Source organism: Mus caroli, unplaced genomic scaffold, assembly GCF_978045245.1.
Source record: "Mus caroli unplaced genomic scaffold, Mus_caroli_1 scaffold_11, whole genome shotgun sequence".
In the NCBI taxonomy this organism is placed as follows: domain Eukaryota; kingdom Metazoa; phylum Chordata; class Mammalia; order Rodentia; family Muridae; genus Mus; species Mus caroli.
This window is the reverse complement of record NW_028227266.1, coordinates 104,840,395-104,984,573: the sequence shown is the minus strand read 5'-3', so window position 1 is coordinate 104,984,573 and position 144,179 is coordinate 104,840,395. Positions and strand designations below refer to the sequence as shown.

The following is a 144,179-nucleotide window of genomic DNA, read 5'->3' as shown; positions in this document are numbered from 1 at the left end:
CTTCCTGTGCCCTGTAAATTTTGTTTACTTCCTGAGCCTTGTGAACTTGGCTCTTCTCTCCAGGAGGCAGTGTTCAGTGTGTTGGAAATAGGAACATGAAATAAGCATCCCAAGAGTGATGTAGGCAGTGGCTGTGATGGTATCGAGGCTGGTAGGAGTGCTGAAGGTAAGGACCAAGGTGGAAGCATTAGTGGTGAATATGGGAGTGGAGGGTGTGGAGGTGATACTGGTAGTGGTGGTGCTTGTGATGATGGTATTAGTTATGGTGTTCTGGTGGTTGGTAGTGATGGAGTTGGTTATGGTGAAGATGGTGAAGATTTCAATGATGGTCTTGGTGCTAGTGGTGATGGTAACAATGGCATGAAGTATGGATGGTGGTGATGATGTTAAATATGAAGCTGGTGATGATGGCCCAGTTTTAAAAAGAAAATTAAAAAAATGGGGCATGGTCACTATTTTAGTCAGGATTCTGTAGAGAAACAGAATTGATAAAATGAATCTATCATCTATATCTGTCTGTCTGTCTGTCTATCCACTGAAAGGGGATTTACTAGAATGGCTTACAGGTTGTGGTTCAGCTAGTCAAACAATGGTTGTTTAACAATGGAAGATCCAAGAATCCAGTAGTTGTTCAGTCCCTGAGGCTGGTTGTTCAGTTGGTCTTCAGTATACGCTAGAATCTTGAAGAAGTAGGCTCTAATGCTAGTGAAGGAATGGACTTGTGAGAGAGGGTGAGAGTAAGCAGGCAAAGAGAGCAAGCATCCTTTCCCCATACCCTTTAAATAGTCTGCCAGCAAAAGATGTGGCCCAGATTAAAGGCGGCTCTTCCCACCTCAAAAGATCCTGCTTCAAAGTAGGTCTTTCTACTTCAAACAATTTTATTAAGAAAAAAATCCCTCACAGGGATACCCAGCCACTTGGATTTTAGTTAATCCCAGAACTAGTCAAGTTGACAATTTACCACACTCCCAAAATTTCAAGGACTGGAGAGGTAGGTTTGTAGTTTAGCTGGTAGAATGTTTGCCTAGCATGTGTGAAATCCTGGGTTCTATCTCCAGCACTGAACAAACTGGGCATGATGGGACACTGCTGCAATCTCAGCCCTAGAGGAATGGGGACAGGAGGATTAGGAGTTCAAAGCCATTCTTGACTACATAGACAGACAATTGAAGGCCAGTCTGAGCTACCTGAGACCTGTCAGAACAGGACAGGACAGGACAGGACAGGACAGGACAGGACAGGACAGGACAGGACAAAAAGCAAACTACTGGTTAAATCCTTAGTTGCAGCTGTCACTGCCCTTGTTACAATCTGCTGCCCCAAGAACTGTCCTCTAACTTTGCTTTGCACTCAGTGTAGGCTTGTGGTGGCCTCTAGGTGGCACTAGTGGACTTTCCACTGCTTTGAGACTACCCACCTGTGAAGCTGATTTGGCCACTGTCACATTCTTTATGAAAAGCGTGAGCAGCTCCCAACCCCTTAGTAAAGAGAACTCTAAAACAGCATTTGGAAGACTGCCGAAATAAATGGCATCTTTTAATTTCCAATTTCCTCTTTCTGTAAATTGCTCTCCGATGAATTCTCTATAAAAACATCCTATAGTTGCTAGCCTCTGCAGACAGGGTAGGCTTGGGACATTGTCTGCAATGCAAGCAGGTAGAGAAGGCTTCTTGTTTGTTTGTTTGTTTGTTTGTTTGTTTGTTGGACATAGTGTCTTGGTATAGAATTCAGGCTGGTCTCGAACTTCTTAACTACAGACTACCAAGTTTTGGGATCACAGGTAAGGGCCAGATCCCCAGATGTGAAGGCTTTCATGAAACATATACCAAGGCCTACCTTCATGAGAAGCTTTTTATACAGTGGGATTGACGATTCCTGAGTTCTTCCCAGACCCACAGTATCAGATTCACTCCAGAAGCTATATTTTGCACACAGACCAGGGGATTAAAATATATATTTGTTTTTTTATTAATGTGTATATGTTTGTGTTTAATGTATATCACATGCATGCATGTGCTCGAGGAAGTCAGAAGAGGGTGTTGGATCTAGGTGAAGTCACTCTAAAAGGCTAACACATCCACACTTTGCCCTTCCCTGTCTCCCTTATCTTAACTGCTACCAGAATCCTCTGAATAGAGATGTATGCATCACCACTGACAAGGTTAGCATTTGGGAATCGAACCTAGGTCCTCTGGAAGAGCAGCAGTTCTCTTAACCACTGAGCCACCTCTCCAGCCCCAAGGCTGCCAAGCAAATAACTCCTCTTCTCTCTCAACATCTGTTTTAAAAATCAACAACTAGTCAGAGTTGATTGCCTGTCCGTCTGATTCTCTCTTTCCCTCATCCTCATCTATAGCTGGCTCCACTTTGGAACCTTCCAGATCTAGGGACTAGAAAGATGGTTCAGCAAGTAAACTCTCAATGTATAAAAGCATGGGGGTGTGTTGGATTCCCAGAACACATGTAAAAAGCCAGGGATGGCCACGTGTGCCTGTCACTTCAGTTCTATGGGAAGGTAGCCACAGATGGTTGCTGAGGTTTGATGATAATCCCAGCTCCAGGGTCAGGGAGAGACCCTGTATCAAAGGACTATAGATAGGACTGGATAGTGGGCATCGTCCTCTAGCCTCTGCCTGCACAAGGACACACATGGACAAAGGCTAGCCACACATACAATGGTTGGATTAGTCTAGGAAGAAGGGTTATCCTCTCAGGGATAATCCTGCTTAGCTCAGGATTTCACCAACTCTGGCATTCTTTTACATACTCTTGTAAAAAAAAAATTATTAAACTGGTTTTGCAATTACTTGTGGTGGCTTGCATGAGATGCCCCCCAACCCCCATAGTTCAGGCACTTGAATACTTGGTCTGTGGTTGGTGCTGCTTTGGGAGGCTTGGGAGGTGTGGCCTTGCTGGAGGAAGTAAGTCACTGGGGTGGGGGTGGGGGTGGGGGTGGGGGTGGGGGTGGGGGTGGGGGTGGGGGTGGGGGTGGGGGTGGGGGTGGGGGCTTTGAGAGCTTAAAGACTTGCAGCATTTGGAGTTTGATCCTTCTGTTTCCTGCTTGCAGTTCCGAGATGTGAGCTCTCAGCTATTCCTGCCATCATGCCTGCTGTGTGCTGCTGTGATTCCCAACTGTAATGGGGATGGAGTCCTATCCCCCTAGAACCATAAGTCCAACATAAATCCTTCTGCACGTTTTCTTGGTCATGGCATTTTATCACAATAAAAAAATAATTAGTGCACTTACTATCTTAGACTTCCATAAGATTCCTGCCTGCCCTCCTTCCTATGAAGAGGTTAGGAAAACTGAAGCCTTTCTTTTCCATCTTGCAAGATGGCGACTGAAAAAGCCAAGGAGCCTGACACAAGGGAGAAAAATCCTACAGTACTCACCATCTACTCTATATCCCAGAAATGCCTGTACAAAAAAGGAGATACTCAGTGCAAAATCCAAGGTAGGTCCTGTCTACTGTCACAAGCCAGTCGGTGGTAACAAGAATGGCAGTACCTGGGTGGTTCAGCTTTACAAAATGCCTAGGTGTTATCCTAGTGAAGACGTGCCTAAGGAGCTGCTGAGCCGGGGCAGAAAGGTCTCCAGTCAGCGCTGGAGTGAGAAGGCTGCCTGTGAGCATCACTCCCGGGACTGTCCTCCTGATCATCCTCACCAGGCACCACAGGGGCAAGAGAGTGGTTTTCCTGAAGCAGCTGGACAGCTGGCTTGCTACTTGTGACTGACCTCTTGCCCTCAACCGAGCTCATCTGCGCAGAACACACCACAAGTTTGTCATCACCACCTCTACAAAAGTTGGTATCAGCAAGGTTAAAATCCCCAAACACCTAACAGATGCATCCGACAAGAAGTAGCAGCTGCACAGACCCAGGTGCCAGGCGGGCGAGGTCATCTTCCTGGAGAAGGCGGAATACAGAGATTACAGAGCCCCCCAAGGCTGGTCAGAAAACTGTGGACTTGCGGATTTTGCTAGAGATGAAAACGGTTGCTCAGCTCCAGGGTTACCTGCGATCTCGGTTCTCTCCGACAAATGGGATGTACCCTCACAAACTGATGTTCTAAATCGCTGACAACCTAATCAAACTGCTTCATATGTTAAAAAAGCAAAGCAAAGCAAAGCAAAGCAAAGCAAAGCAAAGCAAAGCAAAGCAAAGCAAAGCAAAGCAAAAACCTAGGAGGATATTTTGACTTTTGTCATAGTTACTAGAATTTACATTAAAGTAACATTTCATATATTCGTCATCCTAGCCTTTAATGGCTGAGCCATCTCTCCAGCCCTAATGTAACATTTCTATAGAGTAACCAGTTAGAAAGCAGTTAGTATCCTGTCTTGGAACTTGAATCCTCATAGCTGTTAAAAAATCAACATAGGGGCTGGAGAGATGGCTCAGCAGTTAACACCACTGGCTATTTTCCTAGTGACCATGGTTTGATTCACGGCATCCACATGGAGGCTCACAACCATCTGGAACTCCAGTCCCAGGGGATCTGGCATCATCTTCTGATCTCATCTCTGCAGGTTCTAGGCATGGTAATGGTGTGCAGATGTACACACAGACAAAACACACATATATAGAAGGCACGGCTTAGAGAAAGAAAGCACTGGAGAAACTAGAATTGTTAAACATGCAGACCTATTTTCTGCAAGGGAAGGAAATAAGACCCTTTCTCCCGGAAGACTGGAGTGGATGCTGTCTAACGATCTGGTGATCTCTTGGTGTTCTGTGGAGCCAGCTGTTTTCTTTAATCCCCACCCCTGGGCTCCCTCTCCCCCCAAATCCTGAGCACCGTTAAGGCTCTAATCTTAAGCTTTGTCTTTCAGTGAAAAGAACTCTTCCTTATGAAGGAGGTCCCATGTACTCTTCGTCCTCCGTCAACAGGATCTATCCTTTGTTATAAGTCCCTCTCCCTGGGTCTTTACCCTGAGCACTGTGTATCAGTCAGTAGAATTCATTATTATTGTGAAGATCGCAGGTGCTTTGCTATAGAGATTTACTTCGAGTGGGAGTCTCAGTGTAGCCATCCCTGAAGCTTTTTGTGATAATTGTCACTCGGAGACTTTTCCCCCAGAATTTTACCGAACTTAACTGTGCAAAGAAAATAAGCCATGATGTCAGACTCTGCTGAGGTGACGCTGATTCATAGTATATCCTTCACCTCTCCAGGATTGTTTCCTTGTGAGCCAAGACCCTTGCAGGAACCTTAAATCCATACACAGAAAGTAAGTAGAATCTAAAAACAAACAACATCAACGTAGAAAAATCAACAGCTTTGCTGGGCTTAGTGGCACACACTTTTAATCTCAACAAGCAAAGGCAGTTGGATCTCTGAGTTTGAGGCCAGCCTGGTCTACATATTTCTCGGCCAGTTGGGGCTACATAGTGAGACTTTGTCTCTAAATCAAACAAAGAAATAAACTCACAGAACAGTAGCTTTTCCATACACCAATAATGTGGAGAAAAAGACGGGGGGGGGGCATCTCATTTGTAGTGGCTTCAAATGCAATTAAAATAGGTAGAGTAAACCTAACCAAGAAAAATCTGCAAGGAAAATCTTAAAATGCTTAAGGAAGGGGCTGGAGAGATGGCTCAGCAGTTAAGAGCACTGACTGCTCTTCCAGAGGTTCTGAGTTCAATTTTCAGCAACCACATGGTGGCTCACAACCATCTGTAATGGGATCTGATGCCCTCTTCTGGTATGTCTGAAGACAGCTACAGTGTACTCACACACCTAAAATAAATCATTCTTTAAAAAAAAAAAAAAAAAAAAAAAAAAGCCTAAGGAAGAAACTGAAGACACTGGAAGATTGGGAGACTTCCTGTGCTCATGGATTGGTAGGTTTAATGTTGTGAAAATAGGTCTAAGACCTAAAGTGAGTTATAGATTCATTGCAATCCCCAACAAAATTACAATGACTTTTTATATGGAGGCTCAAAAGACCCTAACAACCAAGGCATCCTAAAGAACAACGCTGGAGTTGCTATAGTAACCGATCTCACACACCGCTACAGAGCCAGAGTGAGGCAAGAAGCATGGTGGGGGCATATGGCGTGCTGGATAATGGTTTGCCAACGCCACACACACTAGAGTCATTTGAAAAGTCATTTAAACCTTAACTGAGAAAAAGCTGCTACTAACCGTGTTGATGAGAGATCACAGGTGTAGCTTCTCTGACATTTCTAAGCAAACTTCCAGCACCCTGGCTCTTACAAGCTTCCCCCGACCTCCTCTTTCTAGGACCCTGTGGATTGATTTCCATAGTAGCTGTTCCAATTCACACCCCTACCAGCAGCATAAGGGGTCCACTTTTCTTTTTTTTTTTTTTTTTTTGGTTTTTATCGAGACAGGGTTTCTCTGTGTAGCCCTGGCTGTCCTGGCACTCACTTTGTAGACCAGGCTGGCCTCGAACTCAGAAATCCGCCTGCCTCTGCCTCCCGAGTGCTGGGACTAAAGGCGTGCGCCACCACGCCCGGCGGGGTCCACTTTTCTTACATCCTCACCAGGACTTGTTGTTTACGGTGCTGATGGTTTCCTGTGGGAGGAAGAAGCTTTTTAATATCCTGCCATCCTATTCTTCAGTCCCTGAAATTATTTCCTGGAGGCAGAGGCCATGGAGGAGCGCTGCTTGCTGTCTTGCCCCTCATGGCTTACTCAGTCTGCTTTCTTATACTGTTCAGGGAGCTTCTGCCTGGGATTGCAGACACTTGTCATCATCACAGCTGGCAGTGAATCTTTGAAGTGACTTTCTAGCACATAAACCGAGGCCAGGAGACGTTGAGCGACTTGTCCCCTTCCCCTGCTTCGGTCCTTCCCACATCACGGAACCCAGGCCAGCAGCCTCAGAGTCATCCACAGCGTGCCAGATGTACTGAATCAGGCACTGAACTGGACACCAGCTACGTAGCTAAAGCTCTACAGCTAGGTTGGATGGCGGATACCTGTAGCTCCGGCACTCACAGAGCAGAGGCAATGGGATTAGGAGGGTCGCTGTGGTGTGGCAGAGGCTATGCTTGCGTTAGTGGTTGGAGATGGTGGAACCCTTAAAAGAAACAACCTAGTGAAAGGAAGCTAAGACCCCGGGGTACGTCTTTGAGTGCAGCAAGATGGAATCCTCTGCTTCTCCTCTTCCTGCTCTTTGGCTTCCTGGTCACCTTAAAGTGAGCATCATTGCATCACGGCACACGCCCCGCCCACCCGCCACGGGTTGCCACAGGTCAGAGCTCGCACGAGCCAACTCCACATCGATGGAAACATCTGAAATGGTGAGGCAATACAACCTTTCCTTCTAAGAAGCTGCTCGTCTCAGGCATTTTGTTACAGTAATGAAAAGTCGCCTGACGCAGGGATATCAAATGATCTTTGCTTAGATCTAGGCTCAGAAGGAGAGGGAGAATTCAGAACGGCAGAAGGAAGCTGAGACAATATAGTTTGGAAGACAAAGCACGCAATAACACATGATAGGAGGGAGTACATTTGTTTTAAGTGAAGCAGAGAAGAAAAAAATGAATGGGGAGCTAAAGGTGCTTTAAAGTTGTTAGTCAGGGCTGCGCTGTTTAGTAAAGCTCCTTTGTTTTGGTTAAATGGTTCTAATTCTCAAAACTATAATAATTTGTATTAAGTAAAGAAACTTGTATTTCTAGATTCTGTCTGTTCTCACGATTTCACCCCTAGTAATGGCCACAGTAGATTGGTCCTTATCCCCATAGTCTCTCACTCACCGTTCCTGGTCCCCGCCCCCCACCCCGCCATGTCAACTTTTCTACCCACTCTGCTCCCTCTGCCTTTTTGTTCCTATAGCTATGCCTAGTTTGTAAGTGGACAGTGACTCTCTCCCTTGCGCATGCCTCCCTCCCGACATTACACCTGTCTTGTCGTGGGGTTGTTTGATTCCTTGCCTGGCTTTCCCCTTCAGCCTTTCAATAATGACTTTTTTGGTAAGTGCTTGTTCATTTATTCACGGAAGAAGTCTGAATTCATTTCACTGAGCTGTCTGGGGAGCACTTGTGAATGTCTGAGCAGGTGAGTGATGCATGCAGGGGAGGGAATAAGAAAAGACTTAGCTGAGAGGGAGTGTGTGTGTGTATGTGTGTGTTTTTAATATTTTAGTTTAAAAAGCAGGGGTGAATTTCAGTTGCAAAGTGTGTGGATGTGTGTCCATCGCTGCTTCAGCCCAAAGTCTCTCCAGCAAGGTCATCTGATGAGTTGTAAATCTTTCTCCTGGAGACAAGTTCCTCTGCTGGGAACCCCAGATATTGTTCTTCCCAGCCAGAGATCCCTGGGGAAATGACTTTCTTGGGATCCGTTCTTTCAGTGGTGTGATAACCAAAGAGCAGAGCACAAGAGGTTAAGACAAAAATGTTTCTGCACATCATTTCTGTGGGTCCAGCTTAGCCCCTGTGTGTTGCCCTCTTCTGGATGTCACCGAACATCTTTTGTGACTGTTAGGTAGAATGTATGAACAGACCATAGTTTCACCAACCGAAGGGCTAAGATTGCTGCCAGACACAGTGGTCAGCAGCAGAGTGTCTCCCATGTTGTAACCGCCGGCCTGAGCACTCGAACAGTGTATTGTTATCTTACCATCTTCTTCATCTCATTACTATAAACATTTCACGAAATTGCTACCTCCTTGGAACATGGTATCTGGGGAAACCTAAACCTGCTCTGGGCTGTCGTCTCAAGTCTGGCTCTAGAAGACATTGCTGTTTTCCTTTGAGGTGAGAGCTGTTTTTCTCACCAACACCTTGAGCTTGTGACCATCCTTTAGTCTCTCAAAGACTGGCTTTGCTGGCTTTCCATTGCTATTTATGTCTACCGGCCCTGAATTTCTGGACTAGTAATAGTGTTTGTTCTGAGGTCTTTCAACTTTCTAACAACTTTGCCAAGAGCAGAGATGAGGACAAACTGAGGTGAGATTCAATTCTTCCCTCCCTCCCTCCCTCCCTCCCTCCCTCCCTCCCTCCCTCCCTCCCTCCCTCCCTCCTTCCCTCCTTCCTTTCCTCCCTTGTTCTCTCTCATCCTCTTTTTCTTCCTCTCCCTCTCTGCCCTCCTTTTCTTTAGAAACATAAGAGACACAAGCACGCAGTGTCTACTTCCTCTGTGGAAGCTTTGTCCACAGTTTCTCCGACACACATCCCAGTGAGAGGCAGGGTCTGTGCCCCTTCCTTGAGGATCTCAGGATGTTGTCTCCGTGGCTTCTATGGACAGTCGTGGGCAGGTGTGACGCTGCCACGTGACTTCTGAAGGTTCATCTGTTTCTTTTCAGAATGTCACGATGAAAGAAGTTTCCAGCCAGGCTAAGACCGTCCCCTCCCCCTCCCAACTTTGATTTGCTCGTTAATGCCATGCTCCTCCTCCAATTCTACCTTGTCAATCAGAGGCCTCCCTTCTGAGCCCGGTCCCCTCACCCTCTGCCGCTTTTCCTGTCAGTAATTACTGCCTGACAGGGCTGAGTTTGCCTTTGCTCCTCCTGCTCTGGAATGGAAGTGTAGCTAATGATTCTTTTGAAATTGTAAATTGGCAATTTACAGTTGTATAAATTGTTGGGGCTCCAAGCGAGGGGAGGATGTATAGATAAAGTGAGCAATAATTAAGCTGGTTACATTGGACACCGCAGAAATTCTTTGTTCTGAGAACATTTGGGTCATTCCACAGTTTTGAAATGTATCTCTCTCTCCTCTCAACTGTTATTCAGTATGAGGCCTGGAAGAACTAAAAAACAATAGTACCCTGGCCTGAGATCTGTGCCTTTTGACATCACCTCCAGGTTCCCTTCATTCTCCAGCCTCGGTAACCACCTCGCTACTCTCTGCTTCTTTGAGTTTGAATGCTTCAGACTCCTTGTCTAAGTGTCATTGTCTGGTTTATTTCAGTTAGCAAAGTGTCTCCAGTCCCATACAAGTCATTTCAAATGCCAGAGCTATTTACTCTTCCTGCCTCTTCCTGCTCCCTCTGCCCCCTCCTCCTGCCCCACTCTTCTTGCCCCTTCCTGCCCTCTCCTCCTGTCCCCTTCTGCTCTTTCTTCCTGCCCCCTTCTGCTCACTCTCCTTCCTTCTTTTTTTTCCCTCTTCTCCTGCTCCATGACTCTCCCTCCTCCTACTCCCTCCTCCTCCCCTCTCTTCTCACTTCACTCTCACTTCCTCCTGTAAAAATCTTAACATCTACTTATGCGCGCGCACATGTGTGCGTGTCTGTGTGTGTGTATGGCGAGGGGCTCAGGGCACAGATTAAAAAAAAAGATTTATTTATTTATTATATGTAAGTACACTGTAGCTGTCTTCAGACACTCCAGAAAAGGGCATCAGATCTTGTTACAGGTGGTTGTGAGCCACCATGTGGTTGCTGGGATTTGAACTCAGGACCTTCGGAAGAGCAGTCGGTGCTCTTACCTGCTGCAGCCCAGGGCACAGATTTTAAGAGTTCTACTTTTACAACTTGAGTCCTACGGATTGAACTCATCATGGCTTGGTGGCAATCACCTTTGCCAACCAAGTCAGCTTACCAGCCTGTTTTCTTCTTAAAAACAACTTGTAAAATGTACTCATTTATTTAATACACACAAGTGTGTGTGACTGAGTGTGTATATGTGTACCACATGTGTGGAAGCTGCAGAGATAAGGAGTCAAGACTCCTGGAACTGGAGTTACCCAGGGTTGTGAGGCTTCAGTAGGTGCTGGGAGTTGAACCCGGGGCCTTTGCAAAAACAGCAATCACTCTGGTTGGGCAGGACTATCCTTTGATCTGAACTGTCATCATTTTCAGGAATTGTGCTGGGCCTGTTGCGATTGTCACAGCCGAACCTGTTGATTATTTACCGTCCCGCTTAGAAGGGGGTTGTGGGGAGAGTCAAGGGATCCTCAGCTGAGAATCCTACGCAGGTGTATGCAATTTCCCCTTAATTGCATGTGGTCTTGGGGGAAGGGCTAGAGTGGAGAACAGTGAGGGGACACCGGCATCCCTGCTGGATGCAGACCTTCTGGTGCGCCGTTTTAAGGTTATCCACATGCACGGCCATTATCCCACACCTTCCGCTATGTAAGTATGATTGATAAAGTCATTGGTACTTCTGGGTGAGCTTTGGTGGGATTTGGCATTAGGAGGAGGGGTAGACATTTGTCTCTCTCAGGGAATGAATTTTAGCAACAGCTCCTAACTGCTGAGCCACCTCTCAGGCCTCAATGTCTTCCCTTTTAAGGCTGGAAGATATTCCATTGTGCATACATATAGTTTTGTTGTTGGTTTTGGACACAGGTCCGCACTATGCAACCTTTGCTGTCCTGTAACTTGCTAGTTTATGGGCAAAGCTAGCCCTGACCTTAGGTAATTTTGTCTCTGCCTCTGGAGTATGAGACTACAGGCTTGTGCTGTCACGTGCCGTTTGGCTAATGATTCCTAAAATGTGACCTCCTGGGCCAGCAGCCTCAGTGGCGCCTGGAGCCGGGATGGCAGTGCAGACTCCAAGGTCTCAGAGACCCTGGAAGTGGGGCCCTCTCATCTGTGCTCTAAGAAGGTCACGGGTCTGGGGTTGGTAGCTCAGTGATAGAACACCTGCCTAGCACGTGTGAGGCTCTGGATTAAAACCACGAAACAAAGATGAAACAAACACCCCTGACAGTTCTCCAGGTGACTCTGAGCCACGTAGGCTAGTGAGACTCTGGCCAAGAGCATGGGGGGGGGGCGCACATTTCATTGTTGTTGCATCCTTGGGACGTAGATGCTCAGGGAATATTTGTTGAATGAATGCTGACGTTTATGCAGTGCTTTTCAAGCTAGGATGAACGTTTAAACACTTTAAAAAGTATATTCTTGGTTAACCTTGTGCACTGTGCTGAGTTAGGTCCCTAGGGCTATTTCATTTAAAAATTGGGGAACCACAGAGAGACTGGGTGAGTAGCTGAAAGTCAAAGCTTAGTCCCCTTTCTGCCTGGTGGTGCATGATTGGTAGATAACACACTCACATATCCCAAACTTCGGTAAAATGGGAAAAATTGGCACCAGACAGGGCTGTAGGCAGCTCATAGAGAAGAATAGAAGCAGAGATAACTGGTGCACAACACCACTTCCCCTGGGCTTTCAGAGAGAGCAAGATGTACAGATGCATGTCTCAGCCTCTCCTTGCTGTTCGTTCTCTGAGGCATCCTGTCTGCTGCTCTGGGCTGTGGGGTGGAACGCATGGCAGCTGAAACCCATCTTGTCTTCCTCATAGTCCCAGAATCATCTCCCAGATAAAACACCCATCCCCAGCTTCTTGCATCTAAGGCTCTACTCTAAGTGAGACACCCGTATTCTTCCAAATTGAAAAAGGAGGAAAAGGGATGTTGGGGGAGACATAGCTATTGCGGGAGGACACGTCCTCTGCTATGCACAATGTGGCCAGTAGATGGCAGTGTGTCCACGTCCTTGCAACTGCGTCCAGCTGTCTGAATTCTGGTCCAAGCTCAAATCAGATAAAGAGAGCTTTCCTCTTGCTCCTGGGGTGGCTAGCTCTTCCATTCCAGCTTTTGAATGAGCTTTACCGAGAGGCAGATATCTTTTGTGCTCAGAAGCCCTGGCGAGAAGCTGGAATTTGCTCGAAATTTAGCCTTTATCTTTTGGACTCTGAAAAGGCCTGCTTAGAAAACTCTGCCAGTGGCCTGTGCTGGTTAGATCATAGAGATATTGCAGCTGCTGAGTCCAGTGGCCAGCTGACCTGTTCATCTGGTGAGTGCCACCTCATCTACCAGTAAAAGGAAGAAGCAAACAGCTTTCAAAGCGCAAGGAAGACTTCCTTTTGAAAGGATCTTAAGATTAGTTTTGGCTGGCAGGGTTACCTGAATTTTAACGTTTTATTAATATCCTGGAATGTAAGGTTTTGTTTTCTGTTTTTTGTTTTTGGAGACAGGCTTCACATAGTACAGGCTGTCCTGAAACTTGCCATGTATCCCCATGTGGCTTTGAACTCTTGATCATCTCCTTCTTCTTCTTCTTCTTCTTCTTTTTTTTTTTTTTTTTTTTTTGAGACAGGGTTTCTCTATAGAGCCTTGGTTGTCCTGGAACTCACTTTGTAGACCAGGCTGGCCTTGAACTCAGAAATCCGCCTGCCTCTGCCTCCTGAGTGCTGGGATTAAAGGCGTGCGCCACCACACCCAGATTGAACTCCTGATCTTCTTGCTTCTGACTCTTGAGTGCTGGGATTATAGACATTCACAACCCTATTTGTCTATGGAATAGTGTTATGTGCAATGTAGGAGGTTAAGAGAGGGTCAACTGCACAGAACATTTGTTAAGTAAGCTGGTCATTAAGATGGCTAAATGTAGACAGGGAGATGTTAGGGACTCAACTTCTTGTTAAAGAACAAAATTAAAAAATAGTTCAGGGGCTGGCCAAAGATGGAGTTTCTGTGGCCAGCACTCACCTTGGACAGCTCATAATCACGTGTACTCTGGCTCCAGGGGATCCCATGCCCTGGCCTTCAAGGGATTTGCGCTCATATGCACACACTCTGACAGATAATTGAAAAAATAATGAAAGTAAATTTCAATTTGGCTTTTAAAAACAGATTTATTTATTTAAAACCTACGTGTGTAAGTGCTTGCCTGCATGTATGTGTGTACATGTATGTGTGTGCATGTATGTGTGTATGGCTCGTGCTTGCAAAGACCAGAAGAGGGCATCAGATACCCTGGGACTGAAGTTATAGGTGGTTGTGAGCTACCTTGTGGGTGCTGGGAACTGAGCCCAGGTCCTCTTGGAGAGCAGTTAGTGCTCTCTTAGCTCCATAAAAACAAATCTTAAAAAGCAAGCACGCAAACAAAAGCACAGAAGACAAAACAGAAGTGAAATCTGTACCTCCTGTAGTCCCCCAGAACCAATGGGGAAGCATGGATACCAGTTTACGTATGATGCTAAGAAGTTTTATCTTTTGTAAACCAAAGGACGTTAAGTTGTACGCTGAGTGTTTTTAGGTCTGAGACAATGAATGAATGGTAAGCCAGTCAAGATAATGGAGTTAAATGGTTCTATTCCCAAGCCTTATCTGTGTTAACCCACTCCAAGGTCATGGTGAATTTATGCTATTGATTAGAACTATTGAGCTGGAGAGATGGCTCAGTGGGTAAGAGCACCCAACTGCTCTTCTGAAGGTCCTGAGTTCAAATCCCAGCAACCACATGGTGGCTCACAACCATCCTTAATGAGATCTGACTCCCTTTTCTGGAGTGTCTGAAGACAGCTACAGTGTCTTACATATAATCAAAATATAATACATTTAAAAGAACTATTACTTTCACTGAAGAGATTGGGAAAAAAAAAAAAAAAAGGAACAGGTAGACCAGTTGGCCCAGGATCACTGAGCCTAAAGCAGGAAGAGTTCCTGTTCTTAATAACCTTTCTGTATTTTCTCTCTCTCAGTGTTATGGTTTCTTCTAAGATTCCCTCTATTTGGCTTGTAGGGAATTTAACTGTAGGTAATGACTGGAACTTTCTTCTCATCTCCACTGGCTAAATTGGAGGAAGGAATGAGTCCTGGGCTCAGGTTGTTCCCACGTGGGCTGTCGCTGCCTGGTTCCAGAATAGGGGCCATACCCAGAGTTGCATTTCTCCCCATATCCTTGCAAACTGGAAAAGTGCTTCTCAGGCTGCACTGTGCTGCAAAGACCTGACCTCCAGATCCCCCATCCCTGGGCACGTAGCACATGGCCTGTGACTGTGTCTACTTTGCTCAGGATACTTCTGTCTCCCTTTTCAACCCCAAGTCGTGGCCTCTGCTACTTATGAAAGCCTCACTGAATCTTCTTCAATTGCATAGGTGCAGGATTTAAAAGTAATTCCTAGGAAGAAGAAGGAGTGTCTTAGTTCTGGTCATTCCTGTTAGGGAAGGAGTTTTGAGGAAGGACAGTGTGTTTGTAAATCCTTTACCCAATTGTAAATCTTCACAAATCAACCTAGGAAGGAAATGAAACCAGAACCAGAAATGGGATAACTTTGGTCTAGACCTAGACCCACTGGGAGATAATTGTTATGGAAACAGTGGACTATGTTTTAAGGCTTGGAATCAAAATACCCCAGAGGATTTGATGAACACTCAAAAATGTGAGATCCTTGGATCTGTAGAGTCTAAAACTGTGTGCTTCATGTATGAAATGGCATCTGACTATTGAACAGGTGATATAGGAAGTCCATCAGGGGACCCCAGGCAAGCCTGATGGATATGCCCAGTGGTAATGAAGTGTTTGTATGTGGGGTCTGTCTGTTCATCCATCCATCATCCATCTTTGTATGTGTATAGTTTTTGTGTGTGTGTGTACATGGTTGTTTTGCCTTGATGTATGGCTGTGTGTTACACGTATGGCTGGTGCATGTGGAAGCTAGAAGAAGGAGTCTTTTAGAAAGAGCAGCCACCTCCAGACTGTATTAGAGGGCTCTTTTTTTGTTTTGCTTTTTAAATTTTTTTTGAGAATGTAGTCTAGGCTGACCTTAAACTCTGCTTCCACCTCCAAAGTGTTCAAGGTACAGGCATGTGCCACCATGCCCAGTTTACAGGGTGCTGAGGATCATACCCATAGCTTGGTACATGCTGGGCAAGTGCTTGCTTCTGTATTAGTACTTTTCATTGCTGTGATGACACACCATGACCAAGGCAATTTATAGAAGAAAGTGTTTAATTGGGTACCTGGTTCCAGAGGGTTAGAGGGAATTCGTGTGTGGTTTTTGAGACCTCAAAGCCCATTCCCAGTGACTCACCTCCTCCAACAAGGCCACACCTCGTAATCCTTCCCAAACAGTTCCTCCAACAGGAGACTAAGTATTCAGACACATGAACTTCCAGAAGCCATTCTTAGTTAAACCACAACTAGTAACTGAACTGTATCCTCAGATCCTGTAAATAGAATATTCTTATAATAGCGTTTTAGGAGAGTAGATTTGGGGGAAAAAAAAAGAAAGAGAAAGGAACTGCTAAGTAAAATTATGTAAAATGTGGGGCTGAAGTATTAGGGTAAGTGCCTGGCATTTTAATGCCACGCTAGAGTGCTTTCCAACAAGACTGCTTTAGGGCACTCTCACTCTCGGGAGTGCCATTTTCTTTGAATTCCCATCCACAGTTGATTAGATCTCACATGTTTTACAGCTCTGAAGACTTAGAGATTAAATTGAACCGAAAAGGAACCTTTTTCTTTTTGATCCAGTAGAGGGACTAACCCCACAGATTAGTTCTTTGTTGTCTTGTAGGAAATTAATCAATACTCTATCTGATTTACTGTTAGTTCATTATTCTTTTGGCCACTGGTTATACACAAGTTAGGTTTCTCAGATCCACATGGAATTGCTCATGGATGAACTAATAATTTGGATAAAACTCTGATGCAGGCAAGTCTGTAACATACATTCTTAACCAGTGATTGATGGGGGAGGGCCATCCCCAGCCCATTGTGGGTAGTGCTATCGCTGGGCTGGTGGTCCTGGGTTCTATAAGAAAGCAGGCTGAGCAAGCCACTGGAAGCAAGTCAGTAAGCAGTGCCCCTTTATGGCCTCTGCATCAGCTCCTGCCTCCAGGTATTATCCCTGAGTTCCTGTCGTGAATTCCTTTGATGATGATCTGTGATGTAGACATATAAGCTGAATAAACCCTGTTCGCCCCAACTTGCTTTTGGTCATGGTGTTTAATCATAGGAATAGAAGCCCTAACTAAGATGGCTGCCTCCCCAGAAAGAACTTGCAGGGAGGGTAAATATAATGGGAAAATGACATGACGATAATACTTCCATGTTGGCCTCGGAGTTGGCAGAAAGAGGAAACTGAGGCAGAATTGATAGAAGGAAGCCCTCTTTGACCTTTAATACAGAGGAAGGGAAAGCAATCATCATCATCATCATCATCATCATCAACAACAACAACAACACCATCATCACCATCATCATCATTGTCTACCATTCAATATGCAGACAGGGGCCTTAATGGCCTAGTTCTGAAATTCCCTACCCACCTCAAGATTCAGGTTTATCAAGGGCGTGAAGGGTGCTCTTGAGAGCCTGCGGTGTCTCAGGGTGGTATGCGCCTGGGCAGGTAGGGAGGGTTTTCCTAACCTAGGGTGATTTGAAAGTATAGCTTTCAGCTCTACCTCACCCAACTCTTTGGGCGCGACCATGGCTGAGTAGCAGGGATGCTTGTAGGACAGTTTGCCTTTCCGGCCCCCAGAGGTCAGTGTCTTCCCACAGTTCTCACACATCAGGGAGGGCAGAAGCCGGTCCTTGTCTACTGAGATGACTCCATCAGTAAGCTACACTTCTGTCACATTTGACATCAAGTGCTATGGTGGAGCCTAGTCCTGGATGAATGGCTGCAGCTCAGAGGAAGTGGGTTGTGGGCTCTGTACTCCAGAAGAGAAATAGCTAGCAGTCACAGAATGTTCTGCCTCTGAACTGCTTAGGTTAGAAAAGATTTTGTTTTTGAAATAAAAAAATTAAATTGCATGTATATATGTATGTATGTATGTATGTGGATACAAACCTGTATGTGGATGCCCATGGGTAATCTGCTGGGATTGATTCTCTTCCCCTATCACACCGGTCCCAGGGATTGAATTTGGGTCAGTAGGCTCAGTGGCAGGTGCCATCTTGCTGGGCCAAGACTTAAAAGATTTTATTTTTGCTGTATGTGTGCACGTGTGTGTGTGTGCGTGTGTGGGTGTGTTATGTGTGTGTGTGTGTGTGTGACTGTGCATGTGCACACTCAAGTGCACGTGTCAGTTGGGGGATATGTGCACAGGAATGCAGACTGTGCTCATAGGGACCAGAAGAGGGCATCAGACTCCCTGGAGCTACAACTGTAGGCAGTTTTGAGATGTCCTGTGTGGGTGCTGGGAACTGAACTCAGGTCCTCTGGAAGAGCAGCAGGCACTCTTAACCCCCGAGCTGTGTCTCTAGTTTCCCGGCCCCCCTCCACCCAAACAAGACTTACAAAAGCTAGGAAAGAGCCTCTCAAAGCTTGGCCTGGGAGCCTGTGTGATCCTTGGGATGGGTGGAATCAGTCGGATGGCTTGGGAAGGGAAGGATCTGAGGGTTAGGATTACTTGAAGCCCAGGCTGAATAACTGGAAGCAGTTTGAGGCCCTAGTGTGGGAGCTGCTGGTATCCTTGTGATCAATGGACATAGTGTGCCTGTCCAATTGTCTCCTAAGCATTGATACTTATGCCTCTAGATGATTGCTGCTGTCAGACATGGTCGGAGACACCTTTTGAAGTGGATGGTGACCACTGTAGAGATGCATAACTGGAGCCAAGCTGCCGGACATAAGTGATCATTACTGTGCCAAAGCAGCCCAATGCTCACACGGAAATGGCAGGAAATAACTATCCATCTTTTCACCCTCCCAGAGGCTCAGGGGACCTTGACGAACAGAGGGACAGAAAACAATGTCCAAGTGGGAGGAATGGATTTAGTTGGATGGCTGTTTCCCCCAGGCTGGATGTGATCCCTGCCGTCATAAATCAGAGCAGCTGTGACCACTCAGCTGAAACTCCTCCACAGGACCAGGTCTACTGACATTGTCACAGAAGCAGGAAGGCTCAGCATGCCCCTCCCGCCCCCTCTCCTTTCTCCCTGGGGATGTATAAGCAGTTAACATCTGCTGGGAAGGCAAGGGCTCTTTGGCGGTAAGGCTGCTGCTGCCCATGCCCCGGCAAGCAACTCCAATTGGTTCTCCGTGCTATAGACGTGAAGGAACCCGTTCTTTGATCTTTCACGAACAGAGGGTGACATGACAATATTGTAGCTCTGATCACTTTGTAGAGTCAGGAGGCCATGCAAATGAGAAGCTATCAGAGAGTTGGACAATGAAATCTCAGGCATACCCAAGGAACCCTGAGCGAGCTTCAGGTGGTTATCTTGAAGCACAATGACTATTAATAGCCTGTGTGTACCCTGGGCAACTTCTTACATTCTGTTGATATAAAGATGGGGGGGGGCATCTCTAGTGGCATCAAATCTACAGATCCACAACCTCGCTGATTTTATGAAAGAAAATTCGTTTCCAGTGGCCACCAAGTTAATTTCGAAATTCCTGCTATTAGCGGGAGATAGAGGGAGCTGAAATACCACTTGCGGCCATATTTGCCATGTGGACTTGTGATGAGACGCTTCCTGACCCCTCAGATTAGAGCAATTTGCTTCTCCTAGAGCAATGGTTCTTTAACTTCCTAGTGCTGTGACCTTTAATACAGTTCCTTATGTCAGGGTGAGCCCCAACCATACAATTATTTTGTTGCTACTTTATAACTGTAATTTTGCTACTGTTATGAATTGCAATGCAAATATCTGTGTTTTCTGATGGTCTTAGATGACCCCTGGGAAAGGGCCATTTGACTCCCCAAAGGGGTCTCCACCCACAGGTTGAGAAGCGCTGTCCTATGGCATAGATGAGAACTAAGATCCACGTGTATTATCTTTGGGTATGCGTGTTAAAAGACTTTTAAAGACCATATACACACGGCATGGAGAAAAACTACAGGATCATGGGTTGTGTTTTACAAATGATTTATCTCTTCTCATTTTATTTGCGTTGGTGTTTTGCCTGCATGTATGTCAGCGCGAGGGTGTCAGGTCCTCTGGAACCGGAGTTATGGATGTTTGTGAGCTACCATGTGGGTGCTGGGAATCAAACCCTGGAGTTCTGGGGAAGCAGCCAGTGTTCTTAACCACTGAGCCACCTCTCCAGCCCCATGGATAGTTTTTTTTTCAATAGTAAAATTGTACTTAATGTTAACTTCAGAGAGGCCATTGACTGATGTTCTTGAGTCTCTTTATTACAGGTGACTATGATTGTTAAGCTACCTTCACACTTGCTGTGTATCTAGGGACGGCCTTGCACTTCTGATCTTCTTGTTACCATAGCCTCCCAGAAGCTGGGTTTGCAGGCTGTACGATCATGCTCAGTGGTGCTGGGGACTGAAGCCAGAGCTTTGTGTATGCCCAGCAAATACTTTACCAACGGAAGCACATCACCAGCCCTGAAGAGTAATCTTTTCACCTTTTCTTCTTTGCTGGTGGGGTCTTCCCACACGATACACAAATAGTCTGTCACTGAGTTATAGACTAGCCTTTAAAAAAGTTTTATTTTGAGGTGAGGTCTTGTTCTTATTTGTTCTTTGAGATAATGTCTCACTATGTACAACAAGCTGACCTTGAACTCATAGAGCCTCCCCTCCCTGCCTCTGCCTCCGCCCCTGCCCCCGCCTCCGCCTCCGCTCCCGCCCCCGTCCCCCCCCGCCCCCTCCCCCCCCCCCCCCCCCGCCCCTGCCCCTGCCTCTGCAGTGCTGCGTTTAAGGTGTGTACCACCACAGTTCTGACTGAACCTATACATTTGTGACCAGCATTGCCTAATTCATTTAAAACATAGATCTTTATATTTCAGAGCACGGGTTTTATAACTAAACCTTTGTAGCCGTAATGAATACTCTACTTTTTCTGAATCGGGTGGCCCTTGCTGGGGTGATGCCCAGGCTCTGAAATGATTTTAGTAGCATCACTGCCTTGGTAATGCTCCATTATCTCTTACCACTTTCCTCCCTCCCTTCTGGAGGTCATCCTCCCCTTCTGCACAGTCCTCACTCCCCCATCAGTGAAGGACAATGGAGGCGTCCTCACCAAAGATAGTTTCCAGATTAAAGGACAGACTGAATGGGAAGGGATCAAAGCAAGAGGACCTCAGTTACTCAAGAACTCCTCTGTGAAGGACTCACATTATGAGACTCAGGCAAATAAAACCACTATTTTTTTTCCTATTTCATGTAAAAGGTTTTGACTATATATAATCTATACATCAGTTCCAGGGCTAAATTCTGTGGCTGTCAATGTATTTGCCCCCGTAGGTGCTGTGTCTGACTTTAGGATTCCTGGTAGTAAAGGATGCGATGAAGCCATGTTGTTTTATGAGGTCTGTGGTTTAACAAGAAACAGCGTAACTGTGCATTTCCAGGGATGGCCTGGGTGGCAAGCAGGGACTCGTGATCTGAAGCCCTGCAGAAAAAGTCTCATTGCACCTATGCAGAAACCAGATGGTGATTGTTGACTGTGAGTGACTGAAATTCACATTGAGCCAAAGGTCACATGCTCACTCTCATAAACAATACCACTCCCTACCAAAGACCAAACAAAACGACATGAAATGAAATGGAATCAAGAACACACAAAGGGCGGAATCCAGGATTTCAGCTCCTCTGTTTTTTTTTTCTCCTCTGTACTTTGGAGTCAGACCAAACCGAAACCATGGTAACAGGAAATATCAGTATGTATCTCTAAAACTTCATAACGAAAGGTGTGTGTATGTGAGTGTAAGAGTACCTGTGTGTGTGTGTGTGTGTGTGTGTGCGCGCGCATGAATGGACCTGTGTGTGTGTGTGTGTGTGTGCGTGTGTGCATGAGTGGACCTGTGTGTGTATGTGAGTGTGAGGGTACCTGTGTGTGTGTGTGTGCATGAGTGGACCTGTGTGTGTATGTGAGTGTGAGGGTACCTGTGTGTGTGTGCATGTGTGAATGAGTGGACCTGTGTGTGTGTGTGTGGTAGTGGTGGTGGTAATGGTAGTGGTGGTAACTGAGGCAGGATTGTTACTGACCAGCCATGGTAACATGCTGACTCTTGGGTCAGGGGCAGTATGGACTTTTTCTGTGATTGGTAGTTCCCATGAAGCTGAGGGTGGAGCTTCCCGTTGGTAGAGTGGTTACCACTGTGTAGCGCTGGCTGGCCTGAAGCTTGTCATGTAGATCATGCTAGTCTCGAACTCAGAGATCTGCCTGCCTTTGTCTTGTGAGCACCTCTTTCACGAGCTCATTGGCTGTGCATAGGGACTCAGGTTTGTAAGCCCATCACGTGGGAGGCTGAAGCAGGGGGACTGCTGCAAGTTCCAGGCAAGCCTGCACTTGAGAGTGAGACTTTGTCTCAAACAAAATAAAGCGTGGGCTGGAGAGGTGACAGCTGTGCAGTTAACAATGGCTACTGTTTTGCAGAGGGACCTGCGTAGGACTTCCAGCACCTGTGCTGGGCAGTTCACAGCTACGGTAACTCCACCTCCATAGGGATCTGATGCCTCTGACCTTGTGCCTCCTCCTCCTCCTCCTCCTCCTCCTCCTTCCTCCTCTTGAAAGCTCCATGAAAATAAAGTCAAAGCCAATTGTACCTTAAAAGTTTATGTCTTTAAAAAAATCCTGACTTGGCTTCTGATTGACATTTACCTGCCCATTGTATGTCTCTCTCTCTCTCTCTCTCTCTCTCTCTCTCTCTCTCTCTCTCTGTGTCTGCCTCTCTCTCTCTGTGTCTGCCTCTCTCTCCCTCTCTCTTTCTCTCTCTCTCTCTCTCTCTCTCTGTGTCTGTCTGCCTGCCTGTCTGTCTGTGTCTATGTGATTTTCATGGCAACGACTAGCAGACTAGGTCCAGTAAATAGGCTAGAGGCGAGGCAGTCAGGCAGACCATGGCAGTGCATACCACTTAAGCCTATCTCAAAACCGAAGAACAAAATAAAATCGCAGTAAAACAAGAAAAAGTTCACCAGGTAAAGACTGCACTGATGTCCAACAGAATTAGATTAACTGAGGAGCCAGAGGGATCCCCGACCAGAGAGCAGAGAGGCCCTGGGGCCCCTCACCAGTTAGAGGGAGGCATAGCACTGGGGAGGTTTGGATGAAATTGCAGCGAAGCAGTCTGCTCTAGCTCCAGGCAAGCTGGGATGTGTATACAGAGATTGACACCAGGCTTAGGCTGAGATGAAAGCTTCGGATCTTTGTTTCCTTGGAAACTACAAGGTGAAGACGTATGTAGGAAGCTGGGTACCAATCCTTATCTGGTGCTGTGCACCTGGGGTGGAAATCCAGGCGGTGTTAAAGTGACTTCGATGCTCTGGGCAGGAAGGAGGTGTTTCATTCTCACTGGGATTTTTAACGGTTGACTTTCTGACACCATCCTTTTTTGAAAACAAGTTTTTTCATGTCCTTTTGTTAATTAAAAAAAAAAAAAGAGCGTTTAAAAAAAATGCTTCATAGAGGACAGCCTCCTCGGTAGAAATCAGATATGTGGGGCACCAGGGGCTCCTGGGAACAGCAGTCTGGCTTCCATAGCATGACACCAGGAAGTGTCATGACCAGGAAGGTGGCAATGTCCTAACAAGTACAAGAATATCGAGAAGGGCTTTTGGAATTTAAGTATGTTTCTGAGGTGAATATCTGTTCACCTCTTTATTCTGGGAATATTTATTGAGAGAATACTGTGAGCCAGCTGTTGTAAATGAGATAGTTTTTCTCCTTGTACAGCTTACAATCTGTTTCTGAGGGAAACCTGAAGCAGGGAACAAGCACATTACGCCCCCAAGAGGCCAATGACAGGTACTGGTATACATTTGCTTTTCAGCAGTAAAATTTGGGAATTTGGTCTCAGACCTGGTGAGACTAGACCGTGCCTTCTGAGTGGAAGGGGAGGCTCTAAGATAACATTCGTTTTGAAAACAGCAAGTGTGCCATGATCCAGAGCCTGATCTCAGAGCATCCCTGAACTCACTGGCCTCCAGAACTGGCAGCCAGAACAAGTCACAAGGATGTAGGCGTGCACGCATGCGCGCAGCCCTTGCCTTGCGCTTCCACACCGCAGTGCCAGGACTTTCTCCAATGTGCAAGGAGTTTACTAAGCCTACTCACAGGGTAGCTTGGAAACGCCAGCTTTACCCTTGTGGAAGCAACCAATGAGCGGTAGCAATTGCTCCTCAATGCGTGGCCTCCGAGGGTCATTCTGTATAATTTCTCAGAGGGTTCCCAGAAGGACTGAGCTTGACAGCTCCAGGGGCGAGGAGGGCCGGGCACCATGCCCATCCCCAGATCCAAGCTTGAGGGTTGACAGGCCAAGTCTTGAATGCAATGGCCGCATCATGCTCATAAGAGAACCTTCCTGGCTCTCCTCCACATCACCCGGTTCTTACGTCATTTCCACCTTCCAGGATGCTCCCTGAGTCTTGGACAGGTAATACAGATGGATGCTCAGTCACTCTCAGCACCTTGACCAGCCGCGAGTCTCCGGATTTATCACATTTGCTGAGAAGCAGCTTCGTGGACCAAGGCTGAGGGCCGCACTAGTCTGCAGGTAGCACAAACATTAGGTATTTGAGCTTAACTGTACTGGGGGGATTTTAAGCACTATAACTTATTTCTCTCAGGAATTCGGAACACTTAACGAGCAACAGCTGCTTCTCACCTACATACTAAGTAATTCTATTCCCAATCAGAATAGCATTCTGCTGCTCTTATCCCCACTGTCACAGGTGATTAAGGAATAGCTGATGAAGGATGAACGGCTCCATCATTTTGGGGCTAATTCTCTGTGTAGGAGGCTCTTTAGGTTTTCTGTCAAATTTATTAAGTCTGGAAAAAAACATCAAGAAATGAGAATTTGACTCTCTTAATGACAGGCTGTCTTTCTAGTGACAGTTTATTTCAGGAAACGTCATTTGACCCCATTTTCTCAAATAGTTATGCCAGAAACGAAATAGTACTTCATGCTAAGCATGTGCCCTGAGGTCCTAAGATAATGATAATAATGACATGTCCAAACAGTAATGGTGCTGACATCCAATTCCCTTGCCCCTTGTCTAACCTTCTTGCTGCTTTTACATGATAATAGAACTGAGCTGAGAACATGGCTGTCTATCTGGAGAACAAATCTCACATCTTTCTTTGTAGCTGGATATGGTAAGTGTCCATTCTTTGACTAACAGAACATGAGTGGAAACCATGGGACTTCTGCTTTTCTTGTCTAGGGAAGTCTCTGGGCTGAGCCCTTTCATCCTTCTCATTGGCTATCTGGGTGATGCCCGTAAGAGTCTCAGGTACCAGCTGTTGAGCACAGCAGTCTGCATTACTTAGCCTCAGTTCCTGAATGACTGACTGGACTATGCTAGCCACATGCTGACTGTAATACTTACCTGTGGTGGTTCGAATATGTTTGACCCATGGGAAATGGCGCTGTTAGGAAGTGTAACCTTATTAGAGGAGGTGTAGCCTTATTAGAGGAAGTGTGCCACTGTTGGGGTGGGTTTTGAGGTCTCCTCCTATGCTCAGGCTCTGCCAGTGTGGAATGGTAGCCTCCTCCTGGCTGCCTGCAGAAGTGAGTTTCTTCCTAACTGCCTTCAGATCAAGATGGAGAACTCTCAGCTCCCCTCCAGTACCATGTCAGCCTGGATGCTTCCTGCCATGATGATAATGGACTGAACTTCTGAACCTATAAGCCAGCCCCAAGGAAATATTGTCCTTTATAAAAGTTACCTTGGTCATGGTGTCTCTTCATAGCAATAAAACCCAAACCAAGACACTACCTATGTGAGAAAGAAACAAGTCTTTCTCCTTTAAGCCAATTGTTAGGTCTCTATTCAAGCAGTTTAAACCTGTACCGGTTATCTTTTGGTCCACTCACCATCATCTGAGAAGAGGGAACCTCATCTGAGAAAATGCCTTTATCATATTGGCCTGTAGGCAAGTCTGTCAGGCATTTTCTTGATTGCAGATTGCTATGGGAGGGCCTGGCCCATTGTGGGAGGAGGCATCCCTTAGGCAGGTGGTTCTGGGTTGTATAAGACAGCAAACTGAGCAGGCGTGTAGGTAGTATTCCTCATGGACTCTGGTTCAGTTCTTGCTTCCAGATTCCTCAGTTCCTGCCCTGACTTCCCTTCATGGCGGAGCATAAACTCTAGGATGAAATTAACCCTTTCCTCCCCAAGTAGCTTTTGGTCATAGTGTTTCTCACAGCAGCAGAAATCGAACTAGAACAATCTAGTCCAACTCGTGCACACATACATGTGCACAGCAATCTATTTCTTTTGACTCTGTATGCCCCTTAATCTGATCGCCATGTGTTTTCTTTTGAGAGCGTTCAAGATGAATGCAGACGTTCCCTAGGCCAGTGTTAGAAATGCAGGCACTGCTTGTCCTTGTCCAAATTATTATTCTTTTTCTTTATCCATCCATTATATCATCGTGTAGAGATCAAGTATGCATAGGATTCTTTGCTAGAGGGTATGTGGGTAATGGATGACTCAAAATGAATGCTTTCAAGAAACTTAAAAAGTTTAGAGACTTCCTGGAAAGTAAAAAACTTTAAATTAGGAGTACTTGTGATGAATTTTTTTTCCCCTTCAGAGTTTAATTAGAATAGAAAAAAAGTTGGTTTCATTTGTGTTTTTCCCCCCATGATTATTTTTCGGAGACCGTTTTCCCTAGTATTTTGTGTATTCAGTTTCAAGGCCGGTGTTTCCAGAGCCAATGACCATTTTTGGTGAATGGCAATAAAGCATGCACGAGTGTCAGCCCGCATCACAGCATAAACAGCCCCTTTCCGCCCCTCTCTGGGGAACATTAAATGCTGGGAAAGCTGGTGTGTCACTGCTCCTCCTGGCTTCCTGTGTGCTAGGGGATTCCCAGGCTCACACGGACTCTGAGGGATGAGGACAAGGAGAGCTTGAAGAAGCCAGCCTCCCCAGTGTGCCAGCTAAGAACCAGCTCTTCCTAGGGGTAGGTTTATTGATGTACACTTTGTTTTGTTTTATTTCCCCCTCCCCAGATACCTTTTATTCTGAATTACACAAAACAAAACTCTAAGTCAGTCGTTGGTGAGGATCTACAGATATCCTCATTCAAATAGGACTGCAACGCAGCTTTATCTTCAAATTTTGTCACAATATCATGTTTTACCTGACACGCTGAATGTAACGGCCCCGTTGTAATATTAAACAGTTATTGAAAGCAGCTGCACTGAAGTTTTACCTGGATGCTGTTCCCAATCTAGGTTTCACCAGACAGCACAATATGGTCAAGTATTGGTGTGGTCATGATTGTTTTCATTTGTTTTTACACATGTTCTCTCCTCCTCCTCTCCTCTTTTCAGCTTTCTTTGTATTGTTTGTTTATTTTGATTTTTTTTTTTAATTCCTTTTGAGATAGAGTCTCACTGTAGCCCAGGATGGCCTCAAACTTGCTAAGTAAGAGAGGCTAGCCTTGAACGGCTGCTGGTCCTCTGCTTTAACCTCCAAAGTCCTGGGCTGACAGGCCAGGTACCACGCCACCTATGCTTGGCTATAGAAGTATTGCTTTTATTCGTAGGCAAAGAGAAAGAGGCATGTAGGGACAGACATGAGTAACCTCAGATAGCAAAGAGACAGAGAGTGGTAGAGGCTGGGATAAGGACACAGAAGAAGAATCTGAAGTAATACTTCTTGGAGAAAGAAAGTAACTCAGTTGCAAAATTGTGGTAAGAAGGAACCTGCAAGTCTTTGAACTTTTATCGAGCAAGAAGATATGAAGTAGTATGGGGCTTACCTCCTGTGTGGAAAGGGGTCTGACGTGCGCTTTGTGGATTAGTCAAGCTTTTGGAGGTTTCAAAATTGCAGATTGGTGTTAGATGATAAAACCCAGGGGACAAGAAAGCACTGACAACTTAACTGGGGCAGGTAAGATATGGAACTCAGGTAAAAGACCACTGTCCTTTGCAGAGCATGCTGGGGGAACTGGTGGCAGCCCCGAGTAAGATACTGGAGTGATTTTCTTATGCTTAGCTTATCAGGATTCGTGTGTGTGTGTGTGTGTGTGTGTGTGTGTGTGTGTGTGTAAGCGTTTGTATGTGTGTCTAAGTTTTGTTATAAGACAGTTTCCTTTTTTTTAATTTATTTTTATTTTATGAGTATAAGGGTTTTGCCTGCACTTCTATCTGTGTGTCACTGTTGTGCCTGGTGGTTGCTGAGGACAGAAGAGGCCATCAGATCTGCTGGAACTGAAGTTTTAGACAGTGTGCACTGCCTTGTGGGTGCTGGGTACTGAACCTAGGTTCTCTGGGAACTTAGGTTCTCTTCTTAACTGCAGAGCCATAGCTCCAGCCATCCTCTTAAAATCTACATCTTAAAAAAGGTTGATTTTTATTTTATGTGGATGAGTGCTTGCCTGCATGTATGTCTGTGCACCACATTGCCTGCATGTATGTCTGTGCACCACATTGCCTGCATGTATGTCTGTGCACCACATTGCCTGCGTGTATGTCTGTCTGTGCACCACATTGCCTGCATGTATGTCTGTGCACCACATTGCCTGCATGTCTGTCGTCTGTGCACCACACTGATGTGCCTGGTGCCCACGGAGGTCATCAGATGATACTTGGGAGTCACCATGCAGGTCCGGGACACTGAACACAGGTCCTCGGGAAGAGCAGCCAATGCTTTTAACCACTGAGACCTCTCCAGCTCCATGTGACAGTTTCTTACATATATATAATAGGCTTTGATTGCTCTCTCCCCTGCCCTCTCTTAAGGAGTTATATATTCTGACTACTATTGAACTTTCTGTTTAGCGACCATGAATAATTTGAACAAGTTAAACAATTTTAATTTTTTATAAAAATTTCAAGGTACAGTAAAATTTGACTTAAAGAGACTATTCATAATTTAGATTCTGTAGTTCATTATTATTTTAATTTTCTTGTTCTGCTGGAGACAGAATTGTACCAAGTGAGCTACATTCATACTGACCCCTTTAAAGCTTTTATTGTGAGGCAGAATCTCAATAAGTTGCTCAGGTTGGCCTTGAACTTGCAATCCTTCTGCTTCAGCAATCCTAAATAGCGAGGCTACAGACCTGTGCTACAAAGTCTGGCTCCTGTTATTATTATTATTTTAACAAATTTAAAATGAAATGGTAGAGGTCTTCATTCTAATCACTTAGTTCTAAGCATTTGCTAGAGTTGAAGAAAACGATTTTTTTTTTTAAATCAAGTACTCTAAGGAAATTTAAAGTAGGTAAGAATTTGATTTTATGTATAGTTTTTTGGATGATTTTGGGAAATCCCTTTACGTATTTCTTAACGTTTATTCTTGTATCATTTGTGTCATGTGCGTGTGTGGAGGTCAGAGGACAACTTAGAGGAGTTGAGTGGAACCTTTCCTTCGACCCTGTGGGTTCTGAGGATTGGCCTTGGGCTACCAGGGTTGGTGATCAGTGCTACCATGCTGGGTCATTTAGTTTACATTCACTGAATAAACACAGAGATGGTGGAGACTGTTAGGATTAACTCAGTGGGATGAAAGCAGCAAACCCTGGCAGAGAGTTGTTCTACTGTATTCACGGGAGAGCAAGGTATTGTTTTTTCTCTCTCTCTCCTTCCCTCCCTCCATCATTCCTTCCTTTCTTTTTGCATTTAATTTCAGATGCTAAGAAACCAAGGGGCTACAAAATGCAGAGTGGCCATTTTGTTTGTTTGTTTGTTTTGGCCTCTGACCCCTGAAGCCCAGTGGCCTTTGCAAAGTCTGCTCACACGGAGTACTGTCAGGTAGCTTCCAATCTCAGAAATGGGTTCCCTGGAAAGAACATTTGAGATGTTTATTTTGCCATTGGCCAAGAGGAGTGGAGTCCTGTGTATATTCTGCAGTGGCAGCGAATGCAGCGTGTTGTTGCTAGGAGGACATGAAGGATGACTGCTGTCTGTGGTTGCTTCGGCCTCGACTGTTCTGTCTTCCCTAACATCCGTAGTTCATCTTGTGCCTTCTGTGTGAGGAACAGCTCATTACCTTACTGAGTCTGGTGGCTCCTCTTCCTGACCATATCCCTGGTCCTCCTTGGTCATGGGTTGCAATGGTAGACCAACTCCTCTTCAGTGTTTGCTGGGCTCTTAAACTAAGCACCCTTAAAAGAGTTTCTCTATATGTCCTGAAACTTGATCTGTAGACCAGGCTGGCCTTGAACTCATATAGGTCCAACTGCCTCTGTCCCCATGAATGCTGTGATTATAGTCCTGGCTATCCTGGAATTCACTCTGTAGACCAGGCTGGCCTCAAAAATCTCAGAGATCCACCTGCTTTTGCCTCCTAAGTGCTAGAATTAAAGGCATGCACCATCACCAATGGTGTGATTATATTATTATTACTTTTTTTCGAGACAGAAACCTCTGTATAGCCCTGAATGTCCTGGAACTCACTCTGTAGACCAGACTGGCCTCAAACTCAGAAATCCACCTGTCTCTGCCGCCCAAGTGCTAGGATTAAAGGCGTGTGCCACCACTGCCTGGCTAATATATTCTTAATACAAATGACTTTAAAATTTAAAATTGTAGCTAAAGTATTAAAGAGGATGCAATAGGCTTCATATTTTCTGTTTACCAAAATGATGGGCAGGGCACACCAAACTTCTCCAAAATACTTTTAAATTGTTGTTGAAGAATATTCTATTTTAACAAAAGGGAGCCTCTCCCAGTAAGCCACATTTGGAAATCCAGCATAGGAAGGAAAGGGTTCCTCTGTGCTCTGGAGGGAGATGGGAGTGTGAAAACAGTTCAGGACGACAGTGAGCATCATAGAGTACATTAGATGGTGACGGGGGCCGTGACAAAGGGAAAGTATGGCAGGGAAGGAGGACGGGATAGCAATTATACGCAGAGTGGTTTGAAAGTGACGTTTGAACATAGACACATTTGAGCAGGAGGTGAGGGGCTTGTCCATGGAGCTATGTTGAAAACATTTCAGGCAGAGGGATCAGGAAGGGCAGAGGCTGTAACCCCCTCAGGGAGTGTCGGACTGATTTGAAGAACAGCAGATAAAGGAATGAGTATAAACCCTGAAGATGAGGGACGGGATGAAGGCTTAGTAGGTGGAGACTGGCTGGGCAAGCTTGAGGACCTGAGTTCAGTCCTCAGAACCCGATTAATATTGGGCACAGTAGTGTATGCTTATAGTCCCAGGGCTGGGGAGGCAGAGTCAGGTGGATCCCAGGGGCTTACTAGCACAGTTTAGCTTAATTGGCAAGCTCTGGGCTCTAGTGAGAGCCCTGGGTTCTAGTGAGAAGCACTGGCTTTTGATCTCTGGCCCCCATGTGCACACACATGCACATACATGCACACACATGCACACACATGTACTTGCCCACACTGTGGAGCCCCCTCCCCCACCACGTTATTAATAACAATAGTGAGAGACAAATGAGAAAAGCCAGGGTCAGATCACGGATCCATCTTTTCCTCAGAAGACCAGGGAGCCTTGGGGAGGTATTGAGTAGAAGTGGCTTGCATTTCACAGTACTCCCTCGAAAGTGTTGAGAATAGATTTCAGGGGAAAGGGCAGAATAGGGACCCATGAAAGATGTTGTAGTCATCAGGCATGAGAGATGAGGGTGCCTTATGCCAGGATGTTTGCAGTAGAAACAGTGATAGCTTGGCCATTTCTAGATAGCTCTCTACAAAGGCAGAGCCGACAAACAGCATTTCCTGTGTATGGAGGAGTAGTGTGTGGGAAAGGCCAGGGCTTTGGGTCTGCACAAGGAGGCTTTGGTTGTCATGAAGTTAATTAAGGGGAAAAGAGGGACTAGATTCAAGAGCAAACCATTGTGGATATTGAGTATTATAAACAATGAAGAAAACCTGACAAATGTCAGTTATTCATTGAAATAAGTGTACAAGGTTCAGAGTCAAAGTACAAGAAGGAGCAAGTGGCCCTCTAGGCTTGGGTGAGGAGGTGGCCTGGGAGCTGGGTTCTGGAACATGCTGAGGAAGGAGCCTGGGGGTGCATGCACATTCACGAGTGTGTGTTCAGGAGTCCTGAAGGTTCTAAGGCAAGGGAAGGGAATACACAGTGCTTTTGAACCCAAACTTGGCAAATGTGTTATCTTGTAATTACCACCTCCGTGGGGTTGATATCCCCCCCCCCCAGTGAATCTTGTGATAGAAAGTGAAATATCTTATTCTCTTCAGCAGCAGGTAAACTTGTGCTAGTGCATGTTTTTCCAATTCCATTTTTAGAAAGTTATTTAAGATATCAAAAATGATATAAAAAGTAGTTCAATGTCACTGAGTTCCTTTAAGCTGAGACTCTAGAGATAAAAATGAAAGTCATTGCAAAAAACACAGACAGCAAGAGCTAAGGGGCTTATTTCCCTCGGGTGACCATGGTTCCTTCTGCATGGTGTCAGACGAGACACCTGGATCATTTTGATGTAGGGAGGCTCTCTCCCTACATCTACTGCCATAGAAAGTCTGTTAGAATCTGAAATCTCAAGTTCATCAAAACACCGCTATTTCCTGGATTTACCAAGTGGAAGATGTGGTCAGTTCTTTGTTATAAAGAAAGGATTTTATTTTGTAGATTGTCACAGCTTTTTACAAATCTGTCCCTTTCCAAGGTTCCAGTGTCCTTACCCTAGCCCTGCCACCTGGTGCTGGCAAAGGCACACACTCCAGTTTGATGGCTGACAAACCCGAGGTGTAGAACATTCTAGAGACATGCAGGGATCTGTGAAGCAGGAACGCAGGAAGACTGACGTGAATGGAAAACTCTAGCTAGCTTTGTGTGGCTCTTAATGTTCTTGTCTTTCCTTCATTTCTAGAGGAAACTTGGGTCCTAGGGTTTTAGCTGCTCCTCTGCCTGTATGGATCATCATCATCACCATCACCATCATCATCATCATCACCATCATCAGGACACTGTGGTGGTCTGGCACTGGGAAGACATTATTGTTCTTTTACACCTAGGTTCTTTCCCCTTCCCCCTTTTTCTTCCCCACCCCTTTCTGGCCTCAGGTAGTCCAGGCTAGCTTCAAATTTGTTATGTAGCCCAGGCTGGCCTTGAATTCCTTGCCTTTTATCTTCAAGTGCTGGGGTAACAGGTATGTACTGTCATGTCCATCTTACAGGCCTAGGTTCTGAGTAGTGGAGAGCAGGGGCCAATACCAAGTGGCTGGGAAGGAGGCAATAACTTGTTGTCCCCAGGGAATATGGGCTCATAATAGGTAGGTTGGCATGGGGATGATGCACGACCACGTGTGTGAGCATGGCACAATGATGACAGAGGCTCGGTGACAGAGGTGTAGTTAACTAATGTTCCCTGAGCCAGGACACATTCTAGCAGTAGCTTCAACTTCAAGGCGACACAGACAATAGCAGCTTGGGTCCCAGATGGATGGCAGAATACAATGTAGGCTCCTTCCCTGGAGTAGTGGTAGCTATGAGACCCTTAGGCTACCTCCCAAGCTGCTGAAGGCCTATGTGGACTGCAGTGTTCTCCAGCGACAAAGGCCACAGATGCCTGGGCACTGCTTAGGGCCACTGTGGGCTTCCGTAGTTTTTCCCATACGGAGAGGTGTGTCCTCATTTAAGTTCATTTTGACTAGGAAAACAGGGTGTAGAATGGAGGTGCTCACTCCTGTCTCTACGTGACCGTCTTGAACCTCTGGGTTCTGGAACTTCTGCCATTCCCCTGGCTGTACCCCCAGCATGACACCTTAGTCACTCAGATCAAAATGGAAGTGCTAATTTATCATTCTGGTCATTTTTATGTGTGGAGGTGAGCTGGGGACACCTCTACTTGGCCATGATGCCGATGTCACTTTCAGCAAATGGCCCAACTGATGTCTGAATCACAGGGACTTAGATAAGTCAGCATGTGGAGAAAACCTTGGCCAGTTACAAGTGGTCCATTCCATTCCAAAAGTTTAAACTCAGGCTGGAGAGATGGCTCAGTGGTTAAGAGCACTGAATGCTCTTCCAGAGATCCTGAGTTCAATTCCCAGCAACCACATGGTGGCTCACAACCATCTGTAATGAGATCTGATGCCCTCTTCTGGTGTGTCTAAAGAGTGACAGTGTACTCACATACATTAAATAAGTCTCTAAAAAAAAAAAAAAAAACCCAAAAAACTGGGTGGTTGGCACACGGTGAGAATCAGGGTGTACTTATTGCTCCAGAGAGAGCTGTGCTGGCCTCTCCTCCCCACTTGCTGGTGGAATGCTCTACATCTTGTTGACTTTTGGAGTCTAAAGAGCCATTAATTGTCATTGAAATGTTTGACACAGCTTCCCTCAAATGTTTTACAACAAAGTTGTATTTATGTCTAAGCCAAGCTTTGAGAATGGGCACAGGAAGTGAATGTTAGTGTTCGTGCGATCGTTGTAGGCTGAACTTTAGGTTCATTCTTACTGCCAGACAGACCAGTTGGGTTCTAGTGTGATGTGTGCACACGAACCTCCTCACAGCTCCAATCATTCGCTTTCCAGAGCTCACAATCCAGAGGTATAACACTGCAAAGTCCACATGGTAAGAAAGCTCCAGATCCAGTGCTTATGAATGTGAGGAGAGAGGGAGAGTACGCCATTATCCAAGGATAAAAACCAGTAGAAAGAAAATGGGAGAAGATACTAAACTAATTGTGTCCATTTGCACTGTACAGTTTGTCCAAGTATTTTGAAGCTGAATTTTGGCTGCTATAGTCCCCCCTCTCTCTCACACATGTGCACACACTGCACCCACACACCCACACATGCTCACACACATGCACACATACTCAACACTGTGACTGTTTATTTAACATTTTCAGTCTTTCAGCATATGAATATCTTTGAGGAACACAGGCCATTAGTTTTCAGGCTGCCCTTAAATTGTGGTTTATGCAATTATCTCCCCACAATGAGATTCTTGGGAGGAATGAAATATAAGGAGTGGTGAGGCTTCTCACTCACAGTTCCAGGAGGAACATAATGTTGCTGCATCCTTCTTCATTGAAGTTACCATTTGATTGTCTGCCTGTAATGGTTTCTCCATTACAAAGGTGATTTGTTTTGTCCTCTGTAACTGTTTAAAAGGAGATACTTTGAGGATTGTATTATTGTCTTGGTTAATTTTCTGTTGCAGTGACAAAACACCATGATCAAGGCAGCTTATAAAAGAAAGGGTTTAATTTGGCTTATGGTTTTAGAGGGTCAGAGTCCACAATAGTGGAGCAAAGGCATTGGAGGAGGGGCGGGGTGGTAGTGGAGGGGGGCGGGGCAGGAACAGGTGAGAGCTAAGTGTGCACATCTACAAACAGGCAGAGAGCGCATGCTGGGAATGGCGGATGTCCCTTGAAACCTCAAAGCCTGCACCCAGTGACACTCTACCTCTACCAATCTTCCCTATACAGCCACCAACTCCAACTGGGACCAACTATTGAAATGCCCAGGATTTGTGGGAACATCTCTTTCAAACCACCACAAGTTATCATCTTGTGTTTCAACAAAACTTTATCCGATGGTGTTAGCATCCTTTGATGTGTCCAGTGGAATCATTTGTTCTAGTGGTGGTTGCAAAATAATTTAAAAGCTACTTTAATTCTCTCCCCCTCAACCATGTGTGTGTGTGTGTGTGTGTGTGTACATGTGAGTTCTGGTACTTGTGGAGGCTAAAGACATAGGATCCCCTAGAGCTGGAGTCACAGATGGTCAGAAGCCACCCAGTGTGGGTACTGGGAACTGAATTCAAGTCCTCTGCAAGAGCAGCAAGTGCTCTTATAACCAGTGAGGCCAACAAAGTAAGTTTTTGATTGACTGATTCTTAGAAGTAGATTGCAGCGTTGAGGATGAAGCTCAGTGGATGGGGAATTGGTTACTTGCTTATCCGTCAATAAAGAAGTCTCTCATTTTGTGTAACTTAATTTATTTTGTTTGGTTTAATTTATTCAGCTGGTTTAATATCCACTCTCTCAAGATTGGTTGCTGTCAGCAGGGCATGGCGGTACATACATTTAACCCCAGCACTTGGGAGGCAGAGGCAGGCAGATCTCTGAGTTGGAGGCCAAACTGAGACCCTGGCTCAAAACAAAACAAAACAAAACAAAACAAAACAAAACAAAACAAAACAAAACAAAACAAAAGATTGGTTGCTGCCAGGTTTGCCAGGTAGGGGTATAGCTCAAGACTCTGGGTTCAGTCCTCTGCACTGTAAACAACAACAATAATAAAAAAGTAGATTGTTTTCAAAGTTTTATTAATTTGTTGACAGTTTCATACATGTATATATGAACGCCAGTTATTTTTACCCACCTCCTCATACCCCCACCCCTTCCACTGTACTCCCAGGTCCCTGCCTACGTTCACGTCTGTGTGTGACCCACTGAGTTGATTAAGGCTGCTTGCGTGAGCACAAGCCGGAGCTTCTTTACTCGCTGCTTTTCAGTGGCTACACCACCGAAGAAAATGACACCCCCACCCTCAGCAACTGATAACTGTCACTAGTCCTTCAGCGAGGGGTGGGGCCTTGTAAGCCCCTCCCCACCCTTGGTGAAATATTAAGGGACTTCTGTTAACATTTTAATTATAATATAACATAACATCCCTTCTTCTCTTTCCTCCGTCTAACCCCTTGCAAGTTCACCCTTACTCCCTTTCAAATTAATGGTCCCTTTTCTTTATTACTGTTACACACATTACACAAGTTACACGTTACACACACACACACACACACACACACACACACACACACACACACACATGCACGCATAAATATATAAATACAACCTACTAAGTATGCTTAGTGTTACTTGTATATATGATTTCAGGGCTGATCACTTTGTACTGGATAGCCAATCAGGGAGATCACTTTGTATTGGATAGCCAATCAGGGGCTCACTTTGTATTCGGTACCCAATCAGGGGCTCGTCTCTGGTAGGAACTAATTCAGCAGTAAGGAGTTCCCTGTAGTCTTTGCTCAGGTCTTGTTTAGGCAGCCATATTGGTGAGGGATCATGGGTGCTTCCGTGTTATTTCTAGGAGACAGTGTCTCTCAGCAGACTTCTTGTTTCGCTGGATCTTATAATCTCTCTGTTTTCTCTTCCGTGATGCTGCCTGAGCCTTAGGAGCAGGAGTTGTAGTGTAGATGTGTAGCTGACATCCCGCGATCAGCTGGCCTTTATTTTATGTGGTTTTCTGCAATGATTTGTGTAATGGTTGACATATGCTGTAAAGAGAAGCTTCTCTGATGTGGGGTGAAAGCTATGGCTATCTGCGGCTATAAGAATAGGTTTCAGACCGGGCAGTGGTGGTGCACGCCTTTAATCCCTGCACTTGGGTGGCAGAGGCAGGCAGATTTCTGAGTTTGAGGCCAGCCTGGTCTACAGAGTGAGTTCCAGGACAGGCAGGGCTACACAGAGAAACCCTGTCTCGAAAAACAAACAAATAAACAAACAAAAAACCCCAACCAACCAAAAAAAAAGGATAGGTTCCAGAGTGTAGTTAAGAATTATGTTGGTCTAGAAACGTGGCATCTAAGTCTAAGACTCATGGCTAGGTTGAGTAGGTTTCTACTTTCAGGCATGGTTTCCTTTCTGTTAAGTGGATCTTAAGTCCAATTAGATGGTTGTTGGTTACTGCCAATATATGAGTGCCACTCTTGTATCTTGTCCAGCCATGTCACTGTCGTGGTTCGTAGACATCATGATTGTGCAGGACTATTATTGTTTGTTTATCTCCCTTGGCAGCTTGCACAGAACCTTCTGGTATTCTGGAAGCGGGACAGCAGGCTTTCAGATCAGATTCAGCTAGAATCTCCTGAGTCCTGTGTTCAGACCTGTGTGGTGTCTTTAGTAATCAGACCTACCTTTAACCTTGGGGGAGCACCTGCAGGCAACAGCAATAGACAATATTGATAGCTTTAGGAACCACTTGGATAGCCCGACCAACAACTTAAAGAGGTTCTCATGCATGATATTGGGGTTTTGTCAATCTGTGGCATTTGTGGGGCACATTATCAGCCCATGTGGCACACTCAGACTCTTTATTTTTCTGTGCCATGGGCACTTTGTCTGCATGCATGTCGGTGCACTATGTATGTGTGGTACCATGGGAGCCAGAAGAGACTGTCAGATCCCCGGGGACTGGAGTTACACATGGCTTCTCTCTGATGCTAAGCCAGCTCTCCAGCTCCTGAGGGACTCAGTCTTGGCCAGGTCACCTGAGGTGCAGTGGGCTCATGTGAGTCCACTGTTTAACTTTGAGAGAAGTCTTTCTCCTCTGCAATGCCTTAGTTGTTATTGGACTCAATAGCCTTTGCTTTCCCACACCAATCACACTTCTTTTACTGGTTTTATATCCTGCTTCCATGGTGGATGCTGCCTGTTTACATGCAAACTGTCAGACTTAAACAGCTTCCTGAAATAGTACATATAATGTAAATAAAGCCATTAATGTATAGATGAGACTTTCAACACACATATGCACAGCTGTTGAATGTTTATAAATGTTGACTTACTAATTAAACTTTATTTACAATTATCCAAAAATGTTTCTATTGGTATTAAGGGGGACATAATGGGATATGAAGATGCGGATGCCTTCTTGGAAGGTTTTATTTTACATATAAATTTATTAGCTCCAGAATTGAAAATATTGAAGTATAGCTTTTTATTTTCTTTCCTTCCTTCTTCCCTCTCTCCCTCTGTCCCTCCCTCCCTCCCTCCTTCTGTCCTCCCTCCCTTTCTCCCTTCCACAAGAAGGTCTCCTGACCACTTTTCTGTCTTAACAACTTGTGGATGGCTAATTATTTCCTTATTTTGAGCGAGGGTTTGCTGTTAGCCCAGGCTGGCTGAGATCTCTGCTCCTTTCCCCTGGCTTCCTGGGTGTTAGGAAGGAAATGTCACAGATGTTATTACACATGTGAGGGTGTGTTATGAACTTATTCCGGCTTAACTTTCTTTGCCATTTTCATGGATTAAATGTTTTTTTATAAGGATGGACTCACTCAATCTTGATTACAACACTATGAGTAGGTGCTATTGGGGAAACTAAGGCACAGAGAAGAAATACAATTTGCCCAAGATGCACTATTTAGTGGATTTGTGATTGAAACTCTGGAAGCAGAGTTCTATGGTTGTGAGCTTGATGGGCTAAGAGCAGAAAGGTGAGATGTCACCTTCTCTGCTTGGAGACTCACATCTCACGTGGTCACTGCACTCTTCTTACAGTCAAAGAAGAATCGACTCCAGACTCGATAACTTTTATGGATGCCATTGGACATAGGTCCAAGCTCAGGGGAAGAGGTGATTTTGTGTTCCTTCCAGGGGATATAAAATATGTTCTGGCTAAGCTGTTTTTTACCAGGCAGATGTCCTCTAAGATATTAGACAAATTCTGGATGCTGCAAATGTTTATCGGGTCATCTAACTCTTGTATAAAAATACAAGTAAAATCACCAAGAAATGTTTATGTTCCACCAAATGAATTCAGTGTGCGAAGTGGGAGTTCTGCTCCCCCTCATAGGCCTCCCCCATTCACAAACCACATCTGCACAGCTATCAACAGCAAGTCTGAGGTGTGTACACTCCAGTGTTTACAGAATTCTTCCTGATCAGACTAATGGGGGCATTTTTCTTACACAATTGAAGCAATGTGTCAAGGTTTATCATCATCATCACCATCACCACCGTCACCACCACCATTACCACCATCATTATAATTTTACATATATGTGTGAGTTGTGTTGGGTGTACATGCTTACATAGACATGTATAGAGGACAGAGGCTGATGTGAGCGTGTCTTCTTCAGTCATATTTCCACATTACTTATTTAGTGTGTATGTGTTTGTCGTATGCACTTGTGCTACAGTGTGGCAGTCAGAGGACAACTTGCAAGTGTTGGTTTTCTTTTTCTGTAATGTGGGTTTCAAGGATTGAACTCAGGTTGTTGGGCTTGTGTGATGGTTTGTATATTCTTGGACCAGGGAGTGGTACCATCTGGATGTGTGGCCTGGTTGGAATAGGTGTGACCTGGTTGGAATAGGTGTGTCACTGTGGGTGTGGGCTTAAGACTCTCACCCCAGTTGCCTGGAAGTCAGTCTTCCACTAGCAGCCTTTGGATGAAGACGTAGAACTCTCAGCTCTGCCTGTGCCATGCCTGCCTGGTTACTGCCATGCTCCCACCTTGATGATAATGGACTGAACCTCTGAACCTGTAAACCAGCCCCAATTAAATGTTGTTTTTATAAGACTTGCCTTGGTCATGGTGTCTGTTCACAGCAGTAAAACCCTAACTAAGACAGCTTGGGAACAAGTAGCTTTGCCCACCGAACTCTCTTGCTTGCCTTTCAACATTTTTTTTTTTTTTTGAGACAAGGTCTCTCAATGACCCAACACTTGCCATTTTAGCTAGACTGGCTGGGCCACGAGCCTCCAGCGTCGCTCTCTCTTCCTCCCCTCCTCTGTGGTGACGTTGGGGTTACAGGTTACATGCTCATACCCATCTACAGGAGATCCTGTCTTCTAAACATTTCTCTCAGTAGTACTGAGGTCTAACGTGCATACAACCTGATACACTCATTTTAAATGAAGACATACTTTTAAATGACAAGGTCTCTTTCTTTTCTTTTCTCTCTAGGATCACATCTATCATGGGATCTTGGAAGACATTTTGGTTGATCATCTCCCTTGCAGCTGGTTTGGGCTTCGTCAAGTCACAGAGGATTGGTAATACATGAAAGCCTTAAGTACAAATGCTTGCTTGCTAGAGAGTTGGTAGGAGTGACAGCCTTAAGAGGAAACCCAATGAGAGCACCGTCATCATCATCATCATCATCATCATCATCATCAAAAGGAATCTACTCCTCGAAGGAGAATTTCCTTGGAGCCTGGAAGCACTAAGTGGGGGAGGGTACTCGATTTTATAAAAAAAAAACTTAACCCCAAGTGGTAAGACAAATAGATGTATTGAAAGCCTCATGTGTCATAATGTATTGCCAAGCTTTAAGAAGCTGGTGTTCTGGGGCTTTGGAAGAGTTGCATGCCCTGCTTTGTCTCCACGACAGAGCTGCTCTGAGGTGTTTGTCATCATGAGGTGGGTACTTTTGCCCAACGCTAGTGGCGCTTCTGTAATTTTTTGGTAGTCTTTATGTGCATAGGGGTATGTTCCCACGGTGTACATCGAGGCGTGTTCATGTGTGCTTTGGGGTGCTTGTGCACACGTATGTGCGTGCAGACGTTAGAGGTGTGTCTTCTTCAGTCAATGTCTACCTTACTTTTTGAGTCAGGGTCTCTCACTGAAGCCAGAGCTTGCTTTGGGTAGGCCGGTCGGCCAGCGTACTCCAGGGACCCATCGGTCTCTGCCTCCTCGCTCGGGCTGGGTTTACAGGTGTGCACTGCTGCACCCCAAATCTACCCCATGTGAACTCAGGACCTTATGGTTGCAAACACTTTACTGACTTGAGTCGTGCCCCCAGCCTGTTTGGCAGCGGCCTGAAGCTTCCTTCTTCCACATCCTTCTAGATGGGCTGCCGCCAGAAGGTTTGGCCCAGATTTAGGGTGAGTCTCCTTACCTCAAATTATCTAATCAAGAAAATCCCCTAGGGCATGCCCAGGTTCTTGGTTTTAGCTGATTTTAGGTGTCTTCAGGTTGACAACCAGGATTAGCTATCACAGGGGCAGAAACCGATTAGACACTTCTGCACTTGTGGCTGGATCCTCTTTTCCTGGTGGAAGAGCCCAAGAGCAACAGTGCTGAAAGCCTAAGGTGTCTTACCTGCCTGCCCTTTCTACAGTCAGACTCCACTTGGCTTTATGGCCAAAGTCAAGGCAAACTTCTACAAGATATATCCCAGGACTCCAGAGAGATGCAGGGATTTGACGTCCTTGGATTTTTACCAAGTTCCCCACAGCCGTTCTCTGTTTCTGCTTGTCTCGGTCTTTGCTTTCTGCGGTATGGGCTTATAGTAGAAGTTTTATGGGTTGGATTTTGGAAGAGCTGGGCTCTGTGTAGCTCTTTGAAGGAATGCCAGTGAGATGCTGTGCTGGTCAGTTTTATGTCAACTTGACACAGGTTACAGTCATTTTGGGAGAGGGAATCTCAGTTGAGAAATGTCGCTACCAGATCAGCCTACAGGCAAGCTCCTGATATATTTTCTTGATTGATGGCTGATGTGGGTGGTGACTCCCCTGGGTGAATGAGATGTCTTATTTTAGACATAGTGGCTACTAACTGCCTGTGACTATTTGAGATGTCTATTCATAGTCTAGTGTGACTATTTGATCACTTGAGTATAAAAAGCCAGTAAAAGGCAGAGAATCCCATTTCTCCTTCACACTAGCTATGTTCCCAGAGCTCAGTGACCATATGTGGCTAGTGGCTACACTTGTGTATTGGTTACAATAGTTTCTAGTTCCAAAGTTTTAATTTCTTCATTTGTTTTCATGATTGTTCAAGAGTTCCATCCTTGGGGCTAACAAGATGGCTTGGTGGTTAAAGGGATTTGCCATCCAATGGTGTGAGTCTGGTGAACACACATGAAGGCGGAAGAGGAGAAGTGACTATGGAGCTGTCCTCTGACCTCCACGCGTCTGCTGTGGCACACGCATACACAGTGTGCTGCTGCTGCTGCTGCTAACAGTAGCAGCGCTCCTTCCTTGTAAATGTTATCTTCTCTCTCCCTCTTCCTTTCTTCTAATCACAGACATTGATGTGAGCAGTTAACTGCAGCCATTGTGGCAGCTAGAGGGATATGTGGGCCAAGCCCTCTCAGTGGGTCAGATCTCCACATAAAGGGGGCTGTGTGGTTTCTAACAGCACCCTCTATTGGCAGAAAGCTGAGTTTTCTTTTTTTTTAATTTTTAATATTTTTTATTACTTATTTTCCTCAATTACATTTCCAATGCTATCCCAAAAGTCCCCCATACCCCCCCCCCACTTCCCTACCCACCCATTCCCGTTCTTTTGGCCCTGGCATTCCCCTGTATTGGGGCATATAAAGTTTGCAAGTCCAATGGGCCTCTCTTACCAGTGATGCTGGAGGGATGGAGAACCTGGTGTGGGACCCAATTAGAAGGTCACATGTCTGAGGAGGGGAGGGGAAGGTGGCAGGTGAGCAAGGATAGACTGTAAGCATGGGATGGGAGTAGGGGTAGGGGAAGGGAAGAGCAGTGTGTCTGGGCTGCCTGCCTTTAGACAGCTGCGCCAGCACACCCGTGGGGAGGGAAGAGGGCACTGCACTGGATGAAACTGGTTCTCAGCTGGTAGTTGTCAATGTGTACTTTTTAACTCAAGGTACCTCTCTTTTGAAGTCTGCAGGGAGGCGTCTGTGGGAGACATTGTGTTTCTGGTCCACAACAGCATCAACCCCCAGCATGCCCACAGTGTGCGGAACTTCTTGTCCATATTGGCAAACAGTTTGCTAGTTGGCAGAGACAACATCCGTGTGGGTCTGGCCCAGTATGGCGATACACCCACTTCCGAGTTCCTGCTTTCGACTTATCACCGCAAAGGCGATGTGTTGAAACATATCCGTGGACTTCAGTTTAAGCCTGGAGGCAACAGGATGGGCCAGGCCCTGCAGTTCATCTTAGAGCATCACTTCTGGGAAGGAGCCGGGAGCCGGGCAAGCCAAGGGGTGCCTCAGGTGGCCATGGTGGTGAGCAGCGGTCTAGCAGAGGACCACATTCGCGAACCTGCTGAAGCTCTCAGGAGAGCGGGAATCTTGGTATACGCTATCGGGGTCAAAGACGCATCTCAGGCTGAACTCCGGGAGACTGCGAGTAGTCCCAAGGATAACTTCACCTTTTTTGTTCCCAACTTCCCTGGCTTGCCTGGCCTCGCCCAGAAGCTGCGGCCAGAGCTCTGCAGTACTCTAGCGAAGGCAGCTCAATATACTGAGCAGGAGTCTCCAGGTAACCTCTCCTTCTTTACATCTGGACATCAAAGAACTCCAAAGTTTCTTTCTCACACCCCTTTACTTATTTGTGTGTGTGTGTGTGTGTGTGTATTTAACTCAGAGATTACAAATTCACACAACAAGATGTATCTGTTTCATTTCCCAGCACTGACCACACCTCTTGCATCCCGAGGGCCTGTGGCAGTGCCGTAACTGGAAGGAGTGCAAGCCCATTTTTGAAGGAAGGATTATTTGTCCCAAGAATGGTGTTCTCATTCACGGGTTTCCCTGCCCATCTTGCCTGGCCAAGGGGCAGGGGGTGAGTAGACCAGGAGGTCCCCAGGGCCTTTGCTTGCTTCATTGTCAGCATTCTGGGTCAAGAGGACACAGTTTAGAGAGAAGAAAGGCCCCAGCTTAGATCCTGTCTTTCACTTCTGGTGTCATCTTGGACCATCCATTTAACCTCTCTGAATCTGAGATTCCTTCCTAGGATGACAGCACCTGTACCAGAGAGTCGGAAGCATTAAACACAGTTGTATAGTTACAAAGTTGGGCACACGGGCTACGTAACCCAGGGTTACCCGTGTGCGCTTCCTACTGGTTTGCCCATTGGCACCTGTGAGAGGACATACCTGTCTCTGACTTCCTTCTGCCCTTGATAGGACCCAAACTGAAGAAAATCCGTCATAAGTTGGCTACTCAGCCTTCCTGGAAAATACACAGCTTTGTTTTTCAAATTTTTCTTAATGCATCCATTGTAGACTTGTGGACACCTGCACATGTTTTCCTAAGGCATAAAACTTCAAGCAGAGAAAGAGATGACTGTACATGGTCCCATTAAACTCCACAAGAGGACAGGCCTCCATTATCTCTTTATTTGGATATTTCCCTTTAGGAGCATATAACCTGGAAGATGTGCTAAAACCCTACAGTGTGTGAGAGATCGGATACTTTAAAAATAGCACTTCAAAGTTTACAAAGATGTCTTATGTATGCAGTCATAACTACCACCAGCTTGCTGCTCTACAGCAGGGGTTCTCAGCCTTCCTAATGCTCCAACCCTTTAATACACTGCCTCATGTTGTGCTGACCCCCCCTCGCCCCCAACCATAAACTTTTCATTGCTACACCATAACTGTAATTTGCTACTGTTATAAATCATAGTATTAACACCTGTGTTTCCTGGTGGTCTTAATAGACCCCTGTGAAAGGGTCATTTGACCCCCCCCAGAGGGGTTTTGAACCCCCAGGTTGAGAACCATGGCTCTACTTCCAGCCTTGTTTACATTTCTCATTAGGCTGGTCTATGGCCTCCAATTTGTAAATAGGCAGGATGGTTAGCATCGCTACTTTTGCGTTTCTCAGATAAGTAACCTGAGGTTAATGGCACCACGAGGGTGTGGTAGAGCTAGAGAGTTGTTTCCCAGGACAGTTAGACCCATTGTCTAGAGCAGGTCTGTTAGACCCACCGTCTAGAGCAGGTCTGTTAGACCCACCGTCTAGAGCAGGTCTGTTGGACCCACTGTCTAGAGCAGGTCTGTTAGACCCACTGTCTAGAGCAGGTCTGTTAGACCCACTGTCTAGAGCAGGTCTGTTAGACCCACTGTCTAGAGCAGGTCTGTTAGACCGAGTGCTTGCAGAAGCAGAGCCCATGACAAGAACTGGAATGACATACTTTAATTAGGTTCCCCCCTAAGGGGACAGTCAATAAGGCTATGCCGGACAGAGATGCAGAGGAAAGGAAGGAAGGGCCTGTGTGAACTCTGCCAAAAGTTCCACAAAGCCAGTGTTGTCCTGACCCTTTGTGGGAACCTAACAGCACATGTTCTGTGGGAACTTAAGAGCAGATGTTACGTCTCAAGGTTGTCCTGACCCAACAAGAATCTGGCTTTTGTAAAATTGAGAAAAAGACAGTGGCTGGAGGGAAGTCCTCCAAAGAGCAATGCTCAGAAATGGTCAAAAGGAATCAGCAGGACCTGAGCAGAGTCGCGATGTCTGATATAGTAGATGATCATTAAAATGCCCCTGAGCAGGTAGGGACTGTGTACAGATTTCAGCGACAGGAGAAGAAAAGTCTCAAAGAGTGACGGACCACAGGGCTGCTAAGTGCTAGACGGGCAGTGATACCTACTAAAGAGAATGGGACATGTTCTAGCCAGCAAGTGCCTTGAGAGGAGATTTTCATCACAAGATGGGGAGACAGATGGCTTATCTCGACTGGGGATAAGACCATCCCTCTTTCAGTATGCTGTTAAAATTGCAAAAGGTTTACCTTCTTGCCACAAGTCTGGGGATTGTCCAGTGGGTTTTAAGGCAGGAGCAGCAGCAGTCGGGCAGGCTTGAAGCCTTGGAAGATGAGTGGGGGACACCACCAGCACACCTCCGCTCTCCCTTCTTTTTGTTCAGCACCATGCTTTACCGATTCTAGGCATTGTCAGCAAACCCTCTGAGACTCGCTCTGTTTACCTCCTTCTTTACAGCATGCACAGAAGCATCCCCAGCTGACATTGTGTTTTTGGTGGACAGTTCAACTAGCATCGGACTCCAGAACTTCCAGAAAGTGAAGCATTTCCTTCACTCTGTTGTCTCGGGGCTCGACGTCAAAAGTGATCAGGTGCAAGTGGGGCTGGTCCAGTACAGTGACAACATCTACCCAGCCTTTCCGCTGAAGCAATCCTCTCTGAAGAGCGCTGTCCTGGAACGGATCCGGAATTTGCCCTACAGCATGGGGGGCACAAGTACCGGAAGCGCCCTGGAGTTCATCAGGGCCAACTCCTTGACTGAGATGAGTGGCAGCCGTGCCAAGGATGGGGTTCCTCAGATAGTTGTCCTGGTGACAGATGGGGAGTCCAGTGATGAGGTCCAGGATGTGGCTGACCAGCTGAAAAGAGACGGGGTCTTTGTGTTTGTGGTAGGGATCAATATTCAAGATGTCCGAGAGTTGCAGAAAATAGCCAGCGAGCCGTTTGAGGAGTTTCTCTTCACCACAGAAAACTTCAGCATCTTGCAGGCGCTCTCAGGAACCCTCCTTCAGGCCCTGTGTTCCACAGCAGAGAGGCAGATGAAAAGTAAGCCCTGTTCATTAAGTCAACCACTGAACTGCAATGTAGAAGTGTGCTTCCGAAGGGGAAGGGTGGCCTATAATCACGGGAGCATCTGGGGATGTCTCCTAGAGGAGAGGAAGTCCGAGCTGGCCTTGAAGGATGAGTAGAGAGCTCATAGGTAGAAAAGAAGGGAGAAGACACACTTTTGTGTTGTTTAGGAGAAACAGCATGGGCTCTGGGGTACAGAAGTCATACTTTTAAAATCTTACATCTGCCACTTATCACTTACTGTCAGATCCAAAGGAAACTAATCCCCTGAACTCCAAAAGGTGGTCCACATATCCAGAATGAGCTCAACCTGGACTATAGACAGATTATTGGCAGTTAGATAAAAGCCAGCATTCTCCAGGAATTGGTTCCCATCTGCCAAAATGAGTCATCTCCCTTACCTCTGGCAGAAGGGACAGATGGCTGGCTACTTGTGGCACCTATTCGTGTATCAAAGCTTATGCTGTCCTCCAGACTCCCTCTGTATCACAAGCACCTGTTAAACATTTCAAAGTCCATGCATCCTAGCCCTTGCCACCCCTCCCATCCCCTACACTCTCTCTGGCTCATGGGCTTCCATTCCCCAGCTACTCTTCCTTCATCCTTCTTATAATCAGCTGTTCTTACTTCTCTGTGCTCTGGCTAGTCTATTCGCTATCTCTCTCCTAGCTCCATGGTCTCACTATCTCCACTATTCTCTCCTACTCTCTGCTTCCATAGCCCCGGGCATGTCAGGTCTGCTGGACACGTCCGGTCTACTACTTTCTCCCTCTGCTCTGGATTCTTCCAGATGTCTCTAGCTATTTCCTCTCTCTTATATCCAGTAGAATCCTTCCCCTTAGCCACACCAACAAAGCAGATCATTTTGGTAGTTATATGAGCATTGGAATGGCTTCACTTCTCTTCAGTGTCTTCACCTGCATGAGGGAGACAATGCGCTTGTAGACGAATGATGTATATGGATCAGATGAGACAAAGTGTTTAAAGAGCTGTGGCTCACAGTAGCCACGCAGTAGGGGTTTGTTTCTTGCCTTCTCCATTGGAGGAAGATTAAAAAAAAGAGAAAGAGAAGAGAGAGGTAGAGAAGAAAGGAAGAAAGGAAGAAGTGGTAGAGGAAGGGAGGGAGGGAGGGAGAAAGAGAGAGAGAGAGAGAGAGAGAGAGAGAGAGAGAGAGAGATTGATTATGCCTGTGACAGAGTCTTATGCAGAGAAAGGGCAAGTCCTGGGTGTACACTATTGTGTAAATACACTGGCCATCTCGCTCATCACCCACACCAAACCATGCTTGCACTCTGTTTCTTCACAAGAGCTTAATTTGATTCATCTTTTCCTGTCTTCTCCTCCCATCTCCTTTCTTTACTTTTAGAGTCTACCAAGACCTACGCGGACGTGGTCTTTCTTATTGACACCTCCCAGGGGACATCACAGGCTAGTTTCCAGTGGATGCAGAATTTCATCTCTAGAATTATTGGCATCCTGGAGGTCGGCCAGGACAAATACCGGATTGGGCTGGCTCAGTATAGCGATCAAGGTCACACTGAGTTTTTGTTCAATACCCACAAGACCGGGAATGAGATGGTCGCACACATCCATGAACTCTTGGTGTTCCAAGGTGGCTCCAGGAAGACCGGCCAAGGCCTTCGGTTTCTTCATCGGACTTTCTTCCAGGAGGCAGCAGGAAGCCGGCTCTTACAGGGTGTCCCTCAGTATGCGGTAGTCATTACTTCAGGGAAATCTGAGGACGAGGTCAGAGAGGTCGCACAGATCCTGAGGAAGAGAGGCGTGAACATCGTGTCTGTGGGCTTGCAGGACTTTGACAGGGCAGAACTGGAGGGGATAGGGCCTGTAGTGCTTGTGTCTGACCTGCAGGGAGAAGATGGAATCAGACAGCTAATGCTGGATGTGAATATGTTCATCCAGGGGAGTCCGAAGCCTCCACGGGTCATGACTGATGTTGCAAAGGATGCTGTAGAAGGTAAGTAAACCTTGACTTTTGGCTATGTGTGTTACCAGGAAGTCAGTGCATGAAGAAAACCTTGGGGCCTGGGGGTGTAGTTCAGTTGATAGGATAATTGCCTATCATGCATGAAGGCTTGGATTTGGTGCCCAGCACCACACATAAGCTGGTGCAACCATGCATGCTTGTAGCCTTAGCACTCTGGGTGCAGAGAGGCAGGAGGAGCTGAAGTTCATAAGCCAGCTTCATTAGTTACATACTGTGTTTGATGCCAGCGTCAGTCCTTGAGGCCATGTTATTTTATTTTCTAAAGGTAGAGGAGGAGGAAGGTGAGGAGGAGGGAGGAGGAGAAAGAGGAGGAGGAGGAGGAAGAGGAAGAAATAGTTGGGAAAGAGCAGATGGGATAGAGGAAGCATTCTGCATCCCTCAGTAGGAAAGACTTTGCCCTGTAGATAGGGAAGAGAAAGCAGACATGGGAATGCCTCAGTCAGACATCTTGAGGTACCCATGGCTACCACTAATATGCTGCTCAAGCCGTCTGTGTCAGTGGTTGGAAATGATGACTTATCCTCACAGGTCTGGGTTAGCTGTGAAGTCCAGTGGTGCCATCTGCTGAACTTAGCTGGGCTTATTAGCAGGTCTGAGGTTTAGCTGGCATTGGCTCTGCTTCTGATGTTATTCAGCCTCTCTAAGCCAATTCTCCCTGTGGCAGTTGTGGAGACATAGAGAAATATCCAACTGTATAAGCTCTTTCCATATCTCTCCAGCACCTACTGCATACTATTAGTGAGGGTAAGTCATGAGACTGTCAGCATCAGTGGAGGAAGAAAGTATATTGTTTCCACGGACATGAGGAGCAGGGAGTGACTAGTTTTGAATAATAGCCCAAGCTAACACATACCTTTTCTACACGGACCATCAAGCTTTCATTCTAGTTTATGTGCATGGGTGTTTTGCCACATATGTGTCTGTGTATCACGTGTGTGCCTGGAGCCTGTGGAGGCCACAAGAGGAAGTTGGACTGTGGTTATAGATGGCTGAGGGCCACCCGTGGGTACTGGAAATCAAACGTAGATCCTTTGGAAGAGTAGCAAGTTCTTTCAACTAATGTGCCATCCCTCCAACCCCCTTGTTTATTTATTTTTATTTATATGTGTATGTACCTGTGTGAGTTTGTGTATATCACATACATGAAGGAGTCCCCAGAGGCCAGAAGAGAGCATCAGGTGATCCCTGGGTCTGGAATTACAGGTGACTGTGAGCTGTCATGTGAGTGTCTGGAACTGAGCCTAGGTCCTCTGTAAGAGCAGGAAGTGCTCTTAAGCACTGAGCCATGTCTCCAGCCCTTCTCTTCTCTTCTCTTCTCTTCTCTTCTCTTCTCTTCTCTTCTCTTCTCTTCTCTTCTCTTCTCTTCTCTTCTCTTCTCTTCTCTTCTCTTCTCTTCTCTTCTCTTCTCCTCTCCTCTCCTCTCCTCTCCTCTCCTCTCCTCTCCTCTCCTCTCCTCTCCTCTCCTCTCCTCTCCTCTCCTCTCCTCTCCTCTCCTCTCCTCTCCTCTCCTCTCCTCTCCTCTCCTCTCCTCTCCTCTCCTCTCCTCTCCTCTCCTCTCCTCTCCTCTCCTCGTCTCTCCCCTCCTCTCCTCGTCTCTCCCCTCCTCTCCTCTCCCCTCCCCTCCCCTCCCCTCCCCTCCCCTCCCCTCCCCTCCCCTCCCCTCCTCTTCTTCTTCCTCTCCTCCTCCTCCTCTTCTTCTTCTTTTTCCTCTCTCTCTCTCTCTCTCTCTCTCTCTCTCTCTCTCTCTCTCTCTCTCTCTCTCTCTCTCTCTCTCTCTCTCTCTCTCTCCCAAGATGGCCTTGAACTTGTTACTCTCTGCCTCAGCCCCAGCCTTCCAAGGACTGGGATCACAGGCATGCCTCACCATGTCTAGTTAGCCTCATATTTGGGGAAAGATTTTCTTACAAAACTTGCAGAGTTTCATTTTGTCTCTGTTGAAATTACATGAAGGGGGAAAGTGATGAAGTAAAGGATGTTTCTGACCTGTAGAGAGGCTTCTGACTCAGAGTCTTCTTGAAGGTAGAAAAATGAAGGGAAAAGCCAGCCAATACCCCGAGCTTCTAAGATTGTTAGACAAACTGGAAGGTGATCTTGGGTGGTTTTATGGTGGGTGTCCATAACTTTTTTTTTTGGTGAGACTTTTGGGATAGGCATGAATCTCTTGATGTATTTTGATTTTGGTGTCCAAAAGAAAGAAGAAAAAAAGACTTTCTCTAAATTCTAAAGCACCCAAGTAGAAGTTAGCATAATGTAACGTAAAGCCTTAGACACATTACTGTGGCAGATAGACCACGCCCCGGCAGTACCTTTATATTTGAATATTTTCTTTATTCCTCCATCCTCAGGCTGGAACTCTCTGTGTCTTTTGGTTTTCAGAATGTCTAGCTCCCGTTCCAGCCGACCTGGTGTTCCTTGTTGAGGACTTTAGCAGTGCCGGGCAACCCAATTTCCATCGAGTTGTCCATTTCTTGACGACCACTGTCCACTCTCTCAACATCCACCCTGATACCACAAGAGTCAGCTTGGTCTTTTACAATGAGAAACCACGGCTGGAGTTTTCCCTGGATACGTATCAAACTGCTGCCCAAGTCTTACACCATCTGGACAGGTTAACTTTCCGAGCAAGAAGAGGAAGGACGAAGGCAGGTGCTGCTTTAGACTTCCTGAGGAGAGAAGTTTTCCTTCCAGAGAAGGGCAGCCGGCCCCATCGGGGCGTACAGCAGATAGCTGTGGTCATCATGGAAAGTCCTTCTCTAGACAATGTGTCTACACATGCTTCCTACCTTCGCAGGGCGGGCGTCACCATCTATGCAGCGGGCACCCAGCCTGCCTCTGAGAGTAAGGACCTGGAGAAGATTGTCACATACCCTTCCTGGAAGCATGCCATCCGCCTAGAGTCCTTTCTGCAACTCAGTGTTGTAGGAAACAAACTTAAAAAGAAGCTCTGCCCTGAGATGTTGAGCGGAATGCCTCCTCTGATGAGCTTTATTCCAGAAAGCACACGACAAAGCACACAGGAAGGTAGGAGGGTGTGTCTGCATTTGGGGAGCATACAGGAAGGTAGGAGGGCGTGTCTGCATCTGGGGGCTGTGTGCCACTCCTTCCTTTCTCTTTCCCACTATGAACAAAAATTGGGGTCAACTCATTAAAAAACACCCAGAAACCTCAACTTTGAAAATCTTAGTTTTGTCCTGATTCTAAACACAAGAGAGAAAGTTATATTCCTAGTAAATAGGTTACTTTTTGAGAAAGGGTCTCTCGTAAAACAGGCTGGCCTCAAATTTACTACGACCTGATAAAATCACTGTCCTCCTGCCTCTACCTCTCAAGTTCTGGGACTACAGTCCTGCATTACCACACCTGGCTTAAGTGTGGAAAATTGAGATACCTTTGACTGTTATGAAGGCCTTTGTGTCTGCTTCTCTATTTTTTTTTTTCTCTACCATACTGGTATTTCTCAGACTCAGAAGAATAGATTTAAATTCAAATCACTGAAATGCAGATAATTGACTTAAAATTCAAGCCTGTGATTATATCTTCAGGGGGAAAAAAACCACCGAAGTTCTATTTTTAAAAATTACTAAATGATTTTTTATATTTTCTTGATTTCTTGTCCCTAGGTTTAGAAATCTGAATTATACAAACTCGTCTCCATCTTTCCTACACTGACCTGTGTTTTCAGTCCCTCTCCCTGTTCTAGTAATGAGAAATTGGTTAAAGGAGGCTTTCATTTCCTGGTTCATTCCCGCTTATCTCTTATCGGGCAGAAGAGGAGAAAAAGAGCTAATTCACAAAGGGACTGAAGAGTGTGAGAGCTGACTTCCGTCCCAGGCTGCGCAGCAGCTGAGAAGGTGCCCAGAATCAGGAAAATCACCCTGAGTTTGGAGGAAGCTTAGATATTAATAGAAACTTCAAAGATTTTTACCAGAATTCTTCCTGGATAATCATAATGATCAGAAGATCTACCAGTTATGGATCAATGTGTATATATCACACACACACAGAGGCACACATACATGCACACACATGCATGCACATGTGTGTGAGCCTTTTAAACACTTGGCGTGTGTAATACATGCAGGTGCCCAGGAGAAGCCTGACTCTAAGGAACGTCCTACCCCACCCTTTTCCTGTGAGCTATCTCAATTTGACAAGATGGGTAAGAATGTATGATTCTAGGCGGTGTTCAGCGCCCTGGGCTCCTCAGAATCTCAGGAAGAACCTGGTGTATCATGTTGGTCTGCTGCTGTGTGAGCTGCATTCTAGACATTCCTTCCTGCACAGTGGTCCTTCTCTCCATCTCTAGATAGCCATTTGCCTATCACCTCCCATAGGGGTAGACATCTTCCTGTAAACCACATGCCAACCCAAAACCACAACTCTCACTTTAATGGTGAGGTATTCTTTTCCGGAGCCACATATGAGTAAGAAAAACAGACACAGTGTCATAGTTATTGTTGTATTGCTGTGAAGAGATACCATGACTAAGGCAACTCTTACAAAGAAAAGCATTTGGTTAGGGCCTGGCTTACAGTTTCAAAGGCTTAGCCCATGGTCATCATGGAGAGGAACACGGTAGCACACAGGTATGTATGGTGCTGGAGCAATAGCTGGGAGCTTTTCCATCCCAATCAACAGGCAACTGGCAGAGAGAGACAGAGAGAGAGAGAGACAGAGAGACAGAGAGACAGAGAGACAGACAGAGAGACAGAGAGACAGACAGAGATAGAGGCAGAGAGAGATAGAGACAGAGAAGCAGAGAGAGACACACACAGAGACACAGAGATAAGACAGAGACAGACAGGGGGCTGGTGAGATGGCTCAGTGGGTAAGAGCACCCGACTGCTCTTCCAAAGGTCCAGAGTTCAAATCCCAGCAACCACATGGTGGCTCACAACCATCCGTAACGAGATCTGGCGCCCTCTTCTGGAGTGTCTGAAGACAGCTACAGTGTACTTACATATAATAAATAAATAAATCTTTAAAAAAAAAAGAATTAAAAAAAAAAGACAGAGACAGACAGACAGAGACACAGAGAAAGACACTGACACAGAGACACAGAGGGACACAGACAATTAGACAGTCAGACACATTGGGCCTGGTGTGTGCTTTTTGGAACCTTAACGCTCACCCCAGTGATATGCCTACTCCAATAAGACCATGCCTTCTAATCCTTTCCAACAGTTCACCAACCAAGCATTCAAACATATGAGCCCATGGGGGCCAGTCTTACTCTAACCTCCACATACAGGAGCACGGATTTAAGTTATCCCAAATTCCATGTTCCTGCATGGTAATATCTGATGAATAAAGGAAGCCATATGTCGCAGTACTTTTCAGATACAATGGTGCAAACCTTAGGCAGGTGGGATAAAACAGTGGGGAAATCTCTGCCATGGGTCGCAGATGCTATCTGATGACATTCTTAGGCTTTTGGTTACTGGAGCCTAGGGATCCATCAAGTTAATACATTCAAAGGTTTTAACCCGAGGTCTGGAGAGATGGCTTAGAGGTAAGGAGCATTAGGACACCACGGCTTGTCTGCATGGCTGTGGGTGACCTCAGCGGGTGCTGCGAGGGTGTGGGTGCTATGGTCCTTGGGTGGGGCCAGAAGGATGGTACAGAAAACTTCCACACAGCCCTAATCGTAGGAATGCCCATGTCTGCTGCATACCTCGGGACACAAAATAGAGGCTCCTAGCAAACTATTGGAACCTCAGAATGGACCCTGAACAGGGAGGTGGCTGCTTCACCCTTCTTTACAGAAGTCCCCTCGGGTGCTGGCAGCCTGGCACCTCCCCACAGTGACAGTGGGACAGTTGGCTACTCTGGAGCTAGTATTGATTCTCCATTGTTACAGAGGCTGTGTAGAAAAATTCTTGCTGCTGTCCAATACAGTAGATCTGTACCCTGACGCTAGTCTTCAGAATGTTTCCTGGATTGATGACTCTGCCTCCCTCACCCCTTCCTGGATCCTGGTTCCCACATCAGAGGGGATTAGAGATTTGGGAGAATAAGAGAATAGTGTGAGTGGGGGATGGGAGGTAACCTAAGGTTTGGCTGCAGGAAAATTCAGACCCAGTTCTGCTGGAGCCTCAGGGAAGCTATGGGGAACTCACTTAAGAGTTTTCCTACCCAAGAGTGAGGGAACTGGGGTATGTATCTATGTATCTATCTATCTATGTATATATTTGTATATGTATGTATGTTTGTTTTTTTGAGACAGGGTCTCATATGTAGTTCTGGCTGGTCTTGAACTTACTATATTTATCAGGCTGGCCTTGAACTCACATACCTCTGCCTCCTGAGTGCTGGGATTAAAGGGACACACCACCAAACCATGCTCAAAAGCTGGGGCATTTAACCAACCCTGCCAACTGTTGGCGAGTGGCTGCGACTAGTCTCCCTCTGGCATTGTGTTCTGCCCAGGAAGAGGCTTACAGTGCTCCATGCTCAGGGGAATATGGGTGCTGAGGGTATACGGTGGTGGTCAGGATCAGGGGCTTTGGTTCCTCCTGACATTCTGTTCTAATGGGTTGTGGCCTCTTCTCATTGGCCAGGCTGCGAGAGTGTGGAGAAGGCAGACATTTACTTCCTTATTGATGGATCTGGCAGCATCAAACCCAACGACTTCATTGAAATGAAGGACTTCATGAAGGAGGTGATAAAGATGTTCCACATTGGGCCCGACCGAGTACGATTTGGAGTCGTTCAGTACTCGGACAAAATTATAAGCCAGTTTTTCCTCACCCAGTATGCCAGCATGGCAGGACTGAATGCAGCCATTGATAACATCCAACAGGAGGGAGGTGGTACCACCACTGGCAAGGCCTTAAGCAAAATGGTATCGGTCTTCCAAAACACTGCCAGAATTGACGTTGCCCGATACCTCATTGTCATCACTGACGGTCAGTCTACTGACCCGGTGGCCGAGGCCGCACAGGGATTGAGAGACATCGGAGTCAATATTTATGCCATTGGAGTAAGGGATGCTAATACGACTGAGCTTGAGGAAATAGCGAGCAAAAAGATGTTTTTCATATATGAGTTTGACTCCTTGAAGTCCATCCACCAGGAAGTCATTCAGGACATCTGCTCCTCAGAGAGTAAGAACTAACAAGTGATCATATATTAATTATGCATGCTAATCGGCTTTCATTATATTCTATGTATGTATATATTTTGATCATCTTCATCCCTTTAGTCTCTCTTGCTCCCTCTTCTTTCTGCTGATCCCCATTTTCCTTTCTAACTGCCCCCTTCTATTTTTTTTGTAGTTTTTTTTCTTTCTATTTCTTTTTGTTTCCTTTTCCTCTGTTTGCAGCCCAGTGAATTCTGGTTACTTACAGGAGCACAAGCACCTCGCCATCATGGCCTTTACTGCTGATAGAGTAAGATTTTTTAAAAAAAATCTATTTAGTGGATCTTTAATTACATGAATGGTCTTTATTCTCTTACGTAATCCACTGGCTGGTGAGTGACTTTTGAGCACAGAGTGACAGTGACCTGGCCTAAACCAAGCTGGTCAAATTTTATGTCTCTCTCCCACGGCTGTGTCTTATTTTGAGACTCCTTTGTGCTGAGTTGCAGAAAATTTATTGACTACTCCTCATTCCCTTTGAAAATATTTCTGCGCTGTGTATCTGCTCCCTTGGTTGTCCGTGGGGACTTGTAACCCACTGGTTCCAGGTTCTGACCAAATGTCCTCTCGTGTTGCCCCTACCCCCCACCCCCAGACTGTAAGAACCAGAAAGCTGACATCATCTTCTTGATTGATGGCTCAGAATCCATCACTCCTAAAGACTTTGAAAAGATGAAGGACTTCATGGAGAGGATGGTGAACCTGTCTAACATCGGTGCTGATGAAACTCAGATTGGCCTTCTCCAGTTCAGCTCCACTCCCCGGGAAGAATTCAGGCTAAACCGGTACTCCTCAAAGGCGGACATGTGCAGAGCCATCTTGAGTGTCCAACAGATGAGCGATGGTACCCATACTGGGAAAGCCTTGAATTTCACTCTGCCCTTTTTTGACAGTTCAAGAGGAGGGAGACCCAGAGTTCATCAGTATTTGATTGTGATCACCGACGGGGTCTCCCAGGATAATGTAGCTCCCCCAGCCAAAGCCCTCAGGGACAGAAACATAATTATTTTTGCTATCGGGGTGGGAAATGTTCAAAGAGCCCAGCTTTTGGAGATCACCAATGACCAGGACAAAGTATACCAGGAGGAAAATTTTGAGTCCCTGCAGAGCCTGGAAAAGGAAATTCTTTCTGAGGTCTGTAGTTCCCAAGGTGAGTGACAGAAACATTATTTGGTCTGCAATCTATCAGAGATGTCGGGGACCCCGTTTGCTCTCTTAATAATGTAGAACTCTGATCCTTCTAGCTAGGCAGGAGTTGGATGGGAAGATATCTGTTGGCTCTGAGCTCTTGACACAACAGTGTCACACACAGAAACTTACATAAATACACGAAGGCACACATAGACACACATACACAAATACACACACAGAGAGACACATAGATACATGCACAAACAGACACATGCACAGACACAGACGCATACACACACACATAGACACAGATAAACATACAGATACACACAGACACACACACACAAATAGATACAGATAGACACACAGATACACATATAGACACACATACATATACAGAAACACATATACGCAAAGGCACTCATAGACAAACACACACACACAGATACAGGCACCCACAAACACATGAACACACACAGATACAGACACACATGCACACAGAGACACACAGACACACATACATACATACACACAGACACACGTGCACACACATTCACACACTCATATCCCCTACACTGCAGTTTTGAGAACTTAACCCAGGGCCTTGAGCTTTCCAGGCAAACCATTCTGCCATTAGATTCCATCTCAAACCCTTAGAATAGCTAACTTTTCATTTTTCCAAATGTTTATTTTTATTTTATTAGTATATTTTGCTTCCATGTATGTCTGTGGACCACAAATGTGCAGTGTCCATGGCGGCCAGAAGAGGGCATTGGATTCCCTCTAGGACTGGAGTTACAGATTCGTGTGAGAGGTGGGAACTGACCCCAGATCCGCAGATGCCCCCCCCCCCCCCCCCCGGAATACAAGGCTTTGGCAATGCTAAGCAAATGCTCTACCACTGAACTACATCCTCAAGGCAGATGGCTCTACAGTCTGAGTGCCTTTTATTTTATTATTTTTTTGAGACAGTTTTTTTTTTTTTTTTTTTTTTTTTTTTTAATGCATCCCTGGCTGGCCCTGAATTTGCTATGTAGACTAGGGTAGCCTTGGTCTCCAGAGATCCACCTGCCTCTGCCTCTTGAGTGCTGGGATTGAAGGTGTGTGTACCACCTTGCTGGACCACTAGTGCATCTTTTGATGCAGTATAATATAGCACAGCCAGGTCTTAGAAACATAAACATGTTGGAATCATCTGGAACAGTGTTAAAATGAAGACTGGGAAGTAAGGAGTCTTCATTTTAAACATTAACTGACTAATTACTCTTTGAAAATTTTATCCATGTTTCTAGTGCAAATCAGTCATTTTTATGCCATCACCCCTTTCCTTCCCCTCCACTCCTGAGGCACCCACTCTTCTACCCAGTGATTATCACTGTATGCACATGTGCGTGTATGTGTGCACATGCATGTGCATTGTGCATATGTGTATGTATGTGCATGTGTGCACGTGCATGTGCATGTGTGTGTATGTGTGTGAGACCCACTGAGTTCAATTCAGAGGGAGGGGAGAGAGGGAGAAAGGGGTGAGGGAGAGAAGAGAGTCAGAGAGTATAAGAGAGTAAGAAAGAGAGGAGGGGGCAAATAGCCCTTTTATAGGAAACCAGGCTGTTGCCAGGTAACTGTGGGTGGAGCCTTGAAGGCATGCTAACACTCTCTGTATCCCATTAAAGCTTGAAAATCTGTTTTTGTGACATATTAAATTAGTGTTTTTGCTTATGCTGTTTCGAGATGAGCATTGCTTTGTGGTAGCCCAGTGACTTTGGAGATCATTTAGAACAAACATATGGGTGCAGTTATTGTAAAGATGGAGGCAGAGGTGTTGTTCAGTGGTAGAGCACACTAGTCTCAAACAAGACAAACCGGACCCCCAAAAGGCAAAGCAAAACAAAAAAGCAAAGAATCCGTCAGGTATCAAAGTCCTATATTTCCTTTCTTTGTAGGTGAACAGCACCCACCTTTTCTTTCCTTTTTTTTTTTTTTTTCAGTTGGATTGGAATTTTTGCTCATCCAGGTTTTCTTTTAACTTTTTGATGAGATTGGACCAGGCACTTTAATAACAGACAGGAACTAATTAATTACAGAAATCTAGAGTCACAAAGCTGAAAAAGACCTTGGAGATTGCCTGCCAAGATCCAACCCTCTCCATTAACAGAAAAGAAAATGGCTCCTCGCCTTTGTTAATTACTGAATAAAGCCGGCTCAGAAGGTTCTAGGGGGATGTAAATTAGAAACACAATAATAACCATCCGCACAAAGCAAAAGCCCTCCTGCATAAAATCGGGTCTAACGTGGAAATGGGATTTATATCTGTGAGTGCCATTTTGTGAACCTGAACTAGATTTAAAAACAAGTTATGTGATCTGAAAGGAGACAGACAGTTTTCATTGTGCTAGCTTCAGACACCAGCTAGTGTGGGTACGCTCTCACATCCCAGCCCTGGATCTCCGATTTTGGGGAAACATTTTATTGGTGAAGGGCCAACTACATACTTATTCCTCCCCAAATTCTATTCCCTAATCTGTAGTTTTAATTTTTCTGAGTCAAGTATTCTGATGCATGAAGATTAAATAATTACATTTATTTGTGTGTGTGTGTGTGTGTGTGTGTGCGTGTGCATACACACACAGAGGATAACTTACAGCAGTTTGTGCTCCTTCTATCATGAGGCGTCTTGAACTCAGGTCTCCTGGCTTGACAGCAAGCACCTCTTTATATCTTGAGCCATCCTGTTAGCCTACCATGTGTGAAAATTTAAGGAGAAAATGTCCACATATCTAGCTTGTTTAAAGTTGTTTTAACTATGCACTACTCCTGCTGAAGTAATTAATAGTACTAGCTCTCTCATGGCTGCTAAGTTATTCACTCATCTACATCCTAAACTAGATGTTATCTGTGAGCATCAATTTTGCATTCTCAATGGAATTTTGTCAATGGGATGATTATACACTAATTATAGCCTGAAATACCAGTGGACCTCCAAATTCTAGATTTAGTTTCCCCAGAGGGACTTGCAGTTTTTCAGGCAGAAGAAACAGAACAGAGCATACCACTCAGCATTGACCCTTTCTAATAGTTTCCCATACACCCAACCGTGACTGATGTATGGCCGGGAGATGAGGAAAAGAAAACCCCAGGGCTGAAGGTGATTCAAGACTTATTTATAGGCTTCTGTACCTGTCAGACATACAGTGATGTATTAGATCATGGGAGAATAGATGCCATAGCTCCCATTCTTAAGGAACCCCTGTTAAGTAGAAGACTAGGTGAAGCTTCGTTAGATGCACAGGATGGTAAGTACTTGATCAGAGGAGATACAGGTAAAAACAGAACACTTGGGAGGAGGGTTAGGTAGGGGTTTGGATATGTCAATCAGTTGCACAGGAAAGAACACTCCAGGCAGAGGAAATAGGAACTGCAACCACAAAGGCACAGCAAGGTGTACTTTGTATCAGTTAGCTTTTACTATGTAACAAATAACCCCCCAATTTAACTTATTTAAGTTTGGACTGCTATACTATCTTCTACAGCTGCAGGCAACTGACCTTGCTTTTCCATTTTCAAAGGCTGCAACATAGATCTGTCTGTAGGAGTTGATACCTCAACCTCTTCAGAGCGAGCTCAGCAGGAGCTTCGAAGGTTGCTGCCGGAGCTGATGCAACAGCTGGCTTTTCTCTCTAACATCAGCTGTGAGGCTCCTGGCCAGATGGAGCCGAGGTTCCGATATGTGGTTCCAGGCTCCAGCGACCTGCCTGTCTTTGACTCCGGCTTTGAGACATACAGCGATGAGACCATCCAGAAGTTCTTGGTGCATCAGAGTTCTGTGAACAACCGTATGGATGTAGACTTTCTGCAATCCCTGGGAGAGACTGCCATCCACCTGTCTCTTGCTAAAGTGAAGGTACTACATGCCTAGGACCCAGGCTGTGGAGCAGGGTAGGATACAAAAGCCTTTGTAACTGAAGTTAATAGAACTGACAAGAGGTGGCTTCCATTCATTGGGCATATCTTTATTTAAGTCCCAGAGGCTCTGTGCTAAACAAGGAGGGAGCAAAGAATAAAGCCCTGTCTTCCAGCTGCTCACTGGTTAATTATCCAAATGCTTCCATGGCTTAATTCCTTCTTTTGCTTGTTTGAGACAGGGTCTCTCTGTGTAGCCCAGGCTGCACTTGAACTCACAGAGCTCTACCTGCCTCTGCCTTACCAGTGCTGGGATTAAAGGGGTATACCACTATGCCCTACCTGCACAATTTATTCTCAAGACACTCAGGCTGCTGTATGGTCCCCTGGTCTCTTATGTACACTCATAGCTATTTTCAGAGTGAATCTGTTATTTTTCTCTCATTACCTTGAGCAGCCCAGGCACACCCACGAAGCTTCGTCTGTCTTCCGGATGCCCCCCTAAATGGTATAATTCAGGTTTAGCTTACACTCAGTTTTATACTCCATCCACAGTGTCCCCTACCTGCCTTCTCTCCTCTTGTTAATGGCACTCTGCTATTTTTTGAATGGATAAAAGATGGAAGAGACAACTTTTATAAAGTATCTTTCAGTGAATACTTCAGACTGTTTCAACAACACTCCGCCCCCCTCATGAAGGGGAGGGAAAGTTAAAATAAAAATAGATTTGTAATTTAGTAACCAATGGGCAAGTCAGAAGGAGTAGGCTGGGCACAAAAAAATAATCACTTATATTTTAAGAATTGTGGCCAGCTGGTAGTGGTGTACACCTTTAGTCCCAGCACTAGAGGCAGAGGCAGGCTCTGAGTTCTGAGTTTGAGGCCAACCTGCTCTACAGAGTGAGTTCCAGGATGGCCAGACACAGAGAAACCCTGTCTTGAAAAAACATATATGTATGGTATATGACATATACTTGTATATGTTTATATATACATATATATAACTTATCATATAAAATTATATATAAATTAAAATATAAACATAAAAATAAATATATTTATAAAATATATATTTATATATAAATAAAATAAAAAAAAAGAATTGTGCAATTTATAGCGTATGTTTCTGCATTCTCTTCTTTCTTTTGTTTCCTCTATTCTTCCTGCTCTCTTCCCTTCCCTCTTCAACTCTCTCACCACCTCACTTCTGTTCCCCAGGTCCTTTTAGTGTTTACAGACGGACTTGATGAAGACCTAGAGAGGCTGAGGAGAACCTCAGAGTTCCTTCGCAGTAGAGGTAAGCACATCTCTGCATGTGTTCTGAATGGACTGGCCCCTCCCACCTAGGCTGAGCCCCATGCCTCAGGTGGGGATGGGCCCCAGGAAGCCACCTGCCCTAGTGGGTGGAGCAGGGTTCCAAAGGGCCGAAGCCCAGTGTGCCTTGTGTGAGTCGGGGATGTAGAGCCATCTTCCACTCCTAGCAATTGCAAAGAATCTATATTTAAGGAATAACTGGGAATATGTACAAGACTGTCAGTGGCTTGTTCAGTAGCAAAAAGCCAACTGTGTATATGCTGAGAGTTTACTGGTCAAAATACCAACCGTAATACTTGTTATGACATTCAACAAACATGGCAATTCCTGGTTGAATTTCTTTCTTTTTTTTTCTTTTTTAAAGATTTATTAATTTATTATATGTAAGTACATTGTAGCTGTCTTCAGACACTCCAGAAGAAGGAGTCTGATCTTGTTACGGATGGTTGTGAGCCACCATGTGGTTGCTGGGATTTGAACTCCCAACCTTTGGAAGGGCATTCGGATGCTCTTACCCACTGAGACATCTCACCAGCCCCCTGGTTGAATTTCTTAACCACCTATGTCCATCTGGTCTTGTGTGAGTAGACTCCACTGATCTTTTAGTGTCAGTTTCATTAATAGGATAAGTTCTGTCCAAATGCACACAACCCCAAATCTCGTGGCTCGAGGTGGTCAGAATATGTGTACTTTCTGCCTCCCGCTCACCACTTGAACTCTCAGGTACTTTTTAACCGCTGTGGCCTGGGACGTGGCAGAACTGCACACTGTCCTGAAGCATTGTCCCTGGGAGTGACATGTGTCATTTCTGTTCATATCTTATTTGATGGAGCAACACTATCACTTTGAAATTAAAACATTTTTCAAGGTAAGGAATTGAGGCTTACTGAAGTTTATAACTTTCCCTAAGAAATGAAGTTCCAGGACTGGAAAGATGGCTCAGTGGTCAAGAATGTTGTTGCTTTTATAGAGAACCTGGCTTGGCTCTCTGCACCCCATAGTGACTCACACCTGTCTGTAACTCCAGATCCAGGGGATCCTGGAAATCCCTCTTCTGACCGCTGACAGTACCTGGCATGTGTTTGGTTCACAGACATATATATAGGCAAAGCACTCGTACATATAAAATAAAATAAATCTAAAATTTAGAAGCACAATCTTACTGTGCATCCTCAAGAAGGGGATCAGAATATGCATAAGTAGTCACACGATTACCAGAATTCTCCTTCCTTCTTTCCTTACCAGGGTGATATATAAACACACACACACACACATACATACACACACACACACACACACACACACACACACACATATACATATATATATACACACACATATATACATATATGTATATATATATCTTCAATATATGTCTTCAATATATACTCAAATCTCAAACAAAATAAAAAAAAAAGGCATTTGAAGAAAGGCAAGATGACCATTGATAGTTTGAGGTTAGCCTGGGCTTTCTTGAAAGCACTGGGCCAGCCAGGGCTACATAAGTAGAATCTCAATGAAACAACCAAACAAACAAACCAAACAGCACCAACAGCAATGAAAAAGAAGGCTAGTTGTATTTTCCCCTTCCCCATCTCCTTCCCCTCTCCCTCCTTTTCCTCCCCCTCCTCTTCCTCCTCCCCCTCCTCTTCTTCCTCCCCCTCCTCTTCCTCCTCCCCTCCTCTTCCCCCTCCCCCTCCTCTTCCTCCTCCTCCTCCTCTTTCTTCTCCTGTTAGAGTCTTGCTGTGTAGCTCAGTCTCAGCAGCCCAAACAGTTCCTGCAGCCAAAGCAGGCCTCGAACTCCTGACCTTCTTGCCTTCAATTGCATGTTGTGGGGCTGCAGATGTAAGCCACCCCACCTAGCCTGGGAACTTGTTTCAATTTTCACAAAAATGCAGCTTGAGACGAGACAGACTGAGGATGTGGCGATGGTGGGACCGTGAGTGACCAACTGAGGCAGAGGCAGAGACAGAGACAGATGGGTTCTAAAGATGGGTAGTAAACTTCACCGTTGACATTTTGAAGGGCTCTCCGGACTGCTGCTCGTCGGCCTGGGAGGTGCACATAAGTTAGAAGAGCTGCAGGAGCTGGAGTTTGGCAGAGGGTTTGCCTACAGGCAGCCTCTGAGCTCCAGTCTGCCGTCCCTCCCAAGTGTCTTACTGAAGCAACTTGTGAGTCCTCTTCCAAAGCTTTGTTCTTCACTTGGTCCTGATGGTGGTGGTGGTGATGATGATGGTATGATGATGATGATGATGATGGTGGTGGTGGTGACGACTTTGAAAACTTGTGGAGGGGTGGGATAGGGAGGTGAGGCAGGGGGAGAACTTTGCCTGTCTAGTGTGTAGTGTGACCCAGAAGGAAAAACCACATGTGACACAGGTTCTGTGTTTCAGGACACAATTGTGGAGAGGACATGCTGTAACATGTATGCCAAGTGTTATGGAGACGATGGCGTCAGAGGTGAACCTGGGAGTCGTGGGGAGGAGGTAAGAGTTCCTGGGTGAGGATGGGGAAGGGAGAGGGGTGACACTCAGTATCCAATGCATACCACTCTTATCCTCACAGCCTTCTTCCTAACTCTACAGTCCTAGCAAACCTTTCAGGTCCTTGTTATTTTACATATGTGATCCTGAAGTTCTAAGAGTAGACAACCTGCTTCCCAAATTGTACAGTACAAAAGGCCGTGTGGAAGCTGAACTCCTGTTTATCTGACTTCACTATAGTCTAGTCTTTCTACCATATAACATTACCTTTTTATATTTTTAAATTGATTTTCAATTTACTTTTTTTATTACATTTATTTATTTGTGCACATATGTGTGTGTGCACACATGCAGGCCATAGTGTTCACGTGGAGGTCAGAGGACAATCTTTGAGAATCAGTTCTCTCCACCGTGTGTGTCCAGGAATCAAATTCAGGCCATATGTTTTTATTTTGTTTTGTCTTTTCTTTTTCTTTTCTTTTTTCCTTTCTTTCTTTTCTTTTTTGAAAAAGGGTTTCACTATGTAGTCTGGCCTAGAACTTGTTCTGTATACTATGCTGGCCTTGAACTCACATAGATCTGCCTGCCTCTCTTTCCCAAGTGCTGGGTTAAAGATGTGCACTGTGTCCAGCCCAGGCCATCAGGTTGCTCACTTTAATGTCTGAGGTAGTCTTTTTCTGAACCCATTTTTTCCCCATTGGGTAAGGCCAGCCAACTGTACAGCAAGCTGCAGAGTTCTCCCCCTGTCCCCTGTTCCCAGTGCAGAGATTGCAGGTCTGTGCTGGTGCATTCAGCAACCCAGGGCTGGCCAGGTTCCAAGGTTCCCTGTTCATAGGAACCAAAGTTTTGTGATAGGTAGGTGCATAGCCTCAAATCTGAGCGACCATCTTTGACACTATCCTTGACCCAGGCAGCTAGGATGACTTTGAGCTAAAGATAATTACAGGTGTGTGCCACCATCCCTGGCTGGAATGAGGGTTTTTTTTTTTTTAATGCTTATTTTTTTTTATTAGTTGTATGCACACCCCCATGCTTAGCTGGTGCCTGCAGAGGCTGTCCCATCCCATCCATTGTGGGTGTTGGGAACTGAACTTGAGTCTTCATCAAAAGCAGTCTGTTCTCTTAACTTGAGAGCCATCTCTTTAACCCCTGGGATGAGTTCTGAATGGGTTTGCCGATCAGTCTGATCAATTTGAAGCAGTGCAAAATACGCAATGGTTTTTGTTTTGTTTTGATTTTTAAGATAAGGTCTCAAGTGGCCCAGCCTGGTCTTGAACTTATGTAGCTGAATATGACCTTGATGTTTTGATTATCCTGGTTTCAGTTCCAAGTACCAGGATTAGTGGTATGTGTCACTGTGCTTGGTTTATGCAGTGTTGGGGTTTGAACTCAGGGTTTCATGCATGTCAGGCAAGCTCCCTGCCAACTGAACTATATCCCTGGTCCTATAAAGACTTTCTGAAAAAGAAACTGAAGTTAGTCCTTAGTGACAGGTTTCTCTCTCGTGTTCTTTAACATTAAACTAGAGGGTTGAATTTCGGAACCTCTTACTGTGTGTGGCGACTGAGTCACCAGGTCACCAATGCTGGCGTCTGGAGGGTTAGAAAAGATTGGCTTCCCTGCTTGCTTAGAACTGAGCGCTTGGTTGTATTGAATTTTACAAACATGCCTCGCTGATTTTCTTGGTGAATTTTAGGTTAAATAAACAAATCTACCTTTTAAACGGCAAGCCAACATTCCTTAGGATGATATAGTTTTAGCTTAAAACCGAAAACAAAACAAAATAAAACAAAACAAAACCGAAGACTAAACAAATAGAGTAAGAAATAAACCCTTCCTCGTGAGTAAGCCGAAGCCTGACCTTTTGCAGATTTTGTTTTGCTTTTTATTAAGATTTAGTTATTTTACGTATATGAGTGCTCTGTCTGCATGAACACCTGCATGCCGGACGGAAGAGGGCATAGATCACACGATAGATGGCTGTGAGCCACCATATGGTTGCTGGAACCCTGAGCAGTCTTTCCAGATCCTGCAGATTGCTTTAAAAGTAAGGCTGAAGACCTGTTTAGGACTAACACTTTTCCTCCCCTTTAAACTTTAAACTAGAGACTAGTCTCAGTCTGAGTCTTCATGACAGAATGGCTTAAAAATGTGTAAGCACAGCAATAATCTGACAAGCCAGACACATACATGTTCCTATTCTCCCTGTTATACAGGCCAAGGGTCTCCATGTCCGTGTACTTCCTCTGGCAGCTACTAGATTTTTAAAAAATAACATGTGGACATAGTGAGACAAGGCTATCTCATAGTAGCAATTAAATTATTTTGCATAGACTTGAGAAATGATGAAGAATCTAGAGTCCGAGTTACCTATTTCAGGTTCTTGTTTTCTCAGGGAGAGAGGGGTTTGGACGGGCTCCCCGGCCATCCTGGTGAAGAGGGAGACCACGTGAGTACTGCATCTTTCCTGGTTCTCAGCCTCCCTTCCTTTCTTGTCCCCTCTCCTACCTGTTAACCATTGGCTAAACTGAGGAGATTGGTTACTCTTGTCAAGCCTCCATGATTATGGACTGGCATAATGAGAGGAGCTGAAGAGCAACCATGTCCATTCCTAATATATAACACAGTCACTCAGTTCTTTCTTGAGTGGCAGTGAAGGCTCTGGAATTACGGTGAACTACTTAAGGTTTGCTTAAAACCCTGGCTATCTCATCCCAAACCCAGAATGTGCTTCAAGGGAATGGTGTGCACCATTCAGTGAACACAAATGTGTGTTAGAGAGAGAACTGTAGGTCAGGAGAGGGGAATGTGGGGGGCCATCTTCACCCCATCCCAACAATACCAGGAAGACACACGAATTCCATGGGTTTCAGTCGATTTTTAAAGACCTTTGTCCCAGGAGCTTATTTCAAAGTTGATTTGCAGGCACACCCCTGGTTGTCAACCTTTCTGGTCTCAAGACACGGTCCTACTCTTTATCACCCCAGTCTTATTGAGATTTAATTGACAGATGGAACCTCATGTCCTGAGGTATGTAAACTTGATGTTTTCATATACACCTGTGCTGTGAGATCACCATACAGTTGAGGCCATTGGTAGGTTGGTTACATGGCAGTCAGCACTTTTTCAGGTGTGTGGTGAGAACATTTCAGATCAGCCTCCTTGGAGAATTTGGAGCAGCTCATGCTGTGTTCACTGTGGCTGTCATGCTGTGCATTAGAGCCCAGAACTTACTCACTTACAATTGAGTTTACACCTTCTTGCCCGTGGCTCTCTAGTCCCCCATCCTTCAGTCTTTATGATCTTAACAATTACTGAGGACCTCACTGACGTGTGTGTGTGTGTGTGTGTGTATGTGTGTGTGTGTGTGTGTGTGTGTGTGTGTATCCCTCAGTCTTTCCCAGCTTGGGGTTTATTCTTGTGATATCTACTCCTAGTTAAAACTGAGAGAGTTTTATTTACTTATTTCCTAATGACAAAAACCCCACTAAGTGTTAATATACACAATATCTTACTTTATAAAGAATGAACATCTTTGACAAAACGAAAAGCATCAGCAGGAAAAGAACATTGTTTTACACATTTAGCTTTTAGGAGGCAGCTGCACTTAAGTAGCCGCTTCTGCCTCTCAACTGACCTGGTACCACCTTCTCTGTAGCTCTTCCCTCCAGCTCATACTGGGGAGAGAATGAGAGTTAAAATACAAAACCACTCTGGAGGCCCATAGCGGCTCACCGAGACTGAACTGCCAAACAGGGAGCAATCATGGGATGGACCTATGCTCTTTGCACACGTGTAACAGATGTGCAGTTTGGTTTTCACATGGGACTCCCAACAGCTGGACCAGGGGCTTTCTATGGCCCTGTTCCCTGTCTTTGGATCCCTTTCCCCTAACTGGGCTGCCTAGTCCTTCTGTGTGTTGCTATGCCAAGCTAGATGGATATCCATGGAAGCCTCCCCTTCTTTGAGAAGAAAGGCTGAGCAAGGACAGGAGAAGGTGAGGAAGGGGAGAAGGGAGGGAGGGGAAACTTATCGAGATGCAGCAAAGTAAATAAAATAAAAAAGATTTTCTTGAGGAGGAGGTGGAAGGAGGAAGAAAATAACATTGGAGTGTAACTGGGAAAAATACCCTCTGTGAGCTACTCCATATACAAGTGCAGATATTTTCTTTCATCACCTGGTTTTATTTTTTTTAACTTTATTTGTATAAAAGTGTTTTGCCTGCAGATGTATCTATATACTACATATGTACCTGGTACCCAGAGAAGCCAGAAGAGTGTCCCCTGGAACTGGAGTTACAGGCAGTTGTGGCTGCCATGTGGGTGTTGGGAACAGAGCCAAGTCCTCTGGAAGAGCGGTCATTGCACTTGACCGCTGAGCCATCTGTCCTGCCCCTCCACCTGTTGTTTTGAACATCCACCCTGTGTGATAAGCAGAAATTAAAGGCAACATGTAGCTGCCAGGACTTGTGTGAACCAATCTACTTTGCAGTTTTGGGAGAATCGCTCAGCCCATCCCCAGCCCCTTTCTTCAGTTAGCACAGCCTCACTGAAGTGAGTTTTGCTATTTCACTTAGAACTAGCAAACATATACCTCCTAATTTTTTGATGATGTTTAAAATGTCCTTTAAATGTTATTTTTTATATGCGTGGGATGGGTTAGTGAGCTGGGCCCACATTAGATATGTGTAAAGTCCCTCATTTAGGGCTCTTGGATTTCGGACCACCAGGAGAGCTCAGGCCTCCACTGGCTAGGGGATAGTTTTGTTCTCAGGTTTTCTAACATCATAATAGCCAAGATATCTTTATAGACTTCTATGACAGAGTTAGAAATATAAGGGGAATTTACAATTTTAAGTTTTATTATTGTAGCACTTTAAAGGAGATGGAGTGGATGGAGCCTGTTTTAATAATATATTTCTTTCACTTAATATACCTACATGACTTCAACACAGTTCATAATGTATAACATATAAATCAACAAGGTATCTTACTTAGAAATACATTGTCTTCCACATCTGCTGTTTTCATGTATAGCACCTTTCTCTTTGGAGCAGACACCTTTTGAGAGCTTGGCTGTGGATTATTGTATTTGATAGAACAGTGCTAGCCAGTATTATTTCCTTTAAAGTGTGTGTGTGTGTGTGTGTGTGTGTTGCTTGGAGGTCACTTTCAGGACTGGGTTCTTCTTCCATACCGTTGAGGCAGGATTTCTTTTGTTTATGTATTGCAGACTTAAGCCCACTGACTTGGACAACTCCTGACAATTCTGTCTCTGCCTCTTGTCTTGCCACATGAATACTGGATCACTGATTTCTATCACAGCATCGGGCTTTATACCTGGGTGCTGGGTACTCAGACCAGGCTTGCTCATCTGGTACTTTTGCCCACTGAGTCATCTCTCCAACCCTCTTTTGTGTTTCATGTAATTTCTTACAAGAGAAGATGACTTCACTGTGGGTTGTCCTCTGAACAGCTCTGAATATTGTTTTTCTAAAAATGGTCCCGTTTCCCTTCTCAGTGTCAGAGATATCTTTGTGGGTAGAATGCTGTCAGAGGTGTGAACATAAATTTGTATGTTCAAGTTGAACATGTCTAGGAATAGTTTATTCTTCCAGATATCATACCTCTCTCAAACGTGCCCTCCAAGGAATGTTCTGAGGCTGGTGACATGACCCAGTAGGTAAAGTGCTTTCTATGCATGGTGACCTGCGTCTGGATCCCAGAACTCCTACAAAGCTAGATATTGTAGTGTGCACACCCATGGTCCTAGGTCATATGCAGTGAAGATCAAGAAACTCCATGTTAAACAAGGCAGAAGACAGGAAGGCAAAGTCGTCTTCTTTCTTCCATACCAGGTCGTGGGACAGATGTGCTTCCCGTACACATAACACACAAACACAGAGACACCATGCACAAGATTAAAGAAAAAACTATTTTGTTATGTTCATTGACCTTGTGGGTGAGAGAACCTAAAAGGGCTCAAAGGCCAGGTGTTCCTCCATGTTTGGGGTCTCAGCTGGGCTGCTGAGGCCTTCTGGGATTCTAGGGATTGAGATTGGAGGACCCACCTCAGGAGTGGCACCTTCTCTCATGTGACTGGCGTCTCTGCTGAGATACTGGATTGACACAAAACTCAAAACCTAGAAAGCAATTCTATTAAATTAAAAAAGGAATTTGGCTAGTGAGATGTGCTCGCTGTGTAAGCCCCACAACTGGGGTTTGACCCCCGGAATCAACAATGGAAAGAGAACCAACCCCTGCAAGGTGTACTATGACTTACACATATTTACTGTAGTCCCTTACACCTGTGCACAGACATGCACATGTACACACACACACACACACACACACACACACACACACACACGCACACACACTCTTCACATACGCCAATAATAATAAACTTCAAAAAATTAGAAAACATTTACCTGTCCTGGTGGTATGTATTTATAACCCCAGTATGGTGGAAGCAGTTTAGTGCTAGCCTGGGCTACATATCAAGACCCCGCCACTCACTTAAAAATATCAAACCAACCAACCAAAAACCAACCAACCAACCAACCAACCAACCAACCAACCAACCAACTAACCAACCAACCAACCAACCAACCAACCAACCAACTAACCAACCAACTAACCAACCAACATAAGTCAGATACATGCAAAGTAGATTTCCCCAAACACTATAATGATAAGGGGACAACAAGGTGATCTCAAAGTAATCAGTTGCCGAGGTGAGGTGACAAACAGGGACCTTAGGGACAGGAAGGATGTCACTGGTAACAAAGTGTTAACAACAATTAATTCTCTGTGAGACCACAGTTTGAGCTGTCTGAAGGGAATATTAAGACAAATCTGAGGTTTGAATTCTGAAGTTTTGCAGGGATACGCATATCCTTCTGCTTATTTGGGACTCCAGCTTGGCCAGTTGATGAATTTGTAATCTGAGGACCTTGTAGGTCACATCTGGCCAGGTGTTTGAAGGTGTAAAACTATAGGGACCATCTATGTTCCAGTCCCTTCGATGGGCATCACTGCTGGTTTGAATTGCTTTGTGTGTCTTGGTTAGGCTTTCATTGCTGTGAAGAGTCACCGTGACCCAGGCAATCCTTACACATAAAACATTTAATTGGGGCTGGCTTACAGTTTCAGAAGCTCAGTCCATTATCATCATGGTGGGAGGCATAGAATCAGCAGGCAGACATGGTGCTGGAGAAGGAGCTGAGAGTTCTACAGTCTTGATTGGAAGGCAGCCAAGAAGACGCTCTCTTCTGCACTGGGTGGAACCCGAGCACTAGGAGCCCTCAACGCCCACACCCTTTGCAACAAGGCCACACCTCCTAATAGTGCCCCTTCTGAAGAGCCAAACATATTCCAACCACCACTGTGGGCATGGAGACAGAGTATCTTCCCGTGTCTTTCTTCACAGGGACAAAGAGGCCCCCGAGGTCTTCCTGGACTTCGAGGTGAGGAAGGATGTCCAGGTGTGAGAGGACCTAAGGTAAGTGTGACCTTGAACTTTGAGATTCTTTACCTTTCCTGTTCTCATCCCTTGTGTTGGAGAAACATCATAATTTCTCACCGCAGCTATGGAACTTTAGCTGCTAAGACTGAAGGTGGCCAGGAAGTAAGACCTACAGTTTGCGGGGAGGTGATACCTGGAGACCCCAAGAGTGAAGTAATGGTGTAAGACAGAGGAGAAAGGGACCTAAAAAGACAACTATCAGATTCTGCCTGTGGGTGGAGCAAGTTTGTGCAGAGGAGGAGCTCTGGTGGTCAGTGTTGAACATGAACCTGAGCCTTAGGCACTCGAACATGAGGGAGCTGGAGTTCTACTCTAAATCACCCCAGGAAAGAGATGGGGCTGGTCCTAAGAGGAATTAATTCTTGAGTACTTTAGCCTGACCTGCATCTGGGGAGAGCAAGCTCCGGTCCCAGGAGAGGGGGAAGACTATCAAAGTAAGAGTTGAGTGTGCTAATGGTTGGGAGGTAGACTTGAAAACCCCAAATATCAACAGCTAAGGGGGAGAGGGGCAGGATGCCTCTTTTTAAATGGTTGCATTAAATGGAACTGCAGCGTCTGGGATTGGAGGATCTCCTTCAGTAAGCTCAGAAGAAGTTTGCTGATGCTGGTCTGGCCCACTTCCCAGACACTGGGCCCATTACCTGCCATCTTGGTCTCTGCCCTGGCCCTTCCTTCTTCATCTGTGTCCAGATAGTGACTTTCTGACTCCCACTTGAAACTCTCTCTCTCTCTCTCTCTCTCTCTCTCTCTCTCTCTCTCTCTCTGGGCATGGAAGTCTTGCCTTTTTCTCTCCTGTCCAGCTCTACGTTGTCCAGCCCTTCATTTTAACCAATCAGAAGTTGGTGAAGAGCATTGTCTTACAAAATACTGAGAGTCAGGAGATGCTACATAACAAAGACAAAGTACCAAAGCCTACTGCACCCAGATCTCTGGGTACAGAAATCAGCATTTGAATACACAGAGCACAAGAACATTCCCCCAGCATCTCCTATTATATTCACTGGGGGAGGGGGGGGAGACAGAGACAGAGAGACAGAGTGCCATTCATTTTGATCTAATCAGTATATTTTCTTCAATTGAGGAAACCTGACTTTGTAAATGAGTCAAGGGTTTAAAAAGCTCATCAAGACAGATCTAATTTCATTCTCACTCTCTCTGTCTCTCTCTCTCTTTTTTTTCTGAAACTACACCTCACATGATCTCACATGAGCTAACCAAGCCTTTGCCACTGAGCTGTATCGCCAGCCCTCAGTCCTTTTTATCTTAGTTTTGATTAATACGTATGGAGTGTATCTATGAATAAAGTCTTATTTCAGTAGCTGCACATAGAGGACACCAGTAGAGCCCAAGCCCCTCCCCCTGCTTTCTGTTCTTCCCTTTCACCACACCCACCTCTGGTGACCAGTATTCTATATTTGGGCTGACTTTTATTTTCACTTGTAAACATTTCTATAAATGTATTACTAGTCTTTTGTGTCTCCCTTATTTCATTTAATACAATGCCTTACAGTTCCAAGTGACAGAATGTTTCTTTTTTTCCTTTAAAAATGGTTAAATAACATCTCACTGTGTCTCTATGTCACATTAAACAAACAAACAAACAAACAAACCAAAGCCCATTCCTCCATTGATAGGTACGTAGGTGGATTTCCTAACTTGGCTATTGTGAATATTGCTATAGTAAGTGCAGGCAAGCAGGTTTCTTGGTTTTGTATTTTTTTTCATGGTAATGTCACTCTTTTAGGTCCTAATTATTTTTTATTTCTTCATAATTTCAGGGAGCAAGAGGATTTTCAGGAGAGAAGGTAGGACTGTCTTCCCTTTCCTTGTCCTGGGTGGCAGCTCCTTTGGGAAACACAGTACTGAGTCCATCCCCTGTTCTATGGCCTGAGTGAAATCCCTGATTCTAAGACAAGGAGGTAGAGCTTGCCAAGGCACTGCCTGGCTGATGGGTGACAGTTCAGGGGACAGATATTTAAGCTCAAAGATTGTCACATATATTAATTTTAAGCTTGGTTAGCTCTAGAGTAATTAAACTACCATTCTATCACATGATGCTCTAAAAGGAGTCCAAGGTGTGGTGGGGAGTGTGGGGTCAGGATGTAACATGTTGAGGAGGGGGTGATGAAATACGGTCCTCACAGTCAATGAAGAACTGGAATCCTGATTCAGAATCAAAGTGTCTATTTGTTCACATATTTGCTCTAGAAATACAAGCTACATACCCTCTATGTGCCCCCCAATACCATGGTGGAGTATTTACAATTGGATATGACAGACAAGAACTATGGGCTGATCTTACTCGGGAGTTCGGAAACCTTCTATCACTTCCTGTAGCCTCTGGCAAACATGTCACATCAATTCCAATTCAAAACCTTGCTGTGCTTAGTATTGTGTGCTAATTGAATCTTACTTGGGTTTAAAAAAAGAATTCCTTTAAACTTGATTTACTTGGGTGGACAATAGGGATAAGCCCACTGTGAAATAGCTTTTCTTTTCTTTTTTCCCCCTTTTTAGATATTTTCTTTATTTACATTTCAAATGGTATCCCCTTTCCTATTTCCCCTCTGAAAACCCCCTATTCCTCCCCCCCCACCAACCCACCCACTACCACTTCCTGGCCCTCAAATTCCCCTACACTGGGGCATAGAACCTTCACAGGACCAAGGGTCTCTCCTCCCATTGATGACCGACAAGGCCATTCTCTGCTACATATACAGCTGGAGCCATGAGTTCCTCCATGTGTACTCTTTGATTGGTGGTTTAGTCCCTGGGAGCTCTGGGGGTACTGGTTGGTTCATATTGTTGTTCCTCCTATGGGGCTACAAACACCTTCAGCTCCTTGGGTCCTTTCTCTAGCTCCTCCATTGGGGACCCTGTGCTCAGTCCAATGGTTGGCTGAGAGCATCCACCTCTGTATTTGTCAGGCACTGGCAGAGCCTCTCAGGAGACAACTATATCTGGCTTCTGTCAGCAAGAACTTGTTGGCATCCACAATAGTGTCTGGGTTTGGTGACTGTATATGGGCTGAATCCCCAGGTGGGGCAGTCTCTGGATGGCCTTTCCTTCAGTCTCTGCTCCATACTTTGTCTCTAACTCTTTCCATGGGTGTTTTGTTCCCCCTTCTAAGAAGGATCGAAGTATCCACACTTTGATCTTCCTTCTTCTTGAACTTCATGTGGTCTGTGAATTGTATCTTGGGTATTCCAAGCTTCTGGGTTAATATCCACGTATCAGTGAGTGCATACACATATGTGTTATTTTATGTTTGGGTTACTTCACTCAGGATGATATTTTCTAGTTGGAACTAGCTTTTATTTCCTGATTGTTTTTCTTCAAGAGATGGTATGTGTGTGTGTATGGGCATGTGCGTGCACGTACTGCACACACATATGTTTTAAGACAATGTTTCACTATGTAGCCCAGGTTGGCTGATCTCTTGATCCTCTTGCTTCAGATTCCTGGGTGCTTGAATTACAGGTATGGTCCAGACCAGCTATAAGGGCCATTTTTAGAATGGGATATCCATTTGGGATAGTTCATCCAGTTTGGCAAAAGGCTTGCTCATCTTTGTGGGAAGTCTTTCTTATCCTTTTACCACACGTGTCACCCCCACCCTTTTTACATGTCTCTCTTTTTCCTCCTTCTCCCTCTTCTATCATATCTCCATGACTCTTCTTCTGCCTGGAATGGTCTGGAAAATCAGTAAGAAAGGGTTTGGGGAGATGAAGTTTTTACTTTTTAATAATTGGACCTGGTGTTAACATTGTTTTAGCAACTCTACCCTTTTGACAGCTGAAAGAGAAACACTAGCAAGGAAATTAACACACCAGAAGTCCCTCACTCACTGCTTCCTGTTTCTAACTTCTGCCCTTCCTTTCCACAGGGCAACCCTGGTGAGGAAGGTGTTGGGGGCTTGGATGGAGAACAGGTATGGAACTATCTTGCTTTATTATGTTTTCTCCCACTACTCTAGCATTATTGTGTGTGTGTGTGTGTGTGTGTGTGTGTGTATCTGTGCCAGTGCATACATGCCAGAGGTCAGGTTGCAGTAATTCATCTCTTCTTTCATCTTGTGGGTCTTGGTGATTGAATTCAGATAATCTAGATTGGCAACAAGTGCCTTTACCTGATAATCTATCTTGCTATCTTCCTCTCGATCTATAGATCCCTGTAATCTATCTATCTCCCTGTCTGTCTGTCTGTCTGTCTGTCTGTCTGTCTGTCTGTCTGTCTGTCTATCTGTTAAGACAGGGTCTCACTGTGTAGTCCTGGTTGGCCTGGAACTTGCTATGTAGACTAAGCTGGCCATGAACTCAGAGCTCTGCCTGATTCTGCCTCCTGAGTGCTGAGATTAACCATGTCTGGCTCCTGATCTTTGTACCAACCACCTTCAATTCATTAAACTTTTCTCTCTCCCTTCTGAGAAACATCTCATAGCAATATTTTAAATTAATTATATAAAACTTTACTAGAGTGATTATTTTAAAAAGTTGAAAACTTTAATTTTTTCATTGGTAGACCAGACTGAAGAACAAATACAAACACACACCGAGACACGCACACCCCAAGACACACACCCACCAAGACACACACCCACCAAGACACACACACACCCACCTACCCACCCACCCCCCCACACACACCTACACACACACACAGTGTATTTTGATCATACACCCCCATTATCTTCTCTTATCTTCCCCATCCCACAGAACCCCCCTTCTTACTGACTCCCCTTCCTATTTTCATGTCATTTCCTTTGTGGTCCACTGCTTTTAGTCTGGGTTGGCTGCATAAGCATGGCTGGGGAGATTCATTCAGGCAAGGGCAGCTTACCTGTGGCTACAGCAAGGACAGGATTCTCACCTCACAGCATTAACCATATGGCTCCTCTGGGGAGGTGTGGTCTCACCACTGCATGATGGAGTGTTGAGGACCAGTCTTGTGCATGCAGCTGCTGCCACCCTGAGTTCATGGTGCAACAGCCGTATTGGGTCCAGAAGACTGCTTTAGACAGCGCTTCACACTGTCTTCTGCCTCTCATATTCCACCCCTCCTTTCACAGTGTTCCCTGAATCTTGGAGTGAAAAAGAATCCTTTACAGAGTTCACAGTATTAATTAAAAAAAAAAAATTCAAGTTAGGGGGCTGGAGAGAAGGCTCAGCAGTTAAGAGCACTGACTGCTCTTCTAGAGGTAGTGAGTTCAATTCCCAGCAACCACATGGCAGCTCACAAAAATCTGTAATGGGATCCGATGCCCTCTTCTGGTGTGTCTGAAGACAGCAACAGTGTTTTTTAGATTTATTTAACTTATGTAAACAATAAGTTAAATAAATCTAAATATATATATATATATATATATATATATATATATATAACCTAATATGGTTCTTTTAAAAAGATTAAGTTAGTATGTAAAGTTCATGCTAGTATTTAATAGTTGATTTCTTATGCATCTTTGTACATATTTGCCAGTATTCTTTATTCGTATTCACCTTCCTCTCCTACTTCCCCTCCTCCCTCTTGCTTACTCTACCACAAGTAGGCCTCTCATCTGTTCTCATCTTAGTTTGGCATCAATACTGTTACAATGAAGACAGCATTTCCTGACTGGTCCTGTTACCATGCACACTTGGCAGGGTTTAAACTGAGCTGTTTGTCCTCATCCACCCTCATACATGGGCCCTTAACTTTAGTCTGCCCCTTCCCAGGATGCCTGTCATGATCCTGAAGTTCATTTCTGTCTTATATTTTGTTAAGTTCCAGCAATAAGACATTAAAATAAGAAGGTTTATTTTTGTGTGGGTGTGTGAACACATGCGCATGTGTGGAGGTGCATGCAGAGGCCAGAAGTGGGTGCTACAGTCCAATAACTCAAGTGAAAGGACCACGTGGGTCCTGCGAACCAAACCTGGGCCCTGTGGAAGAGAACTTCACAGCTGAGCCGTCTCTCCAGCCCCAGCTTTGTTGTCCAAGCTGTCCTATAGAGCTGGTCTTCTCTTAGCTTTACTCCCACATTTATTAGCATCACAAATACTTTCCTTTTAATAGTAGATAAATGGAAACAAGATGAAATGAAACAAAACAAGAAACAACTGGCAGACTTTCCGTTAAGGACAGTCAGGCTCATTGTAAACTCCCTTGGCTTTTGTTTCTCTGCAGTCTCTTTATTTTATGTTTTCTATTTAAAAAAAAAAAAAAAGATAACTCACTGAGTAAACAATTCTGTTTTGAGAGTTGTCCCTTCTCAGCACTTTGAGAATGCCTTCTTAGTTTTTGTCTTCTTTTGCCTTGGATTTTTCATTATTACTTCTAAGAAGCTGTCAAAATAATTATCTCTCAGCAAGCAAGCAGCATTTCAAATATATATATATCAGGTTGCATAAAAAAAGTCCCCATTGCTGTTAGTTTTGACAGTTTCAATAAGATGTCTCCAGGTGTAGGTTTCATGTTATTTATTCTGCTTGGAACTTGTTAAGCCTTTGGATCTATTTATGCCTTCTACAGATCTTAGAAAATCCGTAGAAAATTACCCTATTGAAGTTTTAAGCTTCGTATTGTATTCGTCAGCTTCTTGTCCAATAATGAGATACCCAAGTTGATTTGCATATAGAGAGAAAAGGCTCATTTTCTTTGGCTCATGATTTTAAGATTCAAGTCCGTGGTTGGGTGGACCCCTTTCTCCAAAGCCCTCGATGGGGGAGTCCCAGAAGAGAATTCTGGGGAGCGTGTGGTGGGATGATCTGCTCTCTTCATGATTGGGAAGAAGGAGAAAAAGAAGAAAGGGCTGGGGTCCCAGGGTTCCCTTCAAGGGTTCAATCTGGTGGCCCGAGGACCTCCCACCAGGTTGCACCTCTTAAAGGTCCACAGCATCTCCTCGCAACAACACACTGGGATCAGATGCATCATGTAGACTTCGAGAGATATGCGAGACACAAAGCATAGCATCTGTTTCCTCTGTTCCACCTGTTTTCAACCTGTGGATTGCAACCCCTTTGGGGGTTGGACAGCTTTTTCTCAGGGGTCGCCTAAGACCACAGAGAAAACACAGAGGCTTAAGATTTACATTCTTAAGCTTTGGTTTCTAATTCACTATTTCTGACTTTACTCTGCGATTTAACATGTCAGTAGAATTCTAAATCCACTTATTTATTTTTTTTTCAGTTCAAGAAGTTCTATTTGATTCTCTTAAAATGCTATCTGCCTTTTCTTCATTGAGAACACTAAGAATTTCTTTTTATTTGTCATCTTAACGTATGTAATCTGGTAGCTGAGATTGTTTTTGGTGTGAGAGTTACTCAGAGCCCCTGATCTGTCCTCTTGCCAAGGGTGCTAATGTACATTCTCACTCCTGGCTAGAATGTAAGATGGCACGAGGAAAGCTTCCAGAGTGACTAATAGGATGAAGATGCCTTGTCTATTTTCTTTTTCTTTTCCTAGGGCGATCGTGGAGCCGCAGGGCCGTCTGGAGAGAAAGGAAGCAGCGGCAGTCGGGTAAAATATGCGGGTGTTTTTCTCTGTCATCTTTCTGCAGCAGTTTAAGCAGTGGGAAGGAATCATCTAGTGGTTTTATTTGAGTCTGAGTGTGAAAGGCAGTCATGTGAGATGACCCTTTGAAAGCTTTGCTCGGGACCTGAAGGGTGGATTGTGAACCGAGTTGCTGAATGTAGGACTTAACCCTTGTGCTTTGTACCGTGAGTAGTAGGTCACTCTGTGACTTATAAGCTCTTCATGGGTCCCTGTCACTGATGACATAGTCTCCCACCAGGACCCTTTAGCCTCCCTCCCAGCCAAACTATACCAGCCTCTTCCTCTAGAACATTCCTCATGCTTACCTGCCCCTGTGTGTTTGCCCATGTTGGTGTTGCCACTCCCCACACGCATGCCTTTTCCACGTTTCCATCCTCAGTGCTCATTTGAACACTGACTTGTTTTTGATTGTCTGGTTCCCTTTCCTTCTTTCTCATGATAGTTTTTCTGATGTTGTGGGAGACTTTTGCTGGGGAGGCATGAACCAATGCCTCCTCACCCCAGATAGCAAACCAAGGACAGACCAAAGTAACGATTCTTCCAGAGTTCAGAGTCCTGCTTGGTGAAATGTTGAGTTTATTGGGGTCACTTACAGATGTCTGGGTGAAAGATTACTTATGGGGTATGCATGATTAAAAAGAAACTAACTGTATTACCAAAAGGCCTAGCACTGCATGGTGATGACTCCCAGAGACCGTAACCCCGCAACTCTAATCATGACTGCCAACAACTGGATAGATCAGGTTACAGAATCTCTTCAAGCAGAGTCTCCAGATGGCAGAGCACCTCCTCTCCTCACCATTCTTTACTGCTTCCATAACTTTGGGGAAGCCTTGTGAGTCTTAGCTATTTCAGGAACTTCCTGAGACTTGTGAGTTGCTTGCTTCCTGAATCTAAGGTAGCCTTCCTCTAGGATAAAATGTTTCAGTTAGGAGTACTTGCTACACACCCCTCCACTCTGGCTGTTTATAGGGATCTCTCTCTTCTTTGTGTCTTTGCTGGTGATTACTTTCTGTTTCCTGTCCTGGATTTAGTTCTGCAGAGGGGAAGGGAGATACCTGTTGCATGCACTTTCCTTCTCCTAGTCTGTGCCCATGGCAGACATTACTAATCGAGCATAGACTCCAACTTGGTGAGAGGAGCCATCTCAACGAAAACCTAGAGTCAATGTCTATTGATTGCTAGGTTTATATAGGAGGTTAAATTTATTTGCTTGTCATTGTTTGTACTCTGGGTGGAATTAGGTAGTGCTTTTATTTCTGGGGTGCATGATCAGGGCTGTGGATCAGCTTCCTGATAGGGAAACAGAAGGAGAGAACTAAAATATCTCTTTATTAAGGTTTACTTTCCAAGTAGAAAGTCCAACTAAAAACTAGGACTTTGTGGGTCATACTTTGGAGACAATGTTGGATACCATGCTTCCCTAACATAAAAAGCTTTATGTTTCAGTTAAATTGAGATACATTCCATAACTATCCATCAGGTGTCTTCTACCCAAGACAACATTTTGCTACCCACAGGGAGTGGTTCAACAATAAATATGTCTTGGCTATGGCTAGCAAAGGGCTAATAAATAACCCGTATAGTTTATACAAAGACTGTAGTACAAGGTTTGCCATGACAAAGGATGTCAATGGTATAAATAAAGTGTTACTGGGACACAATGGAGAAAAACACAGAGTCTTTCCCCTTTATTTGGTCAATCATCAGTATCAACCGAGCATCTGTTGGAACCCAGGCATAATTTAGAGTGGAAGGTAAAAACAGATGTAGCTCTGGATTTCAGGACTGACTTTCCTGGGGAGAGACAGACATTGGTCAAGAAATCGTGAAAGTAGATATAAGATCGCCACTGAAGTGAATACACAGGTAGAGAAATGACAGGGTAGGGACTGGCCACTGCATCCAGGATGTGCTGAAGTGTAAAGGACAAAGGACCAAGTGGCCAAGATGGCTACCATTGGGACTGAGGCATTTGACCAGAGACTGAGGGAGAGAGGGGACCTCAGAATTCCAGGGACCACGAGAAGATGGGTATTTGGGTTTTTTCAGACCTCTGTGAGAGTGGATGGGAGAAAGACACCAAAACAGGGTATTTCTAGACAGGAAAAATCACAAGAAGACATAAAGGCTAGGAGGAATGTCCTGAAAGCCAAGGTCAATTCAACACTTTTTTTTTTTTTTTTTTTTGGTTTTTTGAGACAGGGTTTCTCTGTATAGCCCTGGCTGTCCTGGAACTCACTTTGTAGACCAGGTTGGCCTTGAACTCAGAAATCCACCTGCCTCTGCCTCACAAGTGCTGGGATTAAAGGTGTGCACCACCACGCCCGGCCCAACACATTTTTAAAAATGGCTTTAGTTTTTCTTCCCACTTAGTCATTACGGGGCTATCAGCTGTTTCTGGGTAAGGGAGGCTATAGGCCTGGGGGATGATTCTGGCAACATGAAGTGGGAGTTGAACAGGACCTAGGAAGAAGTGAGATAAGCCAGATACTCCGTGCCCAACTCTTCATTGAACATTTTAATAAGATCGTGCCTTATGCTCCTAAATGCTGCGGTATGTATCAGCAATCATGCCTCCCCTCTCCACCTGTGAACTCTGCTAACCCTATCAAGATGCCTGGTGGATAAAATTGCCCGTCCCCACGTGACCCCACTCCTGCTTCCCCTCTCCCATGTGATTCTTTATAGAGCATCAGGGAGGGGTGAAAAGACCAAGGCCTGATACAGTGAGGAGGCCTGGGTCCTACTGTGTGCAGCAGAATTAGTTCCTGAGATCCTACTGTGCGCAGAAGAATTAATCAGTTCCTGAGATGTGAGAGTCAAGTGTGATGATACTCCGGCAGGGTCCGGCAGAGGGAGAATTTGCAGAAACAATACCATAACGTGACTGTGAATGTTTTAAGCTTCAAGGACTCCCCTTAAATCCTAGCCCCCCACCCCCTTTTATACTTTACTTTTAAGCATCAAGTGATTTTATGATGTGATTCATTTTTCATTTTTCTCCTTTGTAATATAAGGGCTTGACAGGTCTGCCTGGACCAGCTGGACCTCGTGGGGAGCCTGGGCTGAGGGGAGATCCGGTGAGTGATGGCTGTGGGTTTTCTTCTGCTTTAGTTCCTTATTCCTAAGAGCCGTGCAGAGGCTAAGAATGGTCTGGTGTTGGTTAACAAGGCACCTGGTCAGTCTGTCTTTACTGCATTGAAACGAGCTAGAGATCTGAGGGTAAAAACATCTTACACATCTGGGTGTGGAAAGAGCTGGGACTTTAATTGGGCTGGACCTCTGGGATTATTGAGCAAACAGGTCTGGGCAATGGAAAGGGTCCTCCTTGATCCCCCTTCTCCCTGCCCCGCCCCCTCCCTTCTTATCTGGTGCTACAAATAGAGCCCGGAGTCTTGCACATGCGATGCGGTTATTCTGCCTCTAAGCCAGCACTCCAGCCCTTCCTCCTTCCCCTTAAAACCGTTCTTCCTTTTGTCTCTACCTATGCCTTTCTTTTTCTTTTCGTTTGCTGTCCATTTGAGGAAGGCCACCTTTTGTTTTCTCAGGGGGATCCTGGAATTGATAATCTCATCCAAGGCCCCAAGGGGGAAAAGGGAAGGCGTGGACATCAGGTAAGATGGTTGGAGGTTCATGTAGGGATGCCTACAGGCTCTTTCAGAACACTTGGATACTTTGCTGAATCCCCATTGGCTGAATCCCCACTGGCTGAATCCCCATTGGCTGAATCCCCATAGGAGGTGGGGCAAAGCCACAGGGTTCCCATCTTCCATGGACACAGGAGCCCTGACTGCCAACCTCCCCTTACTGCCTAATCCTTGAGTTCTTGACTTTATCATTTCTTTTTCCTACACAAGACCCCGCCCCTTGTTACTGCATGCTAGTAATGTTTTTAAAGTGACCTTAAACCTCCTCAGTCTTTAGGTTCTCTCCTAAAATGGAAGCCTCAACTCAGGGAGGTCTCGATTCTTCTCTGCTGTGAGTTTCCTGGCATGCTGTGCTGATCTCCAAGTCATTATGCAGCTGGCTTGCTTTCCATCATAGCCGGAGCTGACTGGTGCAAATTGGGTGGTAGACAGTTGTAAAGATGAGATGTCTGTCTAGTTCTGAAGACTGGAGCCATCACAGTGGAAGACATTAGAGAGAGCAAAGAGACTTGTCAGCTTGACGGATACTAATGTCTCCGAAGCCAGTTTTAGATTTTCATGCCTCAGGCATTAAAATGCACGATTCTGAAACATGCCTAAGATAATGAGTGCCCCAGTCCTCATATCTCATGGTTCCCAATTTCTGGGCATGCGATCTGGATAGCAAATATCTGCAACTGGAGGGGAACCTTGACTTTGAATTCCTATTTTGGATCCTTTGATAAAACCACGGGGTTTAGATTGTGGCTAGGTAGAATCCATGTTATGTATATCCAGGTCCTGAGTGGAATTCAGCTTGGGACAAGGTCATTTCTATGTCACTGTGTGGGAAAGCGGTTTCACCCAGTCATTAGTTATGGTTGTATAACAAACAGCATTGGGTTGTTTCCCCTCAGTAAGTTAAGGTCAGAGAACCGTGTGAATGGCTGCTCCCTGGGATTGAGCTAAGCACACATAGAGGAATCCACCCTTAGCAGCTCCTAGGCCTCAGGATCCTCATTTGGAAGATGGGTAGATGAACCATCTGGTTTCTGTGAATCATTGGTTGTCATGGTAAGAAATGTCACGAAGACAGCAGAGCCATAGAATGCTCATGGCTTGCTGCTAGAAAGGAATCCAGGCTTCTGACACACTGTTCAGTGTGGTGGCCACCACAGCACCACAACTGTAGTGGGAGCCTCAGGGCCACAGCTTCCAAAGGCCTCCATTCTTGACTTTAGCCTGTTAACCTTGACTCCATTCTTGTGTGTGGAACAGAAATTGTAACTGTTTCAGATTGTGCCCTGTATGATTGAATTTTGTGTCTCTTGTGGTTTCTCTTCCTATGCGGGGCTCAAAGAAGGGTGTTAGTGAATATCCTTTGAATAGGCTTAGATGATAGTAAATTACTCCTTTACATAAGCCCATGCTTGATTAGATTCTGCCAGCGATTAGAAGATAGGCCGCTAGGGGGCAGTGTTTCCTTGCTATTATTTCCGAGAGGCCCTGGGATCAGTGTCACAGTTAAGTCTGGAAAATTCCTCCGAAATAGTGTTTCCAACAAAGCAGAGAAATTGTATTACATACCTAGTGTGGGAAGGAGTAGAGAAGCAATTGTGCAGGTCAGGAGTGGAAAAGCAATCTCACACACACACACACACACACCCACAGAGAGAGAGAGAGAGAGAGAGAGAGAGAGAGAGAGAGAGAGACAGACAGACAGACAGACAGACAGACAGACAGACAGAGGGAAATTCCAATGCTTATGAGTTGATATCTTCCTTAAAGCTGATCATGGAGCAATAGAAAGACTTAGCTTTAATTATTATTGTTGTAGTGATTTTAAAAATAACAAAATTAGACTGGGACTGTGGCTCAGTTGGTAGAGTGCTTGTCTAGCAGTGCACAAACCCCACCACGTATAAGCTGGGCATGGTGGTACATATCTGTAAGTCCAGCACTTGGGAGGTAAAAGGCTGGAGGACTGGAAGCTGAAACTCACCCTTGGCCCCATAGTGAGTTCTAGGTCACTCAGGCTGTATACATGAGACCCTGTCTCAAAAAAGGTAAGAAATGAAATAGTCAGCATTTAATAATCAAAGATGACTCTTATTATACACGCTTGCTTTCACATGGTGTAGTAGTGTTGGGCAGTGAAACATAACAAGGAGAACTATTTCTGTTGGTGGTTTGATAGTCTTACTATGTAGCCCAGGCTAGCCTCAACTCATCGCCTATCTTCCTGCAACGGTCTTCTAAGTTCTAGAATTACAGGCATGAGCCACCATGCTTGGTTTTCTACATATTTTCCAGCCCCCCCTTTTCCCATCCCTACCCTTTTCTTTCTGCTGGGAATTAAAACTGGGAGCTTTTGATGTCAGGCAAGTATTCCACCCGTGAGCTAGGCCATCAGCCGGAACACTGTTTCTTCATATGGAAAACATCCCTGCCGCAGTGGTAAGTGGAAAGCCCAGGTTTGCACAAGTGTATTCCACCTGAGACTGAATTTGTATGGAAAAACCTCCCTTTCGATAACACAGAACATACGCATTGCTTCCCCTTGCCTTCTGAGTTACTGACATGGCTCATGAAGAACTCACAGCGCTTCTTATTTTGCAAAATTCTAGATCTACAGGGAAAAAAATATGGTTATAGGAATGAAGTGTAACCATCACCATATCAGCTTTCTGTCCTTTGTGTGTGAGTGAGTGTGCACATGTGTATGGGCATGTGTCTGTGTGTTGGAGCATGTGTTTTCCTGAGCCACTTGAAGATTAATCAAGGGCATTAAAACATATAACCATACATATCCAACAGGCATAGAAAAAAAGAAATCACTCTATATGGACATGGTGGAGACTTCACGCTGAAGAAACATAGTGTTTATATAATATTGCTTTCTTTTTAAAAGTTTTAAAAGTTGAAATAGAATTATATCACTCCCCCCCTCAAAGCCCTCCCACGCGCCTCCCACTCTCAAGTGTCTTTACTTGTTACATACATATACATGTATGTGTCTGTACTATATATATATATATGTATACACACACACACATAACCTGATGATTCCATTTCTGTTGCTTGTGCCACATATAAATAATATTATTTCCTAACATCCAGCCCATGTTCAGGTTCCTACTTCCCCATGTCTTAGGGAACATGTCTTTGGGCTACTGTAACAGAACACAGCGGACAGGTTGTATTACACAACATTTATTTTTCACAGCTCTGGAGTCTTGGAAGTCAGAGACCAAGGCACCGGAAGACTTGGTGTGTGACGAGGGCCCAGTCTTGGCTTCCTGCTTTGCCTTCCTGACTGTCACCTCACAGGGGGAGAGAGGGCTGGAGCACATGCACTGATTCCATCCTTATGGCCCTGATCATGTCCCACAGGCTGTGTGCCTGATCCCTGCACGTTGGGGATTAAATGTCAACATGCTCGTTCTAGGGGAAGCACATTGGTGGTTGGCCTTCACAGTGCCAGCAGGCCCTGTGCTGACTGCTGGGGAGAAGGCCATCGGTGCTGTTATAGCGCTGACCCTGAATTCTGCATACCGGCTTGCCAATAAGATGTGTTCAGTGGCTCAAGACTGACCTGAAGTGCAGTATTAGAATGGTCACTCTGTCACTCCTGAATTGTTCTTTACGCCTGTCTCTGTTGTTGCTGTCGTCAGAGCATCTTGCCTTTTTAGTTTTCCTTAGTTACAGCAGTCACCCCATTGCTTGTTTTTTTTTTTTTTTTTTTTATATGACATTGAGATTCCTGACCAACTCTTTTGATGAAAACCCCACCCCCACCCCATAGCACTTGTCTGATTCTTTCTCCATATGCAGAGACAGACTAATCTTTTTTTTTTAAACATATGATTTAGTAATGCTATTTGGGAGTTTGGCTTGGTTTTGGTGATATTAGATTTGACCTCTTCATTGAGCCCATGTTCACTAGTTCTCTTTACTGTGGATATATTTTCTCTCCTTTCTAATGAACAAGTCATTTGAGGAGTGACATTTCTTCAGGACTGGAAGCCTTTGTTTTCCAACAATCTTTTACCCAGTGACTCCAGCATCTGTCCCAGTAATTACTTCACTATGCTGGCGGCAAAATGCTGTCTGTCGTGGAATGGAGAAGACAATAAATCTCCTAGGAAAGACTTTATTATATCTAGATCTATTACGAGAGGCTTCATCTATAGCCTTCTCCCACATGCAATTCATTTCCAAAAGAAGTCCATAGAAGCAGCGTTTACTACAAAATGTGGGGCGATGGAAAACGTGTAGAAGAAAAACGTATTAACATTTCCAGTAGCCAAGAACTTTCCTAACATATGATAGCAATCACTGTCCAGAGGAAGTCAGGAAGATCCCAGGGCCTTTTTGTGTGTAGCATATGGCATGTGTATATGTTCATGTGTGTGTGTGTGTGTGTGTGTGTGTGTGTGTGTGTGAGAGAGAGAGAATATTATCACAGATATAAGCTCTCATGAACCCACCACAGAATCTAAATGAAGCCATCAATAATGGTTCCATTAATACACATCCTGCCTCTCCCATGCAGCTCTGTCTTGAATTTTTCACACTTTCTTGGTGTTTTGATAAGTATTTTAAAATCATTGTATAATGTTTCAGTAAATGTTTGTACCCTATTTGACTATTAATCCACTAGCATTGCGGGCCTAATTGTTTGAGAACTTAGTCTTTCCTAAATAGCAGAGTAACAAGATGCTACAGTTTTGGCTTCAGGGTTACACTTACTTTCCTCCTGCTTCCCACAGAGGTAGCAGGCAGCCTCACTGAGTGACTACCCATGGCGTTCTTGCGGGGGGATTGTAAGCACGCATTTTATTGCAACCTACTTTCAATAAGCACTCAACCTCTTTTCTAGCCCACCACTCAGCGGAGGGAGTGGAAGAGAAAACTCATTAGGATGTAGGGAAGTGGACCTGCTCGGCCATAGTTCCTTGGGAGCGAGCTTGCTCCTTTCTCTCAGCAGTTCAGTTCTGTAGCAAACGCCAAATATGATTCAGCAGCTGCAGGCCAGTCCTCTAGGCAGGCAGACACCAGGCATGAACCAGCAACTGTAGTTCAATCCTGAAGAAACTGCCAGTCTAAGGCAAGGCCGCCGAAGCGGCAAGCCGCCACAGGAACCTCTCAAGCAGTTCTTGGGCAAGTTTCTCTCGATGGCAGCGTTATCACAAGTTGAGCTCAGCAACGCTATGTAGGGCAAACTAATACATGTGTGTTGTCATTAGCAAAGAATAAGGAGGCGAATCAAACCAATGCTCAGTGCTCATCTCCCACTGTCTGTGGGGTTAAATTTATGCTCCTTCATCAAGCATCCTTTCACGTGCTTGCTATATCAAAACATCCTTTCACCTGTGTCTGCTTCAGGGAAATAGTCTTCCACTTTAGCAAGATATCCTTTCACCTGTGTGCCCTAGCAAAGCATCATTTGACACAACTAACTTCCCCCCAAAATCACAAGTTTCCACTTCTGTGCATCCTATGGTGTTTCCACTTCTCTGGATTCTGCCCACTTCTGACTCCACAGAGGTGACAGCAGAGTGCCTTCTCATGGTGGCTGTGATATTTTTCTTCCTGTAACCATATATATATATATATATATATATATATATATATATATGCTTTGTGTTGCTACCTCCATGCTCAGAGATACAACTTCCCACCTTCTCCTCTTCCTGCCACTCAGGATCCTGTGTGGTACCTGTATGAAGGAAAACACTAGTATGTTTACATACTGAGCAAGGCTTGTTCAAGAACATATTTGACCGCTGTCACAGGGTGATGAGCTTTGTGCTACTAACAAAGGGACACTCAGCAGGGAACAATAACATATCTGTATTTAGAAACATGAAAATTGAATGTCGTTTACTTCTGTGTGCATGTGTGTACATGGGAGCATGCTCATGACTGTGTGCATCTCTGTGTGTATACACATGTATATGTTCATGCGTGTGTGTGTGTGTGTGTGTGTGTGTGTAGATCAGAAGTCTGAGTTGGATGAGCAATTCCTCAATTGCTCTTGATACCAGCTCTTTTGAGACAGGGTCTCTCACTGCTTTCAGTTTCTGCTAAACCATCTGGCCAGTGAGCTCCTGTCTTTTACCCACCAGTGCTGGGATTGCAGGCACTTAGCTTTTATGGTACTCTGGAGATTCATACTCAGTCCCTCATGCTAACACAGTAAGTACTTTACTCACCGAGATGGAGATTGGTGCTTGAGCAGTGCTAACGGACATTCTACCTCTGCACTTCCCAACATGGTAGCTACCAGCCCCATGCACTTGTCGAACCCTTGGGATGTAGCCAGGCTGACCATTAATTTTATTTAATTTGTGGTAAGGTGAATCATCACATATTGCCTGCAGCTTCAGTGTCAGACTTTTCAAGCCTATGGAATAAAACCAGGAGTCTGTGGCATTTAAACAGATCTTTCCTTTATTTCAGGGAAGCCCTGGTTTCCATGGACCTCTGGGGGAAGCTGGCAGTGTGGGACCTCGGGTAGGTATAACTGCTGCAGGGGGAGGCAGACTCCTGCCTTTGCTGAAGAAGGGGCTGGCCTTCCACAAGAAGGGGCGTGGTGCTGCAGACTTGACTTGTTTTCTTGTCTAAGATCTTTTCTTCTTTTGTGCTCTTAGGGGTCACTTGGAAGACATGGCTTGCCAGGGTTGAAGGTCAGTGTTTCTGGAGAGTTCCCTTTGTTTCACAAGCAAGGCTACTTCCATAGTTCTTGCTGAGGTCGAGGGGAGTGCAGATTGGCTGTTGAGATGGCATGGGTGATTGATGGGAGGTTACTGTGGAAGAAGGGAGCGTTCAAAGCACACCCACCCCTGCTAGATTTCATTTGGATTTAAAATAGTACAGTAGAGAAGAGTCCTTGTTTTTGATAAAAATGACATTTCTGAGTGAAGGCCAGGGCTTCCTATTTGTGCTTGAGTTAGTGCTCACCACAGAGATGAAGGGAAGAGGTGGAAGCCATGGTGTCTCCAGAGGAAGCCCGTGCAGTTTGATAGTGAGCTGGGGAAGCTTGTTTTACTAAGCCGTTAGCTGGACCTCAGATGGTGCACCATGTGCTTGTCCATATCTTCTCATGGAAATCTTCCCATAGATCCTGTTCCATAGAGTCAGGAGAATGATCTACAATAGTCATACTTGGGGTTTGAAGTGAGCGAGTTAGTAAGTACATAGCAGGTCAAAGCAAGAGATACACAGACAGCAGACTGTCAACAGATTGGGTGCTCAGAACATCCAGCAGAAATCAACCAGGGAAGCCCCTTTCAGGAGTCAGCTAGATTCCCAGATAGAGTCCCGGGCAGAGCTGAGAGTCCCCTCTGGAGAGGTGTCCAGTTAAGGAGCAAATGGCAACATATAGGGATAACATTGTCATGTCCAGCATTCACAGCACCTGGCAGACACTGACAGGGGAAACTGAGGCAGTGACCTAGAGTTTCTAACCAAGCTTCCCTCTCTGTGAATGAGCTTCCCATGGCTGAACCTTGGACTCCTGTTCTCTACTGCAGGCACTTTTGTATCATGGGATAAACAAGAGTAACCTCTGCTGGGAATGCTTTCTTTCTGTTTCTAAGATACAAAGTTTTACACTTGGGGTGTGTTGCTCTTCGCTTCCCTCCTCACAGAGTTGGGAGTGCACAGCCCATCCCCAGACAAGGGGGCCTTAGAGGACACCTTCAGACAAACATTCTGAGGTCTGAAATGGAACATGGGCTTCTCTAAGAGTTCAAACAGTGCAGGCCAGTTTGCCAATGTAATGTATGTTACAGTCCTCTCATCCTGGCAAGGATGGTAACTTTAAGGCTTGTCTGAGCTTTAACAGAGTGGGTTCAAGGACAGCCTGGGCAATGTAGTGTACCTGTGTTTCAAAATGGCAAGTAAAAACCAGGCCTGGGTATAGCTCTGCCTTAGATCTCTCACCTGGCAGAACCAGCTTGGTAAAGGGAACGAAACTGCCAGAGATGCCACAGCTGACAGATTCAAATCTAACATCTGAATTAACAACTATGGTGCTCTTTGAAGATTTTGTACAAAGTCAGCTTCATTCCTGTAGGCTTCTCTGGAACTCAGCTCTGCAGTGCTCTGCCCTGCTCACGTATTTTAGAGGTGAGAAACCAGCTTAGCTCAGCGCTCGGTGCGCTGTTGACTCCTTACAATAGAGATGAAGACTTTGCTTTCTTACCCGTCTACCGCCTTCTCCTGCTCCCTGCATCCTGGTCATGCATTTATTTTGTCCACTCTTGGTCAAATTAACTGAGTATCTGCAGCTTTGTAATTTTGTTTTCTGTGAGTGGAATCCCACCCCCCTCCCCATTTGCTCTATGTTCTCTGAGCCTGTTGTTAATTACACAGCTCCCTAATAGAAGTGATGGATCCCCACTTGTAGTAGGTCATGCAAGGATTGCTTCTCTTTCCTTTTACTCATTCCTCCTCATCCCTCCATCCTGTTACCAAAAACCCAGGCTTTTCACTCTCTAGGTATCTGTTCTGTTCTGCTGAGATGATTTCGCAGTAGAGTCCTTTCATTCTGCAACAGGAGTGAACTTGTGTGCACTTAGAATGGCTTGCTAGTAGTCCTATTTAAGTTTTCAATAAATAGTTCCCCCCACCATAGATGAATTGAAAAAAAATCGGTACATAAACAGAATGCAGTTTAGCTCTAAAGGAAAAATAATAAGACTTGTAGAAAAGTGGAGAGACTTAGAATGTATAATATTGAGTGAGGTCACATAGTCTCAGAAAGAAACACCCTGAGTGTTCTCCCTTATATGTGAATCCTATGCATATGCACACAAATGCACATAAGGTATAACATATACAGATGCACACAATCCTATGCATATGCAAACAAGTGCACATAAGGTATAAAATATAGAAATGCACACAATCCTATGCATATGCACACAAATGCACATGAAGGTACTGTGTAACATGTAGAAAGGAGAACAAGAAACAGGGGGCGCTGTGAAGTGTAAGGGTCTCCCTCGTCCAGGAATTCAAGAACAGCTTAGCCAATCATAACAGGGCCAACCTCAAGTGACTGCAACACGTGACCATCATTCTGTTTTCCTATGAAAGATGAAGTCCTTGACCCTAGAGAGATGTTTTAGAGTGTCTGCTGCTATGATAAATGCCACAACCAAGTTAACACATGGAAGAAGAGCTTTATTTTGGCTTATGGTTTCACATAACACAACCTATTATTGAAAGAAGTCAGGGCAGGAACTGAGGCAGAGACCATGGAAGAATGCTGCATACTGGCCTGCTCTCCCTAGCTTGTTCCCTTTGCTTTCTCATACACCCCAGGACCACTTGCCCAGGGTTGATACCACCCACAGTGGCTTGAGCCCTCCCACATCAATCACTAATCCTGAAAATGTCCCACAGGCTTGCCTACAGGCCCAATTGGTTGCAGCACTTTCTCAACTGAGGTTCTCTCTTCCCAAGTGACTCTAGCTTGCATCAAGTTGACACAAAACTAGCCAGCATGTGAGCACTGAGTCCATATATCTTAAAGAGAGGCCCAGAGTGTTGCAGAGATGGCTCAGTTACTGAAATGCTTGCTGCACAAAATGTGGGGCCTGAGATCCATCCCCAGAACTTGAGGGCAAAGGCCAGTTATGGTCATACTGTAATCTCACCACCAGAGAGGCAAAAATGGGGAGGTCCTGGGGTTCCCTGGCCAGCTAGCTTTCCTAATGAGTGAGACCCAGGGCCCAGTTAGAGACACTGCCTCAAAAAGAAAAAGGAAAGAAAAAAGAAAAAGATTAACGTAACAGCCCTTGAGGCAGATGACCCAAGGCTGAAGTCTGGCTTACACACACACACACACACACACACACACACACACACAGAGTACACACATTCACACATGTGTACACACACGAACACACATGCACACACTCAAACATGCACACTTATATACATACATGCACACACGTACATATATGTACACACACATGCACACATATATACACACATGCATACACACATAAACACACACACACACACAGATACATGTACCTGTACACACATGAACATATAACCCCAGCCCACAAAGGAGGGCTAGGCTTTTAGATAGAAGTTCTTATGTAAAATAGGAGTTTGGGTTATTTAAATATAAGATTTCTGCCCCTTCACTGGCTGAGCTACTGGAAAGATTTGAGTGAAGCCTGCTGAAGACTCAGGAAAGGCAGTAACAATCAGTCCCTGCATTTTCTCAATCAAAGGGGAAACCCCTCCAATTTCTTCTCCAGCATGGATCCATCTCTGGGGAGGATTGAGCATAACCGATCCAGTCTTTTTTCATGTGCTCTTAAAGGCCACCTTTCAGGGAAGGCTGTCTTCAATAGAACCTCTGCTGTGTCTGGGCGCTCACTTCAGGTTTTTGTTTGTTTGTTTGATTTCTGCAGGGTGTGCTCGGAGAAACCGGTGAGCTAGGTTCCCGAGGAGAGCCTGGGCATCCAGGCCCACAGGTTGTATTGAGAACTGGGTTTTATTCTAAGGGTATTTGCTGGAAACCTTTTCTTTGTGTGATAGAAATCTGACTCAGAATGCCCTAAAGGAAGCTTCCTGGGCCCGACCACAGGAAATTGCATTGCCCCTCTTTTGGGAAGGCTAAACCACAATACTGGTATTGATCGGAAATCTGGCTACTAGCCTGTGTGTTAGCATTAATTCACTTAATCCACAGTTGGGGGGTTAAGAGAGTTTATTAGTCCATTTCACAGGGACCATTGGAGAGGATGATGAAGAAGGTAAGCAAATTGGCCAAAGCCACACTGCTAGTGAGCGACAGAATCACAGCTGGAACTTAAAAGCCAGTGCTCTTAATGAGTACCTCTGAGCTATGATTCCAGTCATTCCTGAGTAGAATTTAATTCATTAAAATTGTATTTCATCAGCAAAGTACTTGCTGGGTATCTGTTATGCAGGGGGCTCCCTCTTAATAGACCTTGGGGTGCCTAGACAAGCAAGGCAGGGGGTCTAACCTCGAAGGGTTTCAGTCTAGTTGATGGGTTGCAAACTCCAAAGTGACAAATGAAAACTTGAATTTCAAAATAGCTCTTTTGGGATCCTCAAATAGAAATGTAACCTACCATTTTATGGCCCTTCGAACTCTTTCTCTTATAAAGCAAAGTATTTCCAAGTTCCCAGCAACGGAAGAACTTTAAACTGACAAGAAACTTTGCTCGCATCGAACCCTCTCTCCATCATTAAAAATCCAGTGAATGTCAGTTGATTCGAGAAGCTGCTTGCCGATACCAGATGACAAGGACACTCGAGAGAGAAAGAGTAATCAAAGTGTAATTAGAGTGTGTTTGCTTTATGATGAAAAACGGCTTCAGGCAGAGATAATGAAGAAGCCTGTTTTTCCCATTTTTCTCTTTGATCGCTAACTTATTTCAAATTCGGACCCCTGCTACCGTCCTGTCCCTGCTCAGTCTTCTGTAGTCACCAGATTCTGATTGTTTGAAAGGCATGTAGGTCGTGCGGAAAGCCACAAGGGAGATAATCAATAGAAACGGTCCTCAGTGCTCACCTCCCCACTGGGCTGTGGGGGTGATGGTCTATTGAAACAGGTGACGGTCAATATCTCACCTGGGAGAGTAGAAACCCAGATCAATGCTTCTATTAGGAAAGCATCTCTCAGAAAAAAAAAAAAACTGGAGAAAAATTAAAGTGTCAAAATCAGTCAAGCAAAATAGACCAGAGGGAAAAACAAGTACCTCCACCATCACCCCGCCCCCGCCCCCAGCAACAGCGATTGGGCCATTAAAATGCACCCTTGGTTCTTCGCAGGGTAACATCTGAGACGTGGCTAGAGGAAAAGGTTTCTTTCTAATGAGAGGGACACCATAGCTGCTACTCTCTGCCCACTGTTGATTTCAAATTAGTTGGGTGGCTGAAGCTATGAAAAGAATGAACTTCAGGGCTCAGCGGATCCTTCTGGAAAGATTCCTAGGAACATACGTGTTGAGGACCTGTGTCCTCCATTGTAGATGGTTGAGTATAGAATGAGCGAGCATCCGTGAGCGCTTCAGAGTGTAGACACAATCCCGACTCAATTTGGTAGATGGCACAGGGCTGGATCTGGGCACCTTGGTCCAATAGGTATCTCAGGTGACTTTACACTTACATGGGATATGAAGGGCTGTATAAAAATCGATTGACTTTTAATGTCTCTTTTGGAACAGGGACCCAGAGGAAGGCAAGGACCACCAGGATTTTTTGGTCAAAAAGGGGATCCGGGTACCCAGGTAGGTTTGTAAGACAAATAGCTACAGTCTAGCTGCTGATTAGAAATGGTTGATTCTCGCCTTGAGGAGTCACAGGGTGAATCCCTTGTTCTGGGGTCTGTGAGTACCATAGATCTCCAAGACATCTAGTTTGACAAAGTTGGCATTGGTATCAGCCATGTGCCCCCTTCATTCTGGGTACACGGTGAGCAATAAATTCTGGTTTTAAGCCTCACAGACATGTACCACAGCTCCTGTATCCTCATAGTGCAAGAGCAAATGATAGCACCATACAGGAGGCAAGCTTAAATTGCCCGTTCCTCACGAGAATGCATGGGCATTCTTGACTGTGTAGATAAGGCCATAGAGATTCAGGGAGACCCAGTGACTGTTTTATCAAATAGTAAGTAGTCAAATGGCCTCTGACTTGGGGCTTCCCAGGGCATGTTCCACTATTCATCTAATGTCTGTGGCCAGTGGAAAGGTCAGAGAGACTGAGCCGTATGGTCAGGGTGGCTTCCTAAGGACAGGAGCATTTGCCACAGCATAAGACATTCGAGCAACAGGACTTGAGTCAGGTCCATGGTCTCCGTCCTGAGACTCAAAAAAGCAGCTTTGAGGACAGAACTATGGCCCAAGTCTTTCCCTGGGTAACAAAAGCCAGCTGCTGTTTTTAAAGCTTTTAAAGCACATTTGTTTGTTTACTGAGACAGGGTCTCACTATATCATTCTAGCTGGCTTGGAACCCACAGAGATCTGTCTGCCTCTGCCTCCCTAGTGCTGTAATTAAATGTGCATATCACAAAGCCTGGCCAACCTGTTATCTAAAAAAATTCTCATTGTGCAATTGTAAGTCTCATTTGACCCTGTTTCCAGTTTAGAGCAGGTAAGAGCCCAGGCTTTCGTTTTCCTGATCTTTTGAACAGGTTCTTTTCCAGAGAGTGTATAGATAACCCTCCCCTCCTCACAACCTTCTCTTAGAGAGTGTATACATAAGTCTCCTCACCTCTTTCTCAGTGTTCAATAGATTTGATTCTTGCATAATAGACCTTGTCATCCTCCCAGTCTCCCCCAGCTTAACTGTGTTGGCTATGCATTTTGCATGTTGGAAGATAAAATGAACCGGGTGGAGCATTAAAAGCTCACCTTCCATCTCCATGCCAATTCCCTTGTCCTGTATGAAGATTCAAGGAAATGCTCTGCTTCTGTAGATAACATCACAGAGGCTCCATGAGGTTAAATGACTTGCCGCCCAGGCAGAAAGTGGTCAGACTGGCCTCTGACTTGGATCTTTAGGTGGTAATTCATGAGCACATTGATAATCCCAGACCATTTTGATCTTGACTAATAGTGGCATGATATCCCAGTGAGGCCATCAGTAGCTGAGACTGTCATGGAGTAAAAGCTAATTTCACAGATTGACCTACCAACATTGTAGCTTAGCAGATACAGCACTGTAGAGAATCAGTTGTTGATCCCTGTAGCTGCATGGTGATGGCTCATTGCTGGTACCCAGCATCACAAGACAATACTGTATCAAGTATGATTAGCCCAGGGAAAGGTCAAAATTTCAAAATTTGAAGTATGGGCTTTACCAAATGCTTACAATTTTTCTTCTATTATAAAGTAACAAAACAAAACAAAAATCACTAGTCAGATGACTACAAGTCAGGAGCCATCTGTAATAAGAGAGTCATGATTTTGGTCATGATATCATTGCAGGGGAATCCTGGGCCTCCAGGGCCAAGTGGCTCAAAAGGACCAGATGGACCCAGAGGACTGAAGGCAAGTATCAGGGAAAGCTCTTGGTTATCTTGGTTACTCTATCTGTGTTGCTCTTGGATACTCTACATGTGTTACTCTTGGTTTCTCTATGTGTATTACTCTTGGTTACTCTACCTGTGTTACTCTTGGTTACTCTATGTTTGTTACTCTTGGATACTCTATGTTTGTTACTCTTGGTTACTCTATGTTTGTTACTCTTGGATACTCTATGTTTGTTATTCTTGGTTACTCTATGTTTGTTACTCTTGGTTACTCTATCTGTGTTATTCTTGGTTACTCTAATCTGTGTTACTCTTGGATACTCTATCTGTGTTACTCTTGGATACTCTATCTGTGTTACTCTTGGATACTCTATGTTTGTTACTCTTGGATACTCTATCTGTGTTACTCTTGGTTACTCTATCTGTGTTATTCTTGGTTACTCTATGTGTCTTAGTCTTGGTTACTATACATGTGTTACTCTTGGTTATGTTACTCTTGGTTACTCTACATGTGTCACTCTTGGCTATGACTTTAGGAGGCCTTTGGGCTTTCTTAGGCAAATCTTTCCTTGTCATGTGATCATTTCTAGCATGTTTCTGATATTGTTGATGAAATTATGGACCAGCTTTTAGCTTATAGCTAGATAGATGCATAAAAAGAAGGAAATTATAAAAACTGACCTATGGAGAAGTGGCTCACATATATCAGGAGGCAAAGGTGTATTGACAGAGAACAAACATGGGCTCACTGTCAACATGTGTACTCATCAGTACAAAGACTACTAGTGTATTTATAATTATCTTTCTTCAATTCACATACATATAAGTACACATAGTTTTAAGTCTAGTTTCTGAGTCTGAGAGGAATCATGTAGTATTTGTAAGTGTGGCTTTTCCCCTGTAACTATTTGGTAACATAATGAGTTATGGTTGCATTCATTTTCCCTGCAATATTGTTGATTTAATTTCTTTTACAGCTGTATCTAATTCCACTGTGCATTTTAACCCCATTTCCAGAACAAGCATTAACAGGCCTGGTGAAGGCAGCAGGTTTTAAAAAGGCTAACCAAACAGTCTCTAAGAAAATGGCCCAAAGGTTCAGAAACTCATAGGAGAAAATTAATTCTAACTCTCCTTTCTATTAAAAGGGAGAACTCGGTCCTGCAGGAGAAAGAGGCCCACGGGGTCAGCAAGGGCCAAGAGGGCAGCCTGTAAGTCTCATTTCTCTGATTTGGATTCCCGATTGAATACCTTATCGTTTTCTTGTTTGGTATGTGTTCTTGTTGCACATAAAACATAATGTGCTCCATGATTTATACTTGGGCTTACTAATATGACATCATGGCTTGGGCTGTTGAAGATTTAGCCAAAGGTTCCTAAGTTCCACATAAATAGAAAAATCCAAAAATGTGTTGGATTTATGGTCTTTCTCATTGTTGAAGAGGGAAGTGTCTGTGCTTCTTCTATTTGATAAGGAAGTTTCTCAACCATCTGAGTCTTTTGGGACTAATGAGATACTCAGATAAACTAAAAACAAAGCAAACCAAAACTTTGTGAGTCTGTATCTGTATGTGTGTGTGTGTGTGTATGTGCTTTGTGTGTATGTGTGAGCATACTCATACCATGGCATGTATATGGAGGCCAACCTTGTGTGGTGTCCTTCATTTTTGGCCTTTATATGTATAGGTGTATGTATGTATTTCAGTATACCACATGTTTGTTTGCCTTGTACCTGTGGGGGCCAGAAGAGTGTTGGATTCCCTGAAACTGGAGTTTAGATGATTGTAAGCCTCCACGAGGATACTCTGCATTGAATCCAGATCCTCTCTGCAAGAGCAGCCAGTGCTCTTAACCTCCAAGCCATCTCCCCAGTCCCCCAGCCTTGTTTGAGGCAGCTCTCCTTGTTTTTAATATCTGTGTGAGGCAGCGCAAATAGCCATGAGCTCCACTTCCCTCTGGGAGCACTGAGATTGAAGATTGTGCTACTGTATCTGGCTTCAGATGAGTTCTAGGGATTTCAAGCCAGGTCCTCATGCCTGTTCGGCAGGTGCTTTGCCCGCTGAGCCATCTCTCCCAGCACACAGACCCAAATTTGTAGATACCAAATAAGAATACTTAGCCAGAATCATTGGCTTTTCAGAGTATGAGTTTAATTATCCAGAGCATAGGAATAACTTTGGAGACCAATAATCATGAATTATTTCTTTCTACAGATGAAAGTTTCAAAGGCAGCGGTCTTGGTTCTTCCACATTCACTGATCTGAATGCAGGGGGAAGTCGTTACGTTGTATGACTATTTTTCAGTTCACTGCTTCTCTGCAGTTCACTTTTCACGAGAGCAGAGCTGTCTTCTGGAGATCTCTCCCACCAGCAGTTAGGAAGGGCCTAGAAAGGTGCCCCTGACCCCCTGCAATTCTGCACTGAAATCACATTTGTTGAGAAGGAGAGAAACCCGAAGCAGACCCAGGAAGCTTAAATTAAAATGTACAGGGAGAGAGAGAGCAGAAATGGGCACTTGTGAAGGGGACTGTGAGGCAGACAGTGCCCCATGCCCATCCTCCAAAAAGGTAGATGGTAAAATGGCAAAACTAAAATTTTGTTGAGATAGCATAGAACTTGTGTCCCTTAATACCCTCACCTGTCTGTCTGTCTATCAATCATCTATGTATTTATCTATGTCTCTATGTACCTGTCTATCAATCATGTATGTATGTATGCCTGTATGTATGTATATCAATTATCTATCTATCTCTATCTATCTATCTATCTATCTATCTATCTATCTATCTATCTATCTATCTATCTCTATCTATCTATCTATCTATCTATCTATCTATCTATCTATCTATCATCTATCATCTATCTTTTCCTTCCCTCCCTGACTGCCTCCCCGCCCCCCCCCCCCCAAAAGCTAGGGAAGGATATCCTTCTTAGAGGCAGCATTTCAGGACGGCACAAGCCCAAGGACCTAAATTTGAGTCTCTAGAACTCAGATAAAGATAGATATGGTAGCACACATCTTTAATCCCAGCGCTTTCACAAATTTCCAAACCCAGGCCTTGGTCTGTCCCTGGAGCTGCAGGCACAGATGCTCTGTGAGTCTTCAGGAGGGAGAAGACAGCCAGCCAGCCAATGGCACGTCCCTTCCCACAAGATTCGGCTCCCCCTCTCCCCATTTCCCTGACTTTGCTGTCTTTTAATGTTAAATGTTTCCTAACTAGGCCACAGGAAGAGTCTTCAGCCCTTCAGCTTGTTATTTTCCCTTTCTGATGGTCTACTTGATCTAGAAACAGTTTCTGGTCATATCCTGCCCCCACCCCAAGGCACTGCAAGGTTCTGAATTCACTCCTTATGATACACATTTATGATCTGGACATACAGGTGTTCCAACCTCTTGAAATGTACCAGTGCATGCATGTGTGCGCATGCATGTATGTGGAAGCATGTGTGTGTGACAGGGTCTTACTGTCTCACTGGTCTCACTGAGCCTAGGCTAGCTCAGACTCTCAGTCCTCCTGTTTGGGCTTTCTGAAAACTGGAAACAATATGAACATGTTCACCAGATGGTGAGCACATCTGTGCACGTTCTTAGTATTCTTCCCAACAACCGTGTAGGTGACACTGTCATTCATGGTCTCTTAAGGTTTTAAGCCCCTCTCCCTCCAATGTCGTGTTTATCCTGTGAAGGCATTCTCCCAGTCTTCACCACCCCCTCCTTCTACCCCCCACTTTCTTACTTTATTGGCTTATCCAGAGGCTCGGGTATTGTCATTAGCCATGCGTTGGTCTGGGTGAATTGACGGTCAATTAATTTTGTGTTATTTTCTTAGGGTCTTTTCGGTCCAGACGGCCACGGTTATCCGGGAAGAAAAGGCAGGAAGGTGAGCTCCTGCCAAGAGCGTTCCAATATCAAGTCACGTTCTGAGTTTTACTAGAATAATGTTTTCTTTTCTTTTCTTTTCTTTTCTTTTCTTTCCTTTCCTTTTCCTTTTCCTTTTCCTTTTCCTTTTCCTTTTCCTTTTCCTTTTCCTTTTCCTTTTCCTCCCCTCCCCTCCCCTCCCCTTTCTCTTTTTCTTTCTTTCTTTCTTTCTTTCTTTCTTTCTTTCTTCCTTTCTTCCTTTCTTCCTTTCTTCCTTTCTTCCTTTCTTCCTTTCTTCCTTTCTTCCTTTCTTCCTTTCTTCCTTTCTTCCTTTCTTCCTTTCTTCCTTTCTTCCTTTCTTCCTTTCTTCCTTTCTTCCTTTCTTCCTTTCTTCCTTTCTTCCTTTCTTCCTTTCTTCCTTTCTTCCTTTCTTCCTTTCTTCCTTTCTTCCTTTCTTCCTTCCTTTCTTTCTTTCTTTCTTTCTTTCTTTCTTTCTTTCTTTCTTTCTTTCTTTCTTTCTTTCTTTCTTTCTTTCTTTCTTTTATAGCTTGACAGAGTCCCCTTACTGAGAAGTCAGACTGGGCTCATCCCTCACTTCCCTGCCTTTCTCCCTTCACATTCTCTACACTCACAGGCTCCCAATGATAGATTCAACCAGCTGTAGGTTAAGACATCTGAGAAAATCTGCATGTGTACTGAACATGTATGAACCTATTATCCCCTAAATAACCCAAGGCGATGTCTGTTTCACAGCACCCGTAGTTGTAGGTGTTCTGTATCATCTGGAGACTAAAGTCTAAGTGGAGAGTGTGCATATGTCACATGTATGTGCTTGGCAGCACCGTATTACGTTAGGGCGTTGACTGTGCTCAGATTTCTGTACCTCTGGGGGATATTGGAATCAACCTTCTGAAGATATTGAGGGGCAGATGTAATTCTTTATTTCTTTTAAAAATACATAATATTTTAACTTTTTCTTTGAGAATTTCATACTCTCGTTTTATTCCTTCCTCCTATCTCCCCACTCCAGCTCCTTGATCTCCTTCTGACATCGTCTCCTTTCCAAGTCTTTAAAACTTGCTAAGTCTGATTATCCCTGCCCATATGTGTGTGGGAGCATCTACTGGAGTTATAATTTCTAGGTGGTGTGGGGGGAATTGTAAGAACTATTTACGGATTGTCGACCTCTGGGATTGAAATGTGGCCTCTTGATGACCTTCTTTCTCAGAGGAATGTTGAGGGAAATGTATTCACCGGTCATTGAACGTTATATAAACATCTCCAATATATAGAGAGCTGTATACCTAACGAAAACTGGTTTTCCTTCTAGCGGCCATCAACTTAATAATTCCTTAGCCCTGAATATCTTTTGCAGGAAGGCTTTATAGAAAGCAGCAAGTGGGAGGTGAATGTTTCTAGCCTGGCAAGCATCTAATTGGAGAGCGCCTATGGCCTGTAGCATAACTGGCTGGTGCTGGGAGTCAAACCATAAACTTAACTTCTGCTTCCCTCTGCGTTGTTGGTTGTTAGGCAGGGGGCAGGCTTGTTGGCAATTAACTTGGAAACACTGGATTGTTGGGGAAAACTAACCTGGAGATGCTGGTCTGTTGGAGTTAGCCTAGAAACTGGAGCTAGGCTTGGGTTTTGTTGTGGGGTAATTTGGAAACCAGTGCTAGGTACCAACCTGTTAGTCTACCTGAGTTCAAGTTTTCTAAAATGGAGTCTGAACTTAAAAGATTTGGTCTCTCACTATAACACTTACTTATTTGTGTGTGCAAGAGCATAGGAGAGCGGACTGTCTGCTCTATTCGTTTTCTCCCTGTACTACCTTTGGTCTCAGGGACTGAACTCAAGTCGGCAGGCTTGGTGGTGAGTGTCTTTCCCCTACAGGACCATCTCACCAGCTCATTTTTAATTTCCTGGTCCCCACTCTGGAATCCTGGTCCATCTCTGAGTTGCTATCTACTTCTTTGGTCACTTGCTTCTTCGGGAATGCAAGTTCAGTGGGGGTCTTGGTTTTGTGCATAGCTGAGTCCCCAGTGATTACAGGACCACTTGGCAAACAGCAAGGGATAACTAAATGTCTGTGGGATGGGCGGTCATTTTGAAGCATGCCCGTGCCTCTGACGGTTCCATGCTGGGTCCTAACATTCAGATTGATGCTCCTACCTTGCTTTCTGTTGTCACAGATCTCAGGGGATTTAGACTGAGAAATAAAATGCACAAGAAGGAAGTTTCATTAGACCCTGCATCAAAGATGCTTAAAATTGTAAAAACTATTTATAAATTGTTGATCTCTGGAATTAAAATGTGGCCTTTTGATGTTAGTTTCTCTTTCCTGGAGAAATGTTGAAGAAAAACTTAAATCACCTGGCACTGAATGTTTTCTTATCATTTCTGACCCTAGGGTGAACCTGGATTCCCTGGCTATCCTGGTGTGCAAGTAAGAAGAGATCTCTGTGGGCCTGGCAACTGGTAGGCACTGTGTGTCACATGTGTGCAAATCTTTCTTCATGTTCATAACCCTGCTTTTGCCTTGTTAAGGGAGAAGATGGTAATCCAGGCCGTGGAGGAGAGAAGGGGGCCAAGGGAATCCGAGGGAAGAGGGTAAGCACTGAATGGTCATCTGCAGTCATCACAGGTGAAGATGGGGCTAGGCTATCCTTGACCAGTCAGTACACACACACACACACACACACACACGACTCTCTTGATAACTCTATGGAAGGACATTGTCACAGACAGTACTTTCAAGCAAGTGTGGTTTGTCTGAGTCTTCCTCAAGATTCTTTGGGACTAGATTCTCAAAAAGATAACTTCTGTCTTGGTGGACTTTGAATAGAGTGTGCTTAACTGAGTCTCCTGTTAAGAACTCATTCCTTCAGGTTCTGTAGATGATGATTTTTTTTTTAAATTCTTTTTTGTTTTTGAGAGTCTCGGATAGCCCAGGCTGGCCTTGAACTTGTTATGTTATGTTATGTTATGTTATGTTATGTTATGTTATGTAAGACCTGCTTTGAATCCCTGATAAAAATGTTTCAAGGAAAGGGAACAGGGCATGAACTTGTGTTCAGAGCAAAGGGGAAGGAGGGATAGAAAGCCTGTGTTTTCCTTGGACTCAGTAATTGGTATTTTCATCTATTGGCGAGATCCTACAGACAATCGGGGCCATGCTTTCTCAGCTCGATGCTGCCTGTGGCTACCCTGCTCAGTCAGCCTTTCGTTCTACTTGCAAATAAAAAAAGGCGAGGCACTGATTCAGTCCAGATAATCGCTGCTGTTTTACTTCAAATACCTAGCATGTGAGCAGGGAACCCCTGACCACCTGAAACTGTCTTTGAGAAACTGAGGCCCAAAGGTGCTATGGGGATTTTTCCTTTCTCTGCTGTCAGACCCTCTATGTAGCCCTCGTGCATTATGTTTATCGTATGCCCTTGAGACTTAACCTTTAGGGTTAAGTCGTCTTTTAAGGCTCTGCATGGAAATGTACGTGTGTGTGTGTGTGTGTGTGTGTGTGTGTGTGTGTGTGTAATCTGTGGTCAAGCAGGGGTTAGATAGGTGGCCTAGAAGGGAGTTGCTGGTTCCCATAAAGCTTCCCTGTCTCTCCATGGCTACATAGTTCACAGGGGCAGAGTCATTGGCCTTAGCTATGAAGCAATTTGATGTTTTGGGAAGACCAGTCTTATAGCCAACAGGGACACTTATTTCTTTGGTTTCTTCGTTATAGGGCAATTCTGGATTTCCTGGGCTTGCTGGAACTCCAGGTGACCAAGGCCCACCAGGAAAAATGGTAATGAGTACCTTTCCTTTTATATTTTCAACCTTGTGCCAAGAGGAGAAAGAGCTTGATATGAGGCCTCACTGAAGGAGAAACAAACATCTGGGACATTCGGCAGGCTCAAATGCAAACTGCTTAGAAAGCACTAACTTCAAACCCTACATAGCATTCTAGATGTAGTGTCTCTGAATATAGAGGTGATCTTGGAGCAGATAGAGATTTATGGATCTTCCTAAACACATAGATTAATACATAAAACTTACCAGAGAATGAGCTTATCAATGCAAACACGATGACCAACACATAAAGCCAGAAGGAAATCCTCATTAAATATGCCATCCATACAATCTTAACTGATAATGTTGCAAGCCTAGAAGAATTCTTAGAGTACACTGGGATGAAGAAAGACTCTGAAGCTTTGCCCTATGCCCTGTTTTAGAGACAACATGGAATCGTTTGCTTCCCTATGAGAAACCACTGGCCACAAGCAAGTTGGGGAGGAATGTGTTTATTTGGATTATAGATTACAGTCTTTCATTGAGGGAAGTCAGAGCAGGGACTCAAGGCAGGAAGGAACTTGATGGCCAGGACTGAAGCAGAGACCATAGAGGAATGCTGCTTACTGGCTTGCTCCCCACCTGGGATGGTAGCATCCTGGGCCCATCTGTTTAAGGGTGATACTACCCACAGGTGGTTGGGAACTTATCTGTTGGCAATGAAGAAAATTTCTCATGGACATGTCCATAGGCCAATCTGAGACAATTCCTCACTCGAGATTCATCCTTCTGAGATATGCCAAGGTTTGTATTAAGCTGGTAAAAACCTAGCTAGTGTGTGTCTGTCACTCTGTGAGGAATAACATATTCATCAGCCAGAAGGGGACATCGGCATGTCCCTCACTGGAGTTCAGAGGATTTACTAGAGGGAATCAACTAAGTCAGAAAAACCAAACACCACAGAGGAAGTTCATAGTCATCTGATGATGAAGTACTGATTTAGTGGGTTTCAGTACAGTGACCTGCCCAAGACTACAGGTTACCACTGTGTAGAGACTACACAAAGACAACGACTGGCTAGGCTCCCAGAGGGGCTGGAGCCAGGCAGTGGTAACTGGAAGACTTCTGGGAGGGTTCCTTCACTATGAGGGCTGAAACAGGGTGTGGATAAGAGGCGTGGAAGAGCAGGAACAGGGGAGATACCAGGATGTAGTTTAGAATAGCATGTGGTAGGACCTGGGATCTTGAATACCAGTTTTTGAATTTGAACTTGAATTACAAGTTGGTTTCAAAATTACTTGGTCTTCCAAGAGTCTATGCCTCATCCTCCTGGGCTTCCTGGATTCTGAGATTTGGAATACACCACTCAGGTACTTTGACCTCCTTACTGGGCTGGGCAGAACTCCAGGGCCAAGAGAGGAGGGCAGTGTATGTGCCCTGGTGAGCACTCAGTATCTCCAGTTGCTTATAGAGAAAAAAGTGTTAGGAATCAGAATCCACAGTTCTAACCTTGCTTCTGTTCTTTCCAGGGCACCAAAGGCTCAAGAGGCTTGGCAGATAGGACGGTGGGTGAAGACTCCTAACTTGAAAATTCACTCATTTAGAACATAAATCTTTCAATATCCACAAAGCAAGATTTGTTCATCTTAAAGCTTCTGAGTTTGTCCTTTTATAAATTTTGTTAATACTTTAAGTTTACAGAGTTTTTTCCCCAGAAATGCCAGTATAAAATTAGGATAATATTTTAAATATTAAGTGACACAAACGAAAATATTTGGAAGCTACCTCCTTTCTGAAGTATGCTCTTCTGTAAAGCTAAAAACATGGCTTATAAAGCTATGCATTTTTAATACGCCAATTCACAGAACAGCACAGGCTTTCATGTCTTGTGGGACACTCCGGGAATAATATCAGCAATGACGAGGAGTACTTTTCTCCCAAGTGCACAGAGACTGTTAGGCGGGGTTGCAGGAAGCAGAAACAACCAAAGAACAGGAAGTGTCAGGATCTGAGGTTGAGGGAAGAACAAAGGAGAGAGGGAGGGATTCTAACTGCAGGCTTCCCACCTGTTCCCCAGGGCCCGAACAGTGACTCCATGACTCATCATTTGTTAATAAAATATCTAGGCTTTAAGTTAGACTTGTTCCCCAGCTAGCTCATAACTTAGCCAGTTTATACAATTCTACGTCTGCAACCTGGCTAGTTACCTCTCCTCGGTTTCATGCATCCAACTTCCTTCAAATCCCGGTGGGGAATCCTCCTATCTGACTATTTCCCAGAGTTCCCTTCTCTCTGCCAGGTGTCCTACCTTCTCATCCTGTCTCAATTTATTGGCCATTAGATGTTTCTTGGCAGGTGATGCTTCCACACAGTCAGTACACAAGAAATTATCCCTATAATGGATAAAAACAAACGAACAAAAACAGAGGACTCTCCTTGGGGTCAGGTTATGGAGGTACCTGTCTGGGCAGTCAGTCTAAAGTAGGGAAGTTTATAGCAAACACTTCTATAAAGTTGCATACATCAACAGTGTTCCCCAGTATTCTCTCCTGAGATTCCTGGATTTCAACCTTCCACATCAGATTTGATCCCATCGATTTGTGTGGCAGATGACAAAGTAAAATGGTATACCTTACCTACCTATCTCAACGTGCCATATAAAATCCTTTAAATGTTTTAAAGTAGTGGCTGGATCCAGAAATAATACTGTTAGGTGGTATCATCAGTTCTAACAATTTTGTGGTTTTCTGTTACGTATTTAAATGCTTCAGCTAGGAACTGCTAACATGCACATGCATCAATTCAAGCCACGACAGTGAAATCCGCTCCACTTTAAATGCTTATTTCCTCTCCCTGTCTTTCCCCGTCTTTCTACAGCCTTGTGAAATTGTTGACTTCGTGCGAGGAAACTGCCGTAAGTTGTTTGGGAGGTGGTGGTTTGGGGATGTGTGGATCAAGGACTAAGGACATAAGTTACCCGAGGATTGACTGAGCCTTGGGAAGTGGCTTGTCCATTGTAAAAAGATCTTATAAATTAACAGACTGGGTCCAATCTCCCTTTAAGTAAGTCTTCTCTTCTTCAGTGGGCTTGGAAGTTAAGTAGTTCGAAAGGCACACCATCTCAATACTGAAGGAAAAGTCCACCATACAAGGCTGGGTCCCCCAACGTATTACCATACTCGCATACCCATGTGCCTTGGTCCCTGAAACAGGGCATGGGAAGCCCTATTCTTTTTATTTCAGCCAACAGTATTCACAGTGACCTTTTGAAAAGAAACATGCTCTATTTGGTTGGTATTTCCATTGCAGAAATGGAACTATGAACCATTAGGTCCTAAGACTGGCTTTGTCACTTTGTACTCTCTTTAAAAACATAGCGGGTACTTGCATCCACAGAGAGCACACATCTCTCCTTACTGGTGACAGGGAAAGAACAATGAGTTGAAAGGTCTTGGTGTAGAAGTCTGGCTTTTCTACACAACCACTTGCTTGCCTTCTTGCTCAACCATCTGGCTTCTGTCCACTCCCATCTGACTGCTGTTTAAGGAGAGTCCAGGATCCATTTTCCTGGGAGTCACCTAGAGGAGTACTATCAGCTTGGATAGAAAGGAAGAACTGGCCACATAGAAAGTTAAAATCCCTTACAGCGAGGAGCACCACAGGGTCAAACGCAAGTAGAAAAGGGAGAAAAAAAATTCTAGCTAGAAGCAGCAGACTCAAGTGAAGGGCTCAGTGTCCTTGCTATGTCACAGCAAGATTAAAACTGCTGCTGCATAATCATTTTTATAGATAAGCGTAGACTTTTTTGGAGAGCTAAATCTAAATGTTTTTAAAAAAACTTTTGAATTGAAAATAGGCAAAAGACATAAAGAATCAGAGAAGAAAAAAAATTACAAATTAACAATGCACCTGTGAGAATATTCACCCTCAGTGGAAATGGAAGATTATCAGCTAAAACTATGATGTGCTCTTTATGGTTCTCAAACTGGAAATATATACATACTTGTTACATAAACATACATATATAATACATACATACATATATACATATGTACATAATATACATAAATATATATGTATATTTGTTTATATAGTTCTGGTTTTAGAGAGAGGGTCTTGCTAATATGGCCCAAAACTCCTTATGTATACTGCTGTGGCTTCAAACTTGCAATCCTCCTGCATCAACTTCCCAAGAGCTAGGAATACAAGCTTGTACCACCAGGTCTAAGCTTCAAATTGGAAATATTTTTGAAAAGTCAAAATAATCCTTAGCCCTAATTTGAGGAATATATAAACCTGGCTTGTGGGACTATAAAGTGCTGCCTAAAGAGTAATTGGAGTGGTCATATAAAAGCCCATAATTACTGCGATAGGCAGATTAATTGGAAAAATAGGCACAGATACTTGTACATGTGTGTTTGTACTGAGAGACAGTGGCTGAAGAAATCACAGGACAGCTACATAGTAGAATATATGATAGCACTTGGCATTTATTGATAAAAAATGTCATATCCAGTGTAATATGATTCAGAGTCAAACATACTTTAAGCTCCAAGTTTTATAAAATAAAAGTATTTTTATGTTTGGATACATAGATGTGAACTAAGGACATTTAATTTTTTATGAGCAAGTTACTCACATATATATGTATATACACACATATACTTTACATAAGATATACATATAATTGTAGACTATTTATATTTTATGAATATGTATGTATGAGACACATGTAAAATATAGCTGCAGAATAGGTTAGTGCTTTAGTTGGATTTAATTTTAGTTGAACATGACCAAAGTCCTCAATAACAATGGGGAAACGCATCTCTCAGGTCAAAGCTTGGCCATCATTAGTCTGGGTTGATATGGAGCCCTGGGGTGTGTGTTCCAGGGGTTCCAGGATGAAGGCTCCTTGTATTTTCTTCTCTGTCGCGTGTGTGTGTGTGTGTGTGTGTGTTAGTTGCTATATTTCTCAAATTATCTCATGCTCTGAGAAGTTAATCAAGCTTCAGTCATTGAATCTACATTTCATCCAGCCTGGAAGGGAAGGAAGAGGCAAAGGGCAAAGGGCAAAGGGCAAAGGGCAAAGGGCAAAGGGCGCTCTTGCCTCTCTCTTATAACCTAATAAATAATGGGTTTCATTAGGATATAAAGATGCTTTTGCAAAGTCATACCGTATTATCCAGAATGTAGTAAGTCAGCTAGCCCAGTGGAAGTGTGACATTTGTTTCAGGACGATATATCCAGTCAGAAATTCAGGCCCTATTATAATAGAAAAAAAAAAAAAAGCTGGATCCTGGGCAAATAGTAGGGACTTTTGCCATACCAGGGAAGGGTATCTAGAAGGTCATTTGAATTTCTCAAAAGAAGATTTTTTCAAAGTGGATATAGTTTGAAAATTCCAATACTTGGGGGACTGAGGCAAGAGGATTTTAAATTCAAGGTCAGCTTCAGTGACACAGAAGCTGTCAAACCAAAACCAGTGTATTTTATATTGAAATATAAACTGCCCATAGACAGGCACAAACCGTGTCTTTTCCCTTCCAGCTTGCTCAACAGGTAAATATTGCTCGTTGTTTACATAAGCCCTCGCCTGTCTAGCTGCAGCTCAGACATCTCAAGTCTGTGTATCCCCGTGTCAAGGTATTTCCAGGTGCCCAGCATTCCCAACGGAAGTGGTCTTTGCCTTGGACATGTCCAACGACGTCTCCCCATCAGACTTTGAGAGGATGAGGAACATTTTATTATCTCTGTTGATGAAGCTGGAAATGAGCGAGAGCAACTGTCCCACTGGTGCCCGAGTGGCCATTGTTTCCTACAACACGAGGACAGATTACCTAGTGCGCTTGTCAGACCATCGGGGAAAAGCTGCCCTTCTGCAGGCTGTCAGGAAAATCCCCCTGGAACGTTCATCTGGATCTCGGAACCTCGGGGCCACTATGAGGTTTGTGGCTAGACACGTATTGAAACGTGTACGCTCAGGCCTTCTGGTGAGGAAGGTGGCCGTGTTCTTCCAGGCAGGTAGGAACTATGACACAACCTCTGTCAGCACAGCCACGCTGGAGCTCCACGCAGCGGACATTGCTACAGCAGTTGTGACCTTCACAGAGGAGCACAACCTCCCAGAGGCAGGGCTGGTATGTGAGATGTGGGAAGGGCTGATGGGAGGAGGTGCAAGGGCTGATGGGAAGAGGTTCTGGCGTTAGTCTGGTTTTTACCATTCTACCAGGCATGACGTGAGCAGTCAGAGTGGTTCGGGGGAAAAATTCTTCAGAAATTGCTGAATATGGGAGAGGTGAGAGGATCTCAATATGGATACTCTTGACAGAGCTACTACAGATGACCTGGTGCTTAGGAGGCGCATGGATTGTGTGAAGGGCCTCATATCACATGTAATGTCCCTAAAGCTCAATTAGTTAGGCCTTGTCAGTTCTCTCTATTGTAAGAAGAAGGCTTAGAGAAGGTAAGGATATTTTTGAGGGTCAAGTAACTAGTTAGTGGCAGACTACAATCTGCCGTCAAGCTTGCTCATTACAATATATATGCTAAACTAACACCAGAGATTATCGACTGTGGTTTTCTTGCTTCTCTTCCTATAACCTTACGTGCCCTTTTAACAACATGAAAAAATGTTGTGCTTTTAAAGCACACACATAAAAGGATTGTGTGTGTATGTATACACACACACATACATGTATACATAGGCATACGTGTGAAAGCCCGAGTTCAAACGTGGCTGTTGTTCCTCAGGAGCTGACTACCTTGTGATTTGAGGCAGGGTCTCTCACTGTCCTGGAGTTTGCTCAGTGGGCTAGGCTGGCTGGCCAGCAAGCCCCAGTAGTCTCCTGACTCCATTTCTGCAGTGCTAGGATTACAGGTTTATGCTGTATCTGGATTTTTTTTACCTAGTTACTGGGGATCTGAACTCGGGTCTTTGTGCTCACATGGCAAGCACTTAGCTGACAGAGCAAGCCCAGATGGATTCTTAGGTATTTTACTCCTCTGTGACCAGGATGTGACTTAAGATTCAGAGCACCTTTGGCGTTTATAAATTCTCTCCCTGTTCCTTGCCAAGCCCAGGGTCACTACCCCTCCGACTTTGATCACAAGCAGTTAGCTGTTGCGTATTCCGAGTCTTGATATAAATGAAATCACCCACTATCTAGTCCTTTGTATCTGACTTCTTCCAGTCAACACGTCCGGTCTTGCTCATCTATGTTGTGTGCATGGATAATTTGTTCCTTCTGTCAGTGTGGTGGTTCAATATGTATAGAAACTAGCAGCTGGTAGAAACTAGTCCAGATGTGTAGCCTCTAAAGTTTTCTCTTCTAACTAAAACCCATGCAGTATGTGCTCACAGAGTTTTTGGGACGATTTATCAAACTCAAGGTCGGTTTTCTTCCACTGTGTGTGAATGCTAGATTCAGCCAGGTGATATTACCGACACTTGACCATTTCTGACCGGGAAAAATGGAGATGTCACATGGTCCTCCTTAATAACTAATGGATTCAGCTGTGCTGGACCACTTCATTTTCTCTTGAGATAGAGTTGTGCAGCAGAAATGCTAGGTGAGAAATTTGGATGACACACAGTGCCTGTGTCTGAAGAATCAATGGATAAGCTTGTGACAGCTTGCCAACTACCAGGAAGGGCAGGCAGCCATCTCAGTTGAGAAACAAAGAGAAAACGAAGACATGGTGCTCTTTCTTGTTCTTGCTGCATCTTCATGGCCTAGCAGGACGGGGCAGGCTGCTGAGGGAGGTCTGGTAATTTTCAGAATGCTTTGATAAAGGCAGAATATAAAGCTAACCACTTAAGTTAGAGATGTGATTTTTTTTCCACTTTCATAGATGATAAGATGCTTATAGGAGCCATCATAATAGTTGGACTGTCTGGGTCTCATTTTTCTTGGCTCAGAAATGAAACACTGGGCTCTGAGGATATGGCTCAGTTTCTAGGGTAGTTGCCTAGCCTGTGTGAAGTCCTGGGTTTGATCCTAGCCCCACATAAACCGAGGAAAGTGACATATGCCTGTAATCTAACACTTGGGAGGTGGAGGCAGGGGAATCAGAATTTCATAGTCACCGTTGGCTACGTAGCAAGTTCAAGACCAACCTGGGCTATGCAAGACACTGTCTCCAAAAAGCAAACCAAATTAAACAAAAATTAAAACAGGGATGGAGAGGGGTTTGTGCTGCACTGTTATGTAGGCTTCTATCCAGGTATAACCATCAACACCTCTATTTCTCAGGAAGGCTGGTCCCTGACATTTAGCGGGTGACACCATGGGCAGCCACATCCCACTGAATGCAGCCCTGTGGTGCTCTCTGATGGGCTGATGGACAGCTTGTGTTTGCTCCTGATTTGTAGGTGCATCCTTAGTCATGGCCTGCTCACCCTCGTCAGGGTGGGCGGGCTTCAGAGTGAAAGCATGAAATGCTCTGTGAGGTGAGGTTGCCGGCTTGAATATACTTGACACGCCGTGATATCGCTCTTAGCCGCCCTCCTCTCCTGTGGACATGCTCTTGCCCCAGGCTGTGGGGAGACAGCTCGGCACATTGAAAATTTAATGGTTTAGAAAAGATGTTAAATGGTGCTTGCCAGTTCAGATGTAACGAATGACCTTGCTGCCTGTGACACTGGCAAGGAGAGAAATTGTCAAAATGACATCTGCCATCTTCAGGGCCTCTCAGCCCCTGTTCTTCTCCGGTGGGTACGCTGCAGCCTCCCCTGCTTCCTTATTCCTTACATGAGGGCAATCTAGTGAAGGCGGTGGGCTTGTCTTATGGTTTGTCTTCTGAATTCTTTGCCCAAGGGCTTGCTGACGTGTGTGAGGCTTTTGTCTTTCACCTCTGCGTTACCATAATTTTCAGAACAACTCCCACATACTTCTTTCAGGCAAATGATGGTAGTTCAAGTTGAACAGATTACACAAACAGATATCGTAACTTCTTATGGCATTTAAACACACTTGGAGACTGCCATGCCTATTGGAAAGTTTCTTTCGTTATCCATGGAATTGTCTCAGCCCTAGATAAAATGGCACTATTGCACCTGGACTCCCCGTGCCTGATCCCATCATTATTGAGGTCGCATGTCCCCAAACACAGCCTTCATTAGATCATCTTTTTAAAGCGAAGAAGCAGAGCACTAGAGAGAAAGTGCAGCTTGCGTGCCAGGCTTTGGATTTCATTTTTCTTTCTAAAAAGCCCCGCACAGATTCTCTTGAAACAACGCCTAGGAAAATAGCTCATGTTTATTGATCCAGCCACCATTCTAAGCCTTTATTGATTCACTTAATCCTCAGAACCCAGTGAGATAGGCGGTATGATGAGCCTGTTCTTCAGACGATGATACCAAGACACAGCAGTTAAGTGAGCGGTCAAGGTCTGGAGCTCTCACGGGCCCCAAGGCTTTGAATTCAAAAGTTAAAAACAGTAAAACAGAGTCCTTCCAAGTTCTAAGTCCCTTCTCTCTTTTAGGGCATTTTTATCTTTATAGTTATATTAGGAGATATGTCTATAAAACGGTCCTACTTTAGTCCTTAGCAAATCCGAAGGCTGGAAGGCCGGCTGTCACAGAAGTCCTGTCTCTTCATATGCCATCAGCTTTAGAAGATAAAGAAATTGGTGTGTGTGTGTGTGTGTTCGCATGTGCACATGCAGGCCAGCAGTCAGCCATGGATGTATTTCATCTGGTGCTGTCCACCTTGGTTTTGCCCACATGGTCTCTCACTGAGAACTGAAGCTCTTCTATTGGGCAAATCTGGATGGCTAGGGAGCCTGAGGGATCTGCCTGTCTTGTTCTTTCTAACCTTGGATTATAAACCCATTCCCAAGCCACCATGCCCAGCCTTTTCCATGGGTGTGGGGGATCAAATAGCCCCAAGCTTGTGTGGCTAGTTCTGTACCAATTGAGCTATGTCCCTAGCTCCAGATACTGTTTTAAAATTCTCTACTCTTATAGAGGACCCCTGCCTACGGATTGGTGGCACTCATGCCCACAGTAGGCTGGATCCTCCCATATCCATGAACTTAGTTAAGATGCTCCCTCACAGACAGGCCTGGAGCCCAGCTCAGCACAGATGATTCTGCACTGAGGCTCTTTCTTCTGAGATGAATACAGTCTGCGTAAGGCTGATAAATAAATCTAGCTATCACAAGGACTGTCTAACCCTCACAGCTGTTCCACTAGTTACAAATGCTAACCTGCATTGCCCAGATGAAGTGAACAAAGGCAAGGGGGAGAAATGACTTGTTCTAAGCCACACAGTCCAGGAATTTGCATCCTGATATGGCCTGCTCCCAAGTCCCTCTTCCTCACTGTATATACACTGTCTTAGGGGTTTCCTGCTGTGAACAGACACCATGACCAAGGCAACTCTTCTAAGGACAACATTTAATTGGGGTTCAGTCCATTATCATCAAGGTGGGAACAGGGCAGCATCCAGGCAGGTGTGGTTCAAAAGGGGCTGAGAGTCTTACATCTATATCTGAAGGCTGCTAGGAGAAGACTGGCTTCCAGGCAGCTAGGAAGAGGGTCAAGCCCACACCCACAGGGACACGATTCCTCCAATAAGGCCACACCTCCAAATAGTGCCAATCCCTGGGCCAAACATCTACAAACCATCCCATACACTCTTACCCCAGTTCTGACTGCTGGTGTTTCTGGGGAGAACAGGGAGAGTGGATTTCTTGGTTGACTTTGGTGGCACTATAATACTTTAGAGGAGCCATAGCTCTACCTAAGCTCCTTGGGCCAGCCACAGGTTAAATGGCAGCTTTGTCCTTTCTCTCCTCCTCTGGCCTCTTCACTCCCTCACTCCCACAGTTTCTTCTTCTTTTCTGAGCCCTTACCCCAACTCAGTGCCAGATGGTTTGTAAACTCCTTAGAGTCTAGTTAGTCAGCTCCACTCTCTCCAAGGTAAACCTCCCTCCCTAGGACTTGCTTCCACCATCCCTATCTGGTTTTGTTTTTTCAGGCTGTGAAAAACTCCCCCAGCTTATTCCCAGGAATGAAATTCTCTTTTGGCTTCTGGCAGCTGAGCACAACAGCTGAAGCCTTAGGTTAGAGCCTGGGAGTCTTCAGGACAAGGGTTCATGGGAAGGCCTTTAGTATTGGGGGTTGGATTCAGTGAGGTTTGAATGTTGCTTATGAGTCTTTCTGCCAGCAAAGAATGTCCGTGAAAACCCACGGGCATGTGTACTCGCTCCCTGTCTTTACCACTAAGGTGGGGTAGAAAGGCAGGGAGCATTGGAAGTGACAGGGAGGTGACAGGAACATGGAAGGAAGCCCCCAGTCTGGGATCTAGTTTGCCTTTCCTGCAGAGTAAGCGTCAGGAAACGTCAACACGACAGGCCAAACTGCAAGTGCCTACAGACATGATGTGTGTTTCCTTAAAACAAGACATCTCAAACAAGAACATCATAATGAATCAATACATTATGCCTATTTGGGACCCGAATGTTTGTAACTTTTGAGTTTAGCCTATCAGCATTTTTCTTATCCCTAAATCTCTCTCTCTCTCTCTCTCTCTCTCTCTCTCTCTCTGTGTGTGTGTGTGTGTGTATGTGTGTGTAGTATAGTATATGCCTGTAGCCAGACTTTGGCTACTCTGGATTCTTCTTTCTCCCACCCTTTCAACTCCCTAACACTAGATAGGAGAGAAAAAAAAAGAGGGAAAAGGGGGCGTCTACATCCTTAGATTACTTCCTGCTGATTAGGGGTGTCAGGTTCCTTGTGGCAAGTTTGAACTTCGCCATCAGCAGATCTAGTTTCTTTTTGTTTTTCTTTGTACATGACAACTTAATAAGCCACAACCAACAGCAACCAACCACCAACCACCAAACCACATCTCTCAGGGTCCTAGCATTTATATTCCCTGTGAAAAGTCCCCAGATTTTCTTCTTTTTTTTTTTGATTTTTAATATTTTTATTACATATTTTCCTCAATTACATTTCCAATGCTATCCCAAAAGTCCCCCATAGCGCCCCCCACTTCCCTACCCACCCATTCCCATTCTTTTGGCCCTGGCATTCCCCTATATTGGGGCATATAAAGTTTGCAAGTCCAATGGGCCTCTCTTTCCATTGATGGCCGACTAGGCCATCTTTCGATACATATGCAGCTAGAGACAAGAGCTCCGGGGTTCTGGTTAGATGAACATGAAACTCAAGAAGAATGAAGACCAAAGTGTGGACACTGTGCACCTTCTTAGAATTGGGAACAAAACACCCAGGGAAGGAGTTACAGAGACAAAGTTCGTAGCTGTGATGAAAGGATGGACCATTTAGAGACTGCCGTATCCAGGGATCCATCCCATAATCAGCTTCTAAACGCTGACACCATTGCATACACTAGCAAGATTTTGCTGAAAGGACCCAAATATAGCTGTCTCTTGTGAGACGATGCCGGGGCCTAGCAAACACAGGAGTGGATGTTCACAGTCAGCTATTGGATGTATCACAGGGCTCCCAATGGAGAAGCTAGAGAAAGTACCCAAGGAGCTAAAGGGATCTGCAACCCTATTGTTGGAACAACATGATGTACTAACCAGAACCCCGGAGCTCTTGTCTCTAGCTGCATAGTCCCCAGATTTTCAAACATTACACAATCACAGAAACTATCTGCAGCTGGCAAAATCATAGCCTTGCTAGAGCATGAGTCAAATCATAGTCAGCTGCTGTGGACAATCTGAAGCAGCCCCATATTCCCCCACCTGGGATTAAAATGAGAACCTAGTCTTATAATATTTCTGTGTTTTTGAGGAAACCAAAATTCTCACTACATATGCCCATATGGATGGGAACACTCACAGTCAGAAATAGTGTCATACTCTGTCACTCTCTTCCTTATTCCTTTAAGAAAGGGTCTCTCAGAACCTGGAGGTAGCAGGCAGTCAGCAAGCTTGAGAGATCCTCTTGCCTCTGGCCTACCACAACACTGGGGAACAGGAGGGTGTTGTGTAGCTACTCTGAGCTTTTTCTTTTTCATGCTTCTTGGGGATTTCAACTTGGGTCCTCATACTTGGATGGCAAGCACTTTTACCTATTGATCCATCTTCCTAGCCCTTTATTCTTAAATCTTATACAGTAATATTTCACCCCATAAAACTACCTTACAATTTTATTCACAAAAGGAAATTCTGTGTATTGTGTACGTGCAGGTTCACGTGTATGAGGGTGACCTGTGGCGGTCAGAGGACAACCTTGGCTCTCCTTAGGTGTCATTCACCTTTTCTTGTGAGACAGGGTCTCTCATAGGCTTGGAATTTGCCAAGTAGGCTAGCCTTGCTGGCTGTTGAGCCCCAGGGATTTGTCTGTCCCTGGCTCCCTAGTGCTGGGATCGTAAGTGTGGACCAGCCATGTTTTCTTGTTTGTTTGTTTGTTTTCTTTTTTGCCTGTGGGTTCTGGGGAATCGGATTCTGTTCTTATGCTTTATGACTGAGCTCCATCCCAGCCCACATTAGGTAAGTCTCCAAGGTAGGAAAGATAAGTACTCCAGCTAAAACAGACTTTACACCTCACTTAAATGTTAAGATTTGCTTAATGTTTACGCTCAGTCTTAGCCAGAAGTCTGAGAAAGGCTCATTTGGCTTAACCTTTAATTCATGTTGTAGATTACATCCTCAGAGGAGGGTATATAGTTCTCTAAGGGTAAAGATGCCAAGCAGTTTTCTCTCTCAGGAGACCCACGCCTGTACCTTGGCATTATGTCTCTCCCTTTTCTGTATTCTGTCTAAATACTTAATCACCTCCGGTGGGTACCTCATTCTAACTTGTCCTGAAGTCCTTTTCTGTGGCAGTCAGGAATCCTACTTTACCGAGTAGAGACCTCTAAGGGGATCTCGGATTCCTGAGGCTGCTGTTGGCTCTGTTGCGCTGTGCTTCCCCACTGCTGCAAACACTACTGGGTGTGTAGGAATGGAGTTGGTGGTGAGGATGTCCACTGTGCAGATTCTGATGCTAGCTGACTTCAGCTTGCCTTTGAGGCCCTCTGGTTTCCCTGCCCTGCTGTGGATTCTCAGCAGGAAGCAATGGGCCAGTTGCTCTCTCCTCACACCAGTGACCATCCCACATTCTTTCTCTGCTTGAGTTTTCTCAGGAGACCCTCTTCACCCTCATCACTGGCAATGACTATGCTGGCAAGCCTAAGGCCAAAGTCATGGAAAGTTATCAATAAAGCCCCATATAGATGATATATCTCTCCTGAGTCATAGCTTCCCTGTAGACTCCGCTGCATTTTGTTTCTTGTTACCACAATTCTTTTGCAAGGACAGTACAGATGTTAAGTGGGATCCTAAAATTATTGTTCCCAAGAGAAGTTAAAAAGTGGAAGTTGTGTATCTAGTGAAATTTCACTGAATTTGGCAACTTTCCAATGAGCTGAATAAAACATGGAAGAGTTATAGGCTCTGAGGTGCTTAGAGCAGAAGGTCTCGTATATTGTCCTGAACAGACGTGGACACAGATGACAGTCACTTAGGACCAAGCTGCTCTGGCACAGGAGAACCCAGATGTACCCACTTCCATCCTAAAACTGTGTTAATTAGGAAATGGAAGGCAGATACCTCTCTGTGGATGCACTGCCACAACAGGCAGATCAAGGATTATAAACCCAGGTTCCCTACGATCTAAACTCCTGGCCTAGAACTTTCCCCTGGAGCCATCTCTAAGATAGAGGAGCATGAATTTGTACAGACGTAGGCTAAATGTTTACATTTGTCTGAGGTCTTTCATTACTTTAAAACTTCATTTAAAGTTTGTATTTTATATATAGCTTCAGTCTTTTTTTTTCTTTTAAAATCACAGCTTTCTGTGATCTTAAAAAAAAGTTGTATACCAATTTAACATATCCCTACAAGGCCTTGGCAAAGCTCTTAGGGTTATCCCTGCTTCTCATTTCTCCCGGCTCACTGCCATAGATCCTGGGCCCAGAAGCTTCCCAATCTCCCCCTGTGACTTCCAGTAAGATGATGACATGTCATAATCCTGTTTACACTGGTTTAATCTGGAGTGATGAATTGGGTACATTTGGCTAGTCCATACTTGGATCTGTTAGCCATTTGGGGGAGCTCTGCATGATGTACTTAAGAAGTCTCTGTGTTACTGTTTTCCATGTGTCAGGGAGCCACACGGCTCAGATTTACACAACAGGGGCACATTGGAGGTGGATATTCTCCAATACACACAAAATGGGTCAGTGAGTAGAGGTCAGCTACGAAGCCATTGTCCAGCTCTGAGTCTTGGTACGTGCCATCCCTCACACTAGAAGGCTACCACCACTGCTTTGCTTTTGTTAAGTTTCCCTCCTCATGCTCTGAAAAGTGCCACATGTCATTGCCTTCATTAACCCCTTCCCTTGAGTTCCTAAAACATATTATCTATCAGAGCCCCTTCTTTCTTGAAGATTCTCTGCCTGTCTTTCCACAAGTGAAAGCATGGCCCTGTCACCTTCCTGTCCTTTACATGGCTTATGAGGACTCTTAGGTAGTGGCTACTGATCAGCCTGGGTACAACTTAATGTTCTTTTTGCCCTGTAAAGAATGAGAGAGGATGTGATTTTGCCTTTCTTCTTAGACTTTCGCCTTTTTGTTTTGGTCTCTGTGTTACATTAATAGAAATAAATGTCAATTCTTCATATTTCTTTCCTCATTAAGATGTTTCCTTTGGGTGAGCCTGCTTTGGAAGGCAGCGATGGAGGTCTGCTGGAGCATCGAGTAGAGAGAGCAGTGGGCTCTGTAAAGAGTCGATGGCATAGAGAGTTCTTTCCCAGAGTACTCCTTGATGGTCTGTCTCCCTGAGAGCTAGCGGGACATCTTCCTGGCCTGGCCACCTAGAGGAATGCTGAGGGTTGACTGGATCTGGCCCTGAGCATGAAGGGGGAGGAGCAGACCCTCAGCTGGGCTCCATCTTTCATGCTTTGATAGAGAGTGGATACAAAGATGGACGTGAATAAGCTCAGACCCCTGCAGGTTTGCCGACCCCACCTCAGTGTTTGAGAGGAAGGATTGGAGAACATCTCTAGTTTTCATCATGAGGTAGAAGTCTCAGGAACAGTGTTAGCCAGGCCTGGCTAACTGTTATGCAAGAAACTACAATGCATACCCTAGAATGACATACATTCCATTAACCAAACCACAGGAACTCATTGCAAAGGAAGCTGGGAAATGTAGTCTGGCTCTGCACCTAGGAAGAAGGCACTTCAAAGGTGTTCTGGGAACCTTGTTGGATTTACTGTTGTTATTCACATTTTGTTTTTTAATCTTTTTTGTTAGTTATTGTACTAATCGTGATCAGAGAGGTACATGAAAGAGAGAAACATATTTTCCCATTTCACCAAAGCTCCTCTGATTCTTCATTCATATCTGCGAGTTGTATTATGCCCTGGCTGTGATCACCAGGAATGTACTACAGGTGCTTCCTTCATGGTGTCTACCTCTTTCCCTGGAACGTCACAGGACTCCCTCCTTAGTACATAGTATGAGATCCCTTAGAGCTAGGATCCTACATGATTATAAATGTGTTATATAACGTCAAATTATTTCTACGTATTGATTTACGTAATTGTGTATTTCCTTAAAAGCCACAAAGACAATGACTTGGGATTTAACTCAGGCGGTCATGAATTTGTGTGTGTATGTGTTGAACTAGGTGGATGGACCCAATGAATTTCACTTGTTTACGTGGGAGACCGAGGGCCAGGAGGACATGGAACGCCTGGCCAGCTGTACTCTCTGCTATGGTAAGAGCTAGGACAGTGTTCCTAATCCAGCTGAGGGCTTAAGGCCAGATGAGTCAATGCCAGCCATAGGCTAGACCTGCCCTTCAGACATAATGTGCTTGGCATGCACAGTGCATTAGAGTCTGGGATTTCTTACTAAATGCAGGTTTTCAGTTTTTCTTGGGAAGTCAGCATTATCCTGAGAGGCACAAACACTACATTCCTGGCTGACCACAGATCAGAGGAGGCATGACTCCTGATGAGCCAAGTGACTGCTGTGTTCCCTAGTCCTCCCTCGTCCCCTTTGGCATACCCCAGTACACTCTGTTCAGTTCTTCAGAGTTCCTGTATGTGTCTGAGCTTGAGAGTCATCCTTTAGTGTGATGGGTAGTCACTGAACAGGAGTCAGGAGTCCTGGGTCCTAGATAATGGATCTACTTCTGGTTAGTCGTGAGACCCACCCTCTTCAGCTCTCCCACCTCCTCCACTGTATCCCACACTGCTCACTAGGCTGTGCCAGAGGATCCTCTCTGCAGAAGTATGCCTGCCTGCCTGGGAGGCGTTCTCATGCATGCCCACTGTAGTGAACCACCCATACTCATGGAGAAGCCACACTAGAGGGTTGAACTCCCAAGAGGATGTAGTCAGATTCAGGAATGGCTGTGTGTGGACCATGCTGTGGCTCAGAAACCACATCCACACATACTGTCTCATGGGGCACATGGTCTCTCCTGGAGCCCCAGTTTCTCTTCTGTAGAAACCTAACCTCATGGGTGTTCCTTGAGATCTTACTGTGCGTTAGGCTTTGTTCTCAGCACTACATATGTGAATTCATATTTTAAAAATGTAAACACCAAAACCAACTGCATTTTTATTATTTTCAAATTAAGGGTAAGTATGTCTTAGAGGCCAGTGGTTGTCAGGTTTTCCTGGAGCTAGAGTAACAAGTGGTTGTGAGCCACACTGCATGTGGGTACTGGGCATAGGTCTCGGGTATGAAGATGGTATGGGCTCTTAAGCACTGAGCCGTGTCTCTGCCCCTGTAAGAAACTTCACAAGATAGGTGCTGTTATCTTCATTGTGTCTGACACATGGAGGTGGGAAGAGACAAGTTCATTTGCTCAAGGTCACGTGCTGAGTAAGAGATGAACCTGGAGCGAACCGGGCAACCAGGTTCCTTTTAGATCTCACACAGAAGTGAGTGTCACCTGACCCCTTTCTCTGGGATAGAAGTTGTGAAAATAAAGACATCACTACCCCCTGCATACTCTATAGATCCCTTGAGGGACTGTGGTGCCAAGTTAACACCAGCTGACCACCAATTCATTCAATTCATTCATTCTCTCTTTCCTTCTTCCTTTCTTCCTTCCTTTCTTTCTTTCTTTCTTTCTTTCTTTCTTTCTTTCTTTCTTTCTTTCTTTCTTTCTCTTTCTTTCTCTCTCTTTCTTTCTTTCTTTCTTTCTTTCTTTGTCTTTCTTTCTTTCTCTTTCTTTCTTTCTTTCTTTCTTTCTTTTTCTTTCTTTCTTTCTCTTTCTTTCTTTGTCTTTCTTTCTTTCTTTCTTTCTCTTTCTTTCTCTTTCTTTCTTTCTTTCTTTCTTTCTTTCTTTCTTTCTTTCTTTCTTTGTCTTTCTTTCTTTCTTTGTCTTTCTTTCTTTCTCTTTCTTTCTTTCTTTCTTTCTTTCTTTTTCTTTCTTTCTTTCTCTTTCTTTCTTTGTCTTTCTTTCTTTCTTTCTTTGTCTTTCTTTCTTTCTTTCTTTCTTTCTTTCTTTCTTTCTTTCTCTCTCTCTCTCTTCCTTTCTCTCTCTCTTTTATGGAACTTCACGAATTTTCGAGTTATCCTTGCACAGGGGCCATGCTAATCTTCTCTGTAGCATTCCTTTTTTTTTTTTTAATATGTGCTGCCGAAGTGAGCACTAAGGGCTTGGCTCATGGGTGGGTTCCTAAAACCTTGGCAGAAAGTCTGAGTGGGGCGGGGGAGGGAAAAAGATTCTGTGTGCCTGTAGGGCAGAACCAGCTTAAGAACTCTGATCTCCTGACAGGGAAGTTACTTTAAAACCACAACCATTGCATTTATAAAAATATAAGCATAAAATGTCAGTCTTACTTGGTTGCTAGGCTCACTGTTAGCTCTAGCAGTCAATGTGTGGTTTCTCATATGGAAGGATCGGTCTCCTGAGTGGGTTCCTAAAACCCCTGTCGAATGCCTGAGTGTATGCACGTCCATGTAAACTTTCTTACTTACTTAAACCGTTCATCTCTAGTTAGTTCTTTTTTATGGAGAGGAAACAATACTGATAAACCAGAAATTAGGAATCCAGAAGACCTAGCAGGCATGTTCAGCCTGGCCCCACAGGCACCGTGTATCCCAGGATAGCTACAGATGTGGCCTGACATACTTGGTGACCCCAATATGCTTTTGCAATATCAATAGCTTTGACATCCCTGCAGTATTGGAGAACATTAGATATGCAGTCAGCTTCAATTCTGTCTTCTGAAAAATGGACACCTGTTTTTAAACTAACTCCATCATGTCAGATGTCAGATCTCCATCTCCACCCATTTCTTCCGGGGCAGCACTCAGGACAGGTATTCACCATGAGGCTGGAAGTGTCTTCTGCACAGAAAGAAAGGTTACCTGGCTTAACTCTGGCTCTCCCTCATTACCCTCCCCCACTCTGTATTTTCTTTATTTTCTTGCCAGACAAGTGCCGACCAGCCCTGGGGTGCCAGCTGCATGCTCCCGGGCCTCAGGAATTGGACATAGACTTGGTATTCCTGGTGGACAGCTCCCAGGGTGTCAGCAGGGACATATACCTTGGGGCTTTGCGGCTAGTGGATTCAGTGCTCAAGGATCTGGAGGTGGCTGCGCATCCTGGCACATCCTGGCATGGGGCGCGCGCAGCCCTGTTGACACACACGACCCCAGGCTTTTGGCCTGGTGTGGATCAAGCCCCTGTGCTTGAGTACTTCCACTTGACCTCCCATGGCCACCGGACACAAATGCAAAGGCAGATTCAGGAGGCTGCGAGTGGCCTGCTACAGGGAGGCCCCGCCCTGGGCCATGCCCTGGAGTGGACGCTGGAAAACGTGCTTCTGACAGCCGTACTGCCTCGGAGGTTACGGGTCCTCTATGCCATCGTGGCCAGCGAGACAAGCACCTGGGACAGAGAGAAGCTAAGGGCTCTGTCTCAGGAGGCCAAGTGCAAGGGCATCGCACTATTCGTGCTCGCCGTGGGCCCTGGAGTGGGCGCCCAGGAGCTGGCTGAGCTGACCAGAGTGGCCAGTGCGCCCTGGGAGCAGCACCTGCTACGCCTAGAGGGTGTCTCAGAGGCAGAGGTGGCCTATGCCAGTAGATTCACGGAGGCCTTCCTGAACCTTCTAAATAGTGAGTGGCCAAGGGGGTGGGTATGGATGTGGGTTGAGGGGGTGTAGGCAGGTGGGGTGGGTAGGGACTGGGTTATCCTAGGTGCTGTTGGCCGCAGATGTTTGTTTTTTAAAACACCTTATTTATTTTATTTTATTTTCAATGTCGTTTTATTTGATAGTTGAAAGCCTTTATATTCATTGTTAATTTTATTCAGGAAAATAATATATTTAGATCATATCACTCTTCCCGTTTCAACTCTTCTTGAACATCCCCCACATTCTCCTCCCAACTTCATTTCCTCCTCCTCCTCTTCCTTCTTCTTCTTCCTCCTCCTTCTCCTCCTCCTCCTCCCCTTCCTCCTTTTTTCCCCCCTCCTCCTCCTCCTCCTGCTTTTCTTTGCCACTGAGTTCATTTAGTGTTGTCAATTGGCCATGGGTTTAGGAACCATGGGCCATTTGCTTTAGGAACATGGGCAACCTACCATGGGGCACACCACAAAAGAAAACCAACTGTCCCTCCCTCCGCAGCTGTCACCTGTATATGGCTGTGTTTTAGGATACCGTTTCCAGCAATCTGCTCCAAGTCCCTTGTCATTCTCTCCCCACCCGGTGGCCCCAGGCTTCCACACAGCTTCTCCGTTTTTTTCAGTTATCAAAATGAGAATTTCGGGATGTCTGTTCCCTGATCATGAAACCAGATGGTCATGGAGGGACTCAGCGCCAACGCGTGGGCACTACCGCCACACCCACTGCTCCTTTTCAGCAGTAGATGGCCATGCTTCTCAGATTTTAACTCACACGCCCATCCGCTGGGCATCCTGGTCAGGTCTTGATCTAGTTCTGAGGTCTGAGCTGGGGTCTGAGGGTCTCGATTTCTCAACAGCTTCAGAATGACGCTGTTGGCCCACGGACCAAGGGGTTTGTTTGTTTGTTTGTTTGGTTTTTAGAGACAATTGTCTTTCTTTACAGTCCAAGATGCCCTTAAACTGGCTGTAATCCTCCTGCCTCACCACCCTCTCCCCCAAAGTGGTGGGATTGCAGACATGTGCCACCGTCTCAGAGTTATGGAACACATTTTAAGTAACAAGGGTAGAGAACTTTGTTCTTCTTTTGTTTTCTTATTAAGTCAGCATTCAAAGCAGTGGTCTGATTATGGCATTTTAATACATATGTGTTGTTATACTTTCTCACTAACCCCCCTCTCCTGCTGCCTCTCTTGAGGAGCCACAGCTTCCTCCGGCTGCGCCCTTTCCTTCCCTGACAGCCCTTCTGCCTCCATCCACACACGTTACATTCCAGCATCCTCTTTTGCCTCCTCTCTTGTGATCTCTTCCTCACTTTTATGATCCTTTCTAGTTACATGATGTGTACATGCATATATGCATGTGCACACATACACGCACATGTGTGCAGGCATGCACACACATTCCCTCACTCACCATTTGAGACCTAAGCTCTGCACATTTGAGGAAGCAGGCAGGGTTTTGTCTTATTGTTTTAGAGCACAGGTTGAACTGGCAGCATGAAGTCAGAAGTCCTCAGAGACTTTCCAGGAAGCAAGGGTGACAGGTCAAGAGCTTGGGGTCTCCTTCAGGCGGGGTAGATTAAGCCAATGGTGACGATTAAAGAGTGGGGGCTGTGTCAGTGCATCCAGGCTGGGATTCTCCCCTTCATCCCTGCCCCAGCAGCCTCACCTCCCATCACACCCAGATGAACCGAATTCATGCGCATCCAGGACCAAAGTGTACCCCCAACATAATAGTGGTGACTTAGCATAGGGTGGGGGGTTTTAGCCTGGCCAATTCCAGGCGTTTGTATTGCACTGGGCAATTAAAAATGAACCATGCTCAGGGCATGCTTCACGGTCTGGGTGCTGCCTCCTCCCCCTCCATGCTGGAAGACATGAGTTCACAGCGGCTATGACGTCCCACTGTGGGTCTTGAGGGACATCTCCTTCCCGACTCAGGAGGTGAAGGGATGCTGATGGACACTCTAGAAGCACTGGCGTGGCGTTTGCACCTTCCCGTTTGACAGATGCTTCATCACTGAGTTAATCTAGTCCTCGCTTTGTTACTCGGGAGCTGTGTGACAGGAAAAGCCACAGGCTTTCTTTCTCTGAGCCTTAGAGAGTAGTGGAGGTGGCTTAGAGCTCAGCGATTCTTTGAGGGAGAAACAGGCTGAAAGACAACAGATTCTCTCATCTGTTTAATGTGATTTTACTTTATTTTTGAGGCTTTTATTAGATTTGCACTTTATATTTTGTTGTATTCCTTTATGTTGGGATATTATTTATCTAACAGAATGCACTTTATGTTTTTGTTTTGCTTGCCTATGATTCGATTTTTATTGTTTTATTTGCATTTATTCTTACATTTGTTTTATGCTTTGTTCTAGTGCCTTTTATGAGTCTTTGATTTTATATCACAGACTTTTTTTTTGTTATTCTTACTGTTCAATTTGCCTCCTTTTTGCATTATTTTATTTTGTTTTATTTTAGATTTTGCCTTAATTTTCTGACTTTTGAGTTTGACGCAGTATTTTTGGCGGTGATGTTAATGGCATTTTGTTTTATTTTGTGCTGTTTATTATTATTTTTTTTTTATACACACAAGGCGTGGGGGGGGGGGGGGCGTCCACTGGAGCATGGATGACTATCAGTGGCCAACGCCCTTAAAGGAAACTGGGTTTGTCTCCATCAGTACCAACCATCAGTATCTCCTCAGATAGGCATGTGGCTAGCGAGCCTCTTTCCCCTCCTGCTAGAATCTGGTGCTTCTCTGGTGCAGGTTTCTGGCACACCTGCTGTGAGTTTGTGAGTGTAGGGTGCTACCCTGTCAAGGAGACACTGCTTTGCTGTGCTGATCCCCACCCCTGGCTTCCAGTCTTTGCATCTCTTCTTTCGTCAAGGTCCCCGGCACTGCAGGGCTCCCAGTGGTGGTGATTAGATGTCCCGTTTGTGCTGGGCACACATTGGTGGTGATTAGATGCCCTGTGTGTGCTGGGGACCTCGGACGCTGTTTGCATTTTGACTATTTTCACATTCTTTATGATTTGATGATTTTAAAAATTGTTTTACTTTCAGGTGGAATAAACCAGTATCCACCCCCAGAGCTTGTTAAGGAGTGTGGAGGCCCAAACCGTGGGGACACCTTGCTGCATTTCTTCACTTCTGCCAAGAGGTGAGCTCGGGGTGGGGTTGACCCAGGACAGGGATGATGCCTCTCTGTACAAAGTCCCAGTTTTTAGCTTGAGCCAGACTATAGGTTTGACAGCTCTGATGGTGCTTAGTATTTCTTTTGTAATTTTTTTTTTTTGAGAAAGGGTCTCTGTGTATAGCTCAGGCAGCTTTGACCATATGATTCTCTTGCTTCCGTGAGCACTGGGGTTACAGATATGGTACGATGAGCGGATCTCTTTTCTAACTATTTGATGGTGTGGTGGGATAGTTTCAAGGCAGGGTTTCTTCTCGTAGCCCTGGCTGTCCTGGAATTCACTATGTAGACCAGGCTGGCCTTGAACTCACAGAGATCTGCCTGTTTCTGCCTCCTGAGTGTTGAGACTAATGGCGCATACCACCACTGCCCAGGTCTGTTGTTCTTTAGTGTTAGAAGCAAGAATGGGCCTGGAGAGATGGATGGCAGTTAGGAGCGCTTGCTGCACTTGTTCTCAGCATCCCCGTGCAGCTCTCAAACAGCTGCAACTGCAGTTCTAGGGGCTGCAACACCCTCTCTGGCTTTCATGGGCACCAGGCATGCACATGGTATACACAAATGCATGCAAGGCAGACACTCATCTACATAAAACAAGGATAATAAAAAGCAACATAGGACCAATAAAAAAAAAAAAAAACCTCAAAGAGCACATGGGTGCATTAAAGCACAAAAGGAAAACTCCCATCCCACCATAGCAACTGTCTTCCAACCTCAAGTTTCAGAGAAAAGATGATGATGCTAAGCACCCAATGCAGTCCATGATCCAGCCAGAGAGTGGTGTGAATCCTCAGCCCAGAGCCACAGCAGGAGTATCCACCACCGAGGGCAAAGCCGCTCAGTTTGGTCAGATGACAAGGCTTGTGGGAGTCTTTCGTGATCTTGGAGACTGAGCTTAGGCAGGTGTGGCACCACTGGGCTACATCCCTGGCTGTGCACTGTGACAAGGGTTGCTTTCTTGCAGGTTGTCCAGGAGCCAGTCTGGCACGTCTGCTGCCTTTGCGAATGACTCAGAAGCGCTCAAGTCACAGGGCATCTTTCTAGGGGAGAGGAAAAGCAGGGTGGCGTCCGTAGCTCTGCAAGAAGCGTTGGGAAGTCATGGGAAGGACAGGGTGGACCCTGAAGACATTGATCGGCAAACGCCAGCAAAAGGAAGACATTTGGGCCCCACCCACGGTGAGCCGCCAAGCCATGGCTTCCTTGTTCTCTAAGTTTGATTCACCTTTGAACATCTTTATCTTTAAAAAACGATTCTGTGTACCTTGTCAACATGCGTTCTTTAGCACATCTTACTTACAAATGTATTCACTAAGCTGTGGAAAGTACTTTAAGACATCAAAAAGAGACTGACTTTCCCTCCCCTAGACTCCATATCAGGCCATGTTATTGTCACCATCTCTCCAGGAAGTGGTGCCAGATAGAAAAGACTCAAGGGCCCATTACAACCAACCAGTCCACAGGCCAGATTGCCTCCTCCAGAGGTGGTGAATTTACTCTTGACCTTGACCTGACCTCCCTGGTAGACTTCTTGTTCTATGAATGTTCACTGTGGTGTAGCCTCACCAAAAGACTATCATGCATATAGCATTCTGCCTGCGTGTACGCCTGCAGGCCAGAAGAGGCACCAGATCTCACTGTAGATGGTTATGAGCCACCATATGGTTGCTGGGAATTGAACTCAGGGCCTCTGGAAGAGCAGTCAGTGCTCTTAACCTCTGAGCCATCTTTCATTGAAGGAACATTTTAAAGCAGCTGTAGATAGGTTTTAGATCACAACATGGAGAAGTGTTATGGCTTACCTGTGATTGGTGGATTAAGCGGAACAGTAAACACATTAGTGAGAGACATGGGGGGACTTGACTGTCATGCTTTCTGAAGAGTTATTTGTTTCTATTTTCTGTTTGTGTGAGAGTGCCTGTATGTATGTGTGCATGCACTACGAGTACAGTGCCCTTGGAGGCCAGAAGAGGGCATTAGATCCTCAGGAGCTGGGGTTAGGGACAATTGTGGCCCACCATGTGGATGGTGGGAATTGAACCCAGGTCCCCTAGAAACACACCCAGTGCTCTTAACTACCAAGCTATTTCTCTAGGCCCCCAACCTTGGCATTCTCAAAAGTCATACGAGAAAGTGGAGTTTCTATTAGTTGGGGGTGGGGCTAGTCCTATTTAGATAAGAGGACATGTGTTGGATGATTCTCGAGGGACACTTATGGCTGATGGTGAGGTGGCCATAGGAACAATGCAATTTCTCTGTGGCTCATGGCTCTGAATTAGATGAGTGCTTTTTTTCTTAGGGTTGTTCTGAGGATAAAGCTTGATATTCTGCGTTGAGTGCCTGCTAAGCACACAGCACTCTTAGCTGGTAAGGTACGGATGCCATGTGTAGTTAGTTACCTGTTAGTCTCCAAAGCATCCAGGAGAAACAACAGAACTTGGTGGTCCAAGAGTAGGTGCTCACAGCAGTGACTTCCCCTCTATAGGTTAAAATGGGCATCAGAAGAACTCACATGCAGATTATGTTTCCAGTACAGACTATCTTCAGCTAAGCTTACTGAGGTAACGTTTTAGACCTGGATATACATCAGAAATCACCTGTGGATCTTTTCTTACTGATTAAGCCTGTTCCTTGACAATTTTATAAATGTGTATCATGCATTCTGTTTACTCTCGACCCCTACCCTCTGTCATTTCTTCTATCAACTGTCTTCTCCGTCCCACAAAGCCCCCTTTCACATTCTGAAATCCACCAAGTTTAACCACAGCCATCAGTGTGAATTATGGGTTTGGAGCTATCCGTTTGAACCTGATGGGCTGAGCCATGGGCGTGCAACTGAAGACGATGACTCTTCCAGACGATGAAAGCTCAGCTTGGAGGGCCAGGGCTTCCTGGGCTCCTTCTCCTTTTATGGCCAACTGTTGACAGGGAGAGTCTTGCGCAGGCTCAATTCAGGCAGCCACAGTTCCTGATTGTAGTGGCTGCGTTGAATCCAGAAGATGGTGGATCTCAGCTCTCCTCTTGGTCTTCTGGCTCTTGTGTTCTCCCCACCCCTTCTTTGGTGATCTTCCTGAGCCGTAGAGGAAATGGTGTAAACATCTTATTTAGGGCTGAGTATTCAAGTGCTGTTCATCACCTGGGAATCGAGGGACATTCTCCTCTGAGCAGTCTGTGGGTGGGGGACTTACAGGTGATTCCTCAGTTTAGTCAACAATGGCAGCTGCTCTGAGGCACTGTTAGTCCCCAAACCAAGGTCAGAATGATGGAGGACTGCTACCTGGCCATCTAATCCAGGCCTATCCATAAACCTGACGCCTGCAGGTACCCAGTCCCCCTCAGCCACTCTGCTGCTTGGCTGTGTCTGCTCTTTCTCCTCTTGCACTCCAAGGCTATTCTTAGCCCTCATCACAACCTCAAGCCCCCTCCTCCACTTTTCCTTCCCATAATTACTCCTTTTGCACTTTTCAAAAGAAATAAAGGTGAACAGTCAAACCTTCAACTTCCTTTCTCTTGCCCCGCCCACCCCATCTTCTCCCATTGAAGAAAAGAGCTGGCCAGTCTCCATCTTGTTCTGAATTGCTGAGACAGACAAAATTGCTTTTTCAGACCCCATTGCCTCGAGTTGCTTGGGGACTCTGCCACTGATGACTGTCCCCTTCCTTTTCAGACCTCCCCTTGTCCCTTGGCTTTGTGGACAGCAGTCTGCGTTGGAGTGGACAACCATTCTTGAGCCAGGCGTAGAACATCAGCCCCTACTTATCTTTCTCTTACTCTCCCTTTGTTCTCTGATATGTTTTTTTCTTGACTTTTCCTTTGTACAACTCCATTCTGCACCCCTGTGAGAATGCAGATTGGGTCATGCCATTTCTTATCACATATCCTTCCTGTGTGAGGAACACAGGCCCCTTAAGGTTGACCCATGCCCAGAGGCTCTAAAGTCTTGATGGCTGCCGTGTTCCTATATGTCATGTTTACAGGAGTCACAGTTGGTCCTTGGGTCCTGGTACTTGGTTCCAGCCTCTGTGGCCCAGCTCACTCTCACCTGCCTGTCTCTGCTCATCCATTACCACTGGGCTCAAGTTTATCCCTCCTCGGGGCCCTCTCTGTGCCCTTATGAAATTTTCATGGCCTCGTTTGTATCCTCCTGTTGTAGCTGGGTTCTGCCATGAAGCCTGTACCCTGATATTACCCCTGCTTGTGAAGAATTTTAGACAAGTGCTATCTCTTTTCACACAAGCCAGGATGATCTTGACACATTTTCAATTTTGGCGTTATCTCTCAAGCACTCAGAGTTTTTTTCCCCCTTCCACGTAGGGTTATATAGTAAAACATCTATACTGGGCGATAGAACAAGCCTGGACTTCAGTGAAGCTGTAATGTCACTGTAGCTGCTCGTTACACCCACCAGCACTCTCCCTTCCCACACACCCTGTTCCCGACATCCCTGGATTCCACAGACTTGAATAAAATCCTGGGCACTGCGGCAGCATCTGCCAAGAAGGCAAATGTTAATATTCATGGGAAAACAATGCCTAATACAAGATTAGGGGTTTTCAGTAATTGCTTGAGTAAAAGCTTATTGTTCTCTGATGTCATATCATACTAATAAAGCAAGCTCAGGGCTGTAAGGAATACTGGGTGTTAGGCTTCAGGCAAGAGTGTAGGCTGCTTAGCTGGAAGTGGCGAGGACTCACCCATAGTTCTGACTAAGGCGGTAAGCACTGGCCATCACAGAGGCTGGTTAAGTGGAGGTATTTTAAAATTCAGTACAATTAAAGTTTCAGTATCTTGGCAGGCCCAGACTCACTTCAGTCATGTGGGCACGGGCGTTGATCAGCATAGATTTCCCATTGATCCAGAAGTTTGTGTCACTGCAGAAAGTTCAGCTGCATGACACCATTCCAGATATGTCATCTAGGAAAAGTGGCTTCTTTCCACCTAGGCAAAGTGGGGCTTCTAAAGACAAGGGCCCAGGGTGATACGATAAGTCCTTGGTTTGTTGGCTTTGGCAGAGCTGAGGCGTGCTGCATCCTAAGTCTCCAGGTCAGGTCAAGACAGAACAGCTGGCCGTTGACTTCTCAGTGTTTCTCTGTTGACTTCCACAAGGTTTTGACTGTGTGTCCTTTTTCCTGGTTACCCTGAGAAGAGAACCACACAATGATATGTCCAAGTGTGCCTGTCCCAGGCACAGCACAATCCTAGAAGTTCCTTTAGGATCAAGTGTTTCCATCCTCATGGGTGCTGGGCATCTCCTAGAAAGATGACAGGTGTTGATTGTACCACCGAGTGGCTGGTCCTCAGCTCCTGGCAGCGGGGCATCGTACACTGTGCCGCCTCCTCTCTATGTGGTGTCTTTGCTATTTAGGGTCCTCTGAAGTTCCAGAGGGAACTCCAGCCAGCATTCTGCCCTTCAGGGTTGGCCCAGGAAAAGCACAGTGCATAAGATACAAAGTGTCTCCAAAGACATGCGGAGTGGGTGGGGTGACACACCTGGGAAACCTGCCCCTGACTGAAAATCCGGAAGTTCCCAACTCTTACCCTGCTGTGATTTGCTGATTCCCAATGCCATTAAAAAAAAAAATCTTCCAAGGCATACCATATTTGTTTTTTTTATTTTTATAGTGGCTACCTTAAGTTTTTGAGTAAAAAAAATCAGGATGCTACAGATGATAAATAAGCTGGATTTCTGTATGTTATCAGGAGACTGGTCAAGTTTGGGATTGGGCAAAGGACTGAGATGTTTTGTAAAAGGAAACAAAGCAAGTGAGGGATCGCAGCGTCATTCACATGTATATGTTGTATATAATGCATCTTTGTTCCATATATGTTAATGATAATTATATCTATATGCACATGGTATATGTTGCAACATGTGACTTACTGTACTACACTTGTGATATTAGGCTTAAAAGTATTGTCTTTACGGTTGAGGAAGTCGAGGCCAGACAGGATCATTATCTTACCTATGGTCAAGTTGGTGGTAAGGCAGGGGATTGCAGTATTTGAGACAATCAGACCCATCGTGCCTGAGCCCAGCTCTCTCTCCTCTGTTTGCTTGCAGGTCCTTGTCCCATGGATCCTGAGGAAGGCGAGTGCCTGAATTATGTCTTGAAGTAGTACTACAGCCAGGAAGAAGAAGCTTGCTACTGCCTCTGGTTTGGGGACTGTGGGGGCAAGGCCAACCAGTCTGAAACCAGAGAAGAGTGTGAGGCGTGGTGTAGGCCAAGCCTTGTAACTGGTGCCCTTCCTTTAACGGTGAGACAGTGAGACTGGCGTTACCCTTGCTGAGACAGGCTTTCCAGCTCATGACTGACAAACCCCACTCCGTAGCCCTGGATATTCTAACTCCCTCCACTGTTTTCCTGCCTGTGAAGGCTTAGGCTAGATCATTTGTAACGGAGGATTAAATTCTGTTTTTCCCTCATTGTATAATTAGCTCTTGGAGAACTTTGTACAAAGTGTTTTGGTCATATTCACCCATTCTTGGACTCCTTCAAGATTCACTCCCTCTTTCCTGCCAATCCAACTTTGTGCCATCTTTAAAAAACCCCATCAAGTCCAGTTTGTACTGCCCACATGTGTGGCCTTCCACTGAAGCCTGGCCGACCTGCCAGGGACTGCACTGTAATGAAAACTGACTCTGCTGCTTGCAGAACTCCCCAGCTGGGATGTAACTGGGTGCCTGTCTTCCCTCTCCATGCTGGGATGCTGTTTGGCTTGATCTTGCATATTCTTTGGGATTCCAATGTTTATTCTCAAACATTTGAGTTTTTTTTTTAAAGGAAATTAAATGTGTTATGATTTAACACACACAGACACATACACAGAGACACAGGCTGACAGATAGACAAATACACACATGCACACACAGACACACCCACGCACCTGAGGAGAAGCTGGAATAATCTATATAGATAAGACAGATACACAGTCAGACACACATACAGTCCAACAGATGGTCAGACACATACAGATATACAACAGACACAGAGACACAGAGCTTTTTCCCTGGCCTCTGAACTCATCCTTAGCTTCTACCAAGCACTGAGAAGGAAGGGAACTCTGGGAAACTGGTGGAGTCTGGCTTGGGTTCTTTGTGACATGTATTATTCATCTTGGGTTTCCCTAAGGAAACATCACAGATTGGGTACCCTACAGAACAGAAGTCTACGTCTCAAAGCTCTGCCTAGAAATCCAACTCAGTGCGCCAGCCTGCTTGCTTTTCTTGGTGAGGGGTTTCTTCTAGCTGGCAGATGGGCACTTTCTTGTGTCCTCGCGTGGCCTTTCCTTCCACATGCTCAGGGAGGGAGGGACGGAATGGGGCGGCAAAGAGACCCTCTGGCATCTTCTAAGCATCCATCATCTATATTAGGGCCCCACCCCTCTGCATATCTAATTAAAAGGCTCTAGATACAAATGCAGTCAGATCTGATATTAACATTGTCATATGAATTTGGAGAACAAACCTAGCAGACCACAGACAGCTGATGGCTTCATGACTCTCATCCATCCGCCCCAGGACACAGTGGACTTTGCCCTCTGGCAAGTTCCCAACACAGATACCTTTGTTTTAAATTTTAATTGCTTTAAAGATAAGATCTATTTTATGTGTGCTGCCTGCATGTATGTTTGTGTCCGTGGGCACGCCTGGTACTCAAGGAGGTTAGAAGAGGGTATATTAGATCCCCTGGAACTGGAGTTGCAGACTGTTGTGAGCTGACATCTGGGTTCAAGGCTTTAAACCTGGGTCTTCTACAAGAGCAGCAAGTGCTTTCAATTGCCCAAGTCATCTCTCCAGTCCCAGAAACTGGGGTTTTTAGATTCATTTTTGTTCCCCCAGAGTCTGGTGACACTGGTGACATTTAGGAGGAAATGGGAATCAGTTTAAAAACCCCTTAATTTTTGCTTATGTTAACCCTTATATTTTCTATGTGTGTGGGTGTTTTGCCTGCTCGTATGTCTGTGCACCACTAAGTGGCTGGTGCCTGCAGTGGCCAGAAGAGGGCATCAGGTTCCCTGTGACTGAAGTTACAGATGGTTGGGAAGTGTCCTGTGGGTGCTGGGAATTGAAGTTCTCTGGAAGAGCAGCCAGTGCTCTTAATTCCTAAACCATCTCCCCAGCCTGGGGAACCAGGTCTGCACAGAGTGGTCAAAGAAGCAAAATTATATTTGATTTTTACGGCGAGATTACTTTTGTCTTATCACAAAAGGATGACTGTGTTCCCTGCAACAAATCTGCCCAGCACAAAAGACCTGATGGTAGACCTATAATCTTTTCTCCCAGCCATTTGTGCATGACCTAGGTTTACCCAACGCCCGGAGGCCTATCTTTCTGCTTTCTGCCGTAGCATACAGTGTGTTTCTGCTTTGGGATCCGGTGCTTTTAATGAAGGAAACGAAGCAGCAGCTGTTCTAGCTCGTTAGCAGAGCTGCTGACTGTGCAGGTGTCGATGCCTCGCTTTTAGACACAGTCCCAGCTGCCCGAGCAGAGAGGGGTATGTCTCTCTGTCCAGAGGGTGGTATTTGGGTCATGGTACATTTATACTTCTGACTCCTGCTCTGCCCTTCTTGAGTCCAGAAACTGAAGACACGAAGGTCAGGACTCTCAAGCAGTGTTGGTTCCCTTCCTAGGGACCATTGAGATCTAGTTGCTATTCTCCTTGCGTTTCCTAGGTGGCAGTACAGCACTTCCACTTAGTTCTTCTGCTGCCTCCAAACCTGCAGAGGCTCAGTGACAGTTATCCTGCTCAGTATACCGGGTTTGAACACACGGACTTTCTGCATTATCTTGTCTGGTTCCTCACTCCCACCACTACCACGCAGATGCTAGTGAATGTCTTTATTTCTAGGCAGAGGAAACCATCTCAGGAGGGAAATTGGTTTGACCAAAATACAAGATAAAATCAGCTTTGAATCCCTTGCAAGGACAGGCTAGGGTTCTTGTTGCCCTTTTCTGCTTGTTCCTACTATCACCCATGAGAGGATTCTTAGTGTCATGAAGCATGGAGGATGACAGGCGTGGCTTTTATACCTTGCCCATGTAGTCCTGGCCTGGAGGGAAACTGGAACAATATGGACGGAGGTTGAACTGCCATGAAGGCCAATCCCCACCATGATAGCAGCTCTCTCTACCCCCACAGAGATCTGGAGCAAAATGGGCTTCTCAGTGTTGCCCAGGATGGACTGTGATGGCTGAGTCAGTATTCCCCGCCTCCACAGCCACTGGATGTGGGCGTCTGGGAAACCATGCCTATGGTCCAGGCACCTCTGCAGCTATGGCAGCCCCAAAGATTCCCTGCTGAGGGTTTTCTGCCCAGAGCCACCAGCAGCTCAGGTGACGGGTCCTTCTTGAAGGTGTATCTAGAAGGTACACTATGCCAGTCAATCTACTTGGAATGTTCTTTTTCTTTACATTTTCAGACCTCGCTACCTTTCTGAATACATCAGGGCATAATCAATGTTTGTACAACATATGCAAAGCCTGAGCCTGTGCCCACCTCTGAGCCCGTGTCCACCTCTGAGCCTGACCAATGGTGCCTCTCACCCTTCCCTTCAGCAGATCCAAATAGAACTTTCTAGCTTCCTGGAAATGTATGCTCCATCTATCTGTGTGTGCTCTTGATATTTCTATAGGAAATGTCTTAATTTCATTTATTAAAAAAGGAATTAGGGGTTGGGGAGATGGCACAGGGGGTAAATAAAGGGTTTTATACAAGCATGGATGGCTGATTTCAGATCCCACTTAAAAGTCTAGCATGATGGCACATGCCTATAATCCCAGCCCTGGGAGATGAAGTCAGGAGCATCCTGGGTATCTGCTGGCAGACCAGTTTAGCCATCCGGTGAGCTCCAGGGCCAGTAAGAGACCCCATCTCAGTAAGATGGAGAGCCACAGAGGAAGACATGGTTTGCTTTGCTGAGTTGATTTGCCCAGCAGCTGAGTTTCCCCTGTCGTCAGAGCCAGTGTTCCCAGACGTCCACCACGGACTGAGGACCAGTGGCTCTTAGGGACTGTGGTGGAACCTTTAAGAGGTAGGACCCTGGGCAAGGACTTTAGGTCATTGGGGGTGTACCCTTGAATGGCCTTTGTGTCTCATTCTGTTTGCTCCCTGAATTGATGAGGTGGGTAGCTTCCTCTGCCTCATCTTCCTACCCTACTGTCTCTCCTGGCTGTGGGCTCAGAACAAATGAGCTGAGCGACCATAGACGGACACCTCAAAATCATGACTTCAGTCGATCAGCGTTTCCTCCTACAAAGCTGACTTATTTCAGTCCTTTTAGCAATTTTCGAAGACTATTAGGGATGCCCCCCAGGCACCCTAGCACTGGCTTCCTTTCTATGTCTCTTGCCCTAGAAAGAGCATTTTATAGATTCCGCATTCTTTAATGTTTGTTTTTAGATTTATCTATATGCACGAGTGTTTTGTCTGTGTGTATGTGCATGCAACACACGCATGTCTTGTGCCTGCTGACATCAGAAGTGGGTGTCAGGTCCTCTGGATCTAGAGTTACTGGCAGTTGTGAATCACAGCATGGGTGCTTGGAATCTAACTCAGGTCCTCTGTAAGAGCAGCGAGTGCTCTAAACCGCCCAGCCATTTCTCCAGCCCCTCTGCATTTATTATTTTTATTTTGCATTTATTTCAAACACCAAGGTTCTGTATAGTCCCTTGCCCCTGAGGAAAAGCTTCATGCATTTTGAAATTCTCTTTTGGATTTGTGGTCTAGTTAATTATCACCTTGTGCTGCTTTGGGGATATTAATTCTTACAATGAAATTAAGTTGTAGAAAGGTCAAGTGACATCCAGCCCTATGTAATGAGTCAGTTGGTCCATAACCAGGATGAAATGCCTTCTGAGCTATCTTGGCATCTGTTTGGTTCACTCTGCAAAGCTTAAGCATCTTAGTCATTAGGTGAATCGATTGCTCAGTGTTTTTAGACACTCAATGCATTTCATTGATTCTGTGAAACTGGAAGGTTTAGGGTTGCTGGGCTCAGAATTTGGTTCCCAGCTGTGCTTGGAAGTGCAGAAATCTATATGAGATCTAGGTGTGGTGGTGTACAACTATAATCCCAGGTCATCTTCTGAAATACAGTGAGTGAGGCCAGCTTAGGCTACTACGTGAGACCCTGTCACAAACAAACAACCCCCCCCCGCCCCCTAAAAAAGCAAAATGGCGCAAGCAGGAAAGGATGGGAGTGTAGTTCAGGGAAAGAGAGCTTTTAACTTTGATCTTGAGGACTATACATACACACCTGCACATACACAGTCATGTATGCATGCGTGTACACATGCATGCTCACAGGTTAGGCTGGAGCAGAAAGATCAGCAAGTTCAAGGTCTGTGACTGGCAACATAGTAATATCTTGTCCCATAAAACAAAATGAGTTAGCCGGGCAGTGGTGGCGCACGCCTTTAATCCCAGCACTTGGGAGGCAGAAGCAGGTAGATTTCTGAGTTCGAGGCCAGCCTGGTCTACAGAGTGAGTTCCTCTTGGACAGCCAGGGCTACACAGAGAAACCCTGTCTCAAAACAAAAACAAAAACAAAACAAACAACAACAAAAAAAAAAGAAAAGAAAAACAAAACAAAATGAGTTATGGTGACACATATCTGTAACCCAAAAGGATCAGGAGCTCAAGGTCACCCTCAGCTACAAAGTAAGTGAGTTCAAGGTCATCCTGGGCTAGAGGAGCCTTGTATGTGTGTGTGTATACATACATGGATATATGCATCTGCATATACATACATGGATATATGCATCTGCATATACATACATATGCATTTGCTAAGCGGAGGCCATTTTGCCTGGGTACTCTTTGGTACAAAGAATAGTACTATTTTTTGCTTGAGTTTTGTTACCTTGTCATCTTCTGTAATAGACCTTTGCGCTCTCTCTCTCTCTCTCTCTCTCTCTCTCTCTCTCTCTCTCTCTCTCTCCCCCTCACCCCCGAGTGTTTGTGTGTGTGTGTGTGTGTGTGTGTGTGTGTGTGTATTTGAGACAGGTTCTCCTTAAGTAGCTCTAAGTGCCTTAGAACTCACTCCATAGAAGAGAAATCTGCCTGCCTTTGCCTCCCGCCATACCTGGTTCAATCGTATGTTTTTAATGCAGCTGTTGCTATTATGATGTTATGAAATATACCGAGACAAGGGATATGAACTCAGCATCCAATGACTTCTCTGGGCTTGATCTTCCTGGCTGAGCAGATCGCAGAGGGAACCGGTTGTTGCCCATTTACATTCTCTTTAAATTCTGCTTGCAGATGACATTGTTCTTTCTCTAGCTCATCTCCTAGGCGGCCGAGAAGCCAGAGAGCCAGAGAAGCAGCCAACTAAGTGCAACCTCAGATTACCAATCGAGTCTAACGAACCAAACAAGCGTCTGCTTTAAAGCACACAAGCTTTCCGATCCCACGGAAGCCGTGGCAGTCGTGTGCTCAGTCTCCTGGCGGTTGGTTTGGTCACTAGCTGCCCTAGAGTCACTTTCTAGAGATTAAAAAACCACAAAGGTATGAGGGTATAAAGCATGCAGGTGACTGGGTGAGCAGATGCCGTCATTGTTCCAGAACCTGCGGTAATTATATGCAGCAGCTGGCTGGAATGCATAGCAAGCAGCTCCAATGAGCTGAGAAGGAAATCTTTGTTGTCACGAGTCACTGAGATGACGGGGTTGTCACCACACCATTTCCAAACCTGTCCCCAGGGATGCCCCACAGGGAACCACAGGACTACAAAAACCAGAAGTATTTGGGGTTTTCTAGTGGAATTGAAAATTTTAAACAGCTTTAGTGAGCACCCAGCAAATTTGTTCCCAAGCATCTAACCTAGAAATTGGCCAAGACATGTGCACACCCCCATACCCTATTCTCAATGGCTCTTTAAAAAAAAAATCATCCAGGTTGTGAATAACCCCAAGTGCTGTAAGAATGAGTAGCTGGCTCAGTGGGTAAGGACACTTGGTATCAAACCTGACAGCTTGAGTTTGAGCCCAGGATCCATATGATGGAAGGAGAGAACTGATCTCTGTAAGTTGTCTTCTGACCTCCATGTGCATGATGCAGCAAATGCACACACACACACACACACACACACACACACACACACAATTTAAAATCAGGATAAGCAAGGTTGAAAAATAAATGAATCAAGCTGAATTAAGGTTCAGCAACAAGAATAGATCTGAAAAGATACATTTTTTTGATAGCAGGACAAAGACAGTAAGTAAGTATAGATTGAGTGCACATATTCAGCAGGTGGCCCCAGAACCATAAAGGTTTTTTTTTTCTTCAGCCATCTTAGCTGTCCACTGTGGCCAGCTGTAGCCAGATGCTGCAGGCTTGCATCTGATGGAGCAGGATTCACTTGTAACATTGGTGTTTTAGCATGTTTTATCTTTCCAGATAGATATTCTTATTACCCACAAAGGCATATTTCGTGTTTTCCCTTTCAATCCTTTTACCTCTCAGCATTCTGTAACTCCTGGAAGGTGACCCCTAGATGAGACTTCAGGAGGATTTTGGATTTAAAGAGGATTCACACCCTCCTGGGGGCAGATGGGTCCAGATGCTGATCAAAGCTGAGTTTAAAATGTCAGCTTCACTGTGCGACAGGTCAATCCCAGAGCTGCCTGAGGAGATGGATGAAGTCTGTGCTCTAGCCACACTCAGCATCTCTCTGCCTAGTTCTTCCCTTCCCACCCACAGATATGGATCTTCAGGCAGTCCCATATAAGCATCATTTGTGCCTACCTATACCGGAGACTGCTTCCTGGGCATGCCGCTCTCTGTTCCTTTTGAGGAAGGAAAAGCCTAGAACTGTGAAGTGGAGCATGGGTGTTGACATTCTCCAGTCTCCATCTGGAGTTGTGTAGCCATTGGTATTCACCCGGTGCGTTAAGCTGAACATTTATGTCCTATGCACCACAGTAATCTAGAACATTCCCAGAAGCACATATGCAGGACAAGTGAGCTGATATCATTTTGCTTGATTCAGGGAAACAGGGACATTCTATGTTGGCTCAAGGCAATTTCAGTCTTTGGGTGTGTCAGCGTTCTTCATTATGTATCTTAGTTCCAAAGGACCTTTTTCACTCATCAAGTGCAGTAACAATGGCAGAATCCCTTAGATTAAGAGAAGAAACTTCTAGGCTGGTTTTAGGTCTTTTTCTCTTAATCACTTCAGGAAAAATTAGAACGTGGCATTAGAATGTTTAGTCTTATTTTAATTTCCAGGTTCTATAAAAATAGCTTGTTTTGATTCACAGACATGGCTAGGCAGCAGAGCATGGTGTCTCTTGGCCATGGTCCCAGCTGAGGCAGAGGCAGGCAGATCTCTGTGGGTTTGAGGTCAGCCTGGTTGACAGAGTGAGTTCTAAGTTCAGCCATGAGTGAGACCTGGTCTCAAAAAAACAAGAAAGGCAGGGGAGGAGGAGGAAGAGAAGGAAAAGACAGCGATGAGGAAACTGGACAGGGCTTAGGAAAAAACTTCCAAGAATCCACACAAGAAGTAAAAGGCACTTGTTAATTTCCCAAATATGCGCTGAGCACACACATGTGCTCAGAATTCTTTCAGAATATCCCTTTTATAGGATGTATCTGTGAAGACTAAAGAAAAAAATTCTTTCTCTTTCTGGGGGAGCTTACTAGTTTTTATAGTCTCACTTCCTGTCCTCTCTGCTTCTTGACGGCAGATGCAATGTGACCAGCTCTCTCCTGTTCCTGCTCCATGCCTTCCCCCTGCTGTGACTGGCTATATTAAACCTTGAGCCAAAGGCACCCTTCCTTTCTTAATTTGCCTTTGTAAGTGTATTGTCCCAGTGTCCAGAAAAGCAACTAATACAGGGCCATTCTGGAGGTGGCCTTTTGGGAGACTATGTTTCATTTACTTATTTTATCTATTGTTATATAACAAATGGCCCCACTTAATAGCTCTCTTCCTATGTACAAAGGCCTGTGTGCAAGCATGCATGTGCAAGTGCGCGTGCGTGTGTGTTGTGTGTGTGTGCTTGAGTGTACTCATGTGTGGGAATGCAGGCACCCATGTGCTATGGTACACTGTGGAAGTCGGGAGCAGCCAAGCTTGGGTGTCCACCCTTGCCTTCCACCCTGTTGACGGCTGCATGCTCAAGGTTGGCTGGTCTGTGAGCATCTGAGTTTGCTTTTGTCTCCACATCCATCTCACTGTAGAAGTCCTAGACTTACAGACGAAACACATAAAATGTTTAGCTTGCTCACCAAGCTGTGGTCTGGGGAGACCAGTTCTTTCTTCCTGTCTCCTATACTCGGGGGCTCCATCTACCCCACGGTCTGTATTTTAACCATTCCTGCTCAGCCTGATTTCCCAGATGTTACCATGGCTAGAGAAGACATCCGGTTAAGTGCTGGTGGGAAGTGAGTGGGCATGTGCTCAAACTGTAGTTTAGCTTCTCAGTCTTTTCTTCCAGGATGAATGCGTGAGGCTGGAGGGCCCAGCCGGCTTTCCCGAGCACGGGAGAAGGAAAGTTTAGGTTCTTGGTGGTCGCCTTAGTTTTGTCATAGGTATAAAATACTCACATAAGATGGGTTTGTTTTGTGTCCTGGTTTGGGAAGAAACAGTCAATAGTGTCTGGGAAAGCAAGGAACAGGAGATGGCTGGCTCACAGTGCTCACAGTCAGGGAGCAGAAGAGAAGGATGCTGGGTCTCAGTTTCTCTTTTAGTCTGCCTGAATACAGACTCTTTAGGTATCTCCTGGATGATTCCAAATTGAGTCAGCGTCATATGGAAGATGAATCACGTAGTGGTGTAAACCTCCTTGCCTTAGCCACCTGTCACACACCCTGTGCCTTTACAAACATCTTCAAGCTAATGTCTCCCGTAGCCCAGGCTAGCCTTGAATCTTCTGTGTAGCTGAGGCTGACTTTGAGCTCCCAATCCTGACTTTCCTTCACCTATGTGATGTTATCACAGGCATGTGCCATCATGCCCATCATGCCCAGCCCCAGACGTCTTGGCTTATGAGACAAATTCCTTATTTGATTGACCCATTCTTTATTAAGTTTTCTGGGACTA

The 144,179-nt window shown here is 45.1% G+C and overlaps 1 protein-coding gene, 1 non-coding gene and 1 pseudogene across 2 annotated transcripts; 2 read left to right on the top strand and 1 right to left on the bottom strand.

The window, feature by feature from the left end:
• The first annotated feature begins 3,530 nt into the window (after positions 1-3,530).
• LOC110302593 (large ribosomal subunit protein eL6 pseudogene) lies at positions 3,531-4,072 on the top strand (annotated as a pseudogene).
• A 22,386-nt stretch (positions 4,073-26,458) lies between these two features.
• Positions 26,459-134,398, top strand: LOC110301934 (collagen alpha-4(VI) chain). Its single transcript, XM_021172654.2, has 38 exons — positions 26,459-26,524; positions 40,156-40,244; positions 42,828-43,430; positions 45,895-46,482; positions 47,873-48,481; positions 50,888-51,532; positions 55,072-55,617; positions 56,248-56,802; positions 60,350-60,684; positions 61,901-61,979; positions 64,022-64,167; positions 64,390-64,482; positions 66,875-66,928; positions 71,911-71,982; positions 73,785-73,811; positions 75,893-75,937; positions 79,450-79,503; positions 82,560-82,622; positions 83,091-83,156; positions 89,634-89,687; positions 89,825-89,860; positions 93,611-93,673; positions 95,396-95,458; positions 97,160-97,222; positions 98,352-98,414; positions 101,034-101,084; positions 103,470-103,505; positions 103,607-103,669; positions 104,790-104,852; positions 106,366-106,401; positions 107,714-107,750; positions 110,384-110,395; positions 110,480-110,973; positions 121,491-121,581; positions 124,262-124,945; positions 128,009-128,105; positions 129,100-129,311; positions 134,194-134,398. The coding sequence occupies exons 2-38, from the start codon at positions 40,169-40,171 to the stop codon at positions 134,247-134,249; spliced, it is 6,930 nt and encodes a 2,309-aa protein (XP_021028313.1). The 5' UTR covers positions 26,459-26,524; positions 40,156-40,168; the 3' UTR covers positions 134,250-134,398.
• LOC115031974 (U6 spliceosomal RNA) lies at positions 123,363-123,474 on the bottom strand. Its single transcript, XR_003837632.1, has one exon. It is a non-coding gene; the product is annotated as a U6 spliceosomal RNA (small nuclear RNA).
• Positions 134,399-144,179: the final 9,781 nt, after the last annotated feature.

Bases quoted from the DNA above. Each gene is read 5' to 3' on its own strand.
- LOC110301934 (XM_021172654.2), top strand. From the start codon at position 40,169: ATGGGATCTTGGAAGACATTTTGGTTGATCATCTCCCTTGCAGCTGGT. The intron at 55,618-56,247 runs GTAAGAACTAAC...CCCCACCCCCAG, and splicing joins GGACATCTGCTCCTCAGAGA to ACTGTAAGAACCAGAAAGCT. The intron at 83,157-89,633 runs GTAAGATGGTTG...CCTTTATTTCAG, and splicing joins AGGGAAGGCGTGGACATCAG to GGAAGCCCTGGTTTCCATGG.